Here is a 114,986-nt window from a genome sequence, read left to right as displayed (position 1 = left end):
TTTGCAGAAACTGTGATAACCAAGATCATGCACTCGTAACATAATTCAGTCCTAGTTAGCTGAACTTCTCTGCATACTATGCCCTGGTGAGAAGATGGGCAAGTGTGTGTGTGTGTGTGTGTGTGTGTGTGTGTGTGTGTGTGTGTGTGTGTGTGTGTGTGTGTGTGTGCGCGCGCGCGCACATCTGCAAGGCCAGGAAATTGGGTTTAGTGCTGAGAGAATCTTTTTTATTTTATTTTATTTTATGTACATTGGTGTTTTGCCATGGGTGTTGGATCCCCCGGAACTGGAATTACAGACAGTTGTGAGTTGACCTGTGGGTGCTGGGAATTGAACCCTCGTCCTCTGGAAGAGCAGCCAGTGCTCTTGACCACCGAGTCATCTCTCCAGAGCTCTTGGGGCATGGCTTCCTAAAGCGGCATGAACTCTTGTCTGTCCACCTTGGACCGACAGCAAACTGAAGGAGCTGTCCACTCAGACGTCGGGCTGCAGCAGGCAGTGAGAGTCCCACTGCACTGTGGACGTACAGTTTGCTGGCGACTCCACTCACGACTCTCCTTTACCCCAGTCAAGTCTCATGTAGCCCAGGCTTGACTTTGAACCGATCCTTCTGTCTTCGTCTCCCTAGTTCCGGGTTCGAAGTTGTGTTACATCACACCTGGCCGGGAGGCCGCTCCATCTTTTTTTTTTTTTTATTAATTTATTTCAATGCTTTTATGACCTAGGGAAGGACTTCCTGACATTTCAGGGTGGTGGTTTTGTTTTTCTGAGTTTCCCGAGCACACCCTCCGGCCCCGGCCCCCGTCTCCTCCACCACCACCCCCGACCCCGTTTCCTCTACCAGCCAAAATGTCCCAGTTTGGAGAAAACAACCGCAAACACTACTTCGTTTCATTTTTGCCTAACTCTGGAGAAGTCAGGACCGCCAGGGGTGGGGGACGCTCTTTTAAAGGGTCGCTCAGGAAAGAGTAAGAGGGTGAGCCGCCTGGCCGGCAGGGGGCAGGCTGGTCCAGCTGGGCCTGTGACCACCGTCCTGCTCCCTCCCTGCCCCGGCCTGGCGCGCGGAGCTGTTGCCAGAGAGACGGAGCTTGGTTGGCAACCGTCACTAGGGAGCGCGGAGGGAGGACGCCCGGCCGCTCGGGAGTCCCGGAGGCAGGACGGCCCAAGGCTTTTGAGGAGTAAGGAAGGCCTCTGTAAGTGCGAAGTGCAGGGCATGGCCCGGGTGGGGGTCCCGCCCGGCAGGGCGAGGTTGTGGGACCTGGAGCACCCCAGAAAGAGCAAGTGGCGGCGCCTGGACCTAGGGGCTGCCCCTGCCCCTGCAGGCCTGGGCATAGAAGTTGTCCGGCTAAAGAGCTGGCAAAGTAGACATGGGAAATCATAGCAGCGCTTTTTCAAACAGAAATAAATTCTGTCTCGCCTCTCAGAGCCTTTTTTTTTTTTTTTTTTAAGAAAGATTGGGCTGGTCTAGAACTTAAAATGATCCTCCAGCCCTGTTCCTCCCAAATTTTTGTTTGTTGTAGGGGAAGATTGAGAGAATGTATCAGAGGAATTAATTAAAAAAAATTTTTTTTTTCGAGACAGGGTTTCTCTGTGTAGCTTTGGTGCCTGTCTTGGATCTCGCTCTGTAGACCAGGCTGGCCTCGAACTCACAGAGATCCACCTGCCTCTGCCTCCCGAGTGCTGGGATTAAAGGCGTGCGGTGCGCCACCACCGCCTGGCACTAATTAAAATTTTTTAAAAATTGTTTTTAATGTGTCTGTGTGTCTGCATACGTGTCTGCACACCACGTGTGCAGTACCTGTGGAGTCCAGAAGAGGGCATCAGACTCCCCTGGAACTCGCGTTACAGATGTGTTGGAACTGGGAATGAAACCCAGGTCCTCTGGAAGAGCAGTCGGTGCTTTTAACCACTGAGCCATGTCTCCAGCCCAGAACTAAAGTTTTGATTTTATTTACTTGTTTGTTTGTTTATTGGAGGGGACACATCCTATGTTGTATGTGTTGAGATCACATGACAACCTTTGGAAGTTGGTTTCCTCCTTCCACCATGTGAGTCCTGGGGGTCTGCCTCAGGTTGTAAGACTTGGGGTCTCATCTACCCCCCAGAGGACTTTTAAACTTTCAAGTTCTTTGAAAAAGCAGAGTTGCTTTTATCTCCATAATACCTACCGCCACCCCCTTCTGCAAGCTCTGGGCTGTATCTGTACTAAACACTTGACACATGCTACCCCAGTCTTTAAATCATGCTAGAATTTAGGATTCTCATGTTTAGTTTTGCCTGTGAGCAAGTTGGACCTCGGAAGGAAAAATGTGACTTGCTCCTGGTCACAGAACAAGGCTGGTTGGTGGGTGCGGGAGTGGAGGGACTGTAAAGCCCACTTCAGTCACCAGCCCGCCTTGTTCTTAGCCTGTCACTGGCATCTTTGCTAATGTCTGCCTTATGCATTGTGCTGCCTGTGGGAATATGAATTATTTAAAATGAGTTAGAAGGTGCTAAGATCATCCCTAGAAAGATTGGAGGCCTGGAAGTCGATATTCTGAAGATTTTTAAGATTTGAGCTAGGCTTTTCCCAAGAAGATGGCATCTCTTTTACTCCCAGGGGAAGGAACGGGAGTAACACATCAGGCAGCTGAAGCAGGAGGCAGAGGGGTCTGCTGAGTCTGTGTCAAATTTTTTTTCTAGAGGAATCCACAGGATGTCAGATACAGAAGAAAATCCCCCAGAGGAAACAGGAGAAAGTGTAGACACAGAAAAAGAAGAGGAATATAATCCAAGTTCTGAAGAAGAAAATCTGCAACAGAGTCTAACCGAAGACACAGTGTCGTGGGAGGAGCCTCAGGAGGAGGAGGGGCAGATAGAAGACGGAAAGAGAGCGAGAGGGGAGGAAGAGGAAGTGAGAGGGGAGGTGGAGGAAAAGAGAGGAGAGGAAGAGGAAGTGAGAGGGGAGGTGGAGGAAAAGAGAGGAGAGGAAGAGGAAGTGAGAGGGGAGGTGGAGGAAAAGAGAGGAGAGGAAGTGAGAGGGGCGGTGGAGGAAAAGAGAGGAGAGGAAGAGGAAGTGAGGGGTGGGGAAGAGGAAAAGAGAGGAGAGGAGGTGGAGGAAAAGAAGAGAGGTGAAGAAGAAAAAGGAGATGAGGAAGAGGACAAGGAAAAGGAAGAGGAGGAGCGCATGGGGGAGGGGCAGGAGGGAAGGGAAGAGGAGGAGAAAGAGAAGCCTGGGGAGGGAGAGAAAAAGGGAGGGACCGTCACAAAACAAGCAGCAAAGAAGTCTAAAAAGCTGGTCAACTTGGATGATATTGTCATCAGCTCTGAGTCCTCCACATCAGCATCTTCACTGGTGAGTTCAAACTGACTCATCCACCCCTTCATTCAGTTGTGTTAGCGGCGTGCTGAGTGTATGTCAGTCAGGGTATGCGGTGAAAAACCAAAGTGAGACACTGTCCTGAGGCTGGAGAGATGACTCGGCCAGTTAAGAGCCCTGGCTGCTTTTACTCAATGCTTGAGTTGGGTTCCCAGCATCCATGATAAAGTGTCCTATAACTCCAGCTCCAGGGAATCCGATGCCCTGTTCTGGACTCCTTGAGTACCTGTATAAAACACACACACACACACACACACACACACACACACACACACACACACACACTGAAAAGAAAAGAAAACTATAAGCTCTGTAGAGTAATTGTGAGATGCCAAGGAGGTGGTTTGATCCAGTTCGGAGGCTGGTCAGATCCAGTTTGGAGGCTGGTCAATGCAAGCTTCCATGAAGTCTGTACCTGCCTTGGAAAGGGCCAATGGATTAGCTGAAGATGTAACCAAGTTCCCGTGACATAATAGTGGTATTTCCCACAGCCTGCTCCCCAAGAAAGAACTCAGTGCTGGTCCAAAGGCAAACCTCTCAGTGGTGCTTAGAAGGGCCTACTGTGTGGTATTGCTGTGAGGCCAAGAATTAACCTGAACACAGCCATGATTCATTTCTTTTTTTCTTTTTCTTTTTCTCGAGACAGGGTTTCCCTGTGTAGCTTTGCGCCTTTACTGGAACTCACTTGGTAGCCCAGGCTGGCCTCAAACTCACAGAGATCAGCCTGCCTCTGCCTCCGGAGTGCTGGGATTACAGGCGTGTGCCACCACCGCCCGGCCATTAATTTTTTAATACAAAATGTCCCTGGCACAGGGGTAGAGAGAGAGGCTTAGAGGTTAAAAGCAGTAGCTGCTCTTCCAGAAGTCCTGAGTTCAATTCCCAGCAACCACATGGTAGCTTGCAACTATCTATAATGAGATCTGGTGCTCTCTTAAGGCATCCATGCAGACAGAATACTGTATATATAATAAATAGATAGATGATAGATAGATAGATAGATAGATAGATGATAGATAGATAGATAGATAGATAGATGATAGATAGATAGATAGATAGATAGATAGATAGATAGATAGATAGATAGATAGATAGACCTAAAATAATGTCCCAGGCTTCCTTTTGAACCACCTGTTATCATGACACTGGCTAACTGGGAATGGAACAAGGTGGTGAATGGGAAAATGTAGCCTGGGTACTACATGCAGGGTCAGAATCTTTGGTTTCTATTTCAAGACTGAAACCTCACAAAGTAACGAGTCGTCCATACACTCCCAAAGTCCTGAAGTAAGCGAGATGTTCAGAGAGGTCAGTCCGAACATTGAAATTACTGAAGCAGCTGCCGTCGGGTATGAGGAGGGAGAGATGGAGTCTCTCAGGTGGAAGTTACTGCAGGAAGTTAAGGAGGAAGCCAAGAGGGAGTCCGGACTCTCAGCCCAAGATCGGAGAGACAGAGGATCAAGAAACTCGGGAAAGCTGTCCTTCCTTCTCTCGGAAGAAGGGCAGATATCATCCCAGTTCAAAGGGAGTACCAAGATGTCCATGGTGTCCACCTCCACAGAAGACACCTTGTTCCAGAAGGAAGAGGTCTCCAAGGTGTACCCTTTGGTAAGTGTTGCAGTGTGTCTGTCATTCCTGGGTTTGGACAGTTCTGTGAGGGAGATAGGGCATCTGCATGTCTGGGAAGTTCCAGTGTGCATGTGCTTGTGTGTGTATGTGTGTTATGTGTGTGCACCCACATACATATGGAGGCCAGAGGATAACCTTGAGTGTCTTCTTCAGCTTCTGTTCACCATTATTATTATTACTTTTGTTTTGTTTTGTTTTGTTTGAAACAGGGTTTCTCTGTGTAGCCCTGGCTCTTCTGGAATTTACTATATAGGCCAGGCTGGCCTTGAACTCAGAGACTGGCCTGCCTCTGCCTCATGAGTGCTGGAATTAAAGGTGTGTTCTACCATCACTGCTGGGCTTTTTTTTTTTTTTTCCCCCATAAGGTTTCTCGTTGGCTTGGGATCTGTATTGAAAAGTAGCCTGGGCTGCCTGGCCAGTGACATCCATCTCCCACCCTCCTAAAAACCCCCGTCTCTGCCTCCCCAGCACTGGGATTACCAGCTACTCACTTCTGTCGTGCCTAGGCGGTTTTTGTTACTTAGAGGGGTTCTGAGGAGTAAACTCAGTCCTTTCACTTGGCAACTCTGGCCCAGGGGTGGGGAAAAAAAAAACCTTTTTAATACTTTTCAGACAAGCTATGTCTTTTAAAGTTCTGTCAAGAGTTGGGAGGGTTGGGGAGACACCCATGTGTTAGACCTGGAACTGGAAGACAACATCTGGGTTCAATAGCACTGCTCAGCAGGCCGGAAATGCCGGGCATAGTTTGACTGTTGCCTTGGCGACTCTGCGACGGAGACCCTGCCGTCTTTCCCTCTCTCTCTCTTCCTCCTTTCCCACCCTGTCTCTCTCCTTCCTCCCTCTGCGCTCTCTCTCTCTCTCTCTCTCTCTCTTTACCCTCTTCCTTCTTAGATGCTACCACTGTTCCTCCTCCGTGTCTACTTTTCTGCCTCCGCTAGGGGGAGACCTTTGAGAGGTCCCCAGACCCTCATGAGAAAAGCGACACACCTCTGGCCTTCCCTAGGAGGAATCTGTCCTTGCTGCTGCTGCTGACATGCATCCCAGGGAGGCACCATCTGCGAGGCACAAAAATACTGTCATTTCCCAGTGCGGGAGAAGGAGACCCCGCCCCCACTGCTTTCCCCATCTGCTGCTTTGTGGAAATTGGGTTTTTTTCCCCTTTATTTTCCCGAGCATCCATGCCTTCGGAAGATTGACTCTTATCTATGTAAAGAACTTAGTCCCGACACAGGGAGAGCTCACGTTAGATTTTGGTTTTTCTGTTTTACTTTGAGACAAGGTTTTGCTACATAGCCCAGGCTAGCCTTGAATGTACAACTCTCTTACCTCAGCCCCGAGTTCTAGGATTATAGACATGTACAACTTTGCCAATAGCCACTGGTTTCCTCCACCACTCTCTACCTTATTTATTTTTATTTAAGAAAGAATTTATATTGAAAAAAAAAGGAAGAAAAGAAAAAAGACTTTATAATGCATTTATTTGTGAGGGGGCACGCACAGCCTCCAGTGCACACAGGAAAGCCAGAGAACATCTTGCAGAGGTCACTTTCCCTTTCCCCGTCTTGTAGGTCTGGGCACTGAACTGATGTCCTCAGGTTTGGCGGCAAGCACCTTCATTCACTGAGCCATCTTGCCCACGTCCCACTTCATTTTTCTGAGAGCCTCTGGCTTAGTCTGAAGCTCAGCATTTCTTTTAGGCTAGTTGACTAGCAAGCCCCTGGGATCCTCCTGCCTCCACACCCCTTTGCTGAGGTTTCTTAATCAGTGTTCTGTTGCTGTGAAGAGACACCATGACCACGGCAACGGTTCTAAAATAAAGCATTGCTTACAGTTTCAGAGAGTTAGTCTGTGACCATCATGGCAGAGAATGTGGTAGTCGGGCAAGTAGGCAGGGGGACCAGCACGGAGCTGGAGCTAAGAGCTTACATCCTAATCTATCTGCAGGTAGCAGGCAGAAAGAGAGAGGCTGGACCTGGAGTGGGCTTTTAAAACCTCAAAGCCCACCCTCAGTGACATACTGGGGACTAAGTTTAAAAATACATGAACCTATGGGTACCATTTTTTCCCCCTGTTATTTTGTTTTTGTACTTTTCTAGACATGGTTTCTTTGTGTTGCTTTGGATCCTGTCCTGGAACTCACTCTGTTGACCAGGTTGGCCTCGAACTCCCAGAGATCCTCCTGCCTCTGCCTCCCTGAGTGCTGGGACCAAAGGTGTGTGTCACCACGACCAGCCCCAATGAGCCCTCTTTATGGTCCCTTGTTTTGTTTACTTGTCTATCCCAGGCTAGTTTTAAATGCACTGTGTAGCCAAGGCTAATCCACCTCTGAAGTGCCAGCATTACAGGCATGCACCACCATACCCAGCTGGAGCCTTTCCTTTCTCATGACTAATTTTAAAAGGACAAAATGAAGCTTTCAGGATGAACATGATGATCCTTTTAGGATTAGCAAGTCTCCAAAAGAACAGTTTGATTTGCATACACCAGCTTTTTTAGGACCAAGGCAAATATTAAGTAATTCTGTTCCTAGAAGGTGCAGCCTTGAGACGATTATAATTCCACAATTCTACCACTCACGCCCACACAATCCGAGATCTAAAAAGAAACACAAGTTCCAGGGAGCAGGCAGATGGGAACAAGAAGCGTGGGGAGCAAAGCTGCCCGAGAGAAGAGTCACCGTGTGTGTGACCGGCCGTGTGTCTCTCTTGGGAAGAAATGCCTGGTCCCACCGTTCAACTTCCTAAGTTTTTGTTCCAAGAGAAGAAAAGAAAGGCAGCTGTTGCCATATGCCTGGATGATTCAGTGATCTCCAGATGTTTGTCATCCAGCCTCCCACTCTCGATGCCGCTTTTAATTGATTAGATTTTTGTGTGTGGGAGAGCACAGCTTCAGGCTCAGGGGAAATTTGAGTGGACAGTAAGTACACAGAGTTTCCAAGTCCATATGCAAAAGCAAAGAGCCTTTATTGCAAGCTCGAGCTTGGGCTCTCTGTCCTGTTGGACAGCAGTTGGATCAGGGAGAACATCGAGCTGAGTTGAGGCAGGGTTTTTAAGGACTAAAGGATGGGGGGAGGGGAGGGGAATTCTGGATTCAGATGGGGGGGGTTGAACTCCTGATTGGGCAGGAGTGAGGTAACAGAAGTCTTGTCAAACAGGGATTGGCACTGGCGTTGCTGCAAGGAGATTGGCAACTTACATACAAGTGATGTAAGCTATGCTTTGTGTTCTAGAGCATCTAGCATTTGCCTGTCTAAGTTCTGACTGGTCTCCTGCAGGGCACAGTTCATGCTTTTCCTGGTTATTGTAAGGGTGAGGCCTGGTCCCCGTATTGTTTGTCTGCAGCCTGCCTGTCATGGCTGCACTAACGTCAAGTTAGGCCTCTTCAGTGCCACCGCCTCCAGATTCCCCTTCCGTTACCAGCTCACGTCCGCGTGGCACGTTTGCCAGCACCGATATGCCAACGTTAACGTGACCCTTAGCAGATGGCATTAGCAGCCAGGCGTGCCATACATTCCGTGGGCTTTGATGGGTGTGTAACTCCGAATGTCCGCCATTTCAGCCTCACTCCCTGCCCACCTCCCGCCCACTCCTCCTCCAGAACCCTGGCAGCCACTGGTCATTTCCAGGGTTGTTGTGCCCTTTCCAGAATGCCTTGGTTTCTCATTTCATAAAATTCTTCTTTTGGCATCGTTCCCAGAAGGGTGGATTTACTTACCTGGTGTCTGTCTGTCTGTCTGTGATGCTGGTATTGAACTCAGGGCCTTGCCCGTGCTAAGCAAGTATTCTACCACTGAGCTATGGAAAGCAGCAGCAGCAGCAGCAACAACCACGAAAACAGAAAACAAGGCAGAAGAACAAGTTATTCAGGCTGAACGCTCCCTTTCTTTTTTTCTTTTTGATTTTTCAAGACAGGGTTTCCCTGTGTTACAACTCTGGCTGACCTGGAACTTGCTCTGTAGACCAGGCTGGCCTTGAACTCACAGAGATCTGCCGTCCTCTGCCTCCCAAGTCCTGGGATTAAAGGGGTGTGCCACCACCGCCCTGCTGCTTCCCTTTCTTATAAACCTGCTAAGTGGGTTTATGACACCTTCTCCATCCCATGTTTTCAGGAAGTAATGGAATCCATCACATTAAGTACTTACTCAGTGTTAGTACCAAGTGGAGCTTCAGATCTGGGAAGTAAAGAACAGAAAAAGTGGTGGTTTTTGCTGTTGTTATTTATTTTTAATTATTTTATTTTTAAAAAGATTTATTTTTATTTTATGGGTATTGGCGTCTTGTCTGCATGCATGTCTGTGTATGGGTGTTGGATCCCCTGTAGCTGGAGTTACAGACAGTTGTGAACTACCATGTGGGTGCTGGGAATTGAACCCAGGTCCTCTGGAAGAGCAGCCAGTGCTCTTAACTGCTGAGCTATCTCTCCAGCCCAGAAAAAGTGTTTAATATGATGTTAAAGACCCTCTCTCTCTTCTGTCTCCCTTCCTCCCTCCCTCTCTCCCTCCCTCCCTCCCTCCTCTCATTTTTTTAGAAAAAGTAGGACAGTCATGAGGATGAGGAGTAAAAGGCCCCTTTACCTATGCAGTGAGTTTAAGGTCTGCTTGGGTTACGTGTGACCCTGTTTCAAGCACATAAAAAAGTTTCTTTTTTCCCCTTGGCTTGGCAGTCATTCTCCTCCAGAGGCGGGCAGGGTAGGGTACTCAGGAGCCACAGCTCTGGGCTCAGCATGCTTGAGGCTCCCTGTGTTTGTTTTTTGTCCTCCAGACCATGACCTGGTCCTTTGGATGGAACAGTTTCCTCCCCGTCTACTACATCCGGGATAACCAGAGAGTCATCCTCTACATCTGTGCGCACACCGCCATCATTTACAACGTCTTCAAGAATACACAGTACCACCTTCAGGTATGTGGGCTTGCTTTGTCTCCCTGTGAACAAAAAGATGTCTTTGTTTTTTTTTTTTTTTTTTTTTTGAGACAGGGACTCAGACATGGAGCCCAGACTGGCTCTAGGCTCTCAAACTTCCTGCTTCAGCCTCTGAAGTGGGAGGGATGACAGGCGTGTACCACCAGGCCGGGCTGGAAGAAGACTCCTGTAACTGACATACAGAACTTTGCCTTGGGTCCCAGGCTGACCTCAACGCCTCACTGTCATACCTTATGGCCTCTCCTTTTTCCAGAAAATTCTCCCTTTAGAGCAGTGGTTCTTAACCTTCCTAACACTGTGACCCTTTAATACAGTTCCTCATGTTTTAGTGGCTCCCCAACCATAAAATTATTTTTGTTGCTACTTCATAACTGTAATTCTGTTCCTGTTATGAATTGTAGTGTAAATATTTTTGGAGATAGAGGTTTACCAAAGGGTCTCGCCACCCATAGGTTGAGAACCGCTGCTTTTGAGACACATGTCACAACAGGTGAGGTGGCTCAGCCTGCCAGCACCGAGCCTGATGACATGAGTTTGGTCCCCAAGATCCACGTGGTGGAAGGAGAGAAACAACTCTCATGGGCTGTCCTCTGACCTCCACATTTGCACTATGGCAGGTGTGTGTGCATGCATACACACACACACACACACACACACACACACACACACTTGCACGCACGCATATGGGGATACATAAATAAATGCAATAAGTTAAAAGAAAATTTTAAAAGCACATGCTGTTGCCCACTGTCCATGAGTCTAATCAGTACCTAGTGGCTAACAGTCGTTGATACTAATTCTAACATTTCAAGAATTGGAAACATCTGGATTTTGTACATTTCTGAAAAAAACAAAAAACAAAACAAACAAACAAACAAAAAAAACCAAAGTGAACAAACAAACAAAAACCATGGCAACACAGATTATATCCCCACCGAAGTCTGGGGAGTCACGAAGGGCAGCTGTCCACTGGGGATACAGGCCCACATCCACTTAGACTCAGGTTCTCCATGCTGGAAGGTAGATGTCAGGGCCCGTGTGACAGAAGGAGAAATAGGCTCAGTGTCAAGGTGACTAGCCCAGACCGCATTAGTATGCAGTGGCTCTAGGTCTCAGGACTCGGAAGTACTCAGGAGCCAGGGGTCCTCCTACCCCCTCCACCCCCTGTTTCTACAGTGTTTCTTATTCTGCCCCTCCCTGGGCATCCTCCACGCCTGCCTTCCTCACACTGCTGGATTCCTCCATCCCTGACAGCTTGACCCCTTTCACTGGTCATTTCCTAAAATGTCCTGTCTGAGCGTCTACTGATCTACTGTTGACTTGGTTATTAGTTAATGTGTTGCCTTTTCATGAATGTGGGACATTAGAGGACCTTTTGTAGTCAATGCTAAGATCAAAAGGATCACTGAGTATTTCCCAAGCACCTAGGAAGTGCTCCGTGTGATACTGGGGATGCAACCTAAGGAATCTCCTTTCTGATAAAAACATCGAGCAAGCCCCATTGAAGCTGGATTAAGCATGTATCACCAAGTACAGGAACCACATAGGGACGGTGGCTGGGATGGGCAGGCAGCCCAGAAGGGTATAGCATAACCCACACGAGCCTAGCCATGCCCGTGCACCACCAGGACTGACCTTGACCATTTGTTTACAACCTAACATCCTAACCGCGGCTGGGTTTCGGATTATTTGTCTGTGGCCATGAACCAAACTGATCTAGCCCCATCCTCATGGATTTCCCAGGCTGTGATATCAACAAGCGTTGAAGCAGGGAGCATAAACAGATAAGCACAGAGTAAGCATCAAAGGAGATGTGAAGGTGCACTAAGGAAGTCATAATGCGAGAGACCTCGGGTTGGCTAGCAGGACCTGAGAAAATCCTGTTTCTGCTGAGACCTGAAAAATGAGAAAAATGAGCCAACAAGACAGTCTGGTGAAGAACCTTCCAAACAGGAAGGAGAGGAAGAAAAATGGGGACCATGTCCTGTGAGAGTGTTGTCATCAAGTCAGGTGGTGGCAGCGGTGGCGCACGCCTTTAACCCCAGCACTCGGGAGGCAGAGGAAGGTGGATCTCTGTGAGTTCGAGGCCAGCCTGGACTACAGAGCGAGATCCAGGACAGCCAGGGCTACACAGTGAAACCCTGTTGCTGTGGAATAATCCTTTTGTACACTGAAGATTTGTGAATCTGATTGGTTTAATAAAAAGCTGATTGGCTGGTAGCCAGGCAGGAATTATACAGCAGAATGATGGGAGAAGGAGGGCGGAGCCAGAAGGATATCCTGAGGAATCAGGACATGTAGAAAATGAGGTAACAAGACATGAGCCATGTGGCAAAGCATAGATAAGAAATATGGGTTAATTTATATGTAAGAGTTAGGTAGTAACAAGCCTGAGCTATTCGCAGATCATTTATAATTTATATTAAGTCTCTGAGTCAGTTATTTGGGAACAGGAGGTTGGGACAGGAAAACTCCACCTACAACATGTCTTGGGGAGGCAGAGAAAAGTGCTGTTGTCTTTGATTATGCTTCTGGAAGATTCCTTTGTCGTGTGGGGGAAATGACTAGGGTGTTAAGACTGGATCAGAAAACAGTGACCTGCAGAGCTGTTCAGTGATCTAAGGTGAGTAGTGTTTGTGGAGGACGAAGCCAGCAGGGAGTTCAGAGGTCCTGGTTGGGTAGACAATTTACCTCCATCCCGAGAGAGGACCTATTCTTTTGGAGAGTATAGCTCCTTCAGGCTTGTGGAGGAAGAGAAAGCTTGGGAACCACCCCCAACCCCAACAAGAGATAGACCTCTGGGAGGGCCCATGGAAGTCGCTTCCCAGGCAGGCAAGCTTTGGAAAGAGCTCAGGGCTATGTGGACTCAGCCCTCCTTGAGGTCCACACCAGGCCCCATCCTTACTGTTTATAAATGTGTCTTCTTCGTATCCACAGGGCCACCCTAACATCATCTCCTGCCTCTGTGTCAGCGAAGACAGGCGATGGGTCGCCACAGCAGACAAAGGACCGGACTGCCTCATAATTATATGGGACTCCTTCACAGGGTAGGCTCCGTGTGGTCAAATCTTCCTCGTTCTAATTCCTGCAGAGGATCATCAGCCACTGTGACCAGGAAAGGGCTAAATAATATTGTTGCCAAGAAACTTGGTTTGTTGGTGGCCCAGAGGAGACTGGACCAAGGGAGGGTCACAGTAACCCAGCTCGTGAAAGGGTAGAACATACACTGGATGCTAAATCTGTCACAATCGGGAACCTCACTTCTATATCAGATTTTCATTGAAGTTCTTTTTTCTTTTAACAGGGTCCTCTGCAGCCTTTACCTATAACCAGTCCTCTCTTTCAGTCCATTGTTCTCTGTCTCTCTGTGTATGTGTGTGTAGTTTTCTCTTTAACTAACTACTTACTCTGTGTGTGTGTGTGTATGTGTGTGTGTGTGTGTGTGTGTGTGTGTGTGTGTCCACATATGCCACAGTACATGTGTGGGGTTCATAGATACTTGTGGGAGATGGTTCTCTCCTTCTATGTGGGATCTAGGGTGTTGAACAATCAATCTCGCCAGCAGGTGCCTGTTCACATTGATCCATCTCACCAGCCCTATTTTATTTTATTTTTTTGGTTTTTTCAAGACAGGGTTTCTCCGTGTAGTTTTGGAGCCTGTCCTGGATCTCGCTCTGTAGACCTCGAACTCACAGAGATCCGCCTGGCTCTGCCTCCCGAGTGCTGGGATTAAAGGCGTGAGCCACCCCTCCCACCCCACTTTTTATTTTTATTGTTTATTTTTGGGTTGTTTTGAGACAGGGTTTTGCTATAGATCCAGCCTGTCCTTGAACACGCGATCCTCCTGAGTACTGGGGTTGGAAGTGTGCACCACCACATCGGGCAGCCATTTTTAAATGGGTAATCCAGTGGCACACCACGGGGATACTCCACTTCCCGATATTGCCACCACTGCAATAGCAGTTGCGTTCTCCCCCAGCTCCTCCGACACACCAGCCTCCACGCATGTGTTACTCCGGACATTGCCTGGGAACCGAGTCACGGAAGCTTGTGGACTCTGTGCTTCTCTCATGGAGCTTAACACCCTTAAAGCTCGCCCCTGTTACACCATTCCAGTCTTTTTTGGTTTAAAAATATATATATATATTTATTTAGAGACTTGAGCACTTGGCTCAGTGGTTAGGATGACGGATTGCTCTTCTAGACGGCCCGGGGTTCGATTCCCGTCCCCCACAAGACAGCGCTCAGCCCTCTCTAATTCCAATCCCAGGGAATCCTACGCCCTCTTCTGGCCTCTGGGGGCACTGCATGCACATGGTGTACATATGCACGTGAAACACCCATACACAAACACACAAATAATTAAGTATCAGATCTCCCGGAAATGGAGTTACAGGGGATCGCGAGCTGCCGTGTGGGTGCTGGGAACCAAACCCAGCTCCTCTTAACTGCTGAGCCGCCTCGCCAGCCCTGCGCTGTCTTTCAAATTCCGTTGACCCTCAGCAATGAGGCATGACTAGTCACGGAAGACATTCGTCACAATTTTTATGAAAACCTATGTGAATGATTTTAGCTGAAAATTGAAGTCTGCACTGGCCATCATCGCCGGTTACAGCGCTTTTTCCAGTGATAATCAGTCAGGCGCGCTTCCTTCTAGAACATCTGCTACTGATTTAAACATACTCAGAGGGCCTTCATCCTGTGGTTTTTCTGCCCAGAATTTTGTACAGTCATTTCCCGAGAATAAATCTGATGGTGTAGCTCTCTTGACCCTGGCTTACAGAGAACACATGCCCAGCACCAGAGCCATGAAGGCTCTTTCCTCAGACAGGGAACTGTCCCACCTGTACGCCCCAGGGCCCTGTGGGCTGTGTGGCGCCCCACGTTTTCTTGCTACAGAGCTCCCGTGACAGCTGCTATGAACAGTCCTCTGTGTGCCACTGGCTGGGACAAAGTCTGTGCTCAGCTGAAGGACACTGGCTCTCTGTCGTCTGGGCAGCGTCAGCTAACTAAAATGCAGCCCCAGACATTCACATGCAGCCCTCACATCCTTAGGAATGATAGCATGCAGTTCATAGCGGGAGAATGGACTGCAGCCCTGGAGAGGTTTCGAATCAGATAACTCAGCTCTGTGTAGTATTTACATAGGTATGACCCAAAAAACTTGTTCATAACTTTAGGACTGCATAAAGTTTAAGAGAATTTGACGTATCAGAGTCTCTAGCAGATTAGATTTGTGATTCTAATTGAAAATGTGTGGCTGATTTAGACTTCCAATTTTAAATAGAAATCATTTTAGCTTTATAAATAGTGTTAGAAATACTTACAAAAGCTGAAGGTTTACCATATTTGTGGATACATTTATTAGACTTATAGGAATTACTTCAGTATTAGTGAGAAATTTGTTTCTTAATTAGACCACAAAAAACATAAAACCAAATATATTTCCACACCCAGCTTAAAAAGCGTTTTTAATGGGGTTGGGGATTTAGCTCAGTGGTAGAGCACTTGCCTAGCAAGCACAAGGCCCTGGGTTCAATCCTCAGCTAAAAAAAAAAAAAAGCATTTTTAAGATTAATAGCCAAATTTGTAGAGTCATACATTAATCAAACCTGCACAAAGGTGACTGAGAAAAATATGCTACACTCATAAAGTGAGTAGGATGAGTAGGATTTGTTTGGAGACAGTGACCTCCTAGATAATCTAGGGTGACCTGGAATTCACTGTGTAGCCCAGACTGGCCTGACACTCAGGACCCTCCCGTCTCAGCCTCTAGGCTGACAGATGTTGGCCACCACACTCAGCTAACCTTTTGCTGTGGTCATGGCTGCAGTACTAGGGATTGAACCTGGGGTCATACACAGGCTCTGTGGGCACCCCCTCACTGAATTACATCCCTGGCCCTGAGTAAGACTTTCCAATTGAACAAAAACCTTAAGGAAAAAATAGTGTTTTTCTTTAATTTGTTACTTTAATAAAGAGAATATTAAATTCTAAGACCAGAAACAGCCTCTGAATAATCTTTTATGGGCCATAAGTTATCAGATCAGATATCATAAAACTCAAACCAGGGACCCAACCTGTAGGTGGACTTTCTCTGTCTGGCCAGCAGGCTCTCAAATAACCACACAGAGACTTATTACTAATATTAAATGCTTGGTTGATAGCTTAGGCTTGTTACTAACCCCCTATATCTTAAATTAATCCGTATTTCTTATCTCTGATCTATCATGTGGCAGAACCTTTTCTCAGTACAGCATGTTTATCTCCTGCTTCCTCTGCGGCTGCCTGGTGACTCCACCTTTCTCCCCAGCATTCTCTCTGCCCCAAAAAGCCTGCCTAGCTATTGGCTGTTCAGCTGTTTGTCAAACCAATCTGAGTGACAAATCTTCACAGTATACAAAGGAATTATTCCACAGCACCAAGCTGGGCTACAATAGTGAAAAAAAAAATTTCTCTGAGTCTATGCTGGTGTAGCCCATTGGGTCCACATTGTTCCTTACTGGTCTAGCTACAATAGTGCGACTGGTCCGCCCCCAGAGGCAATACTAGGCTTTGGGCAAATTTCTTTCTTTCTTTTTTAAGGTTTATTTATTTATTATGTATACAGTGTTCTGTCTGCATGTATGCTTGCAGGCCAGAAGAGGGCGCCAGATCTCATTACAGATGGTTGTGAGCCACCATGTGGGTGCTGGGACTTGAACTCAGGACCTCTGGAAGAACAGCCAGTGCTCTTAACCGCTGAGCCCCTGGGCACATTTCTTAACTTCTCTCTAGCCTTGGAAATGTTGATGTGAAGTGGGTGACAGGAGAAGCAGCCTCACTGGCCGCTGTTGAACATGGCGACACCTGGGGTCCAGAGCCTGACACAATCCGATGTTCAATAGGCGGCATCTGCCATTAGCGCAGTGTCACAGCCTGGTGTTTTTCTCTCTACCAGCTACATTGTCACAGGTGACATTAAGGGCAGCATCAAGTTCTACGACCACACCCTGTCTGTTGTCAACTGGTACAGTAACTTCAAACTAGGTGCCATCAGGACTCTGTCCTTTTCAAAGGCCCCGGCAAGTCCGCCTACCGAGAAATCCAACCTCCCCATAGACTGCACTTTAAAAGGTGACCTTTTCGTCGTCAGGTGAGTCGTTAATGAATGTCACCACTTGGATGGCCCGAAATGACTGATGGCCCCTTTCAGCCTGCATGCAGTGCAGTGAATGTTCCTCGTGTTCCTAGGATATAGAGTGGAGAGTTCACCTTCCTAGTTTTACAGGTGGCTCTCCTTGGCTGATTGCAGTAGGTATTGGATTGTTTTGATTTGTTTTGGTTTGGTTTTGGTTTTTCGAGATAGGGTTTAACTGTGTAGCCTGGACTATCCTGGAATACACACTGTAGACCAGGTTAGCCTGGAACTCAGAGATCCGCCTGCCTCTGCCTCCCGAGTGCTGGGATTACAGGTGTGTGACACTACCACTTGACTTGTGTGTTTTGTTTTGTTTTGTTTTTCAAGACAGGATTTCTCTGTGCTGCCCTGGAGATTTTTTTTCTAATTAGTTAAAGGTTTTAACTACTTAGCTGCCTGAGTAACTGGAAGCTGGGTGGCCTTTATCCCCGAGTACTTGTCTCCACTGTGCCTGGGGCCCTTGGCCGTGGAGTGACCTCATTTCTTGGAGCTGAGCTTGTCCTAGCCACCGAGGTTAAAGGCACTGGGTAATCAGTAGCCATAACATTTCAGGACTGAATTATCTGCACGTCTGCTTAATTACCCTTGCAGTCTTTACAGGCACATCTGTATGTGTACACCCGACTCCATATTTGCATACACAAATGAATATTTGCATGTGTAGATTAGCTAATTGTACAACTGACTGTCCATCTGCATACTTAATGACTCAATTTACATGAGGAAAAGGGGGCTTTTTTCACTTGCAAATGGAGGCTGTTGGTATATTTTTGGAGATGTTGGGTTAATAATGTCACCAAATTATAGACGACAAAGGCGGTTCATGGGCAATTAGAAGCAGAATGGCTGGTGTGGCCATTCTCTGCAAACACTGATCCTGTTGGGTCTCTCTCCGGCAAACAGGAATTTTATTATCGGAACATTTGATGCCACCGTGTACCACATGACGGCAGATGGCACCAAACTTGAGAAGCTCTTTGTGGAGCCTAGAGATGCCGTCTATGCCATCTCCTGCCACCCGTACCAACCCCTCATCGCGGTTGGAAGTGTCTGTGGGATGATCAAGGTGTGGGACTACGAAAAGAAGATGTATCTGTTCAGCAGGGCCTTCGAGAAGGGGCTTGGGGTCCAGAGTCTGACCTACAACCCCGAAGGTACTCCCACAGTCACAGGATCCAAGATACCCACAGAGGCCGGTTGTCCCTCTCCCCAGCCTTGCACACAGCTGTACCTTAGCGACCTCCTCCCCAAGTGTCTCTCTTCCCATTTTCTCTGTGGTGTTTTCTTTTTTACTTTTTTCCGGAGCTGAGGACCGAACCCAGGGCCTTGTGCTTGCTAGGCAAGTGCTCTACAACTGAGCTAAATCCTCAACCCCTGTTTTTTTTTTTTCTTTTGCTTATTGCCAACAAGCAAAGCCTGCCGCAGACTCACCCCTGGAATGAAGGAAGTCTTTTTTTTTTTTTTATTTAACTTATTTTATTTTATTTTTTAACTTTATGTACATAGGTGTTTTGCCATTGGTGTCAGATCCCTGCAACTGGAATTACAGACACTGGTGATCTGTCATGTGGGTGCTGGGAATTGAACCCGGGTCCTCTGCGAGAGCAGCCAGTGCTCTTAGCCATTGAGCCTTCTCTCCAGCCCCCAAGGAAGTCCTCATTTCTATCACTGTCCTCTGGCTTGTCTTTTCAGGATCCCTGCTTGGAGCTGGATTCACTGAGGGGACAGTTTATATTCTCGACGCGATGTCTCTAGAAAATGAAATTCCAGAGCCCTTCAAATATTCCAGAACGAGTGTGTCTCACGTCAGCTTCTCCCATGACTCCAACTACATGGCGACGGCTGTGAGTCCTTCCCTCTGCTCAGGGCTCTTTCCGAACAAAGAGGCGAGGAGTATGAGGAAAGCAGGGCTCATGTCCCAGTCAGGCTGTGGTTCAAAGGGGAGGGGAGTGGGTTGGTGAGGCACAAGGACTTCCACAGGCAGACAGGAGCAAGGCCTCAGAACTTCCAGACTTGGATTCTGCAGACCCAGGAGCTGGCTGTCGCGTTTCTGGACCCCCATCTCTCTGGACCCCATCCTTCCTCCTCACTCATTTTGGCAAGGCAGTCTCCTCATTGGTCTCAAGGTCCTTCCTCAGAGTTTCAGACTCTGTGACTAGGGCATGGGATCTCAGGAAAGCGGTTCTGGCTGACCCCTGGTCTGCCTTTCTGTCAGGTGTGGCAGGGTGGGGTGGTGGCGGTGAGGAGGAGGAGGAGGAGGAGAAGGAGGAAGGTCCTCATGGGGCCACTTCCCTCTGGCATCCCACTACATCCAGCCTGGCCTGTACATGCAGCACCGCTAAGGTTCAGAACTGTACTGGCACCCAGCACGGACATCGGGCCTTCCTGCTGGCTGCTCTCTGCCACTCTGTACCCGTACCAGGCCTGTTTTACTTTCTGTAGTAGGGAAAAGTAGGCAGGACAAAGGCAGAAAGCCTCGGGGCCATGGCTTTCCCTGGGGCACCGTGTAAGAGCGTGGGAGGAGGAGTGAGACTGGCCTCACACCAGTATCCTCAGTCTCCTGGTCTGCAGAATGGGCACCACGCTTTCTCCTTGTTCTGCCGTGCTAAGATTTACTTTTGGACAAGAGGTTCTGAAGGCCAACGGGTCTGAGAGCCATGATGGCAAGTCTCAGATCCTCAAGTCAGGAGACGACTTCTGCTCTTGCTCCTCTAGGATGTCAGTTTCACCGTGGCCGTGTATAAGGTGGTGGTCATAAACGGCCAGAGGGTCTGGGAATATTTGGCGAGGCTCCGCTCTCATCATAACAGCATCCAAAGCCTCCTGTTTGGCGTTCACCTGGACAGCAACGAGCCCAGGCTGCTGAGCCTCGGGAAAGACAGGTTCCTGGTGAGCTGTTAAGTTCGGGTTGCTCATCACCAGCACCATACCCCCCACACACCTCACCCCACCCCTGTCCTGCCCATTTCATCCCTAACATTTTGTGCAAACTCCACCATGGGAGCACGTTTTTAGGTTCCTCGTGGCTTTACCCAGCAGATCCACATAGAGGATGATTAGGACCGCGGGCCTGAGTGCAGGCGTCTGAGATGGTCTGCACTTGGCTGTGCTGGGGGAGGAGGTCTTTTGCTCTACCCCTTGGCGTCTCTATAAATACCCTGGGGCAGAGACAGTGCGGGCCCATTGGAATAGGTTCCAGGTCCTCTCGAGGCTGTCCTTTATTTTCTATCTGTTTATCTCCACAATCTAAATCCTTCTAATATTTCCTGTTGCTCACACTCAAGAAAACTCTGGGGAACTGTGGGGTTGGTGGGCAAATGCCCCGCACTCCACCTACAACGTGTCCAGAAAAATAACTGTATGGTGAAGTCTGGCAAAGCTCTCTGAGGTGAGGGCTCACGTGGCTCATGTCCTGAGGTGGGGATTTTGGGCAGGAGGGCAGCAGGGAGGGTGTGTCCCGTCGTGTCCCCCCCCACACACACACACAGGACAGATGATGCGGCTGCCTTCACCTCCCAGAGACCACGGGGAAAGCTGACACTTGCTGAGACCTCCTCGGCATCCAGAGGTCAGGGCGAGACCGTGACTTACATGAGAAAACCGCAGGACAGGGGACAGAGCAGACACTGTGAGGCAGCCCAAAACATTGAGCAAAACCGACTTGGGGAAAGAAAAGAGTTTACTTGGCCTATACCTGACAGTCCCTCATTCAGGGAAGCTGGAGGCGGGGAACCTGGAGGCAGGGAACCTGGAGACAGGAACCTAGAGACAGGAGCTGAGGCAGAACTGAGGCTAAGGCCCTGGAAGAGTGCTGTTTACTGGCTGCTTTCCATGGCTCGCTCAGTTACTTTCTCATACAGCCCAAGCCCACGGGCCCATGGTCATGGCCTCAGGCCAATCTGATGGAGGCAATTCCTCAAGTGAGGGTCCCTCTCCCCAGGTGAGACTATTTTGAATCAGCTTGACAAAAACTAACCAGAGCAGTAGGGGCAGTGGGTGATTTATCAGGTCAACCCTTACCCACTCAGAAGCGACCACTCACGGCGTCTCCACCCACCCCTGCTCCCATCCTCCCCCATCCTTCCCGGTCCTTCCTCCAGGCCTGCCTTTTCCCCTTATGTCATCTGTATTCTTGGGGCCAGACCGTGCAGGCTGCTGCTAATCTGGGGCCATCCAGTGCCATGATTTAGGTTTGAATTCATTCCCAAGATGAGGGAAAGGGGTGAGGCTGAAGTTAATCCATCGTCGGAGTTCAACTTAAGTCCTCACACTCCACGGCACTTCTTGGCTGCGAGTCCCTGGGGAGGCCACGCTGAATGTCTCTGACACCTGACTTGGGGGTCCACGGGTGTGATGGTTTTGGGTGCTGAGCCCGCCATCCTGCTTCCTGTGAGTGCTTTGTGAAGGTGGCACCCAGGTGTAGAGTCAGGGAACTTAGGGACCCAGCCAGTTACCATACAGGTCGACACCCAAGGCCTGAAGTTTCTCAGCCAAGTTTGCCCTTTTGAGGGAGAGGGGGTGAACAGCCCTCTCACAGGGGTCACCTAAGACCATCAGAAAACACAGATACTGGGCTGGAGAGATGGCTCAGAGGTTAAGAGCACTGACTGCTCTTCCTGAGGTCCTGAGTTCAAGTCCCAGCAACCACATGGTGGCTCAGAACCATCTGTAATGAGAATTGGTGCCCCTGGTGCCCTCTTCTAGCATACAGTGTATAATAATAGATAAATAAAATCTTTTTTTAAAAAAGAAAGAAAACACAGATACTTAATTACAATTCATCACAGTAGGAAAATTACAACTATAAAGTAGCAATGAAAATAAATTTCTTTTTGTTTTTTTTTGAGACAGGGTTTCTCTGTAGCTTTGGAGCCTGTCCTGGACTAGCTCTGTAGCCCAGGCTGGCCTCGAACTCACAGAGATCCACCTGCCTCTTTCTCCCGAGTGCTGGGATTACAGGCGTGTGCCACCACCGCCTGGCTGAAAATCATTTTATGGTTAGGGGTCATCACAACATGAGGAACTGTATTAAAGGGTGGCAGGGTGAGGAAGGCTGAGAACCACTGAGCCTGGGTCTTCATGCGTCCCCTGTGCACCTCTGCAGATCGAGTACAATCTTATCAAGAGCTACAAAGACCACCTGGAAGTGCTGGACATTCACCGCACCGACCAGGGCACCTACCCGACCTGTATGATCTGGTACCCGCCGCTCACCAAGGAACTCTTCCTGCTTGTCTGTAACAGCTGCTACAAAGTGAAGCTTTTCAATTCCACCACAAAAATGTGCAGGTGAGCACCAGGGCGTCCCACTAATGTGCAGGCTACCCCCACTTTTCAGCCCTCAGTTGGTAACAGCTCATCCCGTTCCCTTCTCAAAGGGAGAAACTGAGTCACAGATCATGTAAGTCAGGTTCACCCAAAAGCACACAGCGGATCCATGCCTGAGGAAGGATGCCAGCCTGGGGTCCTTGCTTTCTGCCAGGTGCCAGGGAGGTAAGGGTCCCAGAGCTTGGTGCCCATGTATCTCTGAAGGACACAGCTCTGGAACCTGGAAGTCACTGGTGTTCCCAAACCCGCCATCTTTTTTCCATCCAGGAGAAAAACAAAACAAAACAAACCCAACTATTTAAGAAAACACGACAGTTGTTTGATTTGTGTTGTGGTTGTTTTGATTTGATTTTGAGAGAGGGTCTTACTCTGTAGTCCTGGCCTGTGCCTCCTGAGTCCTGGGATCACAGGTGTGTGCTACCACGCCTGAGTCTTCGCACGCTGCTTCCCAAAGGAGCTTTAGGTCCAGCTAATCACATTCATTTGTTCATTCCTAACATGGGCCAGGTGGTGTCCTGGGTGGTGAAGGTGGGTACAAAGCGCCACCATGGGGCGAGCACGTCAGTGATGGGGGAGACACAGGAGTGAGGAGGTGGGGGGTGGCAGTGCCGTGCGGAATGACTGGAGCCTCAGGTGTCCAGAGGGAGTTCCTGGGGGGCAGATGGGCTGCTGTCTTCCAAGAGTACCCGGGGCGGGGCGTCTTAGGGAGGAAGGAGTAAATCGGGACATGAACATTTGGGGGAAAGCCCACAGACAGGATCTGTAAGAACAAGGTGTTTGGGGTCTAAAGTTCTTAGAAAGTGGCTCGGCTGAGTGGAATTGGAAGCGTGAGTGGAGAAGGTGGAAAGGACGGCCCGCGGGGAGACTGACCTCGCGTTTCTACCCCAGGGCTGGGCTATGTATGGGATGCAGACTGGGGGGTGCAGCCAGGGTAAGAGGCTGTTCTGTGGACATGATCGTGGCCTGAGGGTGGCAGGGAAGGAGCAGATGGTAAGTGAGAGAAAGCGTAGACTTTCCTACATACCTTGAAGACAAGGCCCAAGCAGCCAGCAAAGTTGTATTGACCTTGAATGGGTCCGGGTGTGGACAGGGAAGGATAGATTTGAGATCAGTAGAATCTGAGTTTGGACAAGGCGGGTTAGAGATCCCACTGCATGTTAGACGCTTGTCTTTTTTTTTTTTTTTTTTCCAGAGCTAAGGACAGAACCCAGGGCCTTGTGCTTGCTAGGCAAGTGCTCTACCACTGAGCTAAATCCCCAATCCCCCCCCCTCAGTTAGACTCTTCATTCTTGGTGGAGGCCAAGCTGGAGTCTAAAGCAGAGTGGTTTTTTGTTTTGTTTTGTGTTGTGTTGTGTTGTTTTTTCGGTTTTTCAAGACAAGGTTTCTCTGTGTAGCTTTGCACCTTTGCCTGGATCTCACTCTGTAGACCAGGCTGGACTCCAACTCACAGAGATCCGCCTGGCTCTGCCTCCCGAGTGCTGGGATTCAAGGCATGCGCCACCACCAGGCTCTAGAGCAGAGTGTTAAAGCCGTGAGGCAGGAAACTGGGAAGGGAAAGGTAGGTGAGGTTGCAGAACACAACCAGGGCACCCACAGCCGCATTTGAGAGGCACATCTTGGCCGGGCGGCGGTGGCACACGCCTTTAATCCCAATACTTGGGAGGCAGAGTCAGGCAGATCTCTGTGAGTTCGAGGCCAGCCTGATCTACAGAGCGAGATCCAGGACAGGCTCCAAAGCTACACAGAAAAACCCTGTCTCGAAAAACCGGGGGTGAAGGTGGAGGGGGGAAAGAGGCACATTTTCTTCCCTACAAGGGTGTTCTGTTGGGTGTGACCATAGGTTCTGCAAGACCTGTGTGGGTCCCAGGTTTCCCTTTCCTTGGACACTGATCTTGTGTGCCGTCCCAGCAACAGGGCCGCTGTCTTCAGCTTCCCAGAGCCTTGCAAAGTACTGTCCCTCTGAGGTTGGGGGAGGAGGCTTCATAATTTCTGGACAACCATTAGGCAGGCAGGCCAAGCCTCAAGCCTTGGCTCTTGCTCTGCCTCGGCCCTTTACTAGGGACTGCCCAGAGAGCTCTACCCTGTGGTGAGCGAGCCTCTCTGCCAGGGAGTGGCTGCCAGTGGCTGTGGCTGGCAGACGTGGAGGCAGAAGGAATGTTTGGGGGGGGGGGGGCGGCAGCAGCAGCGGCTGTGTGCCCAGGCTGCAGGAGGAAGAGCAGAGTTTTAACTGGTTGGTTGGTTTTATTTTGTTTCTGAAAAGGGGTCTTGCTGTGTAACCCAGTCTCCCAGGTACTGGGATTACAGGCATGCGCCTTCATGCCGGGACACGCTCATACCTTAAAGGGCATCTCAAATGAGATTTCCAGAGCCCCAAGATGACCCCCGCCCCCAGACTCTCTTCCTCTTTGGTTTGCTTTGTGGGTTTTTGTTTGTTTTTGTGCTTCTCTTTTTAGATAGTGTCTCATTCTGTAGCCCAGGCTGGCTTTAAACTGACAGTAATCCCCCTGCCTCTGCCTCTCAAGTGCTGGGACTGCAAACATGAGCCATTCCCCCTGCCCATCCCCCCAAACCAAGATCAGTCCTCTTCCAGAAGGCAGGATTGGAACAATGACTGCGCCCTTCCATCTACGAATTCAGGGGAAGAGGCAGCATGCCTCGGACGTGCAGATCCTGCTGACAGTTAATCATCAGCGAAGAGAGACAGAGGTACTGTGTACGTGTGGTGTGTGGTGTGTGTCTGAGGGGGTGGGGATATGGTGTGTGTGTGTGTATGATGTGTGTGTGGTATGTGTATGGTGTTGGGGTGTGTGTGTATGGTGTGTGTGGTGTCTGTGTGTGTTGTATGTGTGTGCTGTATGTGTGTGCTGTGTGTTCATGTTTCTGCGTATTGATCATCCATCTGAAGTTAGCTCAAAGCATCTTTTGTGTTTTGTTTTGACACAGGGTTTCTCTGTGTAGCTCTGGCTGTCCTGGATCTCGCTCTGTAGACCAGGCTGGCCTTGAACTTGAACCAGGTGGCGCACGTCTTTAATCCCAGCACTCATGAGACAGAGGCAGGCGGATCCCTGTGAGTTCGAGGCCAGCCTGGGATACAGAGCGAATTCCAGGACAGGCACCAAAACTACACAGAGAAACCCTGTCTCGAAAAACAAAACAAAAACAAAAACAAAACAAAAAAGATAAATATATTTTAAAAAGAAGAAGAAAACAGTTTATAAGGCTGGAGGAAATGGCTCCTCAGGTAAAAAGTACTTGTCACATGAGTCCACGTGTGGAGAACTGAGCCCTGAAAGTTGTCCACACAGCGTGTGTGCACCACCTACCCCCATTATCGACACACAATAACAAAAAGTGAAATTAAAAACAACAAAAAAAATCACTTCACTTCTCAACCTCTCGGCCTGACTCAAGAACAGGAGCTAACTTAGCAAGGTTGGAAGTCAAACTCATACAGCATTTAACTGCTGTATGACTTTGTATGTATATAGTCCTACCTAATCACTTCCTCCTCCCATAGTTCCAGAACATTCCTATCCTTCCAAAATAAGAGCTCCTCGTGTAAGGCACCTCTTGAGTTAGAGGGATAGTTGAGTCTGGTAAGCGCAGTTCAAATGGGGAAGGTTTGCCTTCTCATGATGAATCAAAAAAGAATTTTTAAATGTGTTTTAAAACGTTTGAAAGGATGCGGAAAGGCAGCTCACAGAAAGCCAATAAGCTTAGGGGCAGATGCTTAGCAGCCTCTCTCGAGGAGGCAGACAAAAGCAAGACATCATTTTTTACAAATGGGGTTAGTGGAGATAAAAGTGATTGATGGGGCCAAGCCTTGGCAAGGGTGTAGGGAAGCGGGCTTGCTCGTCTGACCACTGGTGGGGTGTAAATTGGCGTAACCTTTTGGGAAAGCAATTTGTCACCCTCTGTTAAGTTTTATACCCTCTCACTTCCAGGAACTGAGCCTGCAGAAGTGCCCACGCGTGTATGCCAAAGACATAAAGTAAAAGGATCTCTCGTAAGGAAATATGTTTTGAAATGGAGGCAGTTCAAATGTCCGTTAATAGGGCCTTAGTTAAATGATGCCTTGTCATACACCAGGACACAATGACGCTTTGGGCAAACGGGAAAATAATGAGATGGCTGCTTATGCAGTAACATGGCAATGTCTCCAAGATATAGTAAGAGATAAAGCAGATTTCCAAGTAAGCACGGATAGTGTAATTCTCTCTTCCTAGGAAATCATGTATATGTAAATTTTGGTGAGTCCTATGGACCAAACAATTACCCATGCCTTTCTTGGGACAGGAGTCAGCATTATAGAATGTGGATGTTCTATTTTATGAATGTCTAAAGGTTTGAGTGCTCTCTTTTTACAATGAATATGAAATGTCTTTCCATCAGAATGAAGAGATACGAATTTTGTAAAATTGGTAGACAGGTTGCCTGTCACTGGCTAATGGTTATTTACTCTATGCCAGAAACGGTTCTGAGTGCTTTTTTACTGTATTCACTAAGTTGTGCAGTTCAAGAAAGCATCCGCCACACCCAAAGGGGAACTGGTTCCTTGGCTTCATTTGTAGAATGTTTACCTACCATGTACCAAGTCCTGGTTTCTGGACCTAGTACCCAATAAGCCAGGCATGTGTGCCTGGAGTGCCAGCACTTGGGAGTGAAGGCAGGAAGACCAGAAATTCAAAGCTATAGCCTCAGCTACATAGTGAGTGGCCAGCCTGGACCACATGAGAAAGCCAAACAAAGGAGCAAACTCTGGTTCCCATCAGTAGACACTCCCCAGCCCCGCATCCCCGTGTCCCTGGAAACCACTGGCTTGCTTCTGTCTGATGAACTTTTCTATACATGTGACTATAAGCTCATATTCCTATATATGGAGTCACATACAGAGCATGTGGCCTTCTGGGCCTGGCTTCTTGCACTTAACATGCTCTTGAGACTTACCCACTTTGTGACATGAATTAATGCTTTGTTGTCACGGCCTAGGATGGCCCTATCCCATCTACCTGTGTGTCTGAGGATGCTCACAGCCATTTGCACTGTTTCCATTTTGGAGTGGTTAATTGTAGACAGACGTGCACAATTTCTTGAATGGCCCTAGGATTGGCGTTTCCACAGCCCCATCTCCCCACAACTTCCCCAACCAGGGACAAAGGCCCCAGTCTTTTCATACCTTGTCCCCTGGGCTCTTACCTCTGTTCCCCTGCCTCTGCGCACTTACCAGCCAGCATGTGGAAGAGGCAAGAAAAGGCATTAGCTGATGCACTGTCTGCCCGGTGGGCAGCAGAGCATCCCAAAGTGCTGAGCCTCCCAGGGTCCAGCAGAGAAAGCTCACCTTGCAAACTGTGCCTACCTCTGTGTCCCCTTGCTCTGCCTCCTGTTCCTTTCCTGTCAGTGTTGATGCCTCTCAGATCCATATGTCCCCCCCCCCCCCCCCCCCCCCGCCTTTATTTACCCTTTTCTTCCTGATGCCCATTCGCCTGCTATCCAGGCTGTTCTGTCTGCCTCTGATCCTTCATTCTGCACACAGCTGGATGCCTCACTAGGAATACTTCACTCCAGACCCTGGGACTCACAGCTGTCTATGCCCTTCTCACTTCAAAACAGCTTTGTCTCCTGTCCTGTCTCGGTAGCAGGGGCTAGACCTTGTGCATTTCTGCATCCCGACTGCCTTACCTCACGCCTGGCATGAGAAGGACCTCTCACGAGGCTGGCGTGATAGCATCAATTGTCCTTTATCCAGCACTCACATCCCACCGAGGGTCCTCACCTTAGAGCAGGCTCCTTGTTCAGGGATGCAGCTGGAATTAGAGAAATCCAGCTGGGTACAGGGGCTTGTGCCTGCAATTCCAGCTAGGGAGGAGGCTGGGGCAGGAGGCACTCTTGAGCCTGGGGGTTTGAAGCCAGCCTGAGCAAAATACCAAGATTTAAAAAAAAGGGGGGGGGGACTTAGCTCAGTGGTAGAGTGCTTGCCTAGCAAGCACAAGGCCCTGGGTTCAATCCTCAGCTCAAAAAAAAAAAAAAAAAAAAAAAAAAGTGGCCTGGGCGGTGGTGGTGCACGCTTTTAATCCCAGCACTCAGGAGGCAGAGGCAGGCGGATCTCTGGGAGTTCGAGGCCAGCCCGGTCTCCAAAGCGAATTCCAGGAAAGGCACCAAGCTACACAGAGAAACCCTGTCTCGAAAACAAAAACAAAACAAACAAACAAACAAAAAGTGTGGAGCCAGTGAGATGAATCAGTGGATAAATACTGTCAAGCCTGAGGAGCTGAGTTCCATCCCATAAATTGTACACACGAACACAAAGATGTAATAAGAAATTTTAGAGTTGAGTTAGAAGCCTGACCAGTGTCACTGCAACTTGATACACCAATGGATTTGGAGACCTGTGTGTCCCCTCGACCTGTGTTTAGGGATGTCTGGGGCAGACGGCGGGGTCTCATTCCAGTCCGTGGGCCTGACCTGAGGAACTGGGTGTTTGCTTGCATCCTTCCAAGGCATGCCATTTCCTCCAAGCCTTGTCGGTGGTTCACAGACAGTTTCTTAGGGCATAATGTCAAGAGGAAACTCCGCACCACAGCCACTGGAAGCCTTCGCCACAGTCCATCCATTCCCCTCAGCTCCCTAGAGCATTTGCTGCTGGGAGCCAAGGTCCCTTATTTACAGCAGCCGCTGGCAGGGCCTGAAGGAGACGTTCTTGCGTAGGGATCAGCTGAATGACAAGACAGGAAATCCAGAGTCACAAACATTTAAGGAGTCCCGTGTAGTGGTGCATGCCTGTAGAATCCCCAGCACTCAGGAGGCTGAGGCAAGGAGAGTGAGTTCTAGGCCAGCCTGGACTACATTGCAAGACTCTGTGTCTCAAAACAAAACAAAAAACACCATCAACAACAACAGAACAAAAACCCCAAACCCCAAACAACAACACAAGTATGGTAGCGCCAATTCCAGTCTTAAAACATGCATTGAAGTTTATGGAGTTTACCCTCTTTTTCCCCCGCCCCCCTATACAGAAAGACACTTCTCGGACCGGCTTACGGGTCTCCTATCCAGCACACTCAGGTGCTTCCGGTCAAGAACACATTCGAGCTGCAGAAACGGCACTTGGTGTTCATCAACAACGACAAGGTGGGCTACCTTTCTCGGCCCTGCAAGATGATTGTGCAGGTAGTCCGCAGACCGTGAGATCTAGACGGCTAGCCAGGACAGCTGCTTACCGCCTCGTCTGGGGGCCCGAGTTTGAGCCGAGGAGAGACTGCCTTGGGAAAGTTGTTCTTTTGACTTCCAAACAGGCACCGTGGCACGAATGTCCTTTCCCAAATAAATACACTTAATAATAACATAGATGGTAAGACAACCCCTGGGTCCTCCCAAGCACGAGCATGTGCCACGGTATGCATGTGGAGGTCAACCCTGACAACTTTCAGGGTTCAGTTCTCTCCTTCCACCATGTGAGTCCTGGGGGGTAGAACCCAGTCAGGCCTGGCACCAAGTGAGCTATCTCACAGGCCCCGAGGAGACCGTTTTGGAGAGTTCTCAACGTTTCTCAGTGAAAACTCATAGCCTTCCAAATTATGCTTTTCTTTCTTTTCACTGACCTGGAAAAATCTAACTGACGTGGAAGACGCACACATCAGTGACACCTCGTCCTATGTTAAACTTGCCTCTGACAGATGGCTCCAGATGCGTGCATGGGTAGCACAAGTGTCTGGAGGTAAAGCTCAGGTGTGTCAGGCTAGCTAGAGACTCAGGTACTCGAGTCTGAATATCTAATTACACTTGCCTCTCTAGGTCGGACTCCAGATCTTACCCGTTGACGGCAACCCACACAAAACATGTGCTATCATCTGCCACCCAAGCGGCGTGGCTGGAATGGCCCTTTCCTATGATGGCCGATATGCCTTCACAGCAGGAGGCCAAGACTGCTCAGTGGCACAGTGGGAAATCAACTTAAGGTACGTGAAGGGGCAGAGCCTGACCCCATGTGGAAGTACAGACATCCTTTTTTTTTCAAACGATATATCTATGTGTGTGTGTTTGTGTGCGTGTGCATGCACGTATGCACTTACGCATGTGGGTGCTTGAGAAGGCCAGAAGAGGGCATTGGATCTCCTAGAGTTGTGGGCCATTTATACAAGGGCTTTTACCCGAGAGCCCTTGCTCCAGCCCATAGACCCCCTTCTCCTCCTTCAATGGCAACAGTTAGAGAGGCCCCCTGCTGTGCCGGGACCAAACAGTACCTTGCTCTCAGGATGCTTCCTGGTGACCTGTGAAGGCTGCTGTGCAGACTCATGGGCCCTGCACTCAATGTCCAGCTTGGATGGTGAGGGTGCCCCTGCCTCTGGCTGGCTCCCTGAAGTATATTTCTCATTATCTGTGCATACTCATGCTGGTAGACAGACCAAGGCAGAGTGGGCATTACAGAAGCACGAAGGGTGAATTAAAAATCTGTTACCTGTAGGCTCCTCTGCCCCTTCCTGCCCTCAAAGGAGACCTGCTCTGCCTGAAGTGAAGCTGGAAAATGCTAGACTTGTACACAGAGTAAGAATATATAGGTCTTAGCCGGGCGGTGGAGGCTCACACCTTTAATCCCAGCACTTGGAAGGCAGAGCCAGGCGGAGCTCTGTGGGTTCAAGGCCAGCCTGGGCTACAGAGTGAGTTCCAGGAAAGGTGCAAAGCTACACAGAGAAACCCTGTCTCAAAAAACCAAAAAAAAAAAAAAAGGTCCTATAAGATCAAAGAGATAAGGGTTTTGGTATAGCTTGGAGTCTCTGCTCCAGAATCTTGGGTGGTTTTCTTAATGTCGCTAATCCTTAGAGTCTGTGTAATGGGGTAACAACTTTTACAGGAGCCCGTACAGATCAGCCAGGTTGACATAGGTGAATGCAGTAACCAATCTATAAATTATGGCAACCTTCCTTCCTTTCCTCCTGAGAAGGGCATTTGTGTATGAGACGGGACAAGCGCTGAATGTGACCCTCTCATCCACCTAAATGCAGTGGTCTGAACCAGGGCAGAGCCAAGGGGTGGGCAGCCAGGTCATGTTTCTCGTGACCCGGTCCATGCAAGCTCCAGGGGCAGACAGCACCTTCCTCCCTCAAAGAGCAGCCTGATTCATGGCTCCGGGTAACGTCTGCCCCCGCCATCTGCCAAGCGCACATCTTTCTCTTTACGGCAGATGTTAACGCTTTCTTACTCTGAACTTGGGTGAAAATTACTGACAAAATCTGTTCGGGTGCCATGATGGCTTCAGATTGCGGTTGCAACTGTGCCTTTTGCCTCTGCCAGCCCGAGTGACCCGATCCAGGGACCTGGGGGGCTGGGAAACCGGGAGGTGAGCTAGCTCTCCATCCAGAAGCACTTACCCTACAGGCCCAGAGTGGCATCCACGTCACCTGCAGTCCTTGGGGCCAGTGGCGTGCTGGAGGGGAGGTGAAGTCTCCCCGTTTTGGCTTTTGCCCTCAGTCCTTGTGGGTTCCGATAGGGATCTCCAGTAGCCTCCTTATGCTTGACCAGAATCCAGGCTTCTGAGAATTTCAACTTAATCTGTTGTGGGGACAAAGGATCATTATAAACTAATTAGCACTTTCTTGCTGCTTCTGGTGACTTAATATGTTCAGCATTTCACTAATGGAAAGAAATGTAAAAACCCCAAACAAGTAAACAATACACTTCTCTCCCAGGGCCCAGGCTGTAGCTTGGTGCTTGACTAAACATGCATGAAGCTTTGGGTCCCATCCCCAATACCACACAGACGCATGTGCTGGTTCGTTTTATAGCAACTTGACAATGGCTGAAGCCATCTGAGAGGAGGAACCTCAATTGAGAAGATGAGTCCATAAGATCAGGCTGTAAACAAGCCTATAGAGCATTTGATGGATGTGGAAAGGCCCAGCCCATTGTGGGTGGCGCTACCCCTCGGCTGATGGGCTTGGGGTATTTTTTTAGGTGTTGTTTTTTTTTTGTTGTTGTTGTTTGGACAGGATTTCTTTGTGTATCCCTGGCTGCCCTTGGACTCACCCTATAGACCAGGCTGGCCTCAAACTCACAGGAATCCACCTGCCTCTACCTCCCAAATGCTGGGACTAAAGGCGTGCACTGCCTGGCTGTCCTGGGTTCTGTGAGAGAGCAGGCTGAGCAAGCCATGAGGAACAAGCCAGCAAGCATCATTCCTCCGTGGCCTCTGCATCAGCTCCTGCCTCCAGGTTCCTGTCCTGTTTGCATTCCTGTCCCGATTTCTTCCCCAAATAGCTTTGGTCACGGTGTTTCATCACAGCAGTAGTGACCCTAAGACAACCCATCATGGTGGCACAAGCCACTAATCCCAGCACTCGGGAGGTGGAGGCAGGAGCATCAGAATATCAAAGACCTCTTCAACTATATGAGTTGAAGGTTAGCCTGGGCTACATAAGACTCTAAAAAAAAAAAAAAAAAAAAAAAAAAAGTTTTGCAGCCGGGCAGTGGTGGTACACGTCTTTAATCCCAGCACTCTGGAGGCAGAACCAGGTGGATCATCTCTCCAAGTCGAGGCCAGCCTGGGCTACAGAGTGAGTTCCAGGAAAGGCACAAAGCTACACAGAGAAACCCTGTCTTGAAAAATTAAAATAAAAGTTTTGCATTAAATTTATTGATGATGGAGCAATAGAGAGTGGAGTAAAGTTGGAAAACCTCCCACCTCCACCCTGCTCAAAAAAAGCAGAGACCTGGATTCAAACCCCAGCTTGGTCAGACATGGGAGCTCGTGACAGTAATCCTAGTACTTGGAGGTAACGCAGGAGGTCAGCAGTTCAAGGTCATCCTCAGCTACATAGTGAGGTCAAGGCTAACAAGAGGTACATAAAATGCAAAGCATAAACAACAACAAAATAATCCTAGACTATAACTCCTCTGAGCCCCAGCTTTTCCATGCAATGCATGGGGTACCATCCCATGCCCCCTTTGGGGAGCACCTCCCAGGCACTTGCTTGATGCTACTCATGATATGCCTGGTGTTTCTAGCCCCAGCCCCTTGCCTAGAAGCACCATGCTATTCCTGAGTATACATATGTTCAATAAATGCCACTTTCTGGGGCTGGAGAGTTGGCTTAGCGGTTAAGAGCACTTGTTCTTCCAAAGAACTGGGCTTTGATTCCCAGCATCCACACAGAGGCTCACCACTTCCTTAAGGCACCAGACATGCATGTGGTGCACACACACATACATGCAGACAAAGAACTCATACACACACAATAAAAATCTAAAAAAAATTAAATAAATTCCACTTTCCTTCTGTGCCTCAGTGATCTTTCTCTCCCTCTCTCTCCCTCTCTCTCCCTCTCCCCTCCTCTCTTTTAGTGTGAGTATTGAGACCCCAATTTAGGCACAAGGAGGCTTTTGGGAATCCCATGTGGCTGCTTGGCCGAAGAGCAGGGCCTGGAACATAGCCCCCGGCTTGTGTCCCTCAGTCTTCTACCTGCCTAGCTTGCCCTCAGTGTCTTCCTCTTCAGCTTAGCCCTTGACACCAGAGAGAATGGATCTCTCTTTGCTCTGGTTAGAGGAATTTGGTCCCTCTGGGGTCAGCAGACAGTGGCCGGAGCAGGGCGCATGTGGCACTGTGCTGACCACAGAGCTCAGCAAGTTGGGCTGTCTTAGGGAGCCAAGTGCATGTGCCACCTTAGCCTGGAGTGGTTTTTGTTTTCTCACTCTTAGGGGGCCTGCCACCAGCTCCCAAACAAATACCTGGAGACTTCTTACAAATGCCCAGCCTTTAGCTTGGCTTATTTCTAGCCAGCTTTTCTTAAATTATCCCGTCTACCTTTTGTCTCTAGGCTTTTACCTTTCTCTGTTTTATATACTTTTCTTCCCTTCTTACACCGTGGCTGGCGGTGTGGCGGTGTGGCGGTGTGGCTGGCCCCTGATGTCCTCCTCTCCTCCCTTTCTTTTTTTTTTTCTTCATATAAATGCATTTTCTGTAGTTGATGTTTAAATAAGTCACTTAACATAGATAGGTACATGTGTTTCCTACAGGTCAAGAAAAATGTTTTATTATAAATCACTTATAATATTGATATCCTTGCTATATCTGAGAAACCCCCTAGTTTAGCCTAGTTTAGAGCACAAATGCTTTACACTTTTCTCTTTCCTTTTCTTATCAACCTCACCCAAAACCCCAAAACATAATTTCATACTTTGTCTTGTTTCATTGTTTTGAGACGGAGATCCCCCTGCCTCTGCCTCCCAAGTGCTGGGATTAAAGGCATGTGCCACCACACCTGGCTTTCATTAAAAAAAATTTTAAAGCTAAAACAAAGCCAGGAAAAATCTCAGACTCTCTGACTAGAAAGGATATTGAGAAACTAGAGGGATGCTCCTGGAACATTCTAGAAAACAGCTGGTGTGTCTAGGGAAGTGGTCACCAGTTCAAAAAAATTCAAGCTGGGTGGTGGTGGCGCATGCCTGTAATCCCAGCACTCGGGAGGCAGAGGCAGGCAGATCTCTGTGAGTTCGAGACCAGCCTGGGCTACAGAGTGAGATCCAGGAAAGACGCAAAGCTACACAGGGAAACCCTGTCTCAGAAAAACAACAACAACAACAACAACAACAACAAAAAAAAAAACACCATATGTCTTCACTGAAGTGGGTTCTAATTCACTGAACTAGTAGAAATCCAGTGGCCTTTTTTTTTTTTTTCTTACAGTGACTTTAGATTATTTGCCTTTTGTGTGAGGAAAAGTCAGTTGGTCTCATGCAAAAGTAGGTTTTCTTCCCATTCAAAGGGCCTATTTTTGGAGACTCTGACCCTATACTAGAGAGCAGAGGGTTATTTTTATCCACCTGGCATGGGTCCCTGTGATCTCCCGGGCTTTTCTGGAAGCAATTAGCGCTGGCAGCACACCTGCACTACAGCCCATCCTTTTGACACTGGTCGGCCGTGCTCAGCTCAAGAGGGTTGAGGTCTCAGACTCCCCCTGCACCCCCAGGAGGGTTGTGCTCCCCAAAGACTGCATACAAATTGCCAAGCGCCTGCCCTGTCATCAGAATGCGCATATCGCCACAAATAAGGTGGGTGCCCTGTACGGCTGCGTTCCACGCTTGAAATTGAATTTTCTGTCACAGGCTTCATCGCTGAGGGACAAGAGACCCTGCCAAGGCCACCGTCTGTGTGACTCCATGACTTCATGCATGAGTACTTCCTAACGGCGATGTTTCTCATTGTTCTAGTGCCCTGGAGGCGGCTGTTTCTCTTGGGGGTGAAGACTTGACCCCGTTCTACGGTCTGGTGTCTGGCGGCAGGGAAGGAAAATTCTACAGGGTAATTGTCATCAAACACTTCCTGGGGACCACTAGTCAAGGCTGTAGAGCAAGCATTGGAGACGGGCCCTCTGTGCTTTTCCATAAAGCCCCCTCCCCGTCACTGAGCTGAGAATGGGCTTTCTAGAGAATGGCCCCTTCACGGATGCGCCTGACTGCTGTGCGCTCTCTCTGTTTGGTCCCACACAGGAGCTGGAGGATTACTTTTATTATTCTCAGCTCCGCAGCCAAGGTATCGATACGATGGAGACCAGGCAGGTGTCGGAACACATCTGCCTGTCGGAGCTCCCCTTCGTCATGAGAGCAATTGGTTTTTACCCATCGGAGGAGAAGGTAGGTAGAGCGCCCGCAAGATCAGAGCCGGCATGGGCTATTTATATCAAGCGCCTCCGGGAACAGTCACTGCAGGCCAGCCTGGAAACATGCCATTTTTTTTCTGAAGTAAATAGATCAGCAAGATTCTGAGGACTTCAAATGGGCCGAGTAACTGACTGAAGGTTCAGATGCACCCATTCCCCAAGACAGATTCCTAGTGGATGTGGGGTGTTACATGCAGCAGGGCCTCTTCAACCTACCTCTGCTGCTGCTGCTGCTGCTGCTGCTGCTGCTGCTGCGCGCGCGCGCACACACACACACACACACACACACACACACACACACACTTTTTTTTTTTTTCTTTGAGACAGGATCTCTATGTAGCCCTGGCTTTCCTGGAACTCTCTCTGTAGACCAGGCTGGCCTCGAAGTCACAGAGATCTGCCTGCCTCTGCCTCCCGAGTGCTGAGATCACAGGTGTATGCCACCATGCCGGACCTGCAGAACCTTTTTTGCCCAAGAATTTTTTACACAACCCTGGGTATATTGGTATATAAAATAGGTACACAAATCAAACATTTTGCTGATAAAAAACAGTGAAGAGCCAGGCGGTGGTCGCGCACACCTTTAATCCCAGCACTCGGGAGGCAGAGCCAGGAGGATCTCTGTGAGTTTGAGGCCAGCCTGGGGTACAGAGCTAGTCCAGGACAGGCTCCAAAGCTACACAGAGAAACCCTGTCTTCAAAAACAAAAACAAAACAAAAAATGAAGAAATATATTTTACAGGAATTTTTGTGGCTTCCATACAGTTTCACCATTTGTTGAAGACAAAAACAATTTTAAACTAGTGAGTTAATTGGCCATGTTCATTTGTTTTTACATAAAGAATAGAATCTTACTGAATGTCTGATGCTGCAGGACGTAGAGTACCTTCAGCGTTTTTCAGAGGTGGCTGAGATTTGGTTTTGTCATTGTTAATCTCAAGAATACTGCTTCACATAAATGCGTGGTGCCAAAAAGTCAGGGTGTATTTAGGGCCATTTCAGAAGTTGTTGGAAATTCTAATCTCAAGTCAAAATTTATACAGTGATTTTTAAAAAATAAAACTTTAGTCAGCAACTTACACAGCAATTCTTAAACATTTTGAGTTGAGAATCTAGCTCAACAGAGCTCTTGCCTAGCATGCCGGAGGCCCTAGGTTCAAGCCCCAGGACTAGGGGGAAAAAACTGAATTTCTAATGGAGTACATTCCAAATATATTTTGATACTCACATGCTGAGCAGCAATGGTAGGAAAATAATGAAGAGTCTTTGTTTTCCATAGTTAAATGATCATATTTCTGCAGAAAAGACACTGCAGTTTGCAGTGTGTAGCCACAGATCCCAGCCGAGGTTTCTGTCGGCAGTCAGTGGTGTTTTGCGGCATGAAGGCATTTATGGCAAGTATGCACAGGTGTGTTCAGAACCAAGGCTGCAGAGAGGTTGTTTGACGCAGCACAGGGTGACAAGTGCCTCCCTGAGCCCTTCAGATTGAAGGCAAGTTTGACCTTGAGTATATCTTCAGTTGTTACATCTTCAGAAACCATTTACTGCTACCAAACCTGTAAATTCATGGCATGACCCTATATGGGGGTTGCAACCCATAGTTTTCAAAAGATCTATTTATTTTTATTTAATATGTATGGGTATTTGGCCTGCACATATATTTGTGTACCATGTGTGTACCAGGTGCCCATGGAGGTCAAAAGAGGGTACTGGATCCCCTGGAACTGGAGTTACAGACAACTGTGAGCCACCATATGGGTGCTGAGAACTGAACCTGGGTCTGTTGTACCCAGAGTCCCCCAAAGACCACCAAGAGACCAAATCTGATACAAAAGCAAAGAGTCTTTATATTTCAAGTTAACTCGGGACTCTCCATCTGTCTGACACAGCAGCAGAACAGGAGAGACCCTGAGGAGCAATGGGGCAGGTTTTTTTTTGTTTGGTTGGTTTTTGGTTTTTGGTTTTTTTGGTTTTTGAAGACAGGGTTTCTCTGTGTAGCTTTGCGCCTTTCCTGGAACTCGCTCTGTAGACTAGGCTGGCCTCGAACTCACAGAGATCCGCCTGCCTCTGCCTCCCGAGTGCTGGGATTAAAGGTGTGTGCCACCACCGCCTGGCAGGGGCAGGGTTTTTAAAGCAGGGGGGCTTGGGGTCTCCAGACTACATAGGAACAGACTCAGGATTGGTTTATGTGAGTGGCAATCATGTCAGTAACTTTTAATTGGCTAGAGTTAGTTGGGGGTTACAGTTATCCATTTTTGGGCAGGCCTGGACAAGTCCCAGGCTTTGTCCTTGAGCTGCCAGGGAGGCTGGCTAGCCTAGCACGTACTGACTGTGGGGGCTGACTCAATGACCCAGACTCTGTCCTTGACTCATGCACATAGCTCTGAGTTGGTGAGGGGTCCCAGACAGTAAACAACTGGCTGAACCTTGAACGCTCAGAGTACATGCAGAAAAGGAGCTACTTCATGGACTATGTCTTCTGTTCACGGCCCTCCCAGAAACTGCTTGCTCAAGTCTCAGGAAACTGAAATTGAGGCCCGATCTCTAAGAGAAGACTGAGCAGCCTATTATGGCGTCTGCCTGGTCCTTTCAGGTCCTCTGGGAGAGCAGCCAGTGCTCTAACCACTGAGCAGCCTCTCTAGCCCTAAACCTACAATTTAAGAGTCAGGGGACTCAGAGGCTGGTCTGCCTCTGCCCTCCCAGGGCAAGGAAGAGAACCCTGGGCTTCAGGGGGATGATGTGTCCAAGGCAGAGAGCACATCACCGGGTGTGTAGAAAGAGCTCGGTACCTGTGTTTTCTTCTGTATAGTTGCCATTAACCTGGTGTATGTTCTTGGGGCAACTCTGGGAGGTGGACGGATGCTGGTCCTGACTCTGTAGCTCAGACATCAGTCTGACCACATAGCTGAAATCCCCAGACACTAACAGCTCTGGGCAGGGCCAAGGAATCCACGTGTGTTCCTAACAGGAACTCTTCTAAATATAACTTACAGGATTTCCTTTCTGAGTTGAAATGTGATACAGTCTCATTACAGAAAATTTGGGAAAGATATGCAGGTAGAATGAAGAAACGTTACTTATAACCCTACCGGCCAGACTCGACTCTTTTTTTTTTAAGATTTATTTATTATTATGTATACAGTGGAATGTTCTGCCTGCGGCCAGAAGAGGGCGCCAGATCTCATTCCAGATGGTTGTGAGCCACCATGTGGTTGCTGGGAATTGAACTCAGAACCTCTAGAAGAGCAGTCAGCGCTCTTAACCACTGAGCCATCTCTCCAGCCCTCAGACTTGACTCTTATTTTCCTGGTGTTTATGCATTTAGGCAGGGAATGGTCACTACACTGAATATATATGACTGCCTTGTATCCTTATATTGTATGATGTGTCCTAAGCACTTTCCATTTGGTTAGAAATTCTCTAGAAAAAAGTATGTTCTTTTTAAGATACTTATTTTGTGTTTATATGTGATGTATGCATGTTGGGGTGTGGGGGTGTGGGAGTGTTGTCCTGTCTATCACTCTCCCTTTAAAAAAAAAAATGTGCTTATTTATTAGCTTGGCAGTGGTGGCTCATGCCTTTAATCCCAGCACTCAGGAGGCAGAGGCAGTCAGAGCTCTGTGAGTTCAAGGCCAGCCTGGTCTACAGAGCAAGATCTAGGACAAGTACCAAAACTACACAGAGAAACCCTGTCTCGAAAAAAAGAAAAGAAAAAGAAAACAAACATAACAAACCAAAACCAAAGTTACTTCCCCCACCCTCAGATAGGGTTTCTCTGGGTGGCTTTGGCACCTTTCCTGGAACTCACTCTGCCTCCCAAGTCTTGGGATTAAAGGCGTGCACTGCCGCCGCCATCCTAAAAATTTATTTATTTATTTATTTATTTATTTTTGTTTTTCGAGACAGGTTCTCTCTGTGTAGCTTTGCACCTTTCCTGGAACTCACTTGGTAGCCCAGGCTGGCCTCGAATTCACAGAGATCCGCCTGGCTCTGCCTCCCGAGTGCTGGGATTAAAGACGTGTGCCACCACCGCCCGGCTTGTTTTGGTTTTTTGTTATAGGATCTCCCCATGTAACTTTGACTGAAACTTGTTATGTAGACCAGGTTGGCTTCAAATTCATAGAGATCCACCTACCTATACCTCCTGAGTCCTGGGATTGAAAGTACAAATAACACCATGATCCACTCTCACAGCTGTATCTTATAAAGCAATATTCTTAAACGTTGGCTTCCAAACTGGCCATTGTATCAGAATTACTTTGAGCCTTTGTCAAGTAAGTAAGATGGGATTCCTAGGCCTCACCACAGGCTGAGTACCATAGCCACAGTAGGGGCTCATCTATCCAGGGGCTTTCAGATATGCCGCCACGTGGAGAGTCCTGACCTCGGACACCAGCTCTGAGTTGGCATTTCCCAGGGTCTGCTCACCATCGAGGATGAGGGCTTAACACACTGCAGGATTATTGGTCAGGAATCCTCTTTGGCTGTAAGTCACAGGTATCTAAGGTATGCCAGAGTTTGGTTCAAAGAAGCCAAGTCCTGTAGTAGAGGCAGTGTGTGGCTTAACCAAACCCAGAACCTCAAATGCAGCTCCAGGAAACACCCTTCTCTCTGGGCCTCTCTTACTTTTGTGTTGCCTGGGACTGTGGTCAACCCTCACCTCTGCCTGTGCCTTGGAGGCCACAAACCCAGATACTGCAAAGAGCTTCCTTTCCAGAGCCCCGGTCATCACTTGGTAACGGTGGGCCTGACCTCATCACTCTCCAGGAGCACATACTGCCCAGGCTGCTAGGCATGGATACCCACGCTTCCTAGAATCTGTGACAGGTTCAGCCCACCTTCCTGTGAGGACGTGAGCAGGGTGGAAATGATTCCCAAATGAGATCCTGCCTAGGCCTGGGATGTAGCTCAGTGGTTGAGCTCTTCTTGCCTAGCATGTGGGTTCCAGGCCCAACTCTGTATGGGACAATGATGGCACCCACATCCTGGGATTCCTGGAAAGATTTTGTGGGTAACTAGCTGTTTAGCTCAGTCCACAGGGCATGGTGAGTATCTGAAAAGCATCTGGTATCTTTTCATAGTCCTACCTCTGGCTAAAGGATTACAGGCCAGAAGTCAAGGTTCCCACCCTTTTCTGTGCAGGGGCTAGAACCTAGGGCTTGACACGTGCTGAGCAAGCACACTAACACTAAACTGCCTCTCTCCAGCTCTCAAAAGTTCAAGGTTATCCTCAGCTATATAGCTAGTTCCAGGCTATCCTAGGCTACATAAGACTCTGCCTCAAAAAAAAACCCAAACGACAAAAAATATCTACTTGGGCTGGAGGCATAGCTCAGTGGGCTGGGTCTTGCCTGGCCAAGGCCCAGGTTCCACCCCAGCACCCCCACCCCCCACTGTGCACACAGATGCATTTACTCTTTGGAGATAGATGTTCCTGTGATCCAGATGTGCCCCACACCAGCCTGCAGACTTTGTTAGCTGATGTACTTGCTGCACAAGATGTTTCTGATCTGCCCTTCTCATGTCAGATTTATAGCGATTTTAAAGATTTTTTTAAAAACTTATTCATTTTTATTTTATGAGCATTGGTGTTTTGGCTGCATATATGTCTGTGTGAGGGTGTCAGATCTTAGAGTTACAGACAGTTGTGAGCTGCCATGTGGGTGCTGGGAATTGAACCTGGGTCCTCTAGAAGAGAAGTCAGTGCTCTTAACCACCGAGCCATCTCTCCAACCCCAATTTTTAAAAAGATTGAAAAAAAATCTTTTCATGGCTTCTAAATTTCTAAACCTGGCTGTGCTGAAGTTCACGGAACACTTCCTATGAAAACGTAACTGTAGCCGGGCAGTGGTGGCACACGCCTTTAATCCCAGCACTCGGGAGGCAGAGGCAGGTGGATCTCTGTGAGTTCAAGGCCAGCCTGGGCTACCAAGTGAGTTCCAGGAAAGGCGCAAAGCTACACAGAGAAACCCTGTCTCGAGAAAAACAAACAAAAAAAAAAAAAAAAAAAAGGAAAAGAAAAGAAAAGAAAACGTAACTGTGTCTCCACCCCCAGCCCCCAGCCCCGATTTCCTAAGAAGTTTTATGGAAAAGTTGGCCCAGCCAGCTTGGGCACACACAAGACTCAGGTGGAGAGCCAAGCCAGCCCCCCACCTTACCCCAAGACTATGCAGTATTCACAGTTTTTGTACCTCATTATAGCCACCTCTGGATTTGAAGACCCTGCGTTAAAGCTGAAGTCAAATTTCACAAGAATACAACCTTCCCCGCAAAGAGTTCCTAGTCCCCTTTCCTCTACAGAAAGGTGTGTGTGCACAGAGCATGCCCACAGTGGTTGAATGAAGAGAGGCTCTTCCAAACCTTCACTTTGTTTGTGTTTTCAATCCCTATGTAGCCTAGGCTGGCAAGCCTCCAGCCCCGGTCTCTGGAGTAGTGGAAACCAGAGGTGTGTGCCACGCCCTATTTTAAATGAACAATGAGAAAAGCATGTAACGTTATAGAAGGAGCCAGAATTAAGTGTCCAGTTTCTGTTGCTGGTGTCTATTGCCTCCAGTGTCCCTCTGACTCGGGGGACAGCCCGTGCGTGGCGCTTGCTCACGGCTCTCTTTCCATGTCGCTTACGCAGCACTGTTTAATCTGGGACGGGTTTCGTAGCGACTTAACATCAGTGCACCCTCTTCATTCCATAAATTTAAGGCTAATTCTGGTGGAAACATATGTGCCCCCAGCAAGCGCCCCGATAGCAGGCACTCAGCAAATGGTAATTGAATGAATGTGTAAATGAGCAAATGGTGCCCAGTGGCCTCATTCAACTGCAAGGATGAAGAGAAGAGCAGGATCCCTGACACTAGTGTTTGATCTCGGAGTAATTACCAAGTTCCCTAACGGGCCGGGCAAATTCAGGAGTGGCAGCAGCATTGTGCAGGAGTGTTTAGAGAGGAAATAAATAATTGCTTGACGTACATGTGGAGGTTAAAGGACAACCTGCTGGGGTTGACTCTTTCCTTCTATCATGTGGGTCCCAGGAATCGAACCCAGGTTGTCAGTCTTGGTGGCAATCACCTTTAGCCACTAGGCCACGTCATCAGCCTCAACACATTTGTTTGTTTGTTTGTTTTTTAGCTGAGGAGTGAACCCAGGGCCTTGTGCTTGCTAGGCAAGTGCTCTACCACTGAGCTAAATCCCCAACCCAACACATTTTGTTTTAAGAATGTATCCTGGCCTGGGTGGTGGTGCACACCTTAATCCCAGTACTTGGGAGACAGAGACAGGCGGATCTCTGTGAGTTAGAGGGTCTACAGAGTGAGATCCAGGACAGCTAGGGCTCTGTTGCACAGAGAAACCCTGTCTCAAAAAACAACAACGATGCCAGGCGGTGGTGGGGCACGCTTTTAATCCCAGCACTCAGGAGGCAGAGCCAGGTGGATCTCTGTGAGTTCAAGGCCAGCCTGATCTACAGAGTGAGATCCATGACAGGCCCCAAAACAACACAGAGAAACCCTGTCTTGAAAAAACAAAACAAAAGTTAAGATTGGGCTGTAGAGATGGTTCAGTGGTTAAGAGCATTTGGCTGCTCTTCCAGAGGTCCTTAGTTCAATCCCCAGCAACCACATGGTGGCTCACAACCATCTATAATGAGATCTGGTGCCCTTTCCTGGCCTGTATATACATAATAAATAAATAAATCTCTTTTAAAAAAAGTTAAAATCACCGACTATACTTCCAGAATACCCACATCCAGTTCCTGGCAGCCACTCAGTGGCTCACAGACATCTAGTAACTCTAGTTCCAGGGGATCTGGTACCCTCTTCTGGCCTCCATGGGCACCAGGCATGCATGTGGCACATAGACATAAATTACTGGTAAAATATTAATAATAATAATACATTTTTATACATAAACAATAATAGATTTTTTTAAATAAAAAAGGATATGTCCTCCAGAGAAAGTTTCACTCATATAAGATGATACACACAGGGAAAGAAGAGTTATTTCAGCAAACACTGAAAAAAACTGGGGCTGGAGAGATGGCTCAGCAGTTAAGAGCACTGGCTGCTTTTCCAGAGATCCCAGGTTCAATTCCCAGCACCCACATGGCTCACAACTATCTGTAATGCCAGTCCCAGGGGCTCCAAAGCCTTCTTCCGGCCTCTGAGGACGCTAGGCACCCACATAGTGTACAGATATTAATACATGCAAAACATCATACACATAAAATAAATAAATTTTTAAAAATTGAAATAATTGACAATGTCCAGTGATGGGAGATAGGGTCAATAAAATAAGGCAAGCCTGTCTATACTCAGGAGTCACTCAAGAGTACAATGATAGGCTGGGCGGGGCTCAGGTTAGTGCTCTTATGGTATTCACAAAGCTCTGGGTTCTCAGCACTGCATAAAATCATGTGCCTTCCTATAACCCCAGCACTCAGAAGGCAGAGGCAGGAATGTGGTATTGACCTCAGTTCCATAGACTGAGGCCCGTCTGGGATGCATCTTGAAACTCTGTCATGAGGGGAGCAAGAGCAAGGGTAGGAGCCTCAGATGCTTTGTAATTGCTTGTATGGCCAAGCCAGGTAGTGCAGGCCTGTCGTCCCAACTACTCAGGAGGCTGAGGCAGGAGGATGACAAGTTCAAGGCCTGTCTGGGCAACTTAGTGAGATCCTGTCTCAAAATGAACTTACTGGTGCCTCAGTGGCAGAGCATTTACCTAGCATGTGTGCGTGCCTTGGGTTCAATCCCCAGGACCACCAATAATTGTAATTGTCATTGTTACTTGTATATTCATGTACCTATGCTGTGGGATAATCCTTTTGTAAACTGTGAAGATTTGTCGCTGTGACTGGTTTAATAAAGAACCTGACTGGCCAGTAGCTGAACAGGATAAAGTTAGGTGGGAAAGCCAAATTGAGAATGCTGGGAAGGAGAAGGGTCAAGACAGGCATCGCCAGCCATATGCAGAGGGAGCAGGAGATGAACATGCCATGCTAATAAAGGTCCCGCCACTTGGTAGAGCATAAATAAGGAATATGGTTATTTGGGAACTGGTGGGCAGGAGAGAAATACCCGACTACATGCCTAACCTACAGGAACAGGTTCCAAGCCCATAATGACACTCATTTCCGGGGGGCTGCGAGTTAGGGGGATATACTCTTCCCACTTTCTGCAATGTACAGTCTGAGGTCAGCTGGGGCCTCCGGGGTCAACTGCAACCAGACTGTAGTCTCATCCAGTGGATTCAGGCCCTCCTGGTCTCTGTACTCAACATCACTCCAGGCCCGATGCTCATCTCTTCCTCGCTTGGCACACAAACACTCCCTCTAGAGAACTTTCTTGAAATCACCAGAAAGGGTCACATATAACCTCATTTCACAACAATTGACCTCAAACTGCGTGTGACCATCCACCATGGGGCTCTTTGGCCGGTCTCCATCCCTCTGGGTTCTCACCGTCTACCACCCCTAGCTCTTCCTACCTCCTGTCAGGGGGGCCCTGGAGACAACCTCATTCTCCTCGGCTCTTCTCCGCTTCTGTTTCCCAGCGCGCACTGTCAACCCATCAAGTGTCTACACATGAATTGCCTGCTTGCTTAACAGCTATCCCTCCCCTCCCAGGCACTGTGATTGTGAAGAGGGGAGAGGCTGATGCATATGTTTTCATGCTTTCGGTTTTCTTAAACTGCCAGCATATAGTCTGTATTGCTTTTGTATTCAGAACAAAAACCCAGGAGATAAACACGCAGGATCCTCTGAAAGCCTTGCGCGCTAATCTGTTAGAACTGGTCCCAGCTGGGGTCGAAATCGCAGCCAATTGGTGCGAGCTCACCCATATGGAGAGGGAGAAACTTGAGAAAGAGATCACGTGCGCAGCTTTGCCTCCTGTGATTAAAGCCCCCGGGGCCCTTAGTATGTTGGGTCCCGTGCTGAAAAGCAAATATCAGGTTATTTTCATCCTAGAGGGAAGAGAGAGGGCCCACTGTTCTGGGGGAGGTCTGGCTGGCATACTGGGAGAGGTCTAGAGCAGGACGTCACCCAGCGAGCTTCCTGTGGAAAGACTGTAAGGCAAAAGTATGTATAAGTGAGCATTTAAATAAATAAATTCCAGAATACCGGAGAGCCGCCGGATAAAGCACTCAGGTGGTCACACTGACACCAAGTGCAAAGCCCATGGGGGTCTTCCCTGTTGCCACTCAGTGTGCCCCTAACACCTTCAAGGAGGCCCTCTGGGGTGTGGTCCTCTCTGGCCTCGGGAAGCATGCAGGCCCTTGCTTTCTTTGTCTCGCCCATTTCACAGGTGGTAAAAGTGAGGCTCGGAGCAGGAAGGCGGCTTGCACTGCCACTCTGCTTCTGAGAACAGAGCCAGAGTTTGACCCACGTAAGGCTGAGCCCAGACCTGGTGGTCTGCGTTTACATGTGAGCCCCTGCAGTCCTGTAAGCGGAGAGAGACATGGATCCCCGCATGTCGCTGGAGTTCCGGGTTGGTTTGTTTGTTTCTGTGCCAGGCAAGCCCTTGACCACTGAGCTACACCCTGCCCAGGGCATGTGTGGTTTTTTTCTTATGTCCCCATTGTTGGAAGCTTTCACGACAAGCGTGCATTGATCTCTTTGGGGAAAATCTAGTCTCTAAAATACCAACGTTCTAGAATTGAACAATTGTGTTGTTTGCTATGGCCTACATTTAAAAAGAAGTTTACAGTAACGTAACACACACCATACGAGGCAACTATTTTTGTGTGCAGGTCAATGGCTTTTGGGCTCTTCACAGAGTTGTGTAGTCATCAACCCTGTGCAACCCCAGAATATTATCACCCCCACAAAGAAACCCTATATCCATTATCAGCCACTTTCTGCAGCCACTTTCTGCCCCCTCCTCCCCCAGCCCTGGCAACTGCCAATCTGTCTTCCGTCTGCGCAGCCTCGTCTATTCTTGATTGCATAAAAATAGATCATACAGTATGTGATATGTTCACTTAGTTCACTCGGCCTGATGCATTCAAGATTCATTCAGAATGTAACATGCATCAGACCTTCATTCTTTTTTTTTTTTTTAACCAAGCTAAGGACCGAACCCAGGGCCTTGTGCTTGCTAGGCAAGCGCTCTACCACTGAGCTAAATCCCCAATCCCCAGACCTTCATTCTTGTTTTATTATTTTTTTAATTTTTTATTTTTTAATTTAATTTTTTTGTTTGTTTGAGACAGGGTCTCACTACGTAGCCCTGGCTGTCCTGGAACTCACTCTGTAGACCAGGCTGGCCTTGAACTCACAGAGAAATCCACCTGCTTCTGCTTCCAGAGTGCTGGGATTAAAGGTATGTGACATCATGCCTGGCTAATATTTTTATTTTTGACTTATTTTTATGTGTGAGAATGTTTTGCCTGTATGCCCTCAGAGACAAGAAAAGGGTGTCACTTCTCCTGAAATTGGAGTTTTGGATGGTTGTGATCCACCATGTGGGTGTTGGGAACTGAACCTGGATCTTCTGCAAGAACACAAAGTGTTTTTAACTGCTGAGCAATCCTCCAGCCACCACCACCACTACTACTACTACTACTACTACTACTTATTATTATTATTATTATTATTATTATTATTATTATTTATTTCATTTTTTTGAGAGATTTTTCTCTATATAGTCCTGGCTGTCCTGGAACTCACTCTGTAGACTAGGCTAGCCTCGAACTCACAGAGATCCACCTGCCTCTGCCTCCTAAGTGCTGGGCTTAAAGGCGTATGCCACTACTGCCTGGCTTCCTGTTATTTTTTAATTACTTGGGTGCTTTAATTACTTGGTGGCGGAAGTGGTGATGATGATGATGATGTTGATGATGATGATGGTGGTTCTTTTTTAAATTTTTTGGATTTAAATATTTGTTTTATTTACCCAAATGAATATTTTGCCTACACATATATATGTGCATCATGTGCATGCCTGGTGCCTATGGAGGTCAGAAGAGGAGGTCAAATCCACTGAAGCTGGAGTTAGAGGTGACTGTGAGCTACCATGTGGGCGCTAGAATCCAGGTCCTCTGCGAGAACAGCCAGTGCTCCTGAAAGCTGAGCCATCTTTCCCATCCCCCTTCATTCCTATTTTTGCTGAATAATATTCTATGCAGTCCTGTGAAGCTGCCACATTTTATTTGCCTCGTCATGATTTGGTGAGCATCTGGGTTGTCCCTACCCTTGTGCTGTTATGAGTGATGCTATCATGAACACTCCTGTGTGGATGTCTTTCTAGTTCTCGGGTGCATGTACTTAGGAGGGGAATTGCCTCGTCAAGGAGGAGTTTTGTATCTGTCTCGCAGGGGAATTTCTATCCCTGTTATGTCTTAACTGGAACCAGCATGCATCTGCCTGCTTCAGAGTGTCCAGGACCTGATCAGAATTTCCGAGAGTGGTGGGTGCCTAAAAAACTCACCCTTGTGGCTTTGGGGGGAAAGCTCCATGATTTGGCGTTCAGCATCTCTTAAAACCCTTTCCAAACATGTGTGCTATAAAGACTCCCCCACCATTAGTTACCTAGTAATTGTGTCTATCATCTGAGAGACTGTTGCCATATCACAAGGCAGTCTGTCACCCTCACGTTACTGAAAGTCCCCCACAGTGCGGCATAGTGCTGCTGAGAAGTGGTTATGCCACAGAAGCCATAAAGTGCTTCTTTGAATGGGAAGGGTGAAAGTTCTGTGCTTAATAAGGATAGAGAGGGCCTGTGGCAGTGGCGGCAGCGGCGGCGGCAGGAGCACGCCTTTAATCCCAGCACTCGGGAGGCGGAGGCAGGTGGATCTCTGTGAGTTTGAGGCCAGCCTGGGCTACAGAATGAGATCCAGGAAAGGCGCAAAGCTACAAAGAAAAACCCTGCCTCAGAGAGAGAGAGAGAGAGAGAGAGACAGAGACAGAGACAGAGAGACAGAGAGACAGAGAAAGGTCAGGCAGAGTGCTTACCGAGCACACGCAATACCATAAGTTTGATACCTGTGACCACAAAACAGCTACAATAATAACAAAGATAGAGAGGCCTGCTCTAATATCTATGGTAAAAACAAAAGCTTCTCAGTTTCAACAGGTCCCATTAATTGTTCTCAGTGTCTGTGCTGCTGGTGTTATATTTAGGAAGTGGTCTCCTGTGCCAATGCGTTCAAGAGTACTTCCCACTTTCTCTTCTATCAAGTTCAGTGTAACTGGATTTATGTTGAGGTCTTTGATCCACTTGGACTTGAGTTTTATGCATGGTGACAGAAATGGATCTATTTGTAATCTTTTTTTTGGGGGGGGGGCAGTTTCGAGACAGGGTTTCTTTGTGTAGCTTTGAGCCTTTCCTGGATCTTGCTCTGTAGACCAGGCTGGCCTCGAACTCACAAAGATCCGCCTGCCTCTGCCTCCCGAGTGCTGGGATTAAAGGCCTGCACCACCACTGGTAAAAACAAATCTTATACCTGTGGATTTCGAAGAGAACGTCTGTGCTTAAGCTGTTGTATGTTGAAGTGCATAAACTACAGGCATTCTGCATGGAAAGTGCCTCATTCATATTAAAAAGGTGTGGTAGCTGGGCGGTAGTGGCGCACGCCTCTAATCCCAGCACTCAGGAGGCAGAGGCAGGAGGATCTCTGTGAGTTCCAGGCCAGCGCTACCAAGTGAGTCCCAGGAAAGGCGCAAAGCTACACAGAGAAACCCTGTCTCGGAAAAAAAAAAAAAAAAAGTGTGGCCACAGGAACTAGATGCAGTGGCACCCGTTCTCCTAGCTTGTTGGTGGAGGCAGAAGGATCAGAAGTTCAAGGTCATCCCCAGCTACATATGGAGTTGGAGGCTAGCCCGGGCTACAGATCTTTTCTGTAAAAGAAAAACTGATTAGAGGATTAACCTTCTCGGTGGCTTCTATTCAGCATCTGTTGAGGTCTTGGGTGACGTGTCCCCAGGATGAGAGAGGCCGCTCTGGGATTTTAAGAGCAGAGTGGAGCATACGTCGCACAGGGCTCAGGGGAGTTCCAGACACAGCGGCACAGAGAGTCTGCCTGGCTGTGGGTCTCCCTCCTGAGCCCACTCCTTCCCAGGTCGGTGTGAAAAGGCTGGTGTGGACAAGCAGGATGAGCTGTGCTGAAGGGCTGACTCCCGTATGTCAAGGACGTTCTAGAGGGTTGTGAACAACAGGAAGAGGGTGTAGGGAATATGGAGAGTCCTCCAGCCCTGTGAGCCTATGACACTGTCACCGAAGGAAACATGCCGGCCACCCAGAGCCACCTCCTGAACAGGGGAAGGGTGCCTCAGTTCAAGTGTATTATGTTCCTCTCCATTTTATAAGGAGCTTATAAAACTTAATAATAAAACATGATTCAAAAGCCCTCAGTGGCTGGCAATGGAGATTGCAAACCAAAAGGCCATCGGGGTTCAATAATGGGTTGAAGGAAAATCGTTCTGCGGGAGGGACTCAGGCCACCCCTGCGTTGCGGGCCTGTGAGCAACACGGACAAGGGCTGCTGCATGTCTAAATGCTTAAAATTATTTGGCGGCGGCGGGGGCAGCAGCGCACACCTTTAACCCCAGCACTCAGGAGGCAGAGGCAGGTGGATCTCTGTGAGTTTGAAGCCAGCCTGGTCTACAGAACTAGTTCCAAGATAGCCAGGACTCTTACATAGAGAAACCTTGTCTTGAAAAACTGAAAAATAAAATAAAATGATTTGTCAGGTAAGAAATCATCCAATAAATGTTCTACCTCAAACCAGAGCTGAGTCAGTACTAGAAGCTGAGCCACATGAGCTAGGGCAGGAGGTGGTTACTCCAAATGAGGCTTTTGTGATATCTTCCCCCCCACCCCCAGATGGTCTCTTACTAAATATCCCTAGCAATTCAGGAACTCACTCTGTAGACCAGGCTGGCCAAAACTCACAGAGATCCGCCTGTCTCTGCCTCCCAAGTGCTGGGATTAAAGGTGTGCACCACCACCGCCCGGCTGATTTTTATTTTTAATTGTGTGTGGTATGTGTATCTATGTTTGCACGTGAATGCAGGTGTCCTCAGAAGCCAAAGGAGGGTGTCAGGACCTTTGAACCTGGAGTCACAGGCAGCTGTGAGCTGTGAGCCATGTGTTCTAGAAACTGAACTTGGGTCCTCTACAAGAGCAGAAAGCACTGTTGGCTGAGCCTTCTCTCCATTTCTGCTTTTTGTGAATTTTAAGGGAACTTCTTCCATGGCCGGTCACTGCCTGCTTCATTCATTCACTCACATAGTCATTCATATTTTCTCTGAGCGACTGTCAAGTCGGGCTCTGTCTACACCAAGCCGCTGAGGAAGTGGAGTTGAAAGCCACTTGCTACGGCTTCCCAGGGGAACAGATGCAAACCCAAACGGCTCAGGCCCAGCAGCTGCCACCTGTCCTTGCTCTGCTGAAAGCCACAGGCTTGGTGCTGACTGGTTTCCGCATGCATGCATTGTCACCTCTGTGAACCCCCTCCCCCACAGTCAAGAACAGGGGTTCCAAGCGTAGATCCTCCTGAGGATGTGTAAACAGCATATTCTCACCCCCAGCCCCTGGCTCACTGAGTCAGAATCCCCCTTGTTAACAAGCCCTCCTGGCCATTTCGGCCCCTGGCAGTTGGAGAACCCTTGCCCCAAAGCCAGGCTTCACAGTCTCCGCCATACTTCAAATAGTGTATCTTTTAAATAGTATGGCTGACTCTGCACCCCCAAATTAATGAAATCAGGATCTCCGGGCACAGGAACTGCTCTCGGAACTAGGAGAACTCCCCAGGCTGATGGAATGGACCGCTGCCTCAGTGGGTGATGGAGTAGGGTGAGAGTACCATCGTGGCCTCCCCATCCTCCAGAGCCGCCTTCACACCAGGGCATCCGGAAGACACTGAGTGGGCCGCATCCATCCCCCAGTTCTCCTAAGCACGGACTTCATTTAGGGGTGCGGTAGAACCTGTGGGACAGGCTCAGGAAGGAGTTGTGGGGTTGCCAAGCTGCCAACTTATCATTATATTATTATTATTATTATTATTATTATTATTATTATTTTATTATTATTATTATTAGTGTGCTGGTGTGTACATGTGGAGGTCAGAGGACAACTTTCTAGATTCAGTCTCTCACCAGGGATTGAACTCCAGCAGCCAGGCCTGTGCAGCCAGCCCTTTTACCCTCTCGCCAGCCCAAGCAGTGATTCTTAGGGAGGAAGCGGCAAATCACCTACTGAGTGCCTTGTGCTGCCGATGTTGGCTGAGGTTTGGGACTCCCTGGGTATGACTAATGCAGGCATTTCAATTCCCTTTGTTATCATAGTTAGGAATCGAGTTAAATCATATATTCCCTCAGTAATGTATATGTATTATAATTTATATACTTATTACTTATAAATTTGATCATATGTCATTAACATAGAATTATAATTTATATTGTAATTACATGAATTCTAATTAGTAAGCACATAGAAAAATATAATAATCACAGTATAATTACTGTCTGTTCAGTCCCTACCCTGTGTAGACACTTGTATTCTTCAAAACAACCCGGTGCGGGCTGGGGATATAGCTGAGATGGCAGAGCGCTCACCCAGCACGCAGGAAGGCATGCTGGCACCTGTGAGGTCAGAGGTTCAAGGTCATGCTCAGCTGCAGAGCAAGATCAAGGTTGACTCAGGCTACATGAGACCCTATCTCAAAAAAAAAAAAATGTCGACAAAAAGAAAACCCAGACTAAACAAAGCACAAACCACCCCAGTGTTTGTGTTACGCTTTACTCTCTCAAGATAAGAAAGTTGGAGATAAGTAGTATTAAGTAACTCACTCAAGATCCCACACACAGAAATTGGCACTGTTAGAATTTGAAGATAGATCCGTTCTCTGAAATTATCACTTAACTTTACTCTCTACTAAGTAGTGGTGTGTGTATATCTTAATAGTATTAACATTATTGAAATGTTTACATTTTATCATTTAAAGATGTTTGTGTATATGGGTGTTTCACATGTGTGTATATTTGTACACCTCCTGAGTGTCTGGTGCCCACGGAGACAGGAAAAGGGCATTGAATCCCCTGAAACTGGAGTGACAGATGGTTGTGAGCCACCATGTGTGTGGTAGGAATCAAACCTAGGTCCTCTGCAAGAGCAGCCAGTGCTCTTAACCACTGAGCCATCTCTCTAGCCCCAGTATTATTAAAATTAGTAAAATTGGAACTGGAGAGATGGCTCAATGGCTAGGAGCTTACAGTTAAGAGTTACTGCTCTTGGGGCTGGAGAGATGGCTCAGAGGTTAAGAGCACTGACTGCTCTTCCAGAGGTCCTGAGTTCAATTCCCAGCAACCACATGGCAGCTTGCAACTGCCTGTAACTACAGGATCTGACGTCCTTACACAGACGTGTGTAGGCAGAGCACCAATGCATATAAAGATAATTTTTTAAAAAGTTACTGCAACAGGTGGTAGTGGCACAAGCCTTTTATCCTAGTACTTGGAAGGCAGAAGCAGGTGGATCTCTGTGAGTTTAGGGCCAGCCTGGTCTACAGAGTTCCTGCTCTTGCAGATGACCCAAGCTCAGTTTCCAGCATCCATGACAGCTCACAACCATCAGTAGCTACAGTTTCAGGGGGTCTGACACCCACGCCCGGTTCTCTCAGTCACCTGTCACATAATGCAAGCAAATATTCATACACATACACTAAAAATAAACCTTTAAAATGATTAAAATTGCCAGGCGGTGGTGGCTCACGCCTGTAATCCCAGCACTCAGGAGGCCGAGGCAGGTGAGTTCGAGGCCAGCCTGGTCTACAAAGCGAGTTCCAGGACAGCCTCCAAAGCTACAGAGAAACCCTGTCTGGAAAAACAAACAAAAAAATTGATTAAAATTAAAAGTTTCTCTTCAGATAGTACACATTTTTTGCCTTGTACTATTCATATAGCATACCATGTTAATATGCTGTTTTTAATATGCATAACTATTCATATATAATCTAACATACAGTTGTGTCAACTGTAAACCCAGGAAATGCTAACTATGGAGCGGTGTCCTCACACACGGCGCACACACAGTTTCGGTTACAGTTGCTCGTAACCAATAATGCTGTTTCCCAAGAGCTGAGGCTGCCAGCCGCCAGCAGCTCTGCTTCACACCTAGGGAAAAGCGGTCACACCTTTTTCCCTCCAACATGACACATGGATCTAAGCAGCAAAATTCTGCAAGGGAAAGGATGGAAGCGGAGGCCCCAGCAGGCTGCAATTGTGCAGGGAGCAGCTTGAGAGCAACAGGTTTTAAATGATCTAACTATCCTTAAAGCAAAAGTAAATGACTCCTGGTTTAGAGGTGCATACTCAAATAAACAAAACGGGGGCGGGGGTAGGGGAGTGGGGGCTGGGGATTTAGCTCAGTGGTAGAGCGCTTGCCTAGCAAGCGCAAGGCCCTGGGTTCGGTCCTCAGCTCCAGAAAATAAAATAAAGGTGTGTGCCACCACCGCCCAACAAAACCGTATAATCCAGTGAGGCAGTGGGAAATGGGGTGGTTATGATCGTGTTTGCATGAATCCATGATGTCTCAGGAAAACGGCACATGAAGGGACAGAGAGATGCTGATGATTTTCTTCTTTAGTTAGTTGGTGGCTTTAGAAAATAATAAAAAAATGAGTCCCTAGCTTGAGGCAGTTGGATCTCAAGCTAGGTCAGCAAAAATGAAAATGTCTTTAATCCCAGCACTCTGGAGGCAGGGGCAGGTGGATCTCTGAGGGATTCAGGTCAGCCTGGTCTACAGAGTGAGTTCTGGGTTAGTCAGGGTGACTCAGTGAGACCCTGTCTCAAATAGAATAATAAAAAATAAAATCAAGGTCAAACACAGTAAAATAGCCAGGCGGTGGTGGCACACGCCTTTAATCCCAGCACTCAGCAGGCAGAGCCAGGCTCTATGAATTCGAGGCCAGCCTGGTCTACAGAGCGAGGTCCAGGACAGGCACCAAAGCTACACAGAGAAACCCTGTCTCTAAAAGCCACCAAAAAAATAAAAAAAAAAAAAAAGAAAGAAAGAAAGAAACAAAAACAGCGAAATGTCTGGGGTTGGGAATTTAGCTCAGTGGTAAAGCACTTGCCAGCAAGTGCAAAGCCCTGGGTTTGGTCCTCAGCTCCGGGGGGGAAAAAAAAGCAATGTCTGTGGCTGGCAAGATGGCTCAGTGGATAGAGTTGCTTACTCACAAGCCTGATGACCCAAGTTCAGTATCCAGGATCCATATGGTAGAAGAGGAGATTTAATGGCAGCAAGTGGTCCCTGGATCCTCCATATATGCACTGTGGTGTGTGTGAGACACACACAAACACACACACACACACTCATGCATCCATTTTTTAAAAGAAATGGAATTATTTTCTTAATCTTCATTGTGGTCATAGTATAACAATACAATTGATTTTCTTATATTGAACTTTTTATTTTACGTGTGTGTTTTACCTCCATGTATGTATGTGCACCATGTGCATGCAGTGCCTGCTGAGGTCAGAAGAGGGCGTCAGAACCGGAGTTACAGATGGTTATAATCTGTCGTGTGGGCGCTGGGAACCAAACCTGAGTCCTCTGCAAGAGCAGTTACTGCTCTTAGCTGCTGAGCATCTCTCCACCTCCGAGTTTCACATATTGATATCATACCCTGAATTATCACTGAAACACTTTGCCAGTTCTAGTAGGTTTTAGTGAATTTCTTAGAATCCTTTTCTCTTTTATGAGACGAGGTCTCACTATGTAGCCCTGGCTGGCATGAAACTCACTATGCAGTCCAGGCTGGCCTTGAATTCACAGAGCTCCACCTGCCTGTTTCTGCCTCCTGAGTGCTGGGATTAAAGGCATGCATCACCACAGCTGGCTGTATACTAACTTTAAAAATTAATTTAAAATAAAAATAAAATAAATTTACTAGGGTATAAGTCATGTATTTGAGTTTCTCAGTGAAGTACTTATTCATCCAAACTTATTTTTAAATTCTTATAGGTTCTATCTTCATGGTTTGGGAAGTGCTTCCCTTCCCCCCCCCCAAACAGGGTTTCTCTGTGTAGCTTTGCACCTTTCCTGGAACTTGCTTTGGAGACCAGGCTGGCCTCAAACTCACAAAGATCCGCCTGGCTCTGCCTCCGAAGTGCTGGGATTAAAGGCGTGCGCCACCAAAACCCGGCTTGGAAATACATTTTTTTTATTGTTGTTTATTGAAACAACATCTCTCTATGGAACCCTAGCTATCTTAGAACTTGCTATGTGGGCACAGATTGGTCTCGAACTTACCGTAGTCTAACTGCCTCTGTTTCCTGACCACAAAGAAACAGGTGTGTACCACCAAGCCTGGCTAGATTCTACCCTTAAAACAAGCTGACACGTATGTCTCAGGGTGAGGAAGTGGTTGATAGACTGTGAGATCCTCAGGGTGAAAAGTGACATGGTAGATTTGTGACATCATCAGGGCAGGACAAAGTGCAACAGACTGGGTGGCCTAAAAAAACAAAAGGAATAAAGGACTGGAGAGATGGCTCAGGGGTTCAGAGTGATTGCTGTTCTTGCAGAGGACCAGAATTTGGTTCCTGTACCCACACATCAGGTGGCTCATAACTGTTATCTGTGATTCCAGCTCCAAGGGATCCCATGCCTTCTTCTGACATACACAATCACCTACACTCCCATCTGTGTATATAGAGAGACACACATGCATAGACATAATCTTTTTTTTTTTTTTGGTTTTTTTGAGACAGGGTTTCTCTATAGCTTTGGAGGCTGTCCTGGAACTCGCTCTGTAGACCAGGCTGGCCTCGAACTCACAGAGATCCACCTGGCTCTGCCTCTGGGGTGCTGGGATTACAGGTGTGCGCCACCACTGCCCAGCAAACAACAAGATTTTATCCTCTGTCAGAATCTAAAATCAGTGTCGTCGGTGCGATATGTCCCGTGACGGTTTTCGGATTGGTTCCTTTGGGGCTCCTCCCACATCTGATACTCAGTTCTATTTCCTGACCACGAGGAAAAAGGTGTGCAGGGTATCACACTGTGCTTAGCTCCAAGCTGAAATGGTATAATGATGGACACATTGGATTGAAAGCCACCCTCCTCCAACATGACCTAATTTTATAATTACATTTGCAGTGACCCCATTTCTAGTAAGGTCCCCAAGGTTAGAACTTCAGTATCCATCCTGGGGGACCATAACACAACCCACAAATATATGTTCCTCTTCAGTTTTCCCAAGTGGCATAATCAAGTATCTTTTTTTTTTCTTTCTTTTCTTTTTTTTTTTTTTGAGAGGGTTTCTCTGTGTAACAGCCCTGGCTATCCTGGAACTCGCTCTGTAGACCAGGCTGGCCTTGAACTCACAGAGATCCACCTGCTTCTGCCTCCCGAATGCTGGGATCAAAGGTGTGCGCCACCACACCTGGCTTCAAGTATCTTTTGTGTTGACCATAGTCTTTTTTTTTTTTTTTTTTTTCCTGTTCTCTAGATTGAGGACATGTTTAATGAGATCAAATTTAGTGAATACGTGGACACTGGGAACCTCATCGACAAAATCAACTTACCAGATTTCCTCAAAGTTTATCTTAATCATAGGCTGCCTTTTGGTAACACCCTGACTGGCATCCAGGAGAGCTTTAACATACTTGGTTTCAAAAATTCGGAAGGGAAAATGGTTATTCGGAGAGAGGATTTCCTGAACTTGCTCCTCACTAAAGGTAACACCCAAGAAAGGACATCTGGTAGCAAGCATCCTTCCCCTTGCCAGCAGAAAAAGCCTCTTTAGGACAGGCAGGCAGTTTGGGATCCCCATCTGTCATGAGGACAGGGCCTCAGCCTCCAGGGTCACCTTGTCCTGTCTTGCATATCTGACAAGTGTGGGTTAATGAGAAGGTCCCTGACCTAGAAATGAGAAACATGTGATTCATGGGCCAGCAAGGAGACCCAGTGAGTCAAGGTGTTTGCCGCAAAGCCCAGGTGACCTGAGTTTAACTCCCAGAACTCACATGGTGGGAAAAGCTGTGCTCTGATCTCCAAGCACAGTCATGGCACATGCTTCCTCCCCGCCACAAAATAAATGAAGTGGAAAAAAATTTTTTAAGAAAAGTGTGCTTCCGAGGGCGGTGGTGACGCACGCCTGTAATCCCAAGCACTCGGGAGGCAGAGGCAGGCGGATCTCTGTGAGTTCGAGACCAGCCTGGTCTACAGAGCAAGATCCAGGAAAGGTGCAAAGCTACACAGAGAAACCCTGTCTCGGAAAAAAAAAAAAAAAAAAAAAATACAGTAAGACAGAATCTGTAATCCCCAGATCGGGAGTTCAAAGGTCATCCCCAGCATGAGGTCAGCCAAGTTTGAGGCCAGCCTGTGATACAGGAGAGCCAGCAACCAAACAAACTGAAGACCTTCTCAGTTCTCAACCCAGGTGTGAGACGGAGCCCCAGAGTTAACCAGACTCCTTTTATCCCCCTGCCCAGGTGAGCACATGACAGAGGAGGAGATGTATGACTGCTTTGCCACGCTGTTCGGCCTGAAACCTGAGGGGTGGAAACTGGAGCCCGCATCCTCCTCCGTCAGAGGTACCTGGCCTTCGTCTGGTCTTGTAGCCTCCGCTCACTAATTTGTTATAGACTTAAGTGACCACTGTCCTTAGGACCCTGCCCCCAAGAGTCAGTCTTCTGGGAATCCCGGGACTAGGTGACCACAGAGCCAGGGAGCCGTGGCTGTGTCTGCCAAATGGAGCATTCCCTCCCACTCTCCCGGTCCTGTGGCATCTTCTGACCTCCTTCCTTCCTTCCTTCCTTCTCCTTTTTTTTGGGGGGGCGCAACTTTGAGATGGTTTCCCTGTGAAAGCCCTGGCTATCCTGAACTCGCTATATAGACCAGGCTGGCCTTGAACTCACAGAGAGCCACGTGCCTCTGACTCCTGAGTACTGGGATTAAAGGTGTGTGCCACCACTGCCCAGCCCATTTTTTTTTTTTTTAAAGATTTATTTATTATGTATACATTACAGAACACCAGAAGAGGGCACCAGATCTCATTACAGATGGTTGTGAGCCACCATGTGGTTGCTGGGAATTGAACTCAGGACCTCTGGAAGAACAGCCACTGCTCTTAACCTCTGAGCTATCTTGCCAGCCTGCCCGGCCCTTTTTCCTTTCTTTGTTACACCTGGTTCATCTTTCTGGCTTGGGTGGATGAACATTAAGGCACTCCTGGAGGGTAGCTGTGGAGAGAGGTGACATCTGGGTAGGTGTGCAGACTCCGCTCCAAACCGCCAGGACTTTAAAGTTCTCTTTCTTTCTTTCTTTCTTTCTTTCTTTCTTTCTTTCTTTCTTTCTTTCTTTCTTTCTTTTTTATTTCTATTTTTTTTTTGGAGCAGAGGATTGAACCCAGGGCCAGCACTCTACCACTGAGCTAAATCCCCAACCCCTCTTTTCCTTTTTTCAAAAATTGATACTGTTTTTATTTTGTGTGCATGTATGTCTGTGTGAGGGTGACTGGAGTTACAGTTTTGAGCAGCCATGTGGGTGCTGGGAATTGAACCCGGGTCCTCATAGAATCTCACTATGTAGCCTTGGGTGGCCTGGAACTCACTATGTAGCCAAAGCTGGCTTCAAACTCCACCCGCTGCCTCCTGAGTGCTAAGATTAAAGGCATGTGCAACCATGCCTGGCTTTTTTTTTTTTTTTTTAATTTGAGATTTGTCTCTTTATGTAGCCTGGGCTAGCCTTGGACTCCTGCCTCCACCTCCCAAGTGCCAGGATTACAGGTGTGTGCTGCCATATCTGGCTTCAAGTTCTTTTTCTCAAAAGTTGTCTTTCATGACTTTTATATTCTCTCTGTGTCCTTCCCTCTCCCCCTCTCTCCGCACTGTGTGTGTGTGTGTGTGTGTGTGTGTAGACAAAATGTCACCCACCCCGCTAGCTTTTATTTGTCTTGCATGTGTACATGTATATGATGTGCAGGTGTGTGTTCTTGTTTATATGTGCGCGTGAATAGTTATGTGTGCATATGTGTCTGTGTATGAGTGTGGAGGCTGGAAGCAAACACCATGTGTCTTCCTGGATCATCTACTGTATTCATGAAGACAGGGCCTCTCACCAAGTCTGGGGCTCTTCAGTTATGGAAAGTCGACTCAGCGATTCCCCCAAACCCCCCCCGTCTGCCTGGTGCTGGTTCTAAGAGGCCTCACCATGGATGGGCTTCTGTGTGTGTTCTGGGATATGGACTCCATCCTGGCTTATATGGCGAGCGCTTTATCCTCCACAACAGTTCCCCATCAGCTTCGAGGTCTCCAGGGTCATCCCAGCCTTGGGGTATGTTTGATGGCAGAGGACTTTCCTCACATGCCCAAAGCCCTGGATTCTATCCCCAGCACCAAAGGAACGAAACCTCATCTTCCTCTTCTTGCTCTACCCCAAGAATGTCCCACCTCTGCCTCTTCCCAGCCAGCGGTTATTAACAGGTGTGACTGTTGTAAGTTTAATCTCAGGAGGAGCCGATCCTAACAGCTCTTTCGGGCCTGCTTGGGCTGGAAAATCTCTACCCACAAGCCCAGGGTAGTTGGTGGTCAGGCCCACAGCTCCTGAGACTACAGAAGCAAAGAGTCCTGATTCCCTGCCATCTCTTCCTTTTATGGCCTAACCAGGTTTGCCAGGACCTTGGTTAGCAGGGCTCTACTCCATAATGAACTAGTTTGATGGGTCAGAGGTGACCCTTAGCACATAAAGTACTGCCTACTCCCCCCCCCCCCCCCCCCCTTTTTTTCCCCAGAGCTGAGGATCGAACCCAGGGCCTTGGATTTGCTAGGCAAGCGCTCTATCACTGAGCTAAATCCCCAACCTCTCCCCCCCCCATTTTTCTTTTGAAGCATTTTTTTGCCTTATGTGCATGGGTGTTTGCCTTTGTGTATGTCTGTGTACTGTGTGCATGCCTGGTGCCCAGGGAGGCCAGGAAAGAGTGTGGGATCCCCTGGAACTGAAGTTACAGATGGGTTTGAGCCACCGTGTGGATGTTGGGAATGGAACCCAGGTCCTCTGGAAGAGCAGCCAGTGCTCTAACCACTGAGCCATCTCTCCAGCCCACCCCCCACTTCCGCTTAGTGTCACTCCCTGGAGTTTTTGAGAACTCGCTCTTATTAGGAGCTTCATCACTGGAAAGGCATTTGTTTTTCTTTTTCTTGCCTGTCCAGAGCCAGAAATCTGCCTCGAAGACGAACTTCCAGAGGAAATCACTGCAGAAATATTCGCGACTGAAATTCTTGGCTTAACCATCTCTGACAGTTCCGGACTGTCGGATCAGTGAAGTCCCTGAGAACGTTGGCAGCACAAAGGGCTTTGTGGGTGCTTGCACACGCGTGTGCGTGTTTTCCAGGAGGCGTTCTTTTTTCTGTATATGCCGACCCCGCCGCCCTTTAGAGCCTTTACATTAAAAGCAGATTTCTCATAGGCAACGGATCTCACTGAATTGGACATTGTGTTGTCTGTGAAAGGGAAGAGTGTGGGTGAAGGAGAGAACAGGCCTGGCAGCTGGAACCCCAGGTCTGACGGGGGGGGGGGCGACCCACAGGCGCAGTCAGTGGCAGGCCTTCCTCATGACATGCATGCTTCATGGAAGTCATAGCCAGCCACTCATACCCTTCTTCCTCTGGAGAGCTGTCTGTACTGCTGGCCTCTGTGCCTGGGACGGGGGGGGGGGGGGGGGGGGGGGTGTTCTGGGCTCCTGGGAGTGCCAGACTTTTTTTTTTCTTTCTCAGCAAAACAGCCAAGCCATTGTGTGCGGCCGGCCCGTAAGAGCATCACTGGCCATGCTTAACTCTGGTGGTGACCGCCAAAGAAAATGCAGAAGCAATCTGAGTTCCTCCCCCGCTTCTCCCCCCCCCCCCCCAACTGCACCTGGGCCAGAAGCCACAGAGCCCTGCTCCTTTCTGAGGCAACTGACAAGCATGGCCCCACCACCTCACCCTCCGCTGGGCGGCAGCGTGTGCTCAGCAGGCAAAAACAGGGACATCTTTAAGTTTACAGTGATGTTTTGTTCCTGCACTCTGGCACAAGGGACAGCTATGGTCTGCCTTTAGAGTTTGCCCTCGGTTCTAAAGTCTAATTCTAGCAAGTATCCCCAGTGTTACACCCCCCTCCACCCCGACCATCACATTCAGTCCAGTGTACCTGCCCACCCCCACCAGGGCCTTTTCCTTAGACAGCAGCATTAAGGAAATATTTCTCTTTTGGGGAGCAGGGTAAACATTTTAAAAATATACTTATTCTTATTTTATGTGCATTAGTGCTTTTCCTGTGTGTATGTCTATGTGAGGTTGTCAGATCCCCTACACCTGGGGCTACAGACGGTTGGGAGCCACAATGTGGGAGCTGGGAACGAACCCCGGTCCTCTGGAAGAGCAAACAGTGCTCTTAACTGCCGAGCCATCTCTCCAGCCCTAAGGGAACACTTTTGGTCTTTTAAAGAGCCCTTTTCCTGTAGTGTACGAGAGAGACAGAGCTGCATCTGCACCTCCCACACGGGCACCAAGCCCTCCTCATGGGTGTGCGGTTGCACGTCTGTCTCAGAGCCAGTCTTTACAATAGTCGGGAATGAGGAACAGAACCATCTACCCCACACCATGCTGTGTCACGGCGACCTTGGGGCAGGGGGGCAGGAGCCACGGTTCTGCAGGTACCTGCTTGTCAGAGCATGTCACTAGGACTTTGCAACCTGGTTTGTGTTTTATTTAAAAAAAAAAAAAAATCATGGAAAAGAAACACGAGCTTTATGAATCGATTTTGTAGTGGCTAAGGGCCTAGGAGATATATTACCAAGCTGGTTAAAAAGTTCCTGGGGACATTTGAGGGAACAGGAAACTGGCAAATAACTTGTTCGATTAAAAACAACAACAACAACAAAACCCCTGGAACTGAGCACAGCCTGGAGACCAGGTAGGACTTTGCTTTATCCAATCTGGCTCCTTTTAATCTTGCAGTCCCTGACTACATTTATTGCAGTGGTTGTCATGAGCAAAATTGTGAGTGCCCTTGAACCCACCCGGCTGGTGCCACCATCGAGAAGGAAGGCCAAGGTCCTGGTTATGGACATTCCTCCAGGAAGGCCAAAACAGCCAGGGACAGCAGAACTGTTTGCAGCGCCCCACTCTCTCCCCCCCAGTGTGCCAGGGGGACCCTTCTACCCGGGCACTTCCAGCAGGTGACTTGATGTGGTTGTCTCTTGGTATATTTGACCGAGGCAGAGTTAGTCAGCAGCTTCTGAGCACTTGAGTGAAGGAAGGGCCAGCACCATCACCCTGGCCCACTGGTCCTGGGGATGGGGACAGTGCAGAGAGGCTCAGAGGTCATAGAGGTTGTCTATCCAGATCAAAAGGACAGAACTTTGAACATCAAAAACCTTACCGGAATGGTTTTTTTTTTTTTTTTTTTAAAAAAAAAACTGAGGCTTCTGCCTAGGAGGCTGTATATTACAATAAGATTGTGAACTCACAGACCTGTAGCGAGTGATCTTCCAGAACCATCTGTCCTCCCCAATGCCCACCCCACCTCTCCATCCGGTCACCCATCCCCAGCCAGCTCTGAGAACTGTGAGCGCCTAGCCCACACAGCATTTGCACCGGAAACCCAGGGACTAGGGCCCTGGTCCGCTTCTGATATTTTGTAGCTACCTGTGCACCCTTGGGTGTGGTTAAGTCCTTAAAACTCAGTTTTGTTCTGGAATAGCTCCCGGGGAGGTTGTGAGGATTGAAAGGGACGGAACAAGTGAAGCATTCCTGGCACGGGGTACCGCTCCCAATACGACAGCAGCTATTATTACCGCAGGCAGAGACTGTTCCAGAGAACTGAGAGGTTTCTGGATAGGACTTAACTTCTCCCGGGACTACGGTTTGAGCATCATTACATACCCACTCCCAAGAGGGTCTCTCTTAGGTTAGAGCCTGGGTCCACAGTATTCGTAGAGCGACTGAGTGCACCAGAAACCTCAGTGTCCTTTACTGCTTATTTATTGATGGCTTTTAGGCAGACGTTGATGTAGATGAGGATGGCTTCTAACTTGCAGTGTAGCTGAGGATGGCCTTGAACTCCCGGTCCTCCTGTCTGTATGTCATGTGACACTACTAGAGAGATGTGAATAAACATCCACTCAACTCAAACAGGGACCAAAGGCAGGAAAGCACCGCAGTCCGATGTGGTGAGCCAATGAGTTTTACCGGGGTCACTCACAGGGACAGAAATGACTTAAGGACAGCTGCACCACCAAGGCCCACCCCAGCATGGGTGACAGCTCATAAAAGCTGGGGACCTGGAGCCCCTGAGCAGCCTGCAGGCAGCTCAGCAAGCTGCCAAGGGTCTCTTTGAGGCATGTAAGTTAGTCTACGCGTCTCTGAGCCAGCTCTGTTTGCCTCAGAGTTTCCTCAGCAGGCCTTACTGTTCCTATAATCTTGGGGAGGGAGGAGCCTAGTGAATCTGCTCAGTTTCAGGGACTTGCTAAAGCCTTTGAGTTGTTTTCTTCCTGTGCCTACAGAGCTTCCCTGCAGGACTGATGGAAAGTCTCACCTCCCCTTGGAACATCCTGTGTCTTAGTGAACTTTCCAAGATGGAAGGGTTTTTTGTTTGTTTTTATTTTTATTTTATTTTATTTTAAATTTTTATTTATTTGTTTAAACATTTTATTTTTTATTTTATGTGCACTGGTGTTTCTGCTTGCATGTGTGTCTGTGGGAAGGTGTCAGAACTCCTGGAGTTGCAATTACAGACAGTTGTGAGCTGCCAGGTGGGTGCTGGGAATTGAACCCAGGTCCTCTGAAGAGCAGCTAGTGCTCTTAACCACTGAGCCATCTCTCCAGCCCGCTGTTTTTATTTTTTTGAGACAGGGTTTCTCTGTGTAGTTTTGGTGCCTGTCCTGGAACTCTGTAGCCCAGGCTGGCCTAGAACTAAGAGATCTTCCTGGCTCTGCCTCCTGAGTGCTGGAATTAAAGGCGTGCGCCACCACTGCCCGGCCTAAGATGGAAGGTTTTATGTCAGAGAAAATTGCTACACAACACTCGAAAGTGCTGGATGACAGTCATGTGCCACCATCCACACCCAGTTCTTCCATGTCCCTTTAATAGCTGTTGACTTTGAATGTCGGGTCCTCCCAACCCTCTACCTCAGGGTTGGCAAAATTCTTCAAGGGGATCCGAGGTAAATACTGAGGCCCTCGAGGCCAGTGGTCTCTCTCTCAGTTCCCCAGACCTTAGGTGGTAGGGCAAACACAGTGTGGACATTGTAGAAAAGAATGTCCGTGCCAGGGAACCAACCCAGCTTTAGTTACAGTCACCAGAATTTGGACTCTATGACTCCCACATGTGACAGCTTTCTCCTCTTAAATGTTTTCAACCATTTTGAAAATGAAAAGGAGCGGGCGGTGGTGGCGCATGCCTTTAATCCTAGCGCTCGGGAGGCAGAGCCAGGCGGATCTCTGTGAGTTCGAGGCCAGCCTGGTCTACAAAACGAGTTCCAGGACAGGCTCCAAAGCTACACAGAGAAACCCTGTCTCGAAAAACAAACAAACAAACAAACCGAACCAAAACAAAAAGGATTATCTCTTAGCTTTCAGACTGGACAAAAGCAGACAGTAGCCTTGGCTTGCCCACAGGCTGGAGTCCTCCCACTTCTGCCTTGCTGTATAGGCCAAGTCACTCACCCTAAGAGATCATCACAACTATACCAAATTTATAGAAAATACCTGACAGTCTGGTGTGGTGGCGCAGGCCTGTAATCACAGCACTTAGGAGGTGGAGGCCAGAGAATCAGGAGTCCAAGGTCATCCTTGGCTACGTAGTGAGTTTGAGGCCAGCCTGGGCTACACAAGACCCTGTCTTTAAAATAATAATAATAATAATAATAATAATAATAATAAAGTAATACTTTATTATTCAAAAGATGTTAAGGCTGTGACAAAAGACAAAGGCCGGATGTCATATGGCCGCCTGGATCTGTCTGCTGATATAGCCTGGAGAACCCAGGTGATTGAATGAAGCTCGGCACTTAGTTAATAGTGCCACACCAGTGGTCATTCCGTGGCTTTTGCTCTGTAAGTCCTCTCTGGTCCTCTCTGTAAGACATTCATGTTAGGGAAGCTAGTGAAGGGTCTGTGGGGACCCTCTGCACCGAAAACCATTTAAAGACGGGGGAGGGGCGGTATTTTATTTTTGCTGTGCTGTGAACTACACTAAGGGTCTTGTCCATGCCAAGCAAATGCTTTGCCGCTGAGCCACGTCCCCGGCCTCTACAAAAACCCTTTTAGAAGGCGGGATCTACATCACTGCCTGCCTTTGCTGCTGTGTCCCGGGTCTTTCTCCAGGGAACATTCCCGAGACCACTGCCCCCCACCCTACCAGCCACCCACCCTGCTCTCGAACTATCCTAACCCATCCTAAGCAGGCTGTAAGGTGGTTCAAACCAAACGGATTTTCTGTGAGACATTTGCATCCTGGGGCTGTAGCTGCTGGAGTCACAGGTGCTTTTGCGGTGAGCACGTTCTCTAAGGGTTTGGCCAGCAGGTCCCAGCAGGCAGCTGACTTTTTGCAGTAAACAGAGGCCTTGGGAACCGGTATCGAGTTACCCCACTGTGTCCATGTCATTTATCTACCCTCTGCTATCTCTGCTTGCAGGAATATGAAGAAGAAAGACAGGGTCAGGGGACTGGCATTCGGGTACACACCTGTAATCCCAGCAGTCAGGAGGCTGAGGTAACATGGGCACAAGCGCACCATATGTATGACTGGCACAAGGGCGTCACATGTATGATTGATTGCCACAAGTGCAGAACATGTATGAAGCAACCTTCGTGGTGAGAAGAGAGCTCAGATTTGCCAGAACTGAAGCTACAAATGGCTGTGAGCCACCATGTCTGGTTCTGGGAACTGAACCCTGGTCTTCTGGATGAGCAGCAGCCAGTGCTCACAACCACTGCGCCATCTCTCCAGCCCCAGCCTAGGGCTCTTACACATGCTAAGCAGACTCCGTACAGCTTAACGGAGTATAAGCTTCACTCATAAGCCAAGAACAAAGACCTTCCTTTGTTTACCCTATCCCGGTTTCCACGTGTTTAGGACACGCCAGAGACTACGCCAGAGTTAACTGTCTCCTGAGAAGCACCTGTCCTCCGTGAATTAGACAGGTGTGGCTCTCACCTCCTCGGGGCATGTGCCAAACAAATAGTCCCACTGTGCTGGGAGACTGGAGGGAAGGCCTGGGCCCCTGGGAGACTGACATCAGAAAGAACTGTATTCTGGAGAAACAGGGTGACCCGTGCAGAGAGGGAGAGCATTCCAGCTAGTGTGTCCCAAAGCCGGGAGCTTGGGAAGGGCGTGGGGTGTGTGTGTACACACGTGTGTATCCCCGGGATACTGTGGGCATGGTGATCTCTGAGTTCCTTCCTTGGTGCCCTATCATTTCACATGTGATCCTCCTGTGTCTGAACAAGAATGTTTTCATAAACAAGAATGTTTTCATACACAGAAGGGGCAGGGAGACAGAGACCAGCAAACGATATATATAAGTGGAAGTTTTCTCTTCCTCTCTCTCTCTCTGTCTCTCCCCCCCCCCACTTTCTCTCAATCTTATTGCATTTATGTTCTCATTTTGTGAAAGGAGACACGTGCATGCTAAGGTACACATGTGGAGGTCAGAGGTCAGCTTGCAGGAGCTTGGCTGTCACCTTCTGCCGTGTGGGTTTTGGGGATCAAAAGCAGGTCATCGGGTCTGGCAAAGAACATCTTTACCCGCTGAGCCAGCCATTTTTTTGGGTCCAATTATTTCTTCACAAGCAAAAAGGCTTCATGCGGGACAAGATGTTTCTCTGAGGATCTAGAAATACACACATGCGCGCGCGCGCATGCGCGCGCGCACACACACACACACACACACACACACACACACACACAAATATGTATACACACACACACACATATATGTATACACACACATATAAGCTGCAAGTAGTTCCAACCCTGAAGCTAATCATGAAACTAAGCTGATGTCAAAACTCCAAAGAGTATTTCAGCCCCACAGGTCTTGAGTCCTTGAGGGGTCCCTATTCATCCTTTCAAGGTTTCCAGGGATACCAACATGGAAGGTGATGCTGGGGATTGAGCCTAGGGCCTTGAACATGCTAAGCACATGCTAGACCACAGAGCCACACCTCTAGTTGAAAACATTTGGGTTTTTGTTTTGTTTTGTTTTGGTTTTGGTTTTGGTTTTGGTTTTAGAGACAGGGTTTCTCTGTAGCTTTGGAGCCTGTCCTGGATCTCTGTAGATCAGGCTGGTCTCCAACTCACAGAGATCCACCTGCCTCTGCCTCCTGAGTGCTGGGATTACAGGCGTGTGCCACCACCACCCCGGCGAAAATATTTGTTTTTAATTCTGTTTTGTTTGCTCTGTGTCGTGTACCGTGCTGGGGATAGAACCAGGGCCAAGTTTGCCACCCTCTGATGCCCGAGCTAACAATGGCCCAGTGTCAGCCATATGTGCTACTCCATGCTACATTGTGTCAGAAAGCCTGGTCCTTGCCTTAAGAAAATTACATGACAGGGAAACAGCCTGTGAGAGACCCGGGGTCAGGGCAGGGGCAGTGCAGAGGAGGAAGGGGTCAGAGGAAGGAAAATTATAGAAATGAAGCAAGCTATCCCAGGCAGTGAGTGTGTGGGAACAGCAAGAGGCAACTGGAGGGTCCCAAGGGTGCCAGGGATGGGGGTAGGGGACAGAAGATCAGTCCAGAGGAGGCAGTGGGTTACAGTACAGGTCTGGGGTACTGAATCAAGGAGGCTAAGCCAGGAGTGGGGGTTGGGGGTGGAGGTTGTGGAGGTGGTAGTGGCGGCGCACACCTTTTATCCCAGCATTTGGGAGGCAGAGGCAGGAAGATCTCTGAGTTCCAGCCTGGTCTAGAGAAGCTAGTTCCAGGACAGCCAGGGCTACATAGAGAAACTGTCTCAAAAAACGAAATCAAAACCCCAAACCCACCAAACAAAAAGGCTAGGTTGGATTAAAATGGAAGGGAGAGAAGGATCATATTTGTATCTTGGAGGCAGAGAGATACCCGGGAAAGGGGAAAGCGAAGAATTTACTTGCGTAGTTCAGAAAAGCGAAGGATTGTGTTGGAGGTAGTTCTCAGAAAGAATAAATGAGGCTTAATGAGATGAAGGGGCAGCTGAGTGTGCATTGATCATGACCTCTAGTCTGTGGTAACAGAAGGTGGCTCTGGCCAGCTTAAGTGGAAAGGGGCTTTATTGGAAGGACAGGGGGTAATTGAGAGAATCTGGGGAGAGGCAAGCTCTGAACGTGGGCAGGCCCACCACTGCGCACGTCACCTTCCAGTCCCCACAGGCTCTCCAAAGGCCAAGGCCCCCCAAGCCTTTCTCTTCTGCCCTCTCTGTCTTCTAAAGTGAAACTCAGAAGCTAGTGGGGGCCAGCAAGATGGCTCAGCGGGTAAAGCGGCTTGCTGACAAGGTTAATGACCTGAGTCGGAGCCCTGTGACCCACATGGTGAAGAATGCTCCTGGAATACCATCTTCTGACCTCTACACATACACCAAGACACAGGCACACACACACACACCCAGATATATATCTATATATCTATCTATATCTATCTATATCTATATCTATATCTATCTATCTATCTATCTATCTATATATATATATATATATAGAGAGAGAGAGAGAGAGAGAGAGAGAGAGGGAATGTTTAAAACAACAATGAAAAGTGCTTGGTATCATGGTACATGCCTGTAATCATAGCACTCAGAAGACAGGGCAACAAAATGGCCTCAAGTGTGAGGCTAGCCAGGGCTACATAGCAAGATCCTGTCTCAAAAATAAGTAAATAAATCAAGACAAATTAAAGCCCCAGTGTAATTCCACTTCATTAACCAAGTTGGCTAAATAAAAAAGACGGCCAATAACAAGTGTTGGCAAGGAGTTGGCAAAGCTGGACTCTTTGCCGATGGGATATAAAACGGTCCTGCTTTGGAAAGTGGTTTGGAAGTTCCTGAAAAATATTTAGCATAGACTTTCTGTCTGACCAAAGCCGTTCTTTTCTTAGGCATACTGCCAAACTAAAGGGAGTTTTCCACAGAAAACCCCCACACTAACATTCACAGCAGCATCATTCATAACCAGATGAGACGACACACTCGGGCATAGCTACATAATCAAATATTGTTTAGACATATTTTTAATCTTTTCATATCATACATGCTACAACATGGATGAGCCTTAAGCACAGGCTAACTGAAATCACACACACGGCACACATTGTATTATTCTACTTTTGTGAAACATACATGCAAAATCACACACACACGCACCCACACACACACACACACTGTAGTATTCTACTTTTGTGAAACATTATGTGCTACAGTTTGAATCTGGACTGTGCCCCACAGGCCGAGTGTTAAAGATTTGCTCTCCAGCCTTCAGGAGCCAGACTGAGTGCAAGTTAGGTCATTGGGGTATATTCTTCAAGCGTCTACGGGGATTCCTCCTCTCCTCTCTTCTCCCCTCTTCCCTGCTCTCCCCTCTCCTCTCCCTATCTCCCTTCCTTCTCTGCATCCTGGCTGCCTTGAGATGAACAGCTCCGCTCTCTCCCATTGCCTGCATCTACCTTTGTCACTAACGCGTGATAATGGGGCCAATCACCCACACAGTGCAGGTTCTGAACCTGTGAGCCAAAATAAACTTCCCACCTTTGAAATTGTGTACCAGCTGGGAGTGGTGATGCATGCTTTTAATTCCAACACTCAGGAGGCAGAGGCAAGAAGATCTCTGAGTTCAATGCCAGCCTAGGCTACAGAATAAGTTCCAGGACAGCTAGGGTTACATAATGAAACTTTGTTTCAAAAAATAAGCCGGGTGGTGGTGGTAGTGCAAGCCTGTAATTCCAGCACTCAGGAGGCAGAGCCAGGCGGATCTCTGTGAGTTCCAGGCCAGTCTGGGCTATAGAGTGAGTTCCAGGACAGGCACCAAAACTACACCTTTTGAAAGCAGAGCTGGGTAGAGGAGAGAGGAATTAGGAAATATTAGGTAAAAAGACTTAGACGATGAGGAGAAAGACAGAGACACAGGATAGTTTCAGGAGCGTCTGAGTTGACACCCAACAGTCACTTCATTTATTCAAAAGGGCTTTTTATAATATGCTAAGGGGTGGGGCAAAAGACCTCCCCCTTGCTAGATCAAAGCACACCATACAGCCAAGTGCAGACCTTTCCAAACACCAGGTAACCACGCCTGTGGTCAAATCATCTCATTATGCAGCCTTGCTGGGTAAAGCAAGCTCAGTTCTCTGACCTTGAGCAAGGCCTTAACCGAGAGCCTCTATGGACTCCCGATAGATAGATAGATAGATAGATAGATAGATAGATAGATAGATAGACAGACATACATACATAACATAAAATTAAATGAAATGAAGCATCTTTTGTTCTAGGCCAGCCTGGGCTATAGAGTGAGACCCTGTCTCAAAAATAAATAAATAAATAAAATAAAATGAAGTATCTTTTCAAGTATTTTGTCAGAGTAGTGGAAAACTTTTTAAAAATTATTTAATTTTTTAATAATAATAATAAAGACCTGCCAGCCTCTACCACCTGAGTGCTGGAATTAAAGGCATGCATCACCACGTCCACCTAGAGTAGCAGAAAATGTACTAATACAAGCTAGGTGTGGTGGCTTGCACCTGTAATTCCAGCGTGGAGTCACATAAGGCCCAGGCCAGCCTGGGCTACAGGATGAGACCCTGAATCTTTTTTTTTTTTTTTTTTCCCAGAGCTGAGGACCGAACCCAGGGCCTTGCGCTTGCTAGGCAAGTGCTCTACCACTGAGCTAAACCCCCAACCTGAGACCCTGTATCTTAAGGGGGAGAAATCAACTCATGAACAAGGCTAGGTGCCATGCCCTGGACTGAAATCCCAGCTGCAGGGAGATGGGTCCCTTTAATGGGTCCTGTCTCCAAACCAAGGGCTCCCACTCAGAACTAGGGAGGGTGTTCAGATTTGGGAAAGCCACACATAAGAAACTCTAGAAGGATTTTGGGTGGTTTTTGAGGTTCGTGACTTTAGAACTTACTGATCGTAGTAGAGCCGAGTGGGAGAGCACCTGCCTAGCGAGTGAGAGGCTCTGGGTTTAGTCCATCGTCCTGTGAAACAGTACAAAACTCACCAGGTAGGCCAGGCTGGTCTCAGACTCATAGAGATCCATTTGAGTACAGGGATTCAAGATTCACCATGCCTGGCAACAGAGTGTTTGTGGAAGGGTTCCAACTTTAATCCAGATCACTAGGTCATAACCAGACTGCCTGAGTTTAATACTTCAATATTAGAGGAGATGTTATCTCACTTTGAACACATTAATCTTCCTTTCCTCCCTCCCCACCACCTTTGACAGGATGTCATATAGCCCAGGCTAGCCTCTAACACATTATACAGTCAAGGATAACTTTGAACTTCTGATCCCTTTACCTCCACCCGAAGAGCTAGACTTACAGGCCTGTAAAAGCAGGCCCAGCTTTGTTGTGGAATATTACTTTAATTGTGTAAAGATGTGTTACATTTTTGTTTGTTTGTTTTGTTTTTCGAGACAGGGTTTCTCTGTGTAGTTTTGGAGCCTGACCTAGAACTCACTCTGTAGACCAGGCTGGCCTCGAACTCACAGAGATCCACCTGGCTCTGCCTCCCGAGTGCTGGGATTCAAGGCGCCGCCCCCCCCCCCCCCCCCCGGTGTGTTTCATTTATTTCGGCTTCATTTGTTTAACTATGTAAAGATGTGTTGCATCTGTTTCGCCTTGCCTGCCTAAGGCACCTGATTGGTCTAATAAAAAGTTGAATGGCCAATAGCTAGGCAGTAGAAGGATAGGTGGGGCTGGCGGGCAGAGAGAATAAGTAGGAGGAGGGGTCTAGGATGGAGAGAAAAGGGAGAAAGTAAAGAAGATGCCTGGGGCCAGGCAGCTGCCAGACAGGCAGACACAAGGTAATTCACACGGAATGAAAGAATGGTAAAAATTCCTGAGGCAAAATGTAGATGAAGAGAAACTGGTTAAATTAAGTTGTAACTGCTAATGGGAGCCGGTGGCGGCACATGCCTTTAATCCCAGCACTCAGGAGGCAGAGGCAGGTGGATCTCTGTGAGTTCGAGGCCAGCCTGGTCTACAGAGTGAGATCCAGGACAGACTCCAAAGCTACACAGGGAAAAAATGCTAACAGGACAAGCATAAGATAAAGCTGAGCATTCATAACTACTAATAAGTCTCCGTGTCACAATTTGGGAGCTGGTTGGTGGCCCAAAAGAAAGCCTGCTACAGCTGGGCGGTGGTGGTGCACTCCTTCAATCCTGCACTCGGGAGGCTGAGCCAGGTGGATCTCTGTGAGTTCAAGGCCAGCCTGGTCTACAGAGCTAGATCCAGGACAGTCACCACTCAAAACACACACACACACACACACACACACACACACACACACACACACACACACACAAAGAAAGCCTACTACACAGCTTAGGTGTTTGCTTTCTGTGAAAGGAGGGAGATCCGCTCAACTGGGCAGCTTCATCAGTGGTGTGTTCTTTCTGTTCCTGGTTCAGAGGTTCAGAGCAAGGGACAATATTGCAGTATGTGGCTGGAACTTTCTCCTCACCACCCCCCCCCCACACACACATACACATATTTTGGGTCTGGCTGATGTCCTATTCCCCAAACCACAGAGCACCTCTGTCTGTGAACGCCACACTGGTGAGTTGCTAAGATGCAGAAAGCGCAGAGGCCTGCAGTTCCCTCCCAATCACACACCTCCGTTCCAGAGATGGAAACCTCCTCCACCCTGCAGTGGAGAACCAGCCTCCACCTTGGAGGTATGCCTAACAGCAGGCATGGAGAGTTGAGTTTAATAACCCAGGACAGAGGAGAGTCTGACTTCAGGCTCCTGGGTGGCGCTTCTTGATGCCAGCGATCTTACAGTCCCGTATTTAGCAAATGCTTTCTGGTTCACACAAGCACTTACACAGAACAAAACTCTTAGCCTAGTGGCGGCAGCGGTGCACGCCTTTAATCCCAGGACTCAGGAGGCAGAGGCAGGTTGCTCTCTGTGAGTTCAAGGCCAGCCTGGTCTATAGAGTGAATTTCAGGACAGCCAGGACTGTTTCACAGAGAAACCCTGTCTCGAAAAACCAACCAAACAAACAAACAAAAACCCCTAAACTTTCCTCCTCATAAGTACCTCATGAGGTGAGAACTATTAGTGTATCTTCATTTTAAAGACGAGGCTCAGAGCTGGGAAGACAGTTGACACCAGAGGTGACGAACTTCTGTTACTCTGAGATCATCTGTGCTCTTACTTAACCTGTCTGGGAGGCTAATGTTTGTGGAGATTTTGACTTGTAGTTTCTGGTCCATAGTTAGATTGACCCTCGAATTGAAAGCTTCAAAAGTGCCAAGAAGAGGATCCAGACACGGCGGAACAGATGCATCATCCCAACACTCAGTAGACTAAGACAGGAAGATCACAAGTTCGAAGCCAGCCTGAGCTCTGTTTCTAAAAGACAAAAAAAAAAAAAAAAAAAAGAAAAAGAAAAGAAAAAAGAAAAACTAAGCAAGTATTTGAGAGTGGGCAAGGCAGCTCAGCAAGTAAAGCCACCTGTCCACAAGCCCGACAACCTGAGCTTGATCCCCAGAACCCATATAGTGGCAGGAGAGAACCAACATGGTATGTGTGTATCCCTCTCTAAATAAAATAATTAATTAAAATTTTAAAAGAAGGTATTTGGAACCATCCCAAGGGCAAGACAAGGTAGGCCGAGACTGAGATGATGCTAGACAGCACTCCAGCAGGGAACCGAACTTCTTACACCTGTTAGCTTTGGCATGCTGCTTTTTTGTTTAGAAACTATTAATTTCTGTAATCTAGCCCACATAGATAAGATCTTACATTTTTAATACCATATTACCCCTGTGCAAATGGGGAAAAAATTAAGTTGTTTCTATACCAATATGGCTGTTCATGTCTGTAATGCCAACTTAACAGGTAAATCGGGATACTTTTTCCCAAAGCTGACAGCTAAAAGTTTCCAAGAATTCAAAATATATATTTGTGTGTGTGCAAGCATATATATTTATGTTTGTATAAAAAGATCAATGATATCAGTATGTTAAGCATCACCAGCAGCAACAGCTCTTCTGGGATCTGCAGTCATATGAACAAAATTCTAGACACCCAGCCCACTCCATTAAAAAAAAAAAAAAAAAAAAAAAAAAAGCAGCCGGGCGGTGGTGGCGCACGCCTTTAATCCCAGCACTCAGGAGGCAGAGGCAGGCGGATCTCTGTGAGTTCGAGGCCAGCCTGGTCTACAAAGCTAGTTCCAGGAAAGGCACAAAGCTACACAGGGAAACCCTGTCTTGAAAAACCAAAAAAAAAAAAAAGCAAAAATTCCCAGGAAACATTAGTTTGTCACTGTCGTGGTAGCTTTGGCACATTTGAACTTTACTGTGAATAATTTTGTGAGGGCAAGAGACCAAAAAATTAAATCTAAGCCCTACTGGGCATAGGAGGTGAAGGCACAAGGGTCAGGAGTTCAGGGCCATCCTCAGCTTCTTAGTGAGTTCAAGGCTGGCCTGGGCTATTTTGAGACCCTGTAGGGAGAAGGAGGAGGAAGAGGAGGATTACAGGGGACTGAAGTGGGAGAAGGGAGGAGAAGAGATAAAACATTGACCTAGTCAAAGAAGGTTAGGCATATAACAAAGAATTAGAATACCCTGAGCAAGACCTAGCAGAAACATTAGATGTCAGACACATACTATAAAACAACCGAGTTTTGTTGAAAGAAAGAAGCTTAAAAATATCCGCAGGGACAGGAAACTATATAAAAAAAAATGACATACTAGATTTAAGAAGAACATTTGTAGAAAGCTTTACGGTTCAATCAGGGATCAAAACCACAAACCTGTAGGGGCTGACAGCAAACAGACGTGAGTCAGGTGGCTGGGTGAGCAAACTGGTCACCTGAGCCGTTTGGAGGGCAAGGACTGCTCAGCGCCAGCAGCTGCTGCGTGACCTGGGGGCCCAGTTTGCAGAACTTGGGCTGCCTCTAATGAATTTGGATTCAGGTAACATCGCACTGACCGTTATAACCACTTTTCTCCTTTTTTTCCATTTTTATGAGTCTGTGTGGTCAGCATGTGTGTTTGTGTGTGCACGTTTTACATGCACGGTATGGGTGCACATGCACATACATGGGTGTACATGTGCGTGGGAGGCCAGAAGCTGAAGCTGGGAATCATCCTCTAGCTGCTTTATTTATTGAGGCAGGCTCTCTCAATCAATCCCAGAGCTTGCCAGTATGGCCAGTATGTATTCCTTTTATTATTCATGGGTAAATAATCCCACTATGTGTATAAAGACATCGGTTCACCAATTGGTATTTAGACTTAAATTTTTTTTATATATATTTTACTTAGTGTGTGTGTGTGTGTGTGTGTGTGTGTGTGTGTGCTCGTGTAACATCTGGAAATCAGAACAATTTTCAGGAGTCAGTTCTCTCTTTTCTACAACATGGATTCTGGGAATTGAACTCTTCAGACTTGCCTGCAAGTACATTTACTAAGCTGTCTTGCTGACCTGATATGTGGAATTTTTAATATATCTTATTTTTAAATTATATCCATATTAACTGTGGTATAGCACTTGTCTAGCACAATGCCTAGCACTAAACAAATATTGATTCCCTGAGGCCCTAGCACATATCTTATGGTCAGGCACAGAGGGCCAAAAGTATCAGAGACTTCTGATTTATGGCATATTTTCCAATCCATCACTCAGAATGGTTCTCTGGCATAACTGTTCTAATTTTTTGTTTGCTTTGTTTTTTGAGACAGGGTTTCTGTGTTCTGGAACTCAGGAACTCACTCTGTAGACCAGGCTGGCCTTGAACTCACAGAGGTTCACCTGCCTCTGTGTTGAGTGCTCGGATTAAAGGGGGCATGCCACCACAACCCGGGTGTTTGATTTTTTTGTTTGTTTCTTTTAAATAATTTCTTTATTCTTATTTTATGTTCATTGGTGGTTTGCCTACATGTATGTCTCTGTGAGGGGGTCAGGGCTTGGCATTACAGACGGTTGTGAGCTGCCACATGGGTGTTGGGAATTGAACCCGGGTCCTCTGGAAGAGCAGTCAGTGCTTTTGTTGTTGTTGTTTGTTTGTTTGTTTTTCGAGACAGAGTTTCTCTGTGTAGCTTTATGTCTTTCCTGGAACTCGTTTTGTAGCCCAGGCTGGCCTTGAACTCACAGAGATGCGGCTGCCTCTGCCTCCCGAGTGCTGGGATTAAAGGCGTTCGCACCACCGCCAGGTGCAGTCAGTGCTCTTAACTGCTGAGCCATCTCTCCAGCCTCTGATTTTTGTTTTTGAGACAGGGTCTCACTATATAGTCCTGGAACTCCTTACATAAACCAAGCTGACCTTGAACTCAGAGATCTGCCTGCTTCTGCCTCCCAAGCGCTGGGATTAAAGGAGTGCTCCACCACGCCCGACTATGGTTTTTCACCAGGACCGTGTGTTTAAAACCGTGAAATGATACGCCTGGGGAAAAGCCCACAAATTTCTCACTCTCATATCCCCACTAGCTCTCTCCACCAAACCCCCGCAACGCCCCCAAACTTCAGGGGAGATGCTTGGTAACACAATCAATGAAGTTCCTGGCTGCAACCTGGAAGTCCTTCCTTGACTCAGTTTCCCCATCTGTGAAATGACTGGTGTTGGTCTAGCTCCTCTCCAGGCACTAGCTTGCCCACATTAGGTCATCTCTTTTCCCAGCATCCACCTGGGCAAGCATTCGCTCTGGTCCAGTCGGTTTAGCCGCAGCTGCACACCCACCTGTCCCTATCCTGATTGACCGCGGTAGATTCTGCCACCCAGCTCTGTCCTGGGATCGGGGGACAGCCTCTCGAAAGTCTTTCTGGGTTGGACCAGTCCCGTTTACCTGCTGCTGCCGGGTCAGTACACTGCGCTCCCACCAGGAGCCGTTTAAGATTAATTTGTGGTCCTCTGACCTACCCCAGGGAGGTCTATCCGTGACCGGGGCAACTTCTCTCCGAAGGAAAGGAAGCCTTGCGACAATGCCAATTGCCACCGGGCTCGGGCCCCTTAAACTAGGACTCCAGTTTAGGCACGGTTGAGGCAGACGTCTTAGCTCGCACATTTCAACAAGGCAGCTAGCTAGCTTGGCCAGAGCCCGGCGCCTCAACTCTTCCCAAGATCACGAGTCCGGAACCGCCGCCTCCAACTCCGAGAAGTCAAGCGCCCGACGAGAAACTTGCACGATCGCGCCCGCGGCCACCCACCCCAGGCCAGGGCACCCACGGCCTCCCAGTCTGCCATCCCCAGGGTGTGTGTCTTGGGGCGGAGTGGGGGAAGGATCCCCACCGCACCTGCGGCCTCCGAGGGAGTCGGCGGCGCGCGGGCCAGTCCCGCGTGCTGGGAGGTCGGGGTCACCCCGGATCGGTCCCCTCCACCCGCCGGGCGAGGTCCCCGAGGCTCCCCGGGGAGGGCGGCGGCGCCCGGAGGCCGCACTCCTGGCGGCCGCGCCGCTCCCCCTCGCTCTGTGCAGCTGCCGCCCGGCGCTTGCGCACTGGGCCCCGGGCGCGCGGCGGCACCAGGCTTTGTGTGTGCGCGTATGTGTGTGAGTGTGTGTCTGTGCGCGAGTGAGAGAGCGGGCGAGTGTGGCGAGCAGGACCCGGCGGGCGCGCTCCCCCAGCCTCCCTCTCTCTCTCTCTCTCCTCTCCTCTCCTCCCTCCCCGCCAGAACCATGTCGGGCAGGTCGGTTCGAGCCGAGACCAGGAGCCGGGCCAAAGATGATATCAAGAGGGTCATGGCGGCTATCGAGAAAGTGCGCAAATGGTAAGCCGAGGCGCCGGCTCGCTCGCTCGCTCGCCCCGGCTCGCTGCACCGCGTCGCGGCCGCCGGCAAGCGGGGACCCAGCGCACAGAGCCGCGGGGCGCAGCGACCCCGGGCCCGGAGTTGGCGAGGACGCGCGGCCCGGGTCACCTGCGCCCCGCGGGGGCTGCGTCCGCTGCCCAGGTGTGCTTGGCGCGGGTCGCCCACCTGGCGCGGCGGCGGTGGCAACGGTGGCAGCGGCGGCGAAGGCGACGGCGGCTGCAACCCGGAGCTCGGAGCTCGGGAGAGGGGGGTTCGCAGCCGGCCCCAGAAGCCATTTCGTTTTTTTGTGCAAGTCACATGAAAGCGGCTTCCCGCGCGCCGGGGCCGTGATGCCGGCGGCGGCGGCGGCGGCGGGCAGAGCGCGAGCTCCATTGTGCAGCGCGGAGCGGGCCGCGGTCTCCTCCCGGGGCGACGCGGCGCCGGTGTGTCCCCCCCACTCCACCCCAACACACATACACCCCACGCCCCGACCCGCCCGCAGCTCCCCGCCTCCCAGGCCTCGGCGCCCTCGAGTCTGCGGAGTTTGCAGAGCGCGAGCCGTTTAAATTTAGCGCTTTTGGGCAGCCTGGAGCGAGGGCTCCGGGCGAGGAAGGAAGATGGGGGCGAGCGCCGGGAAGGTGGTGGTGGCGCGGCTGGGAAGCGGGGCACCCATGGCTCCCACCCGCTCCGCGCGGTGCCGGGAGCTCGGGTGGGGGGGGGGGGGACGCGATGTTTTTGCTGCCACAAGCCAAGTCCTGGGCCCGTGTCTGCCTTCTCCAAGCTGGAGCTGGTGTTTGTTTTGCGGAGAGAGCGAGCGACCGTTGTTTTTGTTCTCTGCACTGGGGGAGGAGGAGGAGGGGGACCGCGAGATTCGGTGTGGGCCGTGCGTGTTTTTCAAGCTCAAAATTAGATCGTGCCCGGCGTGGCCTCGTTATAATTAGTAGGATGGAACATTTTCACGGGCCTCGTCGGGATCTGCCTTCCAAGGCGGCCCCAGAGGCCAGGCCTGAGGCGCCAGTAGTCCACCACCAGGTTGGGTCAGACTTGTTGAAAACTCCTTGCTCCCTGATTTCAACTTTATTATGGTTTGGGTTTTGTTTTTTTGTTTTTTCTCACGGCTGCATCGGGGTCCGAGAGGGAGACGAGCAGCCGCGAGGGTGTCCCCGAGTGTCAGCGGCCGCGGGCTGGTCCTGTCCTTTATAGGAGGAACTGGCCAGGCCCACTGCAGGCTGTTTCCTTTTGGGGTGTCATTTCTTGAGTACCGTCTCGGTTGTTGTTGTTTTTTAAACACTACTCGGGGGCTTGTCTCAGGTCTAGTGGTGTCACAAGTTAGCTGTCCTTTTAGAGTGAAACCCAACAACAACAACAAAAAAAAAGGCAAGGAGAAAAATCAATAAAGTCCACGTGCTCCCGGGCCTCCTATGGAAAGGGCTGTCTGCGGATGGCCGGATGCCCGCCGTGGGCTGGGTTTGGCTCCAATGGGACAAAGAATTTTCACAACCGTGAGAAGGGGAGGCTTTCCAAAGTTGAGATCCAAGTCCTGGGTGCCGGGAGCTCCCCTGCTGAGCAAGGCGCCCAGGGCCCAACTGGAGCCATTTAAAAATGGCAGAAACAGCTGCAGGCCAAAACACGGAGGAAGACCAACACGGTACCCTCTCTCCTGTGGGACTCTCAAGGGAAGGCTGGGGTGGCCCCCCTCCCCTGCCTCAGTCCCGGTGCAAAGAAAGACCTGATGTGAGGGCGTGATCCCCTTCTGTCTCACCCGCCTGGAGGGTAGAAAGGGCCTGGTGTAAACTGCCTTTCTGGTCCTGGAGCTGTGACAGCTGCGGCTGGGTAGACCAGCTGCTCTGCAGGGCGGGCAGATGGAGGGATGGGGCTTTCCACCCTGCGGGCCCCAGAGCAGCATGCCTGGAGGCTTCCATCCTGGCCGGTTCACAGCCTGCCAAGCCTGGGATTGGAGTGGGGGATGTGGCTGCCTTCTTCCCTACGTTTTTTTTTGGGGGGGAAATAAGCATGTCATGACCTCCAAAGACCTCTCCTGGTTAAGTTTCTACTTCACTGCCTTGCTGTGACCTTGAGCAGAATAAGAAACTCACTTCTCTAACCCTGGCAGCCCTAGGGGATTCGGTGCCCCCTCGCCTTCTCCAACTGTTGAGGACTGACAGATTAGTCAGGAGTCACCAGAGTACACAGGAACCCTTGTAAATGTCCTCATGTCAGGTGGACTTTGTAGAAATTTTGGTTTTGCTTCACTCCCCGTTTTTAAACAAACATGGAGGGGGCTTCCTTGAGGTGCAGAATCTAGTTTTTCCCTGTCTGTAGAACAGTCTTGCAATCCACCCTGAAGGCTTTGGGGCTGTTTATTAACTGTGGCCACCAACCATGCATTTCACCATTGGCTGAGACATGGGGTTGCCAGAATTAGCAAATGAAAATACACAGCACCCAACTAAATTTGAATATCAGATAAATAGTAAAATGATTTTTAAAAATAAACCTTTCTCCCCGGGTATGGTGGTGCATGCCTATAATTTCAGCACTTGTGAGGTAGAGGCAGGAGAATCAGGAGTTCAAGGCCAGCCTCAGCTACATAGTAAATTCAAGGCTAGCCTGGGCTACATTCAAGTTTCTCTCAAAAAAAGCAAACATAAATGCAATTTTCTGCTGAGATTAATGCTTTAGTGGTAGAATTTGAACTTAATATGCTCAGGGCTCTATGTTTTGTCTTTGGCCTGTATACACACACACACCTTTGTGTTAAGTATATTCCATGAAATACACATACCTACACATATCGAAAAGTTGTCCATTTATCTGAAAAACTCAAATTCAATGAGTCATTCTGTATTTTATCCAGAGGGGAGCTGAGGTGCCTGGCAGTCTATTCATTCCGAAAGCCCAGGGTGGTGTCTCTCCTCATACCCTCTTGGCCAGCCCTTCCCTTCCTTTGCCCTGCAGAAGAAGCCTGTGTGAGCTACCGCCTCCCTAGCCACAGTAGGCAGCTCTTTCTCATCTCCTTTCTGCCTGGTGTCCCAGCAGAGCAGGTTGGTGGGGTGTGAGGTGGCCAGAAGATGGCTATAGAAGAACAGAATGGTTGGTCCTGTTTTGGGACATTGGGCCAGACTTAGGAGGCCCCGTATATGAGTGGAAAAGACCAAGGGAGCTCAGAGCTGCATAGCAGGTATTGGTCCAGAGCCTTCCTGCTCTTGGTTCAAGGGGTCCCTTAGCAACTTACCATGAAGACAGTGGCCAGTTTGTTGGGGGCTTTCCACCCATCCCTGAGAGAGGCCATCTGAGGGACACCCAGACCCACCTGATTAGGATGAGGACAAGTCTCCCAAGGGGACAAAGACTAGCCCTGTGGTGAATGTAAACAGATGGATTTAGAGCTCTTTGGAGTCACCTGGAGCACACTGGACATCGATCCAGTAGAACCCTGGAAATTTCCCTTGGCCTTGAGAATCTGAAAATGGACTCTTGTAGTTTATATAAGAGCCTGAGCTGGGGAAGAACTTTGGAGCTATAGTCCCCCATCTGGGGCTTCCTTTCATCCTTTTATCTCAGGAACACGATTCTGGTAGACAGGGGAGGAAGCTGGTTCCGGGGGCCATGGAGGCAAGAGGGCTTGGGCTCGGGCTCGGGTGAGCGGCAGCCTGGTGGTCCATGTGAATGCCTCCAGGTGGTGAGAGAGAGGTGGGGGCTGGGAGGGAGCCAGCGTGTGTCATCTGGAGCAGGCTGTGGCTTCCAGGGCATGTGGGCCCCAGATCATGTGTTGAGAGTAGCCAAAATTCTGGTTTTTATGGCTCCCTCTTTCTTTCCTTCTTTCTCCTACTTTGGCAGTGGAGTCAGCCTTTGAAAAGTCCTAGGAGGTCCAACAGGACGTGGGTCCTGTGGGTCATTTGTTTGCTGCCCTGGCTGGGAACTGTCCTGTCCCCCCTTCCTCACCCTGGGACAGCCAGCTGTGTGTTCCCCATTGATGGGCTTGGGGCACTTGCAGGAGATCTCAGCTGCTCCCTTGAGCCAGCCCCTTTGTGAGAGCTCTGTCCCGCTTCCCAGGAGGCCAAGAGCCAAGTCCCAGGTCAGAGGTCAAAGGTCAATCCCAAGGTCAGCAGGTCAGCGTCTACCTCTTTTTGTTGTTGTTTTTTTCTCGAGACGGGTTTCTCTGTGTAGTCCTGGCTGTCCTGGAACTTGCCTCCAGAGTGCTGTTTTGTTTTGTTTTAATTCTTTCATATTTTATTTATTTCTGTCTGTGCTTGCACATAAGGGGGAGGAGAGAGCGCTCCTATTCTGTGATGCACTCGTGGAGGTCAGAGGGTAACTTGTGGGAGTAGGTCATCTCCTTCCACCATGTTGGTTCTGAGATCTAACTCAGGTCATCAAGCACCTTTACCTATGACCTACTGAGCCATCTCACCAGCCCCTATAATTATCATCATCATCATCATCGTCACCATCATCATCATCTCCATCATCACCATGCAGTTTAGAGCCATCTGGGACCTATTGTTAGCAATCATCTTGCCTCAGCCTCCCAAGTGCTGGGATTTAAGGTTGCTGAAAATTGTACGCCATCCTGCCCAGCTCCCAAGGTCAAGTCCAGAACTCTTGTCTCTGTCCCCAAAGCTCCCTCAGTTCCCACACGTAGCAATAGTCTACAAACTGTTTTCTCTCTGGGGTGACCTCGGTACCCCAGTGAAGAGGTCATCAGCGCGGGAAGAAGGAACCAGTGAGCAGCTGGTGGCCTATAATGCCTGCTAACTTCAGACATCCACCCTGGGTCCTGTCATCTTGGGAGGTCCAGAACTCTGGAGTACTTTCCAACCTGAACTATGGCTTTTGCGTTACAAGTCAATTATTTAAAAAAATAAAATAAAATTAACACCCTCCGGCTCTGAATTGGTTGATTTACTAAGACTCAGACCCAGAAAGCTAGCCCAGGGCTTGTGAGTCCCAATGGGGTGACTTTGGCCTTTTGATTCTAGAAACTTCTGTCCTCAGCTAGCCTCTAGAGTGGACTTTTCCTGTCCATGGGCAGCAGAATAGCAGAAGGTGGACCCTGGCATCAAAATCTATACTCACTCTTTGTTGTTTTTTTTTTAATTTTGGTTTTTCAAGACAGGGTTTCTCTGTGTAGCTTTGCGCCTTTCCTGGAGCTCACTTGGTAGACCAGGCTGTCCTCGAACTCACGGAGATCAGCCTGGCTCTGCCTTCCGAGTGCTGGGATTAAAGACGTGCACCACCACCGCCCGGCCACTCTTTTGTTTTACCATCAATTGTCTGCTTGACCACGACCACGGTAAAAGTTTCTGGACGGCTTGTTTTCTCATCCGTAAGATGTGTTCCTACCTTTTAGTAATCTCAGAGAAAGGAGAGAGAGGAGAGGGGTCATAGAGCTTGGCCTCTAGTACACAGTGGCCATCAGGCTTGTCAGTGAGGTTGTTCCTGGGAATGGCCCTATCGCTCCAGGTACCTTCCGAGTACTCCAGTGGACAGTGAAAAGTGAGACCCGTGGCTGTGCACTCTGCCTCCAGGAGGCAGGAGAGAGATGGAGATAGACGTCTGTCTTCACTTCACGCTTCCCCTGCTAAAGGGAGCATGGGCGGGGCCTGACAGATGCTCTGGAAAGCGTCCCGTCCAGTGCTGAGGGTTTGGATTCTCACTATGGGGTTATGAGTTCACCTCCTCAAGTCTCACTTCCTTGATCTGTCAAGTGGGAAGGTGACACCATGTAAACATCAGAGTATGTGGGTGTGGTGTTTAGCACGTGGGAGCAATTAGAAATGGTCTCTGTGAACAATGACAGCCGGGCCACAGCTGACAGGAACTTGGAGACCTGACCGGGCAGAGTTTGTGGATGGAGGTGTAGGGTTTGGTTAGCGCCCCGACCCCACCACTACCCAAAGCCTCGGTAGTGACGCGGCAGAGCCTGCCATGTGTCCCAGTAGCCTGTGAGGGGAAGACCATAGGTAAAGTCTGGGTGGAGAAGCCAAGGTCCTCACGTTGCCTGGGTAGCAGCGGGACTGTTATCATCGAAACTGCAGCCACGTCTGTTCCTCTGAACTCTCGTTTCACTGTGGGTCCCTCGAGTCAGCTGCGTTCCTTTCTGAACTCGATGAAACGTCAGGCTGCCTCCCTGAGATGGCCACGCTGGACCCCAGACTGTTGGGGTTTAAGCTCCACCTCTGCCTCTGGTGACTCCCCTCAAGTTGTGCCTACCCCCACCCAGGTACAGGGCCTCTGAATATTAAGAAGTGACACCGTCTAACAGTAATGGTCTCGCAGATGGCAGTGGCTTGGAGAGGGCGTCATTATTAATTATCCCTGATGGCCACTCCTTTCCCTTCTTACGGTCTGTAATTTCCTCCTCCTCATCTGTATCGCCGTCTCTCTCAGCAGGGCACTTGGGTTCTGTCCTGTGGGAATTTAGAACCCAGGTGACCAGGGGTCCATGTAGAGAAGGATCCATCCCCACAAGGCCAGGCTCACCTCTCAACGCCCACCCCACCCCTCCATGCCCCGTGCTGTTGTGAAGGGAAGCGGCCAGGAGGGCTTTCTCCATTCCAGGAGGGTAGGCGGGGTGAGGCTTCCATAAAGCCAAGGTTATCCCCATGGGCCCCAGCCATCAAGGACGGAGCTGGGATTCCAGCCATATCTGTGTGATCAAAGCTTGCTGTCTTAGCCCCTGGGCTACACAGACATCTCTTGTAGCTGTGACCTCTGCCACCCTCCACCCATAAGCAGTCCTGTCCAAAGCCCCCTGGTTATGGGCTCTTCCTTATTTCCTGCAGGGAGAAGAAATGGGTGACCGTTGGCGACACCTCCCTACGGATCTATAAGTGGGTTCCTGTGACAGAGCCGAAAGTTGACGACGTGAGTACATACATGTCTTCATTCCCTACCCAGGGGTGGCCACTACGTTGTAGAAGGGCTGTCGGGTTCTGTCCATGGCCTGGGGACCTAAAACCAAACTTCTTGGAAGGCTCAGAGCCCAGCCTAGGCCTAGAAAGCCCACTGGGCCTGGGTCATCAGCCTCCTACAGCCCTGCCCTAGAATCTGGCCCTCGGTGACAGGGGGAATGTCCCTAGAAAGTTGTCGTCTGTATTAAGAGCCCCACAGCCGGTCAGAGGAGACACACTTTTATATAGGGCTCACTCCCCGCTAGAGCCCTGTGCCCTCTGTGTAGGAACAGGCAGTGTGGTACCCAGGTATACAAGCCTCTGCCTTCACTGTGGCCCCATTCCTGAACACCCATCCATCTAGCAGGCCCCTCGCTCATGCGTCATACCATCATCTTACTTAACTATCTTTTTAGATCCTTTCACAAGGGGAAGACATGATCTCTAAGAGGTATAGCCACTTCCCCAGGGTCATACAGTTACGTCAAATGGAGACTCCAACTCAAGTCTCTCTGGTTTTGAGATGTATGTGTTCTCTGTTCCTGGAGAGCCTTCTATGGTAGGGGCTGTTAGCAGGCCAGGAAGGAGAGAGCCTGGTATGGGATGCCTGCACCACTTCCTAGAGGGGCTACCGGAAGGTTAAGCGGGACAGATGGGACGATGCTGCTTGTGGTGACCGTGCTGTGTCCTGGAGAAGGATGCTTACAAGCCACCAACCCACTTCCCGCCAAAAGGCCTTTGTATTTCCGGTCTTTTCCATGCCCGCCCCTGCCCAGGTTACCCGAACTTGGTGCCCTCCTCCGAGAAGATGATAGCTTGGCCCCAACTGCGTCGGAGAGCAACATGGCCACGGTTGATAAGTTTTGTTATGAGACAGCAACTGTCTCTGTAAAGATGGAGGCTAAGCTTCCCTTCCAAGGAACTTGCCTCTCCGACCTGTCTTCAATAAATAACCTGCTCCTTGAGATCTCGGGGGGGGGGGGGGGGGGGCGGCACAGGGATGGACGGACAGATGGACGGACGGACGGACACACACACACACACACACACACACACACACACACACAGTTGATACCAGGCCGGGAACTTAGGTGACTGACAACCCTTCTCATTTGGACCAGGGTTTCTGGAACCACCAAGACCCCTCATACCGTAAGGAACCAAGGCTTGGCCCGTCCACCTGTTGTAACTGGACAAAGAGCAGGGCATCCCTAGTCCTCCGAGGCCGTTCCTGGTTCCGGCCCCTGCCTGGGCCTTGCACATCATTAGGTGATGTAGAAATGCTGGCTGTGGCTGAGGAGACACGGTCCCTGCTCTCAAGGAATCTCTGATCTCGTTGGGGGAAGATAATTACAGACTAGCATGAAGCAGACATCAGGAAGGTGCCAAGTGGATCAAGGGGAGCGTGTAATATATGGGAAGGATGGGACAGCTCCCGGCCAGGCAAAGAGCACTGGCTGTAGATGGAGTCAGACAAGCCCTGGCTAACCTGTGAGGCTAGATGCATCACCTCACTGTGGGGCCTCCTGCCCTCTTCCCTGTGGAGAGGAGCCATGCCTAGCTTGCGGTTTCTGTACCCGGAATGTGCACTGTGTTGCCTGGAGAATCCTTGGCCTAGCCTAGGGTTCCGGAAATGCGAGTCCCTTTCAGCTCTGAGCCATGACAGCCGTGTGCTGCCTACCCCCTCTTTCTCTAGGGCTGAGCGTCTGGGTAAGATGCAGATTCCTGGGCCCTACCCCAGACAGTTACATTAGAATCTCCAGACAGCCAGGAACTCTGTCCATGGGGCTGGGGGTAGGGTCAGCTTCATGGTTTTAGAAAATACTCAATTAGGAGCTGGGCAGTGGTGGCGCACATCTTTAATCCCGGCACTTGGAAGGCAGAGGCAGGGGGATCTCTGTGAGTTCCAGGTCAGACTGGTCTACAGAGCTAGTTCTAGGACAGCCAGGACTAAACAGAGAACTGTCTCAAAAAATAAAAACGGGAAAAGGGCCGGGTTGTGGTGGCGCACGCCTGTAGTCCTAGCACTCGGGAAGCAGAGGCAGGTGGATCTCTGTGAGTTCTAGGCCAGCCTGGTCTACAGAGCTAGTCCAGGACAGGCTCCAAAGCTACAGAGAAACCCTGTCTCAAAAAAAACAAAACAAAACAAAAAACAGGAAAATAAAATAAAATCCTCAATTAGGACACAGTTATACCATCTTTTTTTTCTCTTTCTTTTTTTAGTAAACAATATTTTTGAAGTTTTCGTTCTTTCTAATAAGCAGAACAGTTGTCAAAATTCAGATGTTACTTTCTTTTTATTTGTTTGTGTGTGTGTGTGTGTGTGTGTGTGTCGTGCATGCATGTACCATGGCATGTGAGTGGAAATGAGGAGACAATCTGTAGGGCTCCATTCTCTCTACCATGTGGGTTCCAGGGATGCAACTTAGGTCTTCGGGCTTGACAGTAAGTGCTGAGCCCTCTCATGGGCTCCTGTTACAGAATTATAGCTGAGAAATTTGAATGACCATGGCCCTACTAACTCTGAGGTGCACATTCATTGTTTCATTTTATTTTACATTTTTGAGACAGGGTCTTGCTATACAGCCCAGACTGGTCTCGAATTCACTCTCCCCTCCCTGTCATGCTAGGATTGCAGGCTGAAGTGCATTCTTTGAAAGGGTGAATTTTTCTTTGAGGGTGCAGCTCCGTGGTAGAATGTTTGCCTAGCATGTGAGGCTCTGTGTTCTTCAAACCACACGATGCTGGGATTGCAAGTGTCTATAATGGCTCAGTAGTAAAGGCACTTGCCACCAAGCCTGATAACCTGAGTTCGATCCCTGGAAGTCCCATGGTAGAATAAGAGAACCAGTTCTGGAAAGTTACCTCTGACCTTCACCTATGCACTGGGCAACATCACCACCCCCCCAGCCCCTGCTCACAAATACAACTAAAATAAATATAGTGTAAAAATCAGTAATTCTAGCGGGGCATTGGTGGCACACGCCTTTAATGCCAGCACTCAAGAGGCAGAGGCATGTGGATCTCTGAGTTCAGGCCAGCCTGGTCTACAAAGTGAGTTCCAGGACAGGCTCCAAAGCTACACAGAGAACCCTGTCTCGGAAAAAAAAAATTAGTAATTCTATACCATTTTCATCAGTACCCATTAGCAGTACTCCCCATGCCACCAGTAATAATATGTATGTTCTGCCTCTGTTCATTTGTATCTTCTTTAAATGTTACTTTAAAAGAAAATTACTTATTTCTTAACATGTATGAATATTTTGTCTGCATGCATGTATATGCACCCCATGCATGCAGTTCCCTCAGAGACCAGAAGAGGGCATTGGATCTCCTGGAACTAGAGTTACAGATGGTTGTGAGCCACTATATGGGTGCTGGGAACTGAACCTGGGTCCTCTGCAGGAGCAGCCAGTGTTCTTAACAGCTGGGCCATCTCTCCAGATCTATTTAAATATTAATTTTGCTGCATACCTCTTCCTAAATCTGCCACCTGCATACACACACACCCCTCTTGAGTTTACCTCCCTGTAGGTAACAGTACACCTACTTTTATCCTTCCAGAGTGCCCATGCTCACTAGTGTACACATAGGTGCAGTCCCCTCAACACACCCCAACAGTGCTGGCAGCTGCATGCTCTCTCCCCCTCTTTGTCTTGGGAATATTGAGATATTTTAACATGTTCATGCCTCACAGATTGTCCTGATTAAAATCCAAAGAGAGCCGCCTTAGTCTCTGTAATTGTTGCATTGAACAATCAGACCGTCTGTGACTTATTTTAGGAGTTTTTTTTTAACCGTCACTCATAGAAACCAAAATGATTCTGTTCCTTGAGAACTGTGGGTGTGGCTCACCCTCAGAGCACTCATCTGGTATGTATGAGGCTCTGGGGTTTATCCTCAGCACCCCAAAAGCATCTTCTCCATTCCCCACTGCCTCTTTGAGTTTTCCATCCTTCCCAACACTTTGAGAAAGACAGCCCCCAAGGGGCTCAAGAGTGACCCATGTCTTGGCCATGACCATACCTGCCCTGGCCAGCATAACAGTGACCATGACCTTGCCCATAGTGTTTCCCTCCAGAAGAAGAAGTTTCCACTAGCCAGGGTGTTTGCCTGCCTGCAGGCAACAACCCCACAGACAGGTGAGATGATGTCCCAGAATCTGTCTCTCAGTGAGACTCTTTGATTCCAAGGTGGGCATAGAACACCTTGTGGGCCTCATTCAGATGCAGGCCAAGACAGCCTTCCAAGGCTTGGGGGCTCTGATTGACGGAATTAAATATTCGTGCCATTCCCTGGGCCGCTAGCGCGCACACGATTCACTGGATGGGTCTCTGCTCCATGTTTCTCTAGAAAAACAAGAATAAGAAGAAAAGCAAGGATGAGAAGTGTGGCTCAGAGGTGACTACTCCAGAGGACAGCTCGTCACCAGGGATGATGGACATGCACGGTGAGCTCCACCTCAGCCGGCCTCCCTGCCCGGGCCTCAGGAAGCCTTGAGTTGTGTTTTTGTTTGTCTAGCTGGTTTGTTCACATTCCAGGCAAAGGGTAGGAGGGCTGGGCAAGACTGCCAGGCCTCTGTGCCAAGGAGGAGCTCTTCAGAGGAGACATTTCTTTCCCTGGCATACCTAGCCAAGAAACAAAACAGAAACATCAAAATCACACCCTTTCCTTACCCAGGAAGATTGGGGAGAAGGGAGTGCGATGTGCCAGGACCCATGACTGTATTTCCCACCCTCCATTTTTCCTTTGCTCTTGGGAAACTCCAGAATGGGTTTCTGAGCAGTTCGTGGTCACCATAGGAACCCGAGCACTGCCCTCTCTTGACAGCCTAACTTCCTTGGTTGTCTGATTTTAGAAGTTGTGATGTGTGTTCGTCCTATCCATCAGGGTGAGGCTGGGGCTGCGATATAGCCAATTTCCTGTTTTCACATTGTCTGTCTGTCTTTCATCTTATTGAGAGGAAAGGCTCAAATCACCTATGGCTCCGTGAAATGTCCATAAAATGCACACACCTCATAGCCAGCCTGTTCCAAAGCACAGCATGTGCACCGCCTGTCCGGACAGGCCTCTCTTATCCCCTCCCGGGTTGCCCCGTCCCTACGAGGAGAGCCACTGTAGACATTCCAACCTGAAGTTTTGGTGGGAGATGATTAGGTTTCTGTCACTATAACAAAACGCTTGAGATGCTGCAGTTTGAAAGAGGAAAGGTTGACTTGGGCTTACGACATCAGAGGCTGAATCTGTTCAGTTGATGCTGTTGTTTTGGGGGCCTCTGGTGGGCTAGCACATCACGGTGGGGTCAGCGAGGAAGCGGAACAGGCCTTCTTGGAGATGCATGCCTATGGTCCCAGTCTTCAGGAGGGAGAGACAGGGAGATCACAGCCTGGCTTACATAGTGAATTCTAGGCCAGCCTGAGCTATAGAGTGAAACCGCATCTCAAAACCAAGGGGGTCAAGGGGACCTCTTCAGTGGCCAGAAGACCTCCCCCTAGGCCCCGCCTCTTCAAGTTTCTACTGCCTCCCGCCTGCACCAAGCTGAGGATTTTAACACATGGCCTTTGGGGACGTTTAAGATTCAAACCATATAGCAGCTTTTGATATTTATAAATCAGAAAGCCTGCTTTACTGCTGTTGTTTGAGAAGTCAGATGTTTCAGTGCTAGAAGCAGCTGGCTAGGCAGGAACAGCGGTCATCCCTTAGGGGAGACATGGACGCTCTAGCCCCCCTGGTCACCCCGTCTGTCTCCAGGCTGGCCCCACGCTTCCAGCATCTACCATACTTCTCTCCCCTACCCCCTTTCTTCTCTCCTTCTCTCTCTCTCTCTCTCTCCCCTTAGTTGGTTTATTTATTGTTTTGTTTTGTTTTTGTTTTGGAGAACAATGGCTCACTGTGTAGCCCTGGCTGGCCTGGAACTCATTGTATAGAATAGGCTGGCTTGAAACTCACACATCTAACTAACTACCTCTACCTCCCTAGTATTGGGATTAAAACCATGTGCCACCCCCGCCCATACATTTATTTATTATATGTGCACATGCCATGGCACACATGTGGAAGTCAGAGGACAACTTGTGGGAGTCATATCTTTCCCTGCACCCTGTGGGTCCTGAGGATTGAACTCGGGTCCCCAGGCTTGGTGGCAAGCACCTTTATCTACTGAGCCATTTTGCCAGCCCTGTAATGGGATTTTGTTGTTGTTGTTTATTTTATTTGTTTGTTTGGTTTTGTTTTTTGTTTTTGAGACAGTGTTTCACTCTATAGCCCAAGCTGGTCTAAATTGTATTATAAAATGTATTATGTAGCCCAGGCTGTCCTCAGGCTTGTAGTGATCTTGTCTCTGGCTCCCAGGTACTAGATACGCATCCAACTCTTGATCTTGATTTTTTTTTTTTTTTTTTTTTTTGGTTTTTCGAGACAGGATTTCTCTGTGTAGCTTTGCGCTTTTCCCGGAACTCACTTTAGAGACCAGGCTGGCCTCGAACTCACAGAGATCCACTTGCCTCTGCCTTCCAAGTGCTGGGATTAAAGGCGTGCACTACCACCGCCTGGCTCTTGATCTTGATTTTAATGTTTTGACTTTTGAAGTTTTTTAATTGCATTTATTGATTTTATGTGTGAATTGGGGAGATGTAGGAGTACTGCAGTATCAGAGGACAACTTTCGGGAGACAGTTTCTTCTTTAACCAAGTAGGTTCAAGGGATCGAACTCGGGTCATCAAGCTTGGTGACCACACCTTTACCCACTGAGCCCTCTCGATGGCCCGTGCATGCATGTGTACCTTTGGCCATTCTAACCCTTTTGTACCAGGTGGTGTCCAGTAGATTCGTTGAAGTCAAAAAGGAATTAGTGGTTCACTTGAGCTGTTGGTGCCCGCAGACACAGCCTGCCTCATCTTGAGCAGGCAGAGGCAATAAGTTCACTCAGCCTATTTTCTTATAGAACCCAGGACCACCAGCCCAAGAGTGGCACCATCCACAGTGGACTAGGCCCTCCCACATCAGTCACTAATTAAGAAAATGCCCCGGGCTGGAGAGATGGCTCAGAGGTTAAGAGCACGGACCGCTCTTCCAGAGGTCCTGAGTTCAATTCCCAGCAACTACATGGTGGCTCACAACCATCTGTAATGAGATCTGGTGCCCTCTTCTGTATATGGAAAAGAAAAAAGAAAGAAAGAAAGAAAGAAAATGCCCAGCTGGGCAGTGGTGGCGTACGCCTTTAATCCCAGCACTTGGGAGGCAGAGCCAGCCTGGTCTACAGAGCGAGTTCCAGGATAAGCTCCAAAGCTACACAGAGAAACCCTGTCTCGAAAAAACAACAATTAAAAAAAAAGAAAGAAAGAAAATGCCCTACAGGCTTGCCTACAGTCCAAACTTCCGGGGAAATTTTCTCAGTTGGGGTTCCCTCCTCTCAAATGACTCTAACCTGTGTCAAGTTGTCATAAAATTACCCAGCACCCCTCATTTACCCAAACTAACCATTCCTGATTCCCAGTCCCTGGCACCTAATCAAGGCGCCTTGTTTCTTAGTGACTTGGCTTCATCAAAACACCACGGGGTTTTGCTGCTGGTTAACGAGCAAAGAAAGACCCAAGATCCGAGAATGTAGTGGCAGCACAGGTCTGTAATCCCAGCTCTCCAGAGATGGAGGCAGAGGGATCAGGAGTTCGAGGCTGGACTACATGAGACTACGTCTCAAACAAAACAAAACGAAACAAAACAAAACAAACTAGGGTTGGGGATGTGGTTCCATTGACAGAGTGCTCACCTGGCTTGCACAAGCTCTGGGTCCTATCCCTATGTGCCAAGCGTCTGGTAACAACAAGGCTCATCTCACAGATGAAGAACTATGGCTGGGGGCGGGGGCGCGGGGGATGTCAACTCACCCCATTAGCAAGCTGGTAACTTCCAATGCTAGAGTTGACATGTACGAGCCTTCGTAGGCAGAATCTAGACTTGCTGTCTGGACTGATGGGGGAAAGAGCCAGCTCCTGGACGTAAGGAACATATCCACCTGCTCCCCATCTTTTTCATGTTAGCTCATGAACAACCAAGACCAAGGCAGGGGTGGCCAAGCATGAAGGCTTGGGGACAGCTGTGGGCCTGGCAAGGGTGTTCCGGAAGGCTGGGAAGGGGCACAGCAGGAGCTGTGGAGGTCACCCACACGGGTGTCTGTAGTCTACAGATTCAGCCATGTCAGCTGTGGACCACAGTTCCCAGGCCCGGGCCCCAACATCTACCTGGTTGGACATTAATGCTCACTGTCATTTATTAACAGAATTTCCATCACATTTGAGTCTTGACCCAGGAAAATTTTGACTTTCTTGAAGGTAAATGAGGAGAACACATATTTCAAGTCAAGAGTTCACAAGAGAATGCTTTTATGTAACTAGCATTCCAGAGTATAGTTACATGAGATCAGCTGGGCTGTGTGACTGCCTGGTGCTCCTTCCAGGTGGAGGTAAAAGAAAGACCAGGGGTTGAGAGTTGTTCTACATCGGATGGGAGGCACACATCTGTAATCCCAGCCCTGGGGAGATAGAGGGAGGAGGACCAGAGTTCAAGGTCATCCTCGGTGTCATGGGCTACATGAGACTGTCTTAAATAAAAACAAAGAAACAGCAGATAGATCTGAGGGGTCAATTCTCCCATCTGTAAGAATTTTGGTAGCAATATCAGGTAGGTAGGTACCCATGAGTCTGTTGTTGAATAATTGCAGTGTCTGGGCATGGTAGTGCACCTGTAGTCCCAACTACCTGGAAGGTGAAGCCAGAGGATTGCTCGAGACAGTAAGTTTGGGGCTAGCCTGGACCACATGGCAAGGCCTTGTTTTCAGAACATAATGGGGTAATTGTAAATGTGCTTTCTCAGAGCGTGACACATAGTAGGTACCCAGAGCTCTTGGAGCACCTTAGCCCTCCTCCTTTTTACAAGATCCTTCACATAGCACCGCCTACAGAGACAGCCTCAGATTATAGTGCTATTCGTCTTGTTTGAAACTGTCTCAATTTGAAGTCCTGGCTGGCCTGCACTCACTACGTAGGACAGGACGATCTCAGATTTTCAGTAATCCTCCTGGCTCTGCTCCTGAATACTAGGATTGTAAGCATGAGCTGCCAAGTGATAGAGTGTTTCTATAAGATCACCACTTGGGCATCTTCGGTCTAAAATGACTGTATCATACTTACCTGGCAGAGGAGGTCATGGCCTGGAAGGTGGTTTCCAAGGGCGAAGCAGGGTTCCTCCATTACACTTGTGATTTGCTGATTCACACATTACCCCAGTGATTCTCCCCAGTGTGGGAAACTCAACTGTGTAATTTGTGGGAGTTGGGGATGCATTTATGCTTTCCTCTATAAAAATTAAAAATCAAATAAAATGATTGTACCCTTGAAGGGGGTTCAGGACAAGGGGAGGTATACCCTGGGTCGCAGATCTGTCTGCACCTGAACCATTAATCCATTGCCCCATTACCTCTTATCTCTTCATCAGTCTCATTGTAGAGAAAACACTGGGGGGGAGGGGCTGGAGAGATGGCTCAGAGGTTAAGAGCACTGACTGTTCTTCCAGAGGACCTGAGTTCAATTCCCAGCAACCACATGGTGGCTAACGACCATCTGTAATGAGATCTGGTGCCCTCTTCTGTATACATAATAAATAAATAAATCTTTAGAAAAGAAAACACGGTGTGATAAGCCCCATCGACTCCCTGCTTCGGTTTTTATGAGCACTAGGCCAAATTTGCCGAGTGTTTTTTAATGTTTTGTTTGTGATTGACTTTTAATTTGCACAGAAGACACATGTCTCTTGGGTATGAAGTCTGTGGAGCCCTGACAGTTGTCTACAGTTTGGGCTAAAGTACATTTCCCCACCTAGCCGTGTTTAATCTGTACCTACCCATTTCAGCATACGTTGCCAAAGGGTGACATTAACCCAGACCCACTGTGCCATTATCTCTCCTAACAAAATTAACAATAATCCCTTAATAACTTTAAGAATCCAGACCATATGCAAATTCCCCAATTGTTCCAAAATGTGTTATAGCTGGCGCGTTCCAAATTAGATTCAATTACTTGGCGCACGTAGTACTTACTGATTAGGTCTCTTCTTTCATCCTTAGTATTCTTCCCCATTTCTCCTTCCTTTCTTTGTTTGGCTTCTTGGTCCCTCTGTGATGGGGACAGGACCCAGGGCATTAGGAAGGTAGGAAAGTATTTTACCATGAGCATATGCCAGTCCTTTTCAAATTGATTTCTGGTCCAGGGAAATAGCTTAGTATATCAAAACGCTTTCAGGGAAAGCCTGAAGACCCAAGGTTAGATTCCTGGAAAATCTGTAAATGCCAGACTGTTCTCTGACCTCCACACAGGTGTCTGCCCCTGCACACAAAATGTATTACACACCAAAATAAATAAGTGTAGGCCGGGCGGCAGCAGTGCACGCCTTTCATCCCAGCACTCAGGAGGCAGAGCCAGGTGGATCTCTGAGTTCGAGGCCAGCCTGGTTTTACAGAGTGAGATCCAGGACAGGCACCAAAACAACACAGAGAAACCCTGTCTTGAAAATAAATAGATAGATAGATAAACAAACAAACAAACAAACACTTTTTGTGCCAGGATTAAAGGCATGTGCTATACCATGTCTGGCCATAAAACAATGCTTTTTAAAAGTTTTTGGTGGGGTTAGAGTAGGAGCTGGGGAGGTGGCTCAGTGGTAAAGAGTATTTATTGGTTGCTCCTAGATAACCCAGGTTCAATTCCCAGCACCTAAGTGGTGGTTCACAGCCATCTGTAATGCCAAACCCAAGAGAGCCAATACCCTCTTCTGGCACCGGTGGGTGCCGGGCCATGCATGTGATGCAGACCTACATGTAAGCAAAACATCTATCCACATAAATTAACTTAAAATTTTTTGTGGGTGAGGCTGGAGAGACGGCTCAAGTGGTTAAGAGCATTTGATGGTCTTCCAGAGGACCCGGGTTCAATTCCCAGCACTACTCAGGGGTTTATAACTAACTCCATCCAGCTCCAGGGGATCCAAAGCCTCCATTGAGCACCTCCACCCATGTGTACACACCCACATGCACACATACAAACCTACCACAAAATTCAGATAAGGACTGTGCGGCGGTGGACGCCTTTAATCCCAGCACTCAGGAGGCAGAGGCAGGCGGATCTCTGTGAGTTCGAGGCCAGCCTGGTCTACAAAGCGAGTTCCAGGACAACCAGGGCTGTTATACCCAGAAACCTCGTCTCAAAAAACAAGACAATTTTTAAAATAAGTCTTATAAAAATGATTCCTGGGATTGGAGAGATAGATGAGTAGCTAAAGCACTTCTTGTAGAGGACTTGGGTTTTGTTTCCAGGACCGCATCAAAGCCACCTGTAAGCTGGTTTTAGGGGAACTTTTCTGCCTTCCACAAGCACCTGTTTGTGATGGTGCACAGAATTACCAGCAGGCACACACATACACAGAAGAAATAAATAAAGTAATGATTAATTTCTGGTGCTCTTGCCCCTGCCTGTCTGACTTGGAGCTCACAGAGATCCACCTGCCTCTGCCTACCCTGTGCCAGAATTAAAGGCGTGCACCACCATGCCTGGTTCCCCTTGTTATTTTGCATCAACAGGAATCTAGTCTGGAGCTTCAGGAAATGAGGTGGGATGTTGTAACACTATTTCATGGCTTGATACACAAATACCTGATTTTCTCCACCCAGAATTAAGCCTCATGGACCCCCCAAAGTTTTTTTTTTTTAAATCAGTATTTTTATTTCAAATTTTATATATATATATATATATATATATATATATATATATACACACACACACACACATATATATATATATATACACACACACATATATATATATACATACACACACATATATATATATATATACACACACACATATATATATAAAATGTACTTTGATCATATTTGTCCCATAAGACCTCCCAGACCCACTCCATCCCTCCCATCTTCCTTTCTTCCTTGTTCCCATATTTTAAAAGAAGATTTATTAATTTTTTTTTCAAGACAGGTTTTCTCTGTGTAGCCTTTGCTGTCCTGGAACTCACTCTGTAGCCCAGGCTGGCCTCAAACTTACAGAGATCCACCTGCCTCTGCCTCTGCCTCCCGAGTGCTGGGATTAAAGATGTGCACCACCACCCAGCAAGATTAATTATTTTATCTGGGCATTGTGGCGCACACATTTAATCCCAGCGGATCTCTGAGAGGCAGAAGCAGGTGGATCTCTGTGAGTTTGAGGGCAGCGTGATTTACATAGCAACTTCCAGGACAGCTAGGACTACATACATAGTGAAACCATGGCTAAAGAAAAAAGATTGATTTATTTTTATTTCATGTATGGAGGGCAGTAGGGGGTTAGAGCCCCTGGTACTGGAGGTTTGGACGTTCATGAGCTGCCATATGGATGCTGGCAGCCAAGCCTGCATCCTCTGCAAGAGCAGCCAGTATCTTGCTGAGCCGTCTCTCTAGTCCTGTGTGTCCTCAGTTTTTTGATAACCAACTGAATCTAATTTGTGCTGCTCATATACCCATGGGTGTGGCCCATCCACTGAAGCATGGTCAGCCTACCAAGGGTGACACCCTTAGAGAAAACACAGACTCTACCCCAGGAGAGTCAACAGCCCCTCCTTTCATGCTGAGATGTTGACTAGCTTGATCTTCAAGCAGCTCAAGCTACTGTGTGCCTTCATGAGCCGCTGTGGGCCTGTCAAGACCAGGAGCACTCACTGTTTTGTCTGGTCCTTCCTGCCTCGAGCTCTTTCCAATCTGCCACCATCTCTGTCTGGCAGGCTCCAGACACAGGGACCTCCTTAGTTAGCCACTACGGGGGAGGTGTTGAGAGGGGGCAATCAGGCTAGCTGTGAGACTCCCTGGCCTCACAGGCTATGAGGCCAAAGGTAATGAGGCATAGGAAAGCTGAGCCCCAGCCACACACATGCACGCTCTCGTTCCCCTCTCTTCAACAGCTATAGCATGTCAACCTGTGCTCTGTTCCTGTGCAGATGATAACAGCAACCAGAGCTCCATAGCAGACGCCTCTCCCATCAAACAGGAGAACAGCAGCAACTCCAGCCCTGCCCCAGAGCCCAACGCACCTGTGCCCAGTGATGGCCCCGAAGCCAAGGCTGATGAGGCCCAGGCCGAGGGAAAAGAGCACCCTGGAACTGAAGGTACTTGCCGTCCAGGGATGGGGCACAGAGGGGCTGCTGCTCAGCAGTCTGCAGCCAGACAAGCCAACTGGGCTGGGTTCCATCCCCAGCACCACATAAACTGAGCATATAATACATGCCTGTCATCCTAGCACTTGGGAGGTAGAGGCAGGAGGATTAGGAGTTTAGGGTTAGCCTGGATTGCAGATCATGTTTAAAAAAAAAAAAATCACTGCTGTGTGTGTGTGTGTGTGTGTGTGTCTGTCTGTCTGTCTGTCTGTGTCTGTGTCTGTGTCTGTGTGTCTCAATGTGGAGATGGTGGTGGCTCACGCCTTTAATCCCAGCACTTGGAAGGCAGAGGCAGGTGGATCTCAGAGTTCAAGGCCAGCCTAGTCTACAGAGTGAGTTCCAGGACAGCAAGAGTTGTTACATAGAGAAACTCTATCTGGAGGGATGGGAGAACCATAAATAAACAAATAAACAAATAAATAAGCAAGCAAATAAATAAATAATGAAATTAAATATCAATCACCAGAATTAGAAAAGGGGATGAAAGTCTTGTTGTCAATTATGAAGGTGATAGGATAAGGCTGCCTTGTAGTGACATAAAGCAGGTAAAGGTGGAGTCGGGCAAGTAAGCAAGCCCAAGTCAGGGGGCTGAACATCGGGCAGATAAACGGGTGATACAAAGGTCCTGAGGCAGAGGCAAGGTCGGTGTGGCAAGAGAAGTGAGGGGCTGGAAAAGTAAGATAGAGTCAGAGAGGAGGCTGGGCTCCACATGTGGTGAGCTCATAAGGCCACTGTCCCCCTGCTTTTTATGAGCCGTGGGTTGACAAGGCCTAGAGAACTGAGGGAAAGTGATGTGCCCAGGGTGGAGGTAGCCACACCTTTGTGAGATGGCGGCCATTGTGTGAGGGAGAGTGGTAGCTAGGCCAGAGTAGAGCAGAGGAACTGGTACAAGAGCTAATAACTGGTTGTGGGTGGTATAGAGCTGTCTTCCCAGCCCAGTGAAGTACAATGTGACCAGTGTGAGGGCAGCCTGAGCTACAGAGCAAATCCGGGGCCAACATAGAACGAAACAAGGAAGTTTGGAGAGCTGGCTCAGCAGTTAAGAGCACTGGCTGCTCTTACAGAGGACCCAGGTTCAATTCCCAGCACCCACATGGTAGCTCATACCTGTCTGTAACTCCAGTTCTAGGGGATACAATCCAGTGCCCTCTTCTAGCCTCCAAGGGCACTACATGTATGTGGAGCACTTACATGTAGTGAAATACTCATACACAAAATAAAAACAAATAAATAGATAAAAGGTTAAAGATAGAGATCAGTGGTGGAGCTCTTACCAGGCAAGGACTCTAGGTTTAATCCCTAGTCTGTCAGTCAGTCTGTCTGTCTGTCTGTCTGTCTGTCTCTCTCTCTCTCTCTCACACACACACACACACACACACACACACACACACACACACACACACACACACACACACACACACGAGACGGGGAGAAGGGGATATAAATCAGTTGGTAGAGCACTAGCATGCAGGAAGCCCTGGGTTCTACTCCTAGTACTGTGTAGGCTGAGTGTGGTGCAATCCTGTAATCCTAGCACTTGGGAGATGGAGGTATGAGGACCAGAAAGAAGTTCAGAGTCATCCTTGGCCACACACTGAGTTCAAGGTCAATTTGGAGAAGTGCCTATGTCTTTGAAAAAAGATTTGTTTTGTTTTATTTCCACATTACTTTCCACTTGACTCACCCATGGAGCTGTCTGGCCCCTAGGCCAGGGGACTTTTGAGGTCATGGTCATAGTACAGAAAGGGAGTCTTCTCGGTGGTGGTGTCATCTGACCCAGGCTTCGAGGAAGAGCTGATGTTCCAGGAGGGCCGCTATTCCAGTCAGAGAGACCAAGTCCCCCAAATGATGCATCATGAGGGAACTGCGGGATGTTGGTGTGACTGACTGACCCCAGGGAGTGCTGAGGGGGCCGGTGGGTGTTTAGAGGGCCTGTCTGACTGACCATTAGGGTGAGCTGGGCAGTGTGCAGTTCAGACCTCAGCTAGAGGAGTCCTGAAGAGCAAGAGGCCTGGCAGGGTGGTCTGAGAGCAGGTAGAGAAGTCCAGCGAGGCTCAAGGGTCTCAGATTCAGTGTGGCCGCCCTTTTTTGAGCATGTGGGGGAGTGTCCATGCGGGAGGGTGGCTCTTGGGTAGGGCGGAAGTGGGTGTGTAGGTCAGGATACAGAGGGTCTTGGTTGAGTTTCTCTTGCTATGATAAAATACTATTACCAAAGCAACTTAGGAAGGAAATGGTTTATTTCAGCTTACAGTTCCATATCACAGTCTGTTGTCAAAGGAATTCGGGGCAGGAACTTGCAGACAGGAACTGAGCCAGAGGCCAGGAAGGAGTGCTGCTCACTGGCTTGCTCAGCCTGCCTTCTTATAGCACCCAGGACCACCAGCCAAGAGGTGGCACAGCCCACAGTGAGCTGGGCCTCCCATCAATCAAGAAAATGCCCTACAGCTTGTCCACAGGCCATTCTGAGGAGCATTTTCTCAATTAAGGTCCCTTTTCCCAAATGACCCCAGCTTGTGTCAAGTTGACAGAAAACCAGCCAGCACACGGGGAATGATTTAGATATTAGGGTGGAGACGCAAGGTGAGTCTCTTCTACTCCATATTTCCTGTGCTTGCATTCCTCCACCCCATGAGGCAGAGTAGAGTGCTGCCTGGCATGCATGAGGCCATGGGTCCACCCTACCAACACACACACACACACACACACACACACACACACACACACACACACAGAGATATACACATACACAGATACACAAATATACACACACACACACAGAGATACACAGATATACACACACAGATATAGATATACACAGACACACAGACACACATACACAGATATACAGATACACAGATATACACAGACACACAGACACACAAATATACACATACACAGATACACACACACAGATACACAGATATACACACACACAGATATACACATACACAGATATACACACACACAGAGATATACACATACACAGATACATACACACAGAGATACACACACACACACATACACACACACACACACACACACACACACACACGCATGCACACACACATGCACACACAAACACAAATATGGCAGTCCTGCTGGAGTTTCTTCCAAAGAGGTAATGGGTAATATGGCTTTATGCCGGAGCAAGGGTACTTAGCTTTGGCACTGTTGGCTTTGGAGACTAAGGAATTCTTTGCTGTGGGACTGTCCTGTATGTTCAGGATGCTACATCACACCCTGCTGTCTGGCAGTAGTTCCCTGTCCCCTAGTTATGGCCTACACACACACACACACACACACACACACACACACACACACAGATATACACACACACACACAGATACACACAGAGATATACACAGACACACACAGATATACACAGATACACACACAGATACACACACACACACACACACACACACACACACACACACACTCACACACACACACAGTTTGCTTATTACCCTAATGGCTTTGCTAAAGCCTCCTGCCATTTACTTCTGTGAGCCTGACATCTCATTTCCTCTTGAGGGCCCTTGTAGTCAGGGCCAACCCCCTGGGCTTCCCAGCATCTTGCTGGTTAGATAATGCTTGAGGCAGAAGGTGGAGGGGCTGGGATGGACCATAGCCACAGCCAAGCTGCTGTTTACTACGGAGTGGCCTTGGACGGGCAACGTAGACTCCTATGCACCTACCTGTTTTCTTGTTTCTAAAATGAGACCAATAAAAGTGATTTCCCTTGTCAGGGTACAGCAAGGAATGAAGGGTATGGGGGTATCAGCAAAGTGCTCAGCACAATTCCGGGGTGGAGGAAGGAGTTGGGGAGCTGTGGAGGGCCCCTCATCCCCCACTCTGTGAGTAGGGGGGGTAGTTCTGAGGTTACTGGGGTGAGTGTGGTCATATCTGGAGCCCTCTTGGTGTCGTTCCTGTCCTGCTGTCCATCTGTAGCCTTATTTCCCACTTGAACCTGGGCCCCCTTTCCCCTAATGGGCCAGTTGAGCTCAGCTGTAAGAGTTACATTTGGGGTAGCCCTTTGGTGACTGCTATCTTTTATACCCCCACACCCCAACTGCACCAAATGCTTTATAGGCCCAGGTGGGAATCATACCAGGATCCTCTTCCAGTCACCCCAGGCCACTGGGCTTGTACCCACCTGCCCCAGCTCCCCATGCACAGGGCATAAGCCCAGGACCCATGTGACCTCCCCACAGGTGGGTAAACTGGGACAGGGCGGATTGGCCACTAGCTGTTGACCTTGCTTTGAACTTGTTTACTGCTGGGTAAGCTCAGGGAATGACATAATGTCCAAGCTCCCTGGACTAAATTTAGGCCCCCGGGAAAATAATTTCCCCTGGGTGAGTTCCAGAGGCACCAGGCCGCTCAGAGAACAGACTGCTGTCCTGAGGCCTGGCATGATACAAGCTGCAGCATTGACCCTCTCGGGGCCCTCAGGCCTGGCTCTCAAGGAGGCCTCGAGCCCAGGCATGCCTCTGCCAGCAAACAGGCAGTGGGAATCTCCAGATCTCCTGTGACTGACTGCCTGGGGAGTGTTAAACCCTCCCCCACTCCATCTGCAGAGCCCGATGCATACAGAAAACAAACCGGCCACAGAGGCAAAGCCACCGATAAGGCAGACTTTTTAGGTCAGTTACAAATGTGTTTTGTTAAAGCAAACAAATAGATTATGAAATAGAAGACAAAATTAATGTGGTGGGTTTTTTTTTTCTTCCTTTTTCTTTTTCTTCTTTCTTCTCTCCAAGCAGAGTATCATGTAGCAGCCAAGACTGGTCTTGAACTCCTGACATGTGCTGAGATTACAAATATGCACTGCCATACCCAAATTGTCTTTGTTTTCTTTCTCCCCAACCCACTGTGTAGCCTGGGCTAGCCTGGAACTCACACAGATCTTCCTGCTTCTACCTCCTGGATGCTAGGATTAAAAGTGTCTCACCATGCCTGGCCCTGTAACTTTTCCCTTTAAAAAAAATGTTATTTTATGTATGTAAGTGTCTTGCCTGTAGGTATGTATTTGTACCACGTGTGTGTCCGATACCCTCAAAGATCAGGAGAGGGTGTTAGATCCCCTAAAACTGACATTACCAATGATTGTGAGCCACCCCGTGGATGCTGGGAACCAAGGCCAGGTCCTCTGCAAGAGCAGCGGACGCTTTTAACCACTGAGCCATCTCCCCAGCCCCCAACTTCTCCTCCTTAGTAACTTGAAATTCATGCCCCAGACCTGGTGGTACCCCATGTCATCCCAGGACTTGAGAGGCTGCAGCAGAAGGATCACAGATTTGAGGCTAGCCTGTGCTTCGTAGCTTTGTTGTAAAACCTGTCTCCAAAAAGAAAAGTCACATGAAATGAACCGCTTTGGTGCTGGTAAAGCTCGGGTGTAGACATCATCATGCTTAGTCTAGGAGACAGCCTGGGCTCACCACCCGAGACCCCATCCCTCCACACACAAAAAAGATGGAGCCGGGCGGTGGTGGCACACGCCTTTAATCCCAGCACTCGGGAGGCAGAGCCAGGAAGATCTCTGTGAGTTCCAGGCCAGCCTGGGCTACCAAGTGAGTTCCAGCAAAGACGCAAAGCTACACAGAGAAACCCTGTCTCGAAAAACAAAACAAAACAAAGCAAAAAAAAAAAAAAAGAAGATGGAACTGAGCCATTTCTAAGTGAAAAACAGTGCACCAGTGTCTAGAATAGTCTGTCATCTCTGTCTTGTTCCAGAACATTTTTCTCAGTCCACAAAGAAACTGCACATACTGCATTCACCATTCCCTTATAATGACTAATCCGCTGCATGCTTGCCTGCCTATGTGCTCGTGCATAATCCCTCCCATGCCTTCCCTCACCATTCCCTTACAATGACCAGTCCTTCTGGTGCCTGCGTGCCTGCGTGCGTGTGTGCATGCATGCATGGACATTTTACATAAAGAACATCATGTCTCTTGCCTTCCACTCTATCGAGGCAGAGTCTCGCTTCTGCGGCTGTGCTGTTTAATCCAGGCTAGCTGGGCTGGCCCTGGACCTTCTGAGCCAGCCCCGTCTCCACCTCCCATCTCTCGGTAGCCATAGGAGTCCTGATATTACAGATGTGTGCCACTGCGTCCTGATTTTGACATGAGTTCTGGGGAACAAATCTGGGTTGTTAGGCTTGTGTGGCTAGTACTTCTACCCCCTGAGCCGTCTCCCCGGCCTTCCTTTGTTCCTTTTTTATGACTGGGTAATAGTCTGCACTAAGGAAGACCACATTTTGTCTGTCAATTTGGCTGTCCCCTCCGTTGGATTCACCATTGTGAATAGTACTGCCGTGTTGTTCATAGTCAAGACCCTTTGAGTCTCTGCTTTTCAGTTCTTTTGAAAATAGAAATTTCTGGGTCATCTGTTTAAGTTTTTGAGGAACTGCCATTAACCTGAGTTTTCAATGTGAATCTAAGCCAGGCATTCAGGCTATAGTAGTCACAGCGTTCAGGAGACCAAGGGAAGAGATTGCCACAGTTGAAGCCAGCCTGAGTGATACAGTTGAGTTCTAGGCCAGCATATATAATAAATAGGTAAAGAGACAAAGTGCAAGAACTTTTAGGTTTACAGAGAGTGTGAGTCTGTGTCCTAGAGAGTCCACCAGTTACCCCGCCCACCTAGGGTTAATTCGAAGGAGGGGCGGGTGTTATTTTTGAGACAGGTTGTCACTGTGTAGCCTAGATTGGCCTTGAATTCTTGATCTCCCTGCCTCGGCCTTCCAAATGCTAGATTTACAGCCTTGTGCCTCCAGGACTGGCCAGTTTGGGATCTGTCCATGCCGTCACAGATAATCCGCACAGCCACTGGACAGGGCAGCCATTGTCAACCTTGTTTTTATAGGGGAGGCAGGGGTCTTGGACAGAGTCCCCTGATTCACCGGGGGCAAAGGCAGTGTTTGAATTTAAATCTGTCTCTGAACTGAGTCCCTTTGCTTCTGGGTTGTCAGTGGAGCCCCACCCTGGGGCCATTGGAAAGCCCTGTACAGGAACTCTGACCAGCCATGTCCAGGTGGGCTGCTGGTCTGGATAGCAGCAGGCGGGCTGGGAGCTGTGTAATCTAGCCGCCTGCACCCCCATCTGCCTCAGGCTCCAGGCAGCTGCTGGCTGTGTGCCCACATTACTTACATGTTTTTTCAGTTCATGCTTGGATTTTGCTCTTTAATATTTCCTCTGCCTCAGAAAGTAAGCCGTGGTTACTTAGGCATTCTTCAACATTATCGTAGTAGGCTTTTTAAAATCAGGGTGCAGCTAGATGGTGGTGGCACATGCCTTTAATCCCAGCACTCGGGAGGCAGAGACAGACAGCTCTCTGTTAAGTTTGAGGCCAACTGGTCTACAGAGTGAGATCCAGGACAGCCAGGGATACACAGAGAAAAGCTGCCTCCAAAAAAACTTAAAAAGGAGGAGGCATAAAACCAGGGTAAGGGCTGGAGAGATGGCTCAGCAGTTAAGAGTGATCTGAGTTAGATTCCCAGCACCCATGTTGGGTAGCTTACAACTTCCTGTAGCTCTAGTTCCCAGGAATCCACCATCTGTAGCCTCTGTGGACTCCCTCACTGAGATGCACATACCTCCCTCAGTGATTAAAAGTAAAATTTAAAGTCAGGGTGACTTGTCATTGAGGCCATGTGTGAGCAGCTCAGGTGAGATTTTGAGGTGCCTTCTTCCTTGTGTCCCAGAATCTAGAGGTGTGTGCCACCACCGCCTGGCACAGTTGATTTTAACCTTTTTTTTTGGTGGGGGGAGGGGTTGAGATAGGGTTTCTCTGTGTAGTTTTTGGTGCCTGTCCTGGAACTCACTCTATAGACCAGGCTGGCCTCGAACTCACAGAGATCCACCTGGCTCTGCCTCCTGAGTGCTGGGATTTAAAGGTGTGCGCCACCACTGCTGTCCAGCTTGATTTCAACTTTTGTTTTTGTGTTCTCAGTGGTTACTCACTGCTCTGATCACCAGAGAAACACCCTTATTATTAAGAGAAGTTTGGGGCTAGGGATTTAGTTCAGTTGGTAGGGTACTCACTTGGCCAAGCACTCTTAAAACACTGGGTTTGATCCTTAGCGCCAAATACACCAGTTATGGCAGTGCACACTTGTGGATCCCAGCACTCAGGTCCATAGCACCAGAAGTCAAGGTTATTCTTAACTACCAATAGAGTCTGAGGCTGGTCTAGGGAGCGGCAAGATGGCTCAGCAGGTAAAGGGGCTTGTCACCACGCCTGCCAACTTGAGTTCAGTCATCTGTTAGGGGAGAACTGACCCCATCAGGTTGTCCTCTGAACTCCACAAGCTCACTGTGGCATGCAAGCGCAAACACTAAATAAACAAATGTGGGGTTTTGTGTTGTTTTTTTTGTTTTTTTTTTTTTTTAAGATTAGAGGCTGGAGAGATGGCTCAGTGGTTAAGAGCACTGGCTGCTCTTGCAGAGGACCCCAGTCTGGTTCCAAGCAACCCCACTGGTGGCTCAGAACCATCTGTAACTCCAGTTCCAGGGGATCAGAAGTTCTTCCCTGGCCTCCGCGGGCAGTGGGCACACATATGGTGCACAGATATGCTTGCAGGCACAAAACCCATCCACATAAAAGAAAAATAACTCTTGGAAAGACTTAGTTAGAAGAAGGAAAAGAGAAGTGTGTGCCAAGAGTCAGCGCCCTATGATATTAGGAGAATGAAGCCAGCTGACGTCTTTTTGGTCATGGTTTCCCTGCGGGAGCCAGGAGACAGCCATGATTGCTATGGTGCCTGCTGCCCAGCAGAGGGCGCCAGACACTGGCGGCATTGGGTACAGGGTGGCCCTCTTCCTCCAGGCAGACTAGGTCTGCTTGGAAGGAGGGTTGGAGACCCACAGAGTCCACCTGTGGCCTGGCTATTTATAACCGCCCTGCTGATACTTGCAGATAACTGAGGAACTTCCCAAGCTTTAGCCCATCTAGCTCTGGAAACCCCCAGCCACAAAACTACCCAGATCCGGGTATTTTTAGTACTTGGCCCATCTGGTGCTGCTTCTCGTGTGTCTGAAAACAGCTTCTGTTGTCTTGCTCTTTGCTCAGATGCCTCTGACGAGCAGAATTCACAGTCTTCGATGGAAAACTCAATGAACAGCTCAGAAAAAGCAGAGCGGCAGCCATCTGCAGAGTCGGGGTTGGCAACAGAAGCTTCGGCAGTGTCTCAGGTACCTGCAGCCGGGGCCTCGGTGGGGTGGGGCCAGGGTCCTCCGTGGTCCTTTGAAAGTCATGCTGCTTCACTGTTGGACAGCTGGAACACTGTCTGCTCAACAGCAGCTGAAAGTGTTAGCCTCTGTCACCTGGGGCCACCATGATGGGAGGGATGCATGGTCCTGCTTCAAGAAGCCTCTGGGGTAGAGGGTGCACACCGTCATTCGAGTCTCAGCTTGGTGAGGGTATTATGTGGGCCCGTGAAAGTAGCACGTCATCCCAGTGACCCCACGTTCCTTAAAATTAAGGAAGACTCAGCCTCAGAAACCTGAAGGCCAGATTGTTCTTTGGAAGTTTGCCTCTGATCCAGCCCCCTGCTCAGACCCCCCCATTCTGTGTTGTAACTGAGTACCAACATCTTTCTTGGACTGTTCAGTGTAAACACAAGGCAGGAGGCGGGAGGCAGATATGATGGAGCCTAGCCCAGGTTCAAATCCAAATCCAGCTCCAGTACGCTGGGTATGGAGGTGCAAGCCAGTAATCCCAGCTACTGGGGACTTTGAGGCAAGAGGATCACAAGTTCAAAGCCAGCCTGGGAGACTTAATGAGAGTGCATTCATCTCTGTCTGGCCTGCCCTGTGTCCCTGCTACCCGGAATAGGACCAGATCTTTAGGAGGTACTGTGAGAACCATGATGAAGAGGTGTCACCAAAGGTGTTAGAAGGGCTTTTGATCTGGAAGGAAGGTTGTCTGAGTGTAACAGGATGTTGAGGGGAGGAAGCTGGGGCTGGAGCACCTGCTGATCCTGTGTGAGGCCTCAGGTGCAATCCACGGCTGTATCACTTAGCATCTGGGTGGCTACCTTGCTGAGCCTCAATCTGTCAAGCTGTCAATGGAGATCAGATGAGAAAATGTGGGTAAGATACGCAGCCAGAGCTCAGTGTAGACACACAGATATCATCTGCCAGGGCCACGGTGGTGTGTTGGTGTTAGGGGCTGGAGAGATGGCTCAGTGGTTGAGAGCACTTATTGCTTGCAGAGGACCCAGGTTCGATTCCCAGCACCCACGTAGGAGCTCACCACCATCTTCTAACTCCAGTTCTGAGGGACCTGACAGAGGTACATGGTGCACTTACATACATACATTTATGTTCATAAAATAAGTACATAAACTTTTAAAAATAAAAATTTAGAAAGATGGTAGATTCAAGAGGAGCATGAGCTGGGTATAACTCAGTGGTAGAGCCCTTGCCTGGCATGTCCCAGCGTAAAGGGAAAGGAAAAAAGAGAAAAAGTTCGTATTGTACTCCCTCTAGGGTCAGGAGGACCTCTTTTTGCTGACCTGAGTCTCAAATGTCTTTGTCCTCTGTTCTTCTCTCCTCGTTCCTCCCAAGAGCTCAGAGACTTGCCTCTGCTCTGTCTTTGTTTTGTTTTGTTTTTCAAGACAGGGTTTCTCTGTGTAGCTTTTGGAGCCTTTCCTGGATCTCACTCTGTAGGCCAGGCTGGCATCGAACTCACAGAGATCCACCTGCCTCTGCCTCCCGAGTGCTGGGGTTAAAGGCGTGTGCCACCACCGCCCGGCTCTGCTCTGTCTTGATGTGAAACAGCCTGAGCTAACCCACCCCTATTAGATGCTCAGCATGACAGAGGGTTGCTCCTTCGGACAGAACCAGCAGCCCAGGGAGCACGTTTGCCTACTTTCTCCTCTTACGTCTGTGTCTCCCTTTTTTTATTTTCAGAGCTGAGGACCAAACCCAGAGCCTTGCGCTTGCCCCACTGAGCTAAATCCCCAACCCCGTGTGTCTCCCTTTAAAAAGCAAACAGGGAAACCAGGCATGATGGCGATGCACGCCTTTTGTCCCAGCACTCGGGAGGCAGAAGCCGGCCGATGGCTGTGAGTTTAAGGCCAGTCTAGTCTAGATATTGAGTTCCCAGCCAACTAGGGCGGCATAGTGATACCCTGTCTCAAAGAAGGGGGTGAGGAGGGTCAGCAAGATGAGGCCACTGATAAAGGCACTTGCACCAGGCCTGATGGCCTAAGTTTGAAATCTAGGACCACACAGGGGAAAGAGAAAAATGACCCCCCCAAGCTGCCCTCTGACCTCTGCACATACGTTGTGTTACACGCACACGTGGCCATGCACATATACACAATATGTATAAACAAGGAATGTTGCCGAAGGGTGGTGGCGTGCCCCTTGGGAGACAGAGGCAGGAGGATCTCTGAGTTCAAGGCCAGCCAGGTGTTGGTGGCGCACACCTTTAATCCCAGCACTCGGGAGGCAGAGGCAGGCGGATATCTGTGAGTTCGAGGTCAGCCTGGTCTCCAAAGCGAGTTCCAGGAAAGGTGCAAAGCTACACAGAGAAACCCTGTCTCCAAAAACCAAAAACCAAAAACCAAAACATTACATTCCAAAGGCCAGTGAGGAAGTGAGTTGGCTTCCATGATGCCAAGTCCTGTCCAGAGTCCTCAGAGAAAGCTCACTCAGCTGTCTCTTAGTTCTGATGCCTAAGCTGGTGCCTCTTCATCACAGTTAACACAGCGCATACTACCAACCAAGCCCTATTCCAGGGACCAGGGCGGCTCAGGCAGAGTTTGATAGACAGACATAGGACTCCAAGTCTCTGCCTGAGAGACGACATAGGTAGATGTGAAGAAGCATGAGTGGGGTGACTTGGACCCTCTTTAGATTGAGAGGTGTATCCTGTGCCCGAGATCTGCAACCTGTGAGCCCAGGAAGAGGACAGGCTTCAAGACAGGCCGAAGTCGAGGAACAGAAGAGCAAAGAACACTGGGTAGCTGGAGCCTGGTGGTCTAGGACGAGAATGGCCAGGGGAGAGGAAGGGACCACTGGGACTGGTCACCTAGCCTCCCCGGCACTGGAAAGAAGAGGTCGAGCATGGGTCGGAAAGTCAGTGGGCAAATGTTGGAAGCCTTTGTTCCCACGAGTGGTTTAGAGTCTAAGGAGCGGGCTCGGGTGATATTGGATGACCCTGTCAAGAGGCCACAGAGAAGCAAGTGGAGGCAGCTCAGAGAGATGAACAGACTGGTGGGTACAGGAGGTGGAGCCCGCTAATGAAGGTGGAGCAGATGGAGAGGGGGCTGTCGGGGGCTGTCCAGGCAGGCACAGGCTTTATCCCATGCTTGCGGTAACCGGAAGACACCTCAAAGGCCCAGTTAGCATGGAGGCTGTCTGGAGTTTGGTCTCAGGTGATGATTGAGGTCTGAGGGGACTGTTGGTGAATGAATGACCTTTTGGGTGGCCATAAGGCTTCTTGGGAATTCAGTGATGAGAAGAGACCACTTTCCCCAGATTCAGCTCCATGTGGCCATTCAAGAAATGCTGAGCATTTGCACCAAGCCAGGTGCCTGTAGCCTGAGGAGCAACAGTCCACCCAGCGGAGTAGCTCTGGGTTTTTTGGGAAACCATCTCAGAGGTAGAGGTAGAGGTTGCCGAACTGAACCTTACGCTCGGGGACTTCACTCTCCACAATTCATCACAGACAGGGAGGACTAGTCACAAGGGAAACTCGGTCGAGGCTGTGTGGAGTCAAAGGCCAGGGGCTAAAAGTACAGAGGAGCCGCATGTGTGATGGGCCAGCGTGAATGGGTAACTGAGGAGGTGAGCTTCACAGGCTCTCCAAGGCATTTGGATTTGAAGTTTGCCACGTGTCTGGAACCTCCCCTCCGGCCACGGAGTGCTCATGGGTTCAGTCTGAGTTCCCTCGGGAGCTAGCCTGCTGTCCACCTGCGTCCTAACTGCCCTCCCTGCTTAGACTGACCTCAGCCGCCTCTCTTCTTCCCCCGAAGGATTTGGAAGGAGTGCCGCCCTCTAAAAAGATGAAGCTGGAGTGCTCTCAACAGAACTCTGAAGAGATGTAGACGCCGCCGCCCACGCCGAGTGTGGAACCCTTGGGTCCATGTTTCACGGCAGGTACATCCGCAGGCTTAATCCTAGAACGCTGCCCAAGCGATTCCTCTTGGGTGTGAACAGAACTAACGTTTCAAGTTTACTATGTGCAAATCCAAGAAAAACAACAACAACAAAAAAAAAACCACCTAGAACGGCGGAACTTCTCAGACACTGACGAACTCTGCTGTGAAGCGAAACCTTCGAGCGACTGTCCTTGGGGAGGTGGGTCGACAGCTCAGGAGTGTCTGCACACTGTCTCGGAAGCCAAGATTACATTTATGTTGCTGCTGTTTCCCCCCCTCCTCCCCCTCCCCGCCCCCACTTCTCTATTTAATGATATAAGCTATTTGAGGGTGGTACCAATCAGGAATTTGCTTTTCATAGGGGATTTTTTCACTCTCTTCAACCAATCCATCCCGCTTTCTTTTTTTGTGCCTTGTACCCTAGAGGTTACCTCTGGCATGCTTCCTGGTTTTTGCATTTCTCCTGGCAAAAAGTGCCCGTTCCTTTTGGTTGGCTGCTGCCCCCCCAACCCCCAACCCCCACCTCTTACTGACTGTCTCTCTCCCCCTCCCTGCCCCGAGACTGCTTCAGAGCAGGCAGGGTAGAGGGGCGGGAGATCAGGCACCTTTCAGTGGCTCCTGGTTCAGGCAGGCAGTGTTTGGGCACACCCTGTACCCTACATGGAGTCAGCCCCAACTTCCAGGGCCCCCGGGGCTCTAAAGTGTCAGCCCCATTTCCCAAGGGCTGGCCTCCTTGGTTCAGGACCTGCCCTCACCTCCAGGAGCCGTGGAGACTAGGGGTTTGCAAGCCACAGTAGCCCGGATTGACATGCAAAGCCTTTAGATTCTTCTGGCACTTCCACCCTCTCTCCCCCCTCTCTAGCTACCACTGGCACTGCCTTCTCCAGGCCCTCCGAGGACAAAATGACTGCTTGCCAGCTTGTCTCCTTAGGATAGTACAGGGCTGGGAAGGTCGGGAACAGCAGGGCTAGCTGGTGCTGAACTCCCATGGGACGTTGCTTGGATTTCAAATCCACGGAAACCTGCTGCCCTTTGTGTCCCCGTCCCCCTGACACCCCAAATCCCAGGCAAGATGCTCCTGGCATGGTGTTCTGACTCTCAGAGGCAACAGGTGGATGGAGTCTGAGCACGCGCTATCGGCCTCCACGAGGGAGTGGACCTTCACGGTTGGGCCTCAAAGGCCAGAAGCAGGGCACCGAGGAACTGGGGAGATTTGCACACACCCCCAGAAAGGGGCCTCGGCGGCTCCCCCTCCCCCTGCCCTCGATTGCACCGAGACAGCTTTCTCTCGCTCAGTGGAGACACCCCTTGGATGAACTGCTGCCCTGCGGTGGGCGGCCGGCGGGCCGTTGAGTTCTGAGGCCTGGTTTGCTCTTAAATCCCTCCACAGAGTCCTCAGACCTTAAAGCTCCCCATGCTTTCTTACCGCACTGGAACTCTGGCTCCTAGAGTTGTGTGTTTGGGGGCGCGGGGCGTTTTGTTTTTGTTTTGTTTGGTTTTTTTGTTTTGTTTTGTTTGCGAATTGGTGCATATTCAGGTACCAACCTTTTGACGTGTGGATCTTTCTCCCGACCACCAGGAGAAGTGTCCGCCAGGCTCCGTTTTCTAAGAGTTTCTGAGAGGAGAGCTCTTTCTTCTTTTTCTGTTCTCAAGGGAGCTGTCTATTTCCTATACTTCACGAAGAATCAAAATGTTCCTGAATTTTAAATACCTCATGCAAAAATATCTCCTGAAATAAGGGAAGAAAAAAAAAAAAACTTTGAAAATCTTAATGTTGAAGTTAGCAATGCTAAAATGTTTCTGTCTTAAAAAAAAAAAAAAAATTCTTGTACTTAGCAATTTTGCCCCTCAGGCGGTCAGTTCTATGAAGAACTGTGTTCTGCATCTTTGCTGAAAAGCAACCAGATAAACGACCTCCAACATATCTCAAGGTCAAGGCGGCTTTACCTCCAGCTTCTAGAGTTAGGGCGACATTTTTCTTTGCAGCAGAACTCCATTTTGGTGAAAGACAAATTTGGATATTTATTTCTTGTTCTGGGAAACGAGAGGTTACAGTGTAAACAGCTGAAGGAGAACCCAACACATGCATCCACGGAGCCAGCAGGGCGGCCAGGGCCACCTGCACCTCTTCTGTCCCCTGCAGCCTCTCTGGACAGTCAAGAGGAGTCGAGGCATGAAGACAAACATGAGATCCACAGTACCGAGGCTGTCATTAGTTTTTCTCTGAAGTGCCTGAAGGTAGGAATGGGCCGTTGACGGGGGACCATTCGAAGGCCCCCCCGACGGCCACGCCAGGCAAAGAGCCAGCAGCCCTGCACTCCACGCTGGCCAGGAAAGCCTTCCACGCGGAGCGATCAGACTGCAAAATCCAATGTGCTTCCTTCCCCGCCACGGTCCTCTCTCTCCGGAGCCGCTGGTCCTCACCCCTCGCCCTCATCCCCACCACAGAATCTAAGACCTTTCATCTGGCCGAGCCAGGGGCTGGGGATCCTAAGCAAATGCCTTCCGCGGACATCAGGCCCCATGGCCTAAAGGGCTCCCAGGGCGAACTTCCCCAAAAACTTAAAGGTGGGGAAATGGCGGCTACACATTCCACAAAGTGCTGGCACTTACACCCACAACCCGGAAGGCTGTTGACCGATTCTTAGAGGGTGGTGACTGCCCATCGTCAGACGGTGTCATGGTTTGGAATGTTGACTATTGCCGAGGACCTGGTTAGAGATATAAAGACCTTTTTTGTTTGTTTTCACTGTTACCTTTTTTTTTTTTTTT

At 48.9% G+C, this 114,986-nt stretch overlaps 2 protein-coding genes and 1 pseudogene across 4 annotated transcripts; all 3 read left to right on the top strand.

The window, feature by feature from the left end:
- The first annotated feature begins 1,089 nt into the window (after positions 1-1,089).
- Positions 1,090-61,542, top strand: Cfap251 (cilia and flagella associated protein 251). The gene is made up of 18 exons (XM_036171646.1): positions 1,090-1,193; positions 2,683-2,893; positions 3,212-3,334; positions 4,592-4,963; positions 9,745-9,882; positions 12,841-12,950; positions 16,844-17,038; positions 17,987-18,237; positions 18,776-18,927; positions 19,799-19,972; positions 22,188-22,372; positions 29,425-29,539; positions 30,203-30,366; positions 35,612-35,702; positions 35,891-36,034; positions 57,502-57,730; positions 58,487-58,588; positions 61,205-61,542. The coding sequence occupies exons 2-18, from the start codon at positions 2,696-2,698 to the stop codon at positions 61,315-61,317; spliced, it is 2,856 nt and encodes a 951-aa protein (XP_036027539.1). The 5' UTR covers positions 1,090-1,193; positions 2,683-2,695; the 3' UTR covers positions 61,318-61,542.
- Positions 61,543-78,055: 16,513 nt separating this feature from the next.
- On the top strand, positions 78,056-113,980 carry Bcl7a (BAF chromatin remodeling complex subunit BCL7A). Of its 3 annotated transcripts, XM_036172382.1 has the most exons (7): positions 78,056-78,420; positions 78,837-78,932; positions 85,739-85,820; positions 90,200-90,296; positions 98,882-99,049; positions 108,173-108,294; positions 112,089-113,980. In XM_036172382.1, exons 2-7 carry the CDS (start codon positions 78,841-78,843, stop codon positions 112,158-112,160), a joined length of 633 nt encoding a protein of 210 aa, XP_036028275.1. In that variant the 5' UTR covers positions 78,056-78,420; positions 78,837-78,840; the 3' UTR covers positions 112,161-113,980. The 3 variants fall into 3 exon arrangements, with proteins under 3 accessions (XP_036028275.1, XP_036028276.1, XP_036028274.1); XM_036172381.1 differs by lacking the exon at positions 78,056-78,420 and having other exon boundaries at positions 78,547-78,932; XM_036172383.1 differs by lacking the exons at positions 78,056-78,420; positions 98,882-99,049 and having other exon boundaries at positions 78,472-78,932.
- LOC118572862 lies at positions 95,027-95,202 on the top strand (annotated as a pseudogene).
- Positions 113,981-114,986: the final 1,006 nt, after the last annotated feature.

Source organism: Onychomys torridus, chromosome 22, assembly GCF_903995425.1.
Source record: "Onychomys torridus chromosome 22, mOncTor1.1, whole genome shotgun sequence".
Lineage (NCBI taxonomy): Eukaryota > Metazoa > Chordata > Mammalia > Rodentia > Cricetidae > Onychomys > Onychomys torridus.
Note: the sequence above shows the minus strand (reverse complement) of the source record. Positions and strands in the feature narration are given on the sequence as shown.

Excerpts from the sequence above, each read along its gene's own strand:
- Cfap251 (XM_036171646.1), top strand. The coding sequence starts at position 2,696 with ATGTCAGATACAGAAGAAAATCCCCCAGAGGAAACAGGAGAAAGTGTA. Across the intron at positions 17,039-17,986 it reads GGTGACCTTTTCGTCGTCAG|GAATTTTATTATCGGAACAT; the intron begins GTGAGTCGTTAA and ends TCCGGCAAACAG. Across the intron at positions 35,703-35,890 it reads GGGAAGGAAAATTCTACAGG|GAGCTGGAGGATTACTTTTA; the intron begins GTAATTGTCATC and ends GGTCCCACACAG.
- Bcl7a (XM_036172381.1), top strand. The coding sequence starts at position 78,709 with ATGTGTGTGAGTGTGTGTCTGTGCGCGAGTGAGAGAGCGGGCGAGTGT. Across the intron at positions 90,297-98,881 it reads AGGGATGATGGACATGCACG|ATGATAACAGCAACCAGAGC; the intron begins GTGAGCTCCACC and ends GTTCCTGTGCAG. Across the intron at positions 99,050-108,172 it reads AGAGCACCCTGGAACTGAAG|ATGCCTCTGACGAGCAGAAT; the intron begins GTACTTGCCGTC and ends CTCTTTGCTCAG.